This window comes from Eschscholzia californica, unplaced genomic scaffold (assembly GCF_041429995.1).
Source record: "Eschscholzia californica isolate CP2 unplaced genomic scaffold, dmEscCali1.0.p SCAF_4, whole genome shotgun sequence".
NCBI lineage: Eukaryota > Viridiplantae > Streptophyta > Magnoliopsida > Ranunculales > Papaveraceae > Eschscholzia > Eschscholzia californica.
This window is the reverse complement of record NW_028238461.1, coordinates 3,170,854-3,288,885: the sequence shown is the minus strand read 5'-3', so window position 1 is coordinate 3,288,885 and position 118,032 is coordinate 3,170,854. Positions and strand designations below refer to the sequence as shown.

At 37.1% G+C, this 118,032-nt stretch overlaps 17 protein-coding genes, 1 long non-coding RNA gene and 1 other non-coding gene across 31 annotated transcripts; 9 read left to right on the top strand and 10 right to left on the bottom strand.

Moving 5' to 3' along the window:
- The first annotated feature begins 973 nt into the window (after positions 1-973).
- Positions 974-5,072, top strand: LOC147541617 (triacylglycerol lipase SDP1-like). The gene is made up of 3 exons (XM_086634200.1): positions 974-3,487; positions 3,704-3,847; positions 4,136-5,072. The coding sequence occupies exons 1-3, from the start codon at positions 2,066-2,068 to the stop codon at positions 5,048-5,050; spliced, it is 2,481 nt and encodes an 826-aa protein (XP_086490326.1). The 5' UTR covers positions 974-2,065; the 3' UTR covers positions 5,051-5,072.
- Positions 5,073-6,686: 1,614 nt separating this feature from the next.
- Positions 6,687-12,321, bottom strand: GLDH (L-galactono-1,4-lactone dehydrogenase). Its single transcript, XM_086634201.1, has 7 exons — positions 11,811-12,321; positions 10,840-11,706; positions 9,891-10,141; positions 9,566-9,751; positions 8,372-8,792; positions 7,811-7,951; positions 6,687-7,134 (listed from the first exon to the last, which is right to left on the bottom strand). The coding sequence occupies exons 2-7, from the start codon at positions 11,515-11,517 to the stop codon at positions 6,988-6,990; spliced, it is 1,824 nt and encodes a 607-aa protein (XP_086490327.1). The 5' UTR covers positions 11,518-11,706; positions 11,811-12,321; the 3' UTR covers positions 6,687-6,987.
- A 4,302-nt stretch (positions 12,322-16,623) lies between these two features.
- LOC147541615 (putative magnesium transporter NIPA4) lies at positions 16,624-21,819 on the top strand. 2 transcript variants are annotated; one of them, XM_086634538.1, is made up of 9 exons: positions 16,624-17,088; positions 17,168-17,224; positions 18,370-18,460; positions 18,560-18,720; positions 18,805-18,932; positions 19,108-19,245; positions 20,524-20,616; positions 21,004-21,124; positions 21,217-21,819. In XM_086634538.1, exons 1-9 carry the CDS (start codon positions 16,959-16,961, stop codon positions 21,336-21,338), a joined length of 1,041 nt encoding a protein of 346 aa, XP_086490664.1. In that variant the 5' UTR covers positions 16,624-16,958; the 3' UTR covers positions 21,339-21,819. The 2 variants fall into 2 exon arrangements, with proteins under 2 accessions (XP_086490664.1, XP_086490665.1); XM_086634539.1 differs by having other exon boundaries at positions 16,717-17,088; positions 17,168-17,228; positions 17,265-18,460.
- Positions 21,820-32,945: 11,126 nt separating this feature from the next.
- On the top strand, positions 32,946-35,521 carry LOC147541614 (mitochondrial fission 1 protein A-like). Its single transcript, XM_086636135.1, has 5 exons — positions 32,946-33,376; positions 33,863-33,998; positions 34,102-34,223; positions 35,044-35,107; positions 35,191-35,521. The coding sequence occupies exons 1-5, from the start codon at positions 33,284-33,286 to the stop codon at positions 35,280-35,282; spliced, it is 507 nt and encodes a 168-aa protein (XP_086492261.1). The 5' UTR covers positions 32,946-33,283; the 3' UTR covers positions 35,283-35,521.
- Positions 35,522-37,121: 1,600 nt separating this feature from the next.
- LOC147541613 (vesicle transport protein GOT1-like) lies at positions 37,122-40,755 on the top strand. The gene is made up of 8 exons (XM_086636957.1): positions 37,122-37,253; positions 37,362-37,428; positions 38,135-38,193; positions 39,270-39,361; positions 39,483-39,563; positions 39,649-39,746; positions 39,835-39,916; positions 40,559-40,755. Exons 3-8 carry the CDS (start codon positions 38,163-38,165, stop codon positions 40,595-40,597), a joined length of 423 nt encoding a protein of 140 aa, XP_086493083.1. The 5' UTR covers positions 37,122-37,253; positions 37,362-37,428; positions 38,135-38,162; the 3' UTR covers positions 40,598-40,755.
- Positions 40,756-43,924: 3,169 nt separating this feature from the next.
- SKIP5 (SKP1/ASK-interacting protein 5) lies at positions 43,925-46,379 on the top strand. Of its 2 annotated transcripts, none has more exons than XM_086634198.1 (5): positions 43,925-44,157; positions 45,031-45,175; positions 45,259-45,337; positions 45,519-45,577; positions 45,805-46,379. In XM_086634198.1, exons 1-5 carry the CDS (start codon positions 44,022-44,024, stop codon positions 46,169-46,171), a joined length of 786 nt encoding a protein of 261 aa, XP_086490324.1. In that variant the 5' UTR covers positions 43,925-44,021; the 3' UTR covers positions 46,172-46,379. The 2 variants fall into 2 exon arrangements, with proteins under 2 accessions (XP_086490324.1, XP_086490325.1); XM_086634199.1 differs by having other exon boundaries at positions 43,951-44,157; positions 45,062-45,175.
- Positions 46,380-46,810: 431 nt separating this feature from the next.
- On the bottom strand, positions 46,811-55,638 carry LOC147541611 (uncharacterized). 2 transcript variants are annotated; one of them, XM_086634196.1, is made up of 11 exons: positions 55,367-55,560; positions 54,566-54,636; positions 54,292-54,446; positions 53,538-53,825; positions 51,040-51,169; positions 50,326-50,433; positions 50,117-50,219; positions 49,910-50,035; positions 49,217-49,410; positions 48,264-48,387; positions 46,811-47,165 (listed from the first exon to the last, which is right to left on the bottom strand). In XM_086634196.1, exons 2-10 carry the CDS (start codon positions 54,616-54,618, stop codon positions 48,294-48,296), a joined length of 1,251 nt encoding a protein of 416 aa, XP_086490322.1. In that variant the 5' UTR covers positions 54,619-54,636; positions 55,367-55,560; the 3' UTR covers positions 46,811-47,165; positions 48,264-48,293. The 2 variants fall into 2 exon arrangements, with proteins under 2 accessions (XP_086490322.1, XP_086490323.1); XM_086634197.1 differs by having other exon boundaries at positions 46,811-48,387; positions 55,367-55,638.
- A 3,009-nt stretch (positions 55,639-58,647) lies between these two features.
- LOC147541610 (E3 ubiquitin-protein ligase DIS1-like) lies at positions 58,648-62,346 on the top strand. 3 transcript variants are annotated; one of them, XM_086633925.1, is made up of 4 exons: positions 58,648-59,150; positions 59,929-60,153; positions 60,773-61,159; positions 61,656-62,346. In XM_086633925.1, the coding sequence occupies exons 2-4, from the start codon at positions 59,944-59,946 to the stop codon at positions 61,974-61,976; spliced, it is 918 nt and encodes a 305-aa protein (XP_086490051.1). In that variant the 5' UTR covers positions 58,648-59,150; positions 59,929-59,943; the 3' UTR covers positions 61,977-62,346. The 3 variants fall into 3 exon arrangements, with proteins under 3 accessions (XP_086490051.1, XP_086490052.1, XP_086490050.1); XM_086633926.1 differs by having other exon boundaries at positions 58,715-59,070; XM_086633924.1 differs by lacking the exon at positions 58,648-59,150 and having other exon boundaries at positions 59,867-60,153.
- Positions 62,347-63,327: 981 nt separating this feature from the next.
- Positions 63,328-66,061, bottom strand: LOC147541609 (uridine 5'-monophosphate synthase-like). The gene is made up of 6 exons (XM_086633923.1): positions 65,033-66,061; positions 64,803-64,886; positions 64,335-64,417; positions 64,163-64,250; positions 63,818-64,072; positions 63,328-63,589 (listed from the first exon to the last, which is right to left on the bottom strand). Exons 1-6 carry the CDS (start codon positions 65,837-65,839, stop codon positions 63,455-63,457), a joined length of 1,452 nt encoding a protein of 483 aa, XP_086490049.1. The 5' UTR covers positions 65,840-66,061; the 3' UTR covers positions 63,328-63,454.
- A 5,053-nt stretch (positions 66,062-71,114) lies between these two features.
- Positions 71,115-73,085, bottom strand: LOC147541608 (uncharacterized). The gene is made up of 2 exons (XM_086636922.1): positions 72,951-73,085; positions 71,115-72,768 (listed from the first exon to the last, which is right to left on the bottom strand). The coding sequence occupies exons 1-2, from the start codon at positions 73,077-73,079 to the stop codon at positions 72,283-72,285; spliced, it is 615 nt and encodes a 204-aa protein (XP_086493048.1). The 5' UTR covers positions 73,080-73,085; the 3' UTR covers positions 71,115-72,282.
- Positions 73,086-78,339: 5,254 nt separating this feature from the next.
- Positions 78,340-80,191, bottom strand: LOC147541607 (uncharacterized). Of its 2 annotated transcripts, none has more exons than XR_015224323.1 (2): positions 79,739-80,191; positions 78,340-78,813 (listed from the first exon to the last, which is right to left on the bottom strand). It is a non-coding gene; the product is annotated as an uncharacterized LOC147541607 (long non-coding RNA). The 2 variants fall into 2 exon arrangements; XR_015224324.1 differs by having other exon boundaries at positions 78,340-78,809; positions 79,739-80,178.
- A 1,242-nt stretch (positions 80,192-81,433) lies between these two features.
- On the bottom strand, positions 81,434-83,763 carry LOC147541606 (F-box/FBD/LRR-repeat protein At5g44980-like). 2 transcript variants are annotated; one of them, XM_086636919.1, is made up of 4 exons: positions 83,637-83,763; positions 82,366-83,338; positions 82,086-82,250; positions 81,434-81,989 (listed from the first exon to the last, which is right to left on the bottom strand). In XM_086636919.1, exons 2-4 carry the CDS (start codon positions 83,263-83,265, stop codon positions 81,648-81,650), a joined length of 1,407 nt encoding a protein of 468 aa, XP_086493045.1. In that variant the 5' UTR covers positions 83,266-83,338; positions 83,637-83,763; the 3' UTR covers positions 81,434-81,647. The 2 variants fall into 2 exon arrangements, with proteins under 2 accessions (XP_086493045.1, XP_086493044.1); XM_086636918.1 differs by lacking the exon at positions 83,637-83,763 and having other exon boundaries at positions 82,366-83,452.
- A 543-nt stretch (positions 83,764-84,306) lies between these two features.
- Positions 84,307-86,935, bottom strand: LOC147541605 (F-box protein At3g62230-like). Of its 2 annotated transcripts, XM_086636921.1 has the most exons (4): positions 86,791-86,888; positions 85,662-85,819; positions 84,992-85,150; positions 84,307-84,918 (listed from the first exon to the last, which is right to left on the bottom strand). In XM_086636921.1, exons 2-4 carry the CDS (start codon positions 85,752-85,754, stop codon positions 84,571-84,573), a joined length of 600 nt encoding a protein of 199 aa, XP_086493047.1. In that variant the 5' UTR covers positions 85,755-85,819; positions 86,791-86,888; the 3' UTR covers positions 84,307-84,570. The 2 variants fall into 2 exon arrangements, with proteins under 2 accessions (XP_086493047.1, XP_086493046.1); XM_086636920.1 differs by having other exon boundaries at positions 85,662-86,935.
- Positions 86,936-87,813: 878 nt separating this feature from the next.
- On the top strand, positions 87,814-89,057 carry LOC147541604 (uncharacterized). Its single transcript, XM_086636188.1, has 2 exons — positions 87,814-88,655; positions 88,736-89,057. The coding sequence occupies exons 1-2, from the start codon at positions 87,894-87,896 to the stop codon at positions 88,784-88,786; spliced, it is 813 nt and encodes a 270-aa protein (XP_086492314.1). The 5' UTR covers positions 87,814-87,893; the 3' UTR covers positions 88,787-89,057.
- A 905-nt stretch (positions 89,058-89,962) lies between these two features.
- On the top strand, positions 89,963-90,035 carry TRNAK-CUU (transfer RNA lysine (anticodon CUU)). The gene has a single exon. It is a non-coding gene; the product is annotated as a tRNA-Lys (tRNA).
- Positions 90,036-90,686: 651 nt separating this feature from the next.
- CHX15 (cation/hydrogen exchanger 15) lies at positions 90,687-94,771 on the bottom strand. The gene is made up of 3 exons (XM_086636914.1): positions 93,624-94,771; positions 92,388-93,401; positions 90,687-92,281 (listed from the first exon to the last, which is right to left on the bottom strand). The coding sequence occupies exons 1-3, from the start codon at positions 93,852-93,854 to the stop codon at positions 90,944-90,946; spliced, it is 2,583 nt and encodes an 860-aa protein (XP_086493040.1). The 5' UTR covers positions 93,855-94,771; the 3' UTR covers positions 90,687-90,943.
- Positions 94,706-97,438, bottom strand: LOC147541601 (uncharacterized). 2 transcript variants are annotated; one of them, XM_086636915.1, is made up of 4 exons: positions 97,213-97,374; positions 96,471-96,508; positions 96,083-96,182; positions 94,706-94,771 (listed from the first exon to the last, which is right to left on the bottom strand). In XM_086636915.1, the coding sequence occupies exons 1-4, from the start codon at positions 97,283-97,285 to the stop codon at positions 94,749-94,751; spliced, it is 234 nt and encodes a 77-aa protein (XP_086493041.1). In that variant the 5' UTR covers positions 97,286-97,374; the 3' UTR covers positions 94,706-94,748. The 2 variants fall into 2 exon arrangements, with proteins under 2 accessions (XP_086493041.1, XP_086493042.1); XM_086636916.1 differs by lacking the exon at positions 94,706-94,771 and having other exon boundaries at positions 95,856-96,182; positions 97,213-97,438.
- Positions 97,439-98,465: 1,027 nt separating this feature from the next.
- LOC147541600 (PH, RCC1 and FYVE domains-containing protein 1-like) lies at positions 98,466-108,966 on the bottom strand. 4 transcript variants are annotated; one of them, XM_086636911.1, is made up of 10 exons: positions 108,486-108,857; positions 108,037-108,381; positions 106,973-107,059; positions 105,430-105,519; positions 104,498-104,578; positions 104,171-104,362; positions 101,961-104,087; positions 101,458-101,604; positions 99,833-100,212; positions 98,466-99,078 (listed from the first exon to the last, which is right to left on the bottom strand). In XM_086636911.1, the coding sequence occupies exons 2-10, from the start codon at positions 108,103-108,105 to the stop codon at positions 98,955-98,957; spliced, it is 3,297 nt and encodes a 1,098-aa protein (XP_086493037.1). In that variant the 5' UTR covers positions 108,106-108,381; positions 108,486-108,857; the 3' UTR covers positions 98,466-98,954. The 4 variants fall into 4 exon arrangements, with proteins under 4 accessions (XP_086493037.1, XP_086493038.1, XP_086493036.1 ...); XM_086636912.1 differs by having other exon boundaries at positions 108,037-108,207; positions 108,486-108,809; XM_086636910.1 differs by having other exon boundaries at positions 108,037-108,966.
- Positions 108,967-110,828: 1,862 nt separating this feature from the next.
- LOC147541599 (putative glycosyltransferase STELLO2) lies at positions 110,829-115,885 on the top strand. Its single transcript, XM_086633742.1, has 4 exons — positions 110,829-112,773; positions 113,790-113,916; positions 114,092-114,784; positions 115,778-115,885. The coding sequence occupies exons 1-3, from the start codon at positions 111,044-111,046 to the stop codon at positions 114,569-114,571; spliced, it is 2,337 nt and encodes a 778-aa protein (XP_086489868.1). The 5' UTR covers positions 110,829-111,043; the 3' UTR covers positions 114,572-114,784; positions 115,778-115,885.
- Positions 115,886-118,032: the final 2,147 nt, after the last annotated feature.

The following is a 118,032-nucleotide window of genomic DNA, read 5'->3' as shown; positions in this document are numbered from 1 at the left end:
AGAAAAGATCTCGACACCTCAGGTAAGCAACTCGACGAACTAGATGTAGTGATGCTCAGGCAGAAGAAGCGAAAAAGAGAGTGATGAAAGAAGCTGGTAAGGGATTCAAAACCAGCTGCAAAGAACCCTCGAAAAAAAAACCGATGAAGAAAGCCACTAACTCAGCTGCTGTTTCTGCATCAGTCAGTTCAACCATGGAGCTAAAAGATCGTTTGGCTGCATACAATCTTGATTCTTCTCCATAACAATCAGCAAAGGCTATATATGGAAACTGAATAGAACAATATACAACAACCACTCAGAGAAGCAACTAAGCAAACGAGCTGCTGCTGCAAAAAAAAGACCGTTACGGAGATTTCTGACAATGATGAAATGGAAAACATTAACGAAGACAATGAGGAGATAGTGGATGGTTCTTCTTCGAGTGAGGCGGTAATAGGAAAGCACAACTAAGTATGTTTTAACTGATTCAGAGAGTGATGCAGCTGACGATTCAGATTTTTATTTAGTATAGAAATAGGAATGTTAATAAAAATTAGATTCCGGAAAATTAATAAATCGATTTTTTAACTCAAAATAATATTAACGGGAGACTTATTTGATGCCCAAAAACTGTGGCCTTTCCGGAACCTATAAGTTTGTGTGATTGGGAGAGATATGGAGTTGTCCTCTATATAAGCAGATTTGTCATTGTTGTAACAAAACGGTCATTTAAACAAAAAAAACAAAAACAAAAAGGTCAAAAGTGGTGGGGCCCAAAAGTGAAAGGTAAGCGCTTACTTTTGTGGATAAATTTAGTAGAACTTTCCCAATGGGATCTAATCTAACACGTCTTCTTTCTTATCTAGGAGTATTATTTATTGAGAACTGCTAAAGGTACCCGAAAGAAATTGTTATTCACGTACAATGCCGGTTAGCACTCATTACAGACTGAGTGCCTACAAGAGAGGCACTCAGTCCGTCAAGTCTTATTGTTTTTCCTTCTTCTCTTTCTTCTATTTCTTTTTCGTCTCTTCTCGTTCTTCGAACCATCATCATCTTATCATGAAACCAACTTTGTTTCCAAATTCATCATCATCAATCAACAATGAGAAGTTAAAGAAATAATGATCCTTATATTATAAATAGAGAAAGAAGGAAAAACTATCATGGGAAGAAATTTGGTCCAAACCAACCATGATCTATGACAAGGAGGCAGAGAAAGAAAGAAATTGATCTAAATCACCATTAAAAATACTTTTGGAAACCCTAATCTCGGATTGATCTTGGGCTCAGAGCCTCAGACCAGTCCGAAAAGTTTCAAACTCGGACCAGTCCGAGAGGTTTCGGACTCAGACCAGTCAGAGAAGTTTCGGACTAGACAATCCAAGACCTTAAGCAAAGTTTCGACCTGAAACTTGAATCAAGGGCTCAGACTGGACCAGTCTGAGACCTCTCAGACTGGTCCGAAGTAATGGCTCAGACTGGACCAGTCTGCAACCTCTCGGACTGGTCCGATCCGAAGCCTCCTTGAGTTTCGAATGAGTCAGATCTGTACCCGGGTGCCAATAGATGTTTGGGGGGGGGGGGATGAAAAGAGATCCACCTTCCCGGTGCTAATAGCAATTTTTGGGGTGCTTTTTCTCACTTGTACGGCTCTATGTGGACTCTGTAAAGTGCTGATTCAGATCCACGTCACTGACTGTATCAATTTTTGAGATTCCTATTTTATCCATTCCTTTGCTCTTCTCTCACTCATCATATCTTCTTCCTCCCCCCCTGTAGTCTGTTTCTCAAGCTTCTAATTTATATACTGTATAAAATTTTCTGGACTTTTTTTTTTTATTACTAGAACAATCTGTGCTGATCTTTAAAGGGTTTTCCTTATACATAATTAGGGTTTACAGTACCATTCATTTAATCTATTCTCCATTATCTATTCAGGGTTTCTAAAAAAACAATCTTTTTGATACCCAAGAGGATTAAATTTAAAGGAGAGATCTCTATTTTGATCTGAAAGAGGAAGGAGAAATATCTCAAAAGGTATTACTATTATTATTATTTGTACATACACACATACTGAGTTATGGATATTATTAGTAATGAAGCAAACGTTGACTTATTTTCAATTGGTCCTTCAACAATACTTGGAAGAACAATTGCATTTAGGGTTTTATTCTGCACTTCAATTTCTCAATTAAGATTGAAAATCTTCACTTTTTTGTGTAATTGGTTTGGTAAATTTAGAAATTATGTTGTCCCTGTAATTTCATGGTTTCATCCTAAAAACCCTCAAGGGATTTTAGTTATGGTAACCCTAGTTGCTTTCTTGTTAAAGAGGCACACAAATTTGAAACATAAAGCTAATTTAGCTTATAGGAGGAAATACTTGAAAAATATGATGAGAATGGCATTAACATATGAAGAATGGGCACACGGCGCGAAAATGTTAGATAAAGAAACTCCTAGGATGAATGAATCTGATCTTTATGATGAAGAATTGATGAGAAATAAGCTTCATGAACTTAGACATCGACGACAAGAAGGATCTTTAAGAGATATTATCTTTTGTATGAGAGCTGATTTGATTCGAAATTTGGGTAATATGTGTAATCCGGAGCTTCATAAGGGAAGACTTCAGATACCCAAGTTGATAAAAGAGTATATTGACGAAGTTTCGACTCAATTAAGAATGGTTTGTAATTCGGATTCGGAGGAACTTCTTTTGGAAGAAAAACTTGCTTTTATGCATGAAACTAGGCATGCTTTTGGTAGAACTGCATTACTTTTAAGTGGTGGTGCTTCTTTAGGAGCTTTTCATGTCGGAGTTGTGAAAACTTTAGTTGAACATAAGCTTTTACCTCGAATTATAGCAGGTTCTAGTGTTGGATCGATTATGTGTTCTATTGTTGCTACCAGATCTTGGACTGAACTACAAATCTTTTTTGAGGATTCATGGAGTTCTTTACAGTTCTTTGACAAAACGGGCGGGATATTTACTGTGGCTAAAAGGGTCATGACACAAGGCGCTGTTCATGATATTAGAAAGTTGCAGGTTTTATTAAGGAAATTAACAAGTAATTTAACATTTCAAGAAGCTTATGATATGACAGGAAGAATTCTCGGTATTACGGTTTGTTCTCCGAGGAAGCATGAACCACCCAGATGTCTTAACTACTTAACATCGCCTCATGTTGTTATATGGAGTGCAGTGACGGCTTCTTGTGCATTTCCTGGTTTATTTGAAGCTCAAGAATTGATGGCAAAAGATAGAAGTGGTGAAATTGTTCCTTATCATCCTCCCTTTCATTTGGGCCCTGGCGAGGCTTCTGGACCTTCGGTTCGGAGGTGGAGAGATGGTAGTTTGGAGAGTGATTTACCGATGATGCAGCTCAAGGAATTGTTCAATGTTAATCATTTTATAGTTAGTCAAGCTAATCCGCATATCGCACCCTTTTTAAGGTTGAAGGAGCTCGTGAGAACTTATGGAGGAAACTTTGCTGCAAAGGTAACTTTTTAGTTCACACACACGCACAACTCATTTCTATGTCTAAAATCTGAATCTTTTTTACGCTTCGACCAGTCCGTGCTTCCATTTTTGTACATCCACATCGCTCGTAGAACATAATCATAGTTTTCTTGACATACTTTTTTCTCTCCTATCGTTCTCAAGTCAATCGAAGTGAACATCATAGATGATGATTTGGTCTTTTTGTTTATGTAGCTTGCTCATTTAGCTGAGATGGAGGTTAAGCATAGATGTCACCAGGTACTGGAACTTGGTTTCCGCATGGGTGGACTAGCCAAATTGTTTGCTCAAGATTGGGAGGGAGACGTCACTGTTGTTATGCCCGCCACCCTTGCTCAGGTATTTTTATATGGACAGACTCTAAGCTTCAGTAACAAATCTATATCCTGTCAACTGCACTGCAATCTAAGTTGTGCGCAAGGAATGAAATTTTGGTTTCGGTGGAAATTTCGGTAGTCATGGAAATGGTTCGACCGAAATATTGTGAAATTTATTTCCTTGAGAACCCATCTAATATTCATCTTGATAAAAGTTGCTCTTTTACCATTTGACCTTCAAATGGTTTCATAATCTTCGGTTTTGTGAACTAAGCAACTATTTGTTTCTTGTTTGCATTTTCTGTTTCAGTATTCAAAGATTATACAAAACCCTTCTATCGTGGAGCTTCAAAAGGCTGCCAACCAAGGCAGGAGGTGTACCTGGGAGAAGCTTTCAGCCATTAAAGCTAACTGTGGTATCGAGCTTGCTTTGGATGAATGTGTTGTACTTCTCAATCATATGCGAAGGCTCAAAAGAAGCGCCGAAAGAGCCGCCGCGTCACAAGGAGTACCCACCACTGTCAGATTCAATGCTTCAAATAGGATACCCTCATGGAACCGTATAGCACGTGAAAACTCAACAGGATCTTTAGACGAAGAATCTGAAGTCATATCTTCGTTCTACCAATCTGGTTCTGGAACCTCAGGTGGTCAGAATTTCCATTTTCATCGTAACATACATGATGGAAGTGACAGTGATTCAGAGAGCATCGACCTCAGTTCATGGACGAAATCAGGTGGCCCGTTAATGAGGACACCTTCTGCAAATAAATTTGTTGAATTTGTTCAGAATTTGGATTTTGATTCTGAATTAAACAAGCCTTGGGCCAGGCAGGAAGATGAGGTAAAAGGATCGATGGTTCCTCCTAATATTGTAGTTCAGGTGGCCGATAAGGATTCTTATAATCATAGCCCTAGAACAACCACAACTGACCGGAGCTTCGAAAATATGGAGTTTGATCAGCGAGCAACTGGTACAAGAGCTATTTCGACTGCTTCGAGTATCACAGTATCTGAAGGAGATTTGCTTCAACCTGAAAGAATACACAATGGAATCATATTTAATGTTGTGAAGAAAGAGGATTTAAATCTACATTATACAAGTTCTAATTCTGAAGTTCACCACTGTCCATCTCCGAGTTCAGTTGCAGAGTGTGTGCAAATCGATTCTTTCCATAAAGAAATGGCTTCAAGCTCAGCATCTGAAAGTGAAGATGAAAGCTGAGATCTCTCGAACAGAGCCAAAATGAAACAGATAACGACAGTAGTCTGGTAAGGTCATTCTCATGAACGAACTGCTAAAATAGACTGTATATTATGAATCCGAGTCTTGGGATCTATGGAGGATCTCCTTGTTGTTGGTTGATTGTATAGCAAGAATCAGATGGGATTTGTTCAAACTTGGTTAAATTTAAGTTGCTGTTATTGGAAAAAATCCAGGGAAAGTGACAATCTTGTGTAGTTTGTTGCAGTTTAGGTCATTACAGAAGCGTGTTGATTTTGCTGTATAATAAGCGTTTTGTAAATCTGTTACAGACCATGAGAGACCAACATTGGTTACTGATTCTTGTGTAAGATTTCATCGGTATTTGAAATAAGCTAAAAATTAAACGAACATATTCCAGCCAAATGGGTACGCATGTGTATGAATCTTGTCAGGTCTATCTATACATGTAGCACCTCCGAAATAAACTTGATCTTCCACCGGAATTGTATGTCCGAAATAAAGAGGTACAGTTTCCCTTCCATTTGCCACTCAAGTGGGGGCATCTGTCGTGCTAGGCCCCTTCTTCCCTTCCCTAACGAAAGAGTCCTCCGCCTGCCTTAGAGCATCTCCAATGCAACACTCAAACTCTAAATCTTAGAGTGCCACATAGGATTTTCTAGAGTTTTTCTTTAAAATCCATCTCCAATGCAAAACTCAACATGAACTCTAAAGTGATGTGTCAAGATTTACTTTAGAGATCCTTAAGAGGACACTCTAATTTAGAGTGTCCTCTTGAGGATCTCTAAGTGCCACATAAGCAAATCAATTAGTCTTAAACCAAAATATAGGTTTTATAGAGTTTCTCTTGAGTGTTGCATTGGAGAAGGTTTTGTAATAGAGTGTCTCTAAATGGCCAAATATGAAAGAGACCATTTAGAGATCTATTTTTCACACTTGACACATAAGATTTTTAGAGTTTTTCTTGAGTCTTGCATTGGAGATGCTCTGAAGGAATATGGAAGTGCAAGTCTGCCCCCCTTTTTTCTGTAGGTGATTCACTATCGAAGGGAATATTTTAAAGGCGAAGGGAAGATTTTGAAGTCTGGATCAAGAAAAGGGGGTACCACGAGCCCGCCGGCCCACGCATATAACCAGCTCGCGTGGTTCACCGTTTCCGCAGACTAAACTCTTAGAGTGATTCAGCTGATACTAAGGGGCAATGATGGCTTGATATTGGGGCAAGATGAAGTTTACTCTTGCAACCTTCCTGCGATTCTTTACTCCATTAACTTTGCAAAGTTGGAAAATTGTTCCCAAAGGAGATTTACTCTTTACTCCATTAACTTTGCAAAGTTGGAAAATTGTTCCCAAAGGAGATTTTCGGGTAGTTTAGGACGATAGAACCCCAACTCTTCACTCCATTAACTTTGCAAAGTTGGAAAATTGTTTCCCAAAGGAGATTTACGGGTTAGTTTAGGACGATAGAACCCCAACTCGGTTTCTCAAACAGTTGTGTTGGTCTGAGATTGCAGAGGCCCAAAGCAAATGGCAAGAATGTGGTTCAGCTCCATGATTATTAGAGAAGAGAGACAGCCGGAAGTGGGCCAGTAGAGGAGGCGGCACTGCTAGAATTTCCTATATTACATACCAAATCGGCAAATCCAATATTCCCATTTATTATTTAAGAAGAAAAACACACTAATAAAGGTCTGAAAATAATTATTTCATGATTGTGTTTCAATTCAGATGCCCTTATTCTGCACAAGTTTTTCAGAATCCACACTTGATCCTTGAACTCCCACAAGATCTCAATCTGGCTTTTAATTTCATAACTTAAAGAACAAGCTCTTTCTCTTTCCTCAATCTTCTTAACAAAGTCTAGGACACAAGTGATTTCACTTTACAAATAAAGAAAAATTTCACCATTCGCCAAGGAAATATTGCCGACGGGTTTCTCATAGTGGAAACAACTTCTCCAGCATGCCATTAGAAAGGATTTTGTTTGGATCCAACTCTCTGCGTGCTTTGTTGTAAGCATCGACAGGAAATCGCTTCTTTAATCTTTCTTGAAGTGCGGGGATTTCGTCCTTGTCCTTTGGAACCTGCAACGGAGAAAAACACACCTTAAGAATTTGATTGATATTGCTAAAAGAAAGTAAGGAAAAGGAAGATAACACCAAAATGAAAGCAGAACCACATTATGCTACAATAATTATCATCATTGGGTAGTATGGAAATGGTTGGGATCCTTGGACGCCACATTGCAATAGAACCTTGGCTGAAAGTCGCAAGTCTGCTGTCATGTCGCCATTTCTTGTGATGGGAAGTAATTTATAAGCAGATTTAAAACCATCAAATGACCAAAATCAAGGTGAGGATTTTGGTCTCGACCTGGTATGAAGATCCGACCTTATGAAATATTGGAAGTCAATAACCAACTTGATGAGTTAGCTAAGAATCTAAGATTGGTGGCACAAACCATTAGTCCAGTTAAATAGTCCCCTAAAGAGTTAAAAATTAATTCATCAGATTAAATGTGATCATAGCATAGGATTACGGAAGTTCATTTGTTTTTGGTGTTAGAAATTAGTTCCCAACTCATGGTTTTCTTAAGAGCATGACTGTAGCTCTTTCTAATTTCCCTAACAATGGAAACATAAACTTTCACTAACTTGGAGTTGGAAGAAAAAATCCATGAAAATATGTAGATTATTCTACGCATTTTATGATTTTTAATGTTTTTCACAGGAAGCAGAATGTATGAACGATTATTCATACCTCAATCTTGGCCCAATGTTCATACGCATTATATTTATCCCACAACTCTTTCTGTGTCAACTGCTTGTAGTTGACAAACTCTTCGGTGATCTCTTTCCTCTGGCGCGGATCTGATGTTGGAAGGTACATGATAATTCCTACCTGATAAACATAAGATATAATAGCTTAAATTTACAGTGAAAGATATCATTCAGAATGATATTTGTTTTGTACATCTTCTGGTACTTTACATAATCCTGCTAGGACCATAACATACAATTGCACCAGGCGTGTCCTTGTTACCCTTTCTAGTCACCTAATTCGATACCTCATATGATGTCGGTTACTGATACCACCGTATGTCCATTTTAATAGTTACATAGTTATCAACATATATACATAAATGGAAGGTATAACATCATTTGAGCTTAGCTTCCAAACCCACATACTAGGATAAATAGAGCAAGTTGTGTCACCTTCTATCTCAAGTATGTATCTGAACTATGAAAACAAAATGAGGAGACAAAATTCAACAGAAAGCAAGCACTGGATCAATAATGAACAGAAGTGGAGATCAAGTACCCATGCAAATATTTCATCTTCAGAAGCACTTGAAGCCGGACTCATGAGGCTCCTGCTGCGAGCACTCCACCGTTGCTCTATTGGAGCTGGTGCCGGTATCCCTTTCTTCTGTATGAGACGGTAGACCTCTTCCATGAATTCTAGGTCTTTCATGCTCGGTTTCGCTAAACTTCCAGCAGGGAAGCAGGTCTCGGATACCCACTGTTGACCACCACAATCAAAACCCAGAATATCATCACTCCATCCCACTGTATATCCTTCTGACTTTTTCCAGAACTCAGCCTCCGCTTGGTTAACCCTTATGACGTGATCAGTGTCAAGTGGATCAAGCGCAAGAAGCTTATCTCTCAGCTCTGTAAATGAGAGCTCATCAATGGCTGGCTCATCATCTTCGGTAGCTTTAGCTGTAGTATCCTGATCCCTGAAAAGTATTATATCAACTCAATAGCCAGTATTTAATTTGCCAACATAAATAACAGCTCAAAAAACCCCAATAACATATGATAACTCGAAACTTGCAACCAAGGTCGGGGGAGGCAAAAGAGGGTGCGGTGTAGTGGGGCGAGGCGAGGTGGGTCACCCACATTACAAAGAAATATTAGTTTTATATGTTTCCTCTTTTGAGAAATATAAAGGGCAATACCATCCCAAATTGTAGAATATGACTATTCGAAATAGATTTATTTAAAACAACAAATATATGATTAATTAGTATGTTATAGAATATATGAAGTTGAATGATACCAATATATTTCAAAAAAAAAGGTGAATGATACCAAAGAATACTTTTCCCAAAAGAAAATCCAGAGCTTAATAAGGTCACCCGAAAGAGATGCTAAATAAGAATGGTGAGTTGACAAAATATAAAGTAGAGCCGCTGAAGACGACATAGCTTGCACCGACAACTCCAATAGACCTAGCTCAACAGCAATGACAAGAACGGCAAACCCCAAGTTTGGCCATCTTGATATAAATCATAGATTAACATGAAAGGAAAAAAATGATTTCCACAGACAACAAGAATGAAAGGAAGAAACTAAATCACTGATTTGCAACTCAAGTCAACTATTATCAATTTTTTGTCTTCTTGAGTTTCCCGAGTCAAATAAGTTGGTTTCTAGGCCAGCATTAAGGTGTAGTTCAAGAAGAGTTACAGTGTTACTATAATAGATGACCTTATGACAGTAGTTCTACCTGTACTTTTTGCTTAATTCCAGATATAGGTCGCGCACATGCTGAATTGCCTCGTCCTTCGTATATTTGGGTTTGAACTTAGGTGGACCTTTCCACTTTGAAACAGGATTGCAAGTCACAACCACAACAGTATCTGTATATGGAATCCATAAGTACTTCACATGCTTATTTTCTGAAAGCCATTTCCTGGACAAGAAAAGAGACTATTGAGAAACAAAAAATAATATAATCTTGGGCATGATGCTCCTTGAAATCAGTAGATCCCCATTTACGGCAAAATACTATAGCTCGTACAAAGATGAGTTCAGTATAGAAAATATGTTACTTGTGGTTTTTCTTTATTTCTTTCATGTTTGAAACATATGTATGTTCCACAAGTTCCTGCCTCTCGACACATTGAAGTGTGACCTCAGCAACAACACCAAGGCCCCCAAGACCACAGCGAGCCAGATAGAACAATTCAGGATCCTTCTCTTTTGAAATCTCTATTGTTCCTTTGGCAGGGGTAACCAGTTTCATGCTTATCACCTGCTCGTCAATGGGAGGCAAACTTGCACCAGTGCCATGAGCACCCACCTAATGGAAAATGAAACAACAAAAGGTAAGGCTGAAACGGTCAAACTAAACCTTTTTGAAGTGAACCAAGTTGCTAGAAGATTTACTAAATAGCGGTATAGCACTGACTTTTACAACTCAAAACTACATCTAACGTGTGGCAATGGATAAATGACAACTAGCTTTTAAGGACTTCAATAATTATAGCCGATTAGTGGTATAATTATAGCACATCTTGTTTTTGATAGAAATTGTAACTACCATGTCCAATCATCACAGCTAAGGTAGTGATAACGAGCTATTAAGAGGTAGTTTATGATGGTTTGCGCATCAAAAGAATGCCTGATCCAAGATTAGCTATTAGGAGTTACAAGATTGTAGTAGGTTAGCTGTATAACAGAAAGCCGATATCGTGTTGGTCCTACTGAAACATAGCTTGTTTGTCTTGGGGGTGTCTCTGCGCAACAAATCACAGTTGAGTAGTTGACTTGATCCACGCCCGGAAAATTCATTTAGTCAATCATATAAATTTAACAAAAAGGATTTGTAAAACTAGCTACTTCATGGTATGAGCAATTGGTATATACAAATTCCCCACATTCTGATCCCAACTAAGTCCAAGCAATAAACTTTTCACTATTTTTAGGTACTACCTGAAAATCTAAATCAAAATCAAATGAGGATAAGATAAATTTTTAGATTAAATGAGTATAAAGAACCTGAACGATCCCACCAATTTGCTGCTCTCTAATGGATGCAAAATTCTGCAAAGTAAGTCCATAGTCCTTAATCCCATCAACAAGTTGCTGAACCCTAATTCCAGCTTGAACCCGAACAGTTTTTTTCTCTTTATCAACCTCAAGAACATTATCCATGAGTGCCAAATTAACCATTCCAGCTCTCTGCAAACCAATTCCATTAGGTGATAACCCAGACCCAATAGGTCTAATCTTCTGTTTTTTCTCATTAGCATCTTTCACAATCTTTTCCAACTCTTCCAAATTCTCTGGTTGTAAGAAAACCCTAGTTTGAACTTCATGAGTACCACTCCAATTAGAAACAGTATGAAGATCTTCAGGTAATGGGGCGTATTTAAATGGGTAAGCTTTTTTATGTTTTGCATCTTCAGGAAATGGGAAAGAATAGTAAGTAGCAATTCCACAACCAATTAGAAGAGCAGAATAACCTAAATATTTCCTGATTTCAGCATCTTTAGCAGAAGATGATGATGATGGAGAAGATGAGAATGCACGAATGAAATTAGGGTTTGAAGGAGGAAAGGGAGTTAGGGTATTGAGGGATTGAAGAGATGGTGGAAAAGATGAAGAAGTAACATTCTGGGTAGGGAATTGAAGTAAACTTGAAGCTGATCGTTTCAGTTTGAGCGCTCGGAACATTTTCTGATTCTCTCTCTAACTTTTTAACTTTTGGGTCTCAAAATTGTTATTGTTAAAATTATATTCAAACAAATTAACCACACTTCACTCAGTGTCACCTCTCTCTCTCTCTCTATTTTCTCTCACTATCATTCAGAGTTAAAAAGTTGTAATTTTTCAGCTTATTTGACATTCCTGTTCATCTATATCCTGAGAAAAAAAACCTAAAAATCAGACTCTTTTCAATCTAAACATCCCACTTTTATGTTGAATTCGGAAAGAAAAATGCTAAATAGAAATGGCATGCAAATTACCACTAGGACTATATCTCCTACACAAAAATTGAGGCATGTAGCACCCCTACACTTCCTAAACTAATGGATCGTATAGTTGACTAGAAAATAGGCTATGCTCGGACGTCATTCCGGTTGAAACTCGGTCGAGGTACGTGGTTGAACAGATTTCGAGAGTGTTGTACGTTTTGTTTTTGAATTCTGATCGATCACCTATTTTGGGTGGGAATCGACATAACTCGCTACAGTAGTTAAGGAGGTTCCAAACTCATGTCTTATGAGTTGATCACAACGGTCCTTCAACATGTCGACATCATAACTCATAAGGGCGATGATGCGTTCCTCCTTTGAATAAGAAATGCTTTAGTGAAGCTAAATTTTGGAATGAATTTCAATTAAAAATTAAAATTGAGAAGAACAGGAAAGAAAGAGAAATGAGGCTTATTTTGTTTACATCTAAATCGTTTGATGTCTAAACCCCGAAATGACTCTCATTTTTGTAATTTTGTGAAATATCTCCTTGGATTTTCGTGAATTTACAAGGAAAAAAAAGGTGAAATTAATCTAACTAGATCCATCGATGTCGAGCACATCAAGAGTAGTTAGTACTATTAAATAGAGGGACAATAATGCCTAACCACTCATTATAGAAAGTATTATTTTGTGATTAAGACACATATTAGAGTCTGGTGTTGATTTAGAGCATAACTTATTAATATTTTGCGAAAAAGACATGGATGAACTTTGACAAATAATGAAATACCTAACTATTATCTAACAAACTAACATTGCTGCAAAAAATACATTCTCGTTTCAGCTCCTCTCTCGAAAAAGCTAAAAACTTAACTGACAATTATTACTTTTTAACTCAAGCCTTAACTGTAATGAGTTTCCGATTTTTTTTTTTTTAGTATAATAAAAAGTTTTTTCTTCAAGTTGATCAAAAATAAAATCTATCAATATTTTAGATATAAGAAAATATGTAACACCCCTATTTTCTATATATATCAAATTAGGTGTAAATAGCAAAACTCTAGGTCAATTTGGGGTTGGGGCCTAATATGAAGAGTAAGTTAGTGTGGGCTTGAACATCATAAAAATAGAAGTGGGTTAGAAGGAAAACTAGGGTTGCTTGAGTTAATTATATAAAAAGGGGTCTAGAGCTCTTTTTGTGGATCTAGAACAAAACTTAGAGAGAGAAAGAGAAATGGTATTCTTTGGAGAAGATTTTGATGAATAAGTTGAAGAAATCTATGTATTGTTTATGTTATGGTTAGTATACCTTCTTAATCTCCAACAAGCCACTCTTAGTAAATGAAGAATGGATAAAGAAGAAAAGAGGTAGAGATGGAGTTCTCTAGAGAGAGAAAGAGGCATGATGGTGGTCTTGTTGTCATCTAAGGCAAAAGAGGTAGATTTCTTATCTCCTAATTCTTTTGTAGGCTTTTTCAATTGATTCCATGATAGATTTAGTATTGTTAATCACATAAAGTTCTATAAAGAATGATTGAATGATTTAGATATTAGTTCTATCTTGAATTCCATAAAATATCTATATAGGACAATGTTTTGGTCTAACTTCAAAATTAGATCTGGATTTATTGGTAACGAATCTAGGTGTTTATCTTATATGGGTGGAAAGGTCTGTTTGTCTACTTTCTAGTGGTTCAAACGATGAGTTAATTGGAGTTCCGAGCGAGGAGTTATAATAGTTTTCGTACGAGGTGTCACAGCAGTCCCTATTGTATTTCGGGTCTAGATTAAAATTAGATTTGGCATTGATTGGTAATGAATCTCGGTGTGTATCTTATATGGTTGGAAAGGTCTGTTTGTCTACTTTCTAGTGGTTCAAACGGTTAGTTAATTGGAGTTCCGAGAGAGGAGTTATAATAGTTTTCGTACGAAGTGTCACAGCAGTCCCTACTGTATCTCGGTCTAGATTAAAATTAGATCTGGTATTGATTGGTAATGAATCTCGGTGTGTATATTATATGGTTGGAAAGGTCTATTTGTCTATTTTCTAGTGGTTCAAACGGTGAGTTAATTGAAGTTCCGAGTGAGGAGTTATAATAGTTTTTGTACTAGGTGTCGATACAATCTCCAATGAGTGAATTGATTGAGATAATTCACATGGTTTCTATTCTGTAAGCAATGTACTTCCTAGGTATATGATACCTTATATTGGTGAGTCTATATTCGTTAACTATTATTGTTATTTATTTGTTTGAGGTGATGATCCACGTGAGGATCTATTGTGAGCATCATCCATTTTGACTTGCCATGTGTTGTTGGCTTGAATAGTTTGGTAAACTTGTTTGTAATTCTTTATTAGAGCCAATGTTTGTGGTGTGATGCTATTATGTGTTTGATGCGATGGATGTGATGGAGGGTTGAATGAGTTTATGTGGTTGGTTCGACCCTCTCTACCGAAGGTGATGTAGGTATGGAGCGTATGGGGTCGGCGCTAACACAATGGATGACCTTGTGGGCCACACTCTCATTCGACTTATGTTTGTTGTATGATGCTATTATGTGTGTGATGTGATGGAGGGTTGTATGAGTTTATGTGGTTGGTTCGACCCTCTCTACCGAAGGTGATGTAGGTATGGAGCGTATGGGGTCGGCGCTAACACAATGGATGACCTTGTGGGCCACACTCTCATTCGACTTATGTTTGTTGTATGATGCTATTATGTGTGTGATGTGATGGAGGGTTGTATGAGTTTATGTGGTTGGTTCGACCCTCTCTACCGAAGGTGATGTAGGTATGGAGCGTATGGGGTCGGCGCTAACACAATGGATGACCTTGTGGGCCACACTCTCATTCGACTTATGTTTGTTGTATGATGCTATTATGTGTGTGATGTGATGGAGGGTTGTATGAGTTTATGTGGTTGGTTCGACCCTCTCTACCGAAGGTGATGTAGGTATGGAGCATATGGGGTCGGCGCTAACACAATGGATGACCTTGTGGGCCACACTCTCATTCGACTTATGTTTGTTGTATGATGCTATTATGTGTGTGATGTGATGGAGGGTTGTATGAGTTTATGTGGTTGGTTCGACCCTCTCTACCGAAGGTGATGTAGGTATGGAGCGTATGGGGTCGGCGCTAACACAATGGATGACCTTGTGGGCCACACTCTCATTCGACTTATGTTTGTTGTATGATGTTATTATGTGTGTGATGATGGAGTTGATGGACGGTTGTATGAGTTTATGTGGTTGGTTCGGCCCTCTCTACCGGATGTGATCGAGGTATGGAGCGTATGGGGTCGGCGCTAACACAATGGATGACCTTGTGGGTCACACTCTTATACAACGTGGATACCAACTTGTCATATCATTCGACGAGAGTTGGATGACTGTGTCTTTTGGCATAATGTTTTGTCGACTTAATCGTCAAGTTAAGGTTCTATAAAGGTCTATCTTAGTGAATAGTGTGATCTTTTTATACTTATTGAAAAGATAAAGATTATTATCACGAGAGTTAATATTGGATTAGAAAACGAGGACGTTGAAAGCCTAATAATCAAGAACATAAATTACTAATTTCTACGTGCGTGTGGTAAATCTCGTTGTATTATGTTAGTTGTCACGTTAAATTTCAGATAACGCCAATAATGTATATGAATGAAATACTTCCTTGATTGGGGATTGAGCTTGCCTACCCGAGACTTAGGTTTGAGGAAATCTACTGCAGTTGGGTTTTAACCCAGCTATTTCATTTTTCAGGTATTGATTGTGCACTCATGGTAGGCGTCGCTCGTGGATCCAGTTTGAAGGTCTCAAATCTTCGATTTCAAGGCGGCTTGAGATTTGGGATTTGGGGCGCTACAAAATATTAACTTACAATTGAAAACCTTTGAGTAATAAGGAATTAAGGATTGGATATAATATTTTGCTTTCTCTTCCTCTCTACAAAATTAGATTCATCTACTTAATTGAAATGGATCTTTCTCTTTCTAAAAGCTTTCACGGATTGAGTCTAACTTACAAGTTTCTTGCTCTTTCTAAAAACCGACCCATTTTTAAAAAATATTTTCTCTCTCTAAAAAACATATTCATCTACTTATCCGGTGGGGTTTTCTGCCGATATTGAATAAAAAATCACAGTAGTTCCTTGTTTGTTCTTCAAGTTTATGTGTACCCATGGTTATTATGTTATTTTCCCCATTATGAATGATCATTTTTTATTAGGAAAATAGGTTTTCAAGCAACTTCAATGATTCATCATCTCTAGTTTTCTGGGTTCTAAAGTTTTCCATAAGATTGTTGAAGGTTCATATCTTTGTACAAAATTAAAATATGTTACTTGCCGTTGACAAATATTAAAAGACAAAATAACATTTTGCATTATGCAAATTCCAATTTACATTGTAAAAAATATTAGTTATACTTGCATGTTACCATTTGCTTTGTAATTGTGAGCGGAGTATCATTCATTCCAATATTCCTTGTAAAAAATAGTATGTATACTACATGTTAATCATTTACTTCGTGAATGTACACGCCAAACTCTCGCCTTGTCGAAATACAAACAAAAAGTGAGCAAAGTAGTATTTTCTCTATAAACGAAAAATGCATTCAACAAAATCTATTATCTCTATTTGGCGTATACCAAATGACAAATAATTTGCCTTGCAAAAAGAACAATATATGTATTGTATTTTACCACGTACTTCGAAATATAAAATGTTGGCCTTAATTGATTGATTTAAAAAGTGAGCATCCTGAAGAATAACATCTAAAATTGGGATATAAAGGTAAAATCACATTGGGGATTTGCAATGGATTTTCAATGATATTTGGACCCTACCTCAATTCAAGTTTTATTTTGGAACAGGATCATAGATCCAAAAAAATATTTTCACATGCTCAATTGCCAGCACAATATTCCTATGTTCTCCTATTAGATCCATATCTTATGGACTCGTATCTTAAAGAAGGGTTTCATCATATCATAGTGTAAGACCCACGTTTTGAAGATATACACAAATATTTTACTTTTATTAGGTCGAACAGAAAGAAAAGCCATCAAGAAAGTGAAAGAGAGAGAGAGAGAAAAAATATGAACTCGTTTTGAAGATTTTCAGAGATTCTTGGAATTTCAATGAGGAGACAAAGAAGAGGAATAATTAAAAGAAGAAGAATAAAAGTGGGAATTCAATGGGTTCTTCAGAAGACAATCTGAAAGGTTTCATTTTGGCTCTTCTATCAAGTGTGTTTATTGGAGCAAGTTTCATAATTAAGAAGAAAGGTCTCAGAAGGGCTGCTGCTGCTACTGGAGTCAGAGCTGGTTTGGATTTCATTTTCAGATTTGGGTTTTTCATTTTTAGAGTTGGGATTTTCTTGAATTTCATTTTTTTTTTTGTCAGGAATTGGGGGTCATTCTTATTTGTTGGAGCCTCTTTGGTGGGTTGGCATGATTACTAGTAAGTAATTTTTTCTTGTGTTTTTTATTCTATAAGATAGTAATTCTTTGATTTTTTTTTTGGTGTGAATTGAATTGGGATTTGGGAGAGTTTATATGTGACACCAAAATTATGCAGTTTGGACAAGTATCTATCTATATGAGAATTGTTTGATTTGATAATGAAATTTAGATGATTAAATACTGGAATTTAGGTTTAGGTTTTAGAGATTCTAAAACATATATTGCTTCTGCTTGAATTTGGAAACTTCGATTCCTGTTTATGAGTTTGATACTAATGAAAGAATATTTTGTTTTAGGTGGAAAAGAAATCAACTTTATATGAACGGTTCTCTTGATAGTTTGGTTGATATAGGCATCCATCTGGTCAAAACCCCTTCAATAAAGAAAGGACTTACTTGTATTAGGACCTAACATTGTTGTTTTAGTCAATTAGTGGTTGTGAAGTTACGAATATGCTAACTAAATGGTGATCAATGTTACCTAGTACGTGGATCACCCCTGTATGTGGTACCTGACGCGGTACACTACTTTGTATCAGATACGCTAGGGGTATACTTTTGGGTACGCTATTAACAATTTTCGTAGGTTTTGGACTATTTTCCAAGGCATTCAATATATACTCTTTATGATGCATTTATAACAGATGCCTACTCCCATACATCCTATCTCCCTAAAACTTAATCTAACAAGTTAACTACAAAATTCTTGTAGTTAACTACCCAACTGGTCGAGTTTTTTTTTATAGTTTTATACAAAATTTTTGGATTTAAATAAGACTAAAAATTTCAGTTCGCTAGGTTTGAGGTATTGGATCGCGAACCTACCCAAAAAGGGTATGGGGAATCGGGTATGTGGTACGCAAGGGGAAGGAGAGTATTTGCTAACTATTATGGTGATGATTATTTACAAAACAAGAAATATGTCCACTTCTAGGAGGGAGAGAACTGAATTAAGTGAAACCGCCTCAGAGAATGTGTATTGTCATAGTCATACATTCATGTTTCTTTATATGTTCAACACAATGCGAAAATGGTGAACTGGTTTTTGTTCAGAGGTTAAAGTTTGCTATTGAAACCAAATCTTCACTCTCCTTGGACTTTAATCATCATGGTAATACATATGTTGTTCTCTTATCTTATTTAGTGATTGTTGGAGAAGTCGCCAACTTTGTTGCCTATGCATTTGCCCCAGCAGTTCTTGTTACCCCTCTTGGCGCATTAAGTATCATTGTTAGGTACTTACTCTTCAATGTTGCATTTCACATCCGAATTTTCTCAAAAATCTGGTTTATACCTTGAGATTAATGACAAGTTGTTTGCATCTTATGATATAGTGCTGTACTGGCACACTTCATTTTGAAGGAGCGATTACACCAATTAGCAATTTTGGGTTGTGTTATGTGCATATGTGGATCTGTTATAATAGTCACCCACGCTCCAGAGGAGCATCCAATAACTTCGGTTTTTGAAATTTGGGATATGGCAACCCAAACAGGTTACAAATCACTCAATTTTCTTTGTTTTTTTGTGTTCAGTTGTGTCCATATTCACTGAACAATGAACCACTTTCTATTTTCAGATTTTTTACTTTACGTGACATCGGTTATCGTTTTGGTTTTCATTCTGGTCTTCCATTTTGCACCGCAATATGGGCATACGAATGTGCTTGTTTTTACGGGCATATGTTCTTTGATGGGCTCCCTCTCGGTAACTTACTCAAACCTTTGGAAGTTTTCTCGTTTTCTATGACATGTTACCCAAGTTTCTAGGTCTTGACAGGCTTGCTTCGAAGCATTTGACATTTTTAATGCTGCTCCAGTTTTGTTATATCAGAAACGTTAAATTTCAAAAATAGTACACTAATGATGTTATCTCCCTGCAGGTCATGAGTGTTAAGGCCCTCGGAACTTCCCTAAAGCTGACTTTTGAGGGTAACAATCAGCTTATCTACCCAGAAACTTGGTTCTTTACGGCTGTTGTGATCACTTGTGTTGTCACTCAAATGAATTATCTCAACAAGGTTAGTGGTGACATGTTGCTAGCATAACTACTCATTTTGGTACAAGATGTTTCAGTTAACATATAGCAGCCTCATGCATTATAAGTTTGGATGGAGACTATAAGTTGTATCTGAGAAAGGAAATTATATGATTGTGAATTTTAACTGGTTGACATGTTTGATGTCCACTTCTTGCATAATCTTTTATGCTATGTAACATGGGTACCTTCTTAGTATATTTTTGTTGTATCTAACTGTGGTCACTGACACAATTGTGTGGGATACTTGCAGCTTCTTCAGTGAGCATGATTTTTTTAGTATTTCTTGATGTATCAAATTGTCAAGCACTAGTGGCCTTGTGTTAGATACTCAGAGTTCCTTCAGTGAAAATACCCCTTTTTATTGATGTATGCAACTGCCACACACTGCTTACTCGCCCCCGGTTCTCTCATTTAGTTCAGTGGGTATAATTTGAAATATTGAATTTACATCGTGCGCGTGTGAAAAATCGTAGTGGGGCCATTAAATATCATGTTAGGTTAATGTCTTCTATTTATAGTGTGCAAATGGTTTGTCAAAAGCAAAAAAGTAAATTAATTAACAGCTGACAAGGTCATAGGACACACACATGCCACACACATATACATGTAACATTGGGTGCGTTTTTGCTCTTTTACTACTCACCATGTCTGATTCCTCGTACCAGTGTCCGATACCCGCGACTATGTCCATATTATGACTATTATGTGATAACTGTTTTAGTAAATGATGTACTTAATTCTCATTTTCTTTGCTATCTTTGTGGTCAAAATATCTTCAGCATCAAATTCTTCTGTCTTTTGATACTTCATTATTTGATAACATTCCAAGCTCTAATACTATAAGATGAAGTATGTTACAATTTTCATGCTCTATAATCGCGAGCACGTGAAATTGGTTAAATAATGATAGGGTTATGCTCCATTTTCTGCTCTATAATCACTAATATAAGTCTAAGTTTCTATGGAATCCAACTGTTGCCCTTTCCTCTTTTTGTGTTTGCGTAGCAACAAACCTAGATGATGGTGTTCCATATATTCGCATAACTCGTCTTTCCTCACCAAATTTCACAAGCCTTCTAAGCCCTTACATGTATATACTTCTCTAGTTCTTAATCTCTTACTCTTTCTTGAAAGGGTTACTCAATCTACGAATTTGGATAAAAATCTGACTTGATTTAAAATAATCCAGAAGCTCATTTTTGCTAAATATATCATACTAACTCTTAAATTTAAAGTAGTTTGTTTTTGAATGATTCAGGCTCTTGATACCTTCAATACTGCACTTGTATCACCTATCTATTATGTCATGTTCACAACGCTGACAATCCTCGCAAGTGTCATCATGTTCAAGGTAATTTTTAATTCGCTCCACTCCGAGCTTTGTTTAGTTGAATGCAGTAGTCCAGATATACTTTACTTGTAGTTTGATTTCGTTCAATCGAGTTCTTTGAAGAAACAAAATATGAAGCTTCTGTTACAAACTTACCTAAATACAACAACCCAAATAGTAAATTAAGACAGTGTTTCAACTGCCTTGAACTTGTATATAAGATTATAACTGCCTTGGACACAAGAAACTTCTTTATTTCTTCAAAACTTTATGATCTCCAGTGGAACTACCAGTCTTTGGGAAAGATAAATGGAAACCGACGATGTCTATGCGTGTGTGTGTATGCGTGTGTGTATGTGTATGTTTGTATGAAGAATTTCTTTAGTAATTTCTTGCTAATTATTTCAGGATTGGGATGGACAAAGTGCAGGTAACATCGCATCTGTGATATGTGGCTTTATTGTTGTCCTATCTGGAACCATTTTATTGCACATCACTAAAGACTTTGAGAAAAGCCCCTCCTTTCGAGGTGAGTGATAGATTTTCTTTACTTCCCTGTTTAGTCTTCTTTCTCTCCTTGTATTATTTAATCAATTTCCATCCTTTTCTGCACTTACGCAGGTAATTATGCACCAGCATCTCCAACTTTATCGTCCCAGCTCCACACTGGTATTGGGGAATTCTTGTTACATGATGAGGAAAATGGGGCATCTCCTGAAGTCGGCCAAAGGCAAGAACTGTAGTAAGTCGAGTTCTTTCAAGAACACTTAACCCACTTTATAAAACAAACTATGGGGTTAATACAAAACACATAAGAAGTTCCGAATTTCCAAAGAACTCTATGAATGTGTTTCCAATTATGATTACTCGGACCCCATGAATTCCGGTGAGGAAGTATTAGGGATTGAGGAAGCAGAATGGTGTTCCACAAAAATTTCGTACTTTGGGATGCGCGCGACAAGGATGTCAAGTTCTTCTTGCTGTTGATAATTTTGTTGGATAGATTTGGTTTGATTTGTTTGTGGGAGTACAAAATTGAATCACTTGGTGCATTCGGTGGTTTGTTTCGAAGATTTGATTTTACGAGTGATTGTATGTAAGAAAAGTAAGTGGGTTATATTCATTTGTGTTCGATCCATTGAAACAATATATACAATCAAGATAGATTTCAAATGTAAAATTTGCTGAATTGTAGTAAAATGGAGAGTATAGATTTGCCCAAAACTGCATCACTAGAAAAAAAAAAAATATCTCCTCCCCTATACTGTCAACTGATATTATTACGAAGTTAGTGGGAAATCTAACTCAATACTAAGTGGGTAATCTAACTCCATACTAATTGGCAATGACAAAGAGAGGATAAATCTAAGGCCCAAAAAAGGAGCCCAAATACCAAATCCAACCCAATAGGGAATATTATCTAAAAAAAAACCCAAAAAGTGATTTTACCTCTCTATCCCTACAAAAGAAATGGTTACCTCTCCTCTCCCTCACTCATTTCCCGCCCAAAAAAAGCTTGATTAGACACAACCCTCTCATCACTCATGTCAGCCTTACTCTCTTCTCTCTCGGACTCCGCGCGTTCTCTCTCCTCATTCAAACCGGTGAGACACAAAACTCTCCATCTCTCTCTCTCTCTTCATTCAACCGATTGCTCACTATCTCTCCTCTCTATCTCTCCTCTCTATCTCGATCAAAACCAGAAAACCGGTCCATCTCTATCTCTCTCTATCTCTTTTTCAAGCGAAAAAGCACCGCCATTAACGCCTCTTGCATTCCAAACGTTACAGCCGAATCTCTCTTGGCCCAAACCTATTTAAGCAACCGGATCTACTCTTTTTTCTCTCTATTTCGCTCTGTTTCAACGAATCTCAAGCTTCTCTCTCGATTTCTCTCTCTTTCAAAAACAGGTACATCTCTGTTCTTCCTCTAACTCTTGATCCTCTCTCTGTTGTTGGTAAATTAGTAGGATTGTTGGCACATTTTTGGGGTTTCTGGTTTCACATCTGTGGGTTTTGGTACACTTTTATGGGTGTTTGAAAATTTGGGGGAGTTTTCAAACAATTAGGGTTTATGATTTCAAAGTTTTGTAGTCTGATCTATAGTCTGTGATAAATCATTTTGGGTTGTTTTTCGAAAAAGTTTTAGGGTTAAGCTGCTCTAAAGTTTGTGATAAAACATTTTGGTTGTTGTTTTGTGATTTCGGAACCATTTGGTGTTTATGGTTCTACATCAAGCTTCTATGTTAGTTTTGTTTTAACATTTAGGGTTGTGATCCGAAAGTTAAGTTTCTGTGGAGACATTTAGTACTTTGTCTTTGTTTTTTGGGGGTCTGTCTTTGTTTATGAAGTGCATGATTTGGTTTATCATTGTGGGTTGTGTTGAAGAAATGTTGGATTATGTTCAGACATTTTGATAGTTGTTAGTGATTTCGAAAGCATGCATCTACACATAAAGGTCATTTGGGTGTTTATGATACTACATCAAGTTTCTAGGTTAGGGTTGTTTTAACATTTATGATCATGTGGAGAAATTTTGTCATTTGATCAATATTTATGGGTTGTTGATTAACAGAATGTGTTTTTTTTAACATTCATGGTTGTGAAAAATAAAATTAGTATATGTTTATACATTTTGGTTGTGTAGATACATTCTGCAGTTGTTTGTCTTTGTGTTTGTTTGAAACATATGAACTTTTGCAGACAATCCCAAGATGGTTAAAACTAACGCAAAGAAAGGAGATGGTGCTGATAAGAAACAACAAACTCCTGTGAGGGCTAGCCCCAGGAAGAGACCTGCTGAAGAGCCATCAAATGCTGGGCCAAGCAAAAAAGGCAAGAAAGTTGCCAGCCCCCAACAAGCAAAGGTGTGTTATTGTATAAACATTTTTTACAATGTTCTGACAATAATGTTTGTGTTCTCGCATTTCTTATAATTGTTATGCATATTTGTTAGTGTGTTAACATTCTGTAAAATGTTGCTTCAGTTATTGATCTGTCATTATTGTGTAGAGGCCTATGCTTATTGTGTAGACACATTAAACAATGATCTGCCATTACTTATTGTGATGAAGCATTAAGTTTACTGTTGAACATTTTGTTGAATGCCCTGACATTTCTGTTTTTGTTTCTGTGAAGCACCGTGGGTTTACTTCAAAGGCGAGAGTGGCCAAGGTGGAGCCTCAACCAAAACCAACAGAGGCTAAAGAGCAGAAGAAGAAAGCTGCTTTCAATTACAAATGTAACTTCAAAGCAGTTTTCAAGGTGGCGCGGGAATTGCAGTTATATATTACTGAAGAGCAAAGGAAGATGTTGCTTTCTTCACCATTCGGGGCCTTATTTAAGGCAGTGACCAGTTTTAGTTTCCGAACAGAGAATGTGATGGAGAAGCCTAACAAAGCCATCTATGATCTTCTGTACTGCTACGACAAACAGAGCCAAGCCTTCAACATCGGAGGGAAGTTGATTCAGTTCACTCCCGGAGATGTTGCTTTGCTGTTGGGAGTCCCCATGGAAGGACATATATATGATGCATTCCCAACCAATGTCAACCTAGATGCCACAAAGGACCAGTTTCTGAGCAAGTACTTCAGAGACTGTATTGTTGAGGGAAAGGCTGCATCTTTTGGGGGTCCCAGCATCGAAAAGGCTTTGCATGTGGCTGCAAGAACAAAGGCTCCGGCTATTGAGTTCTTGAAACTATGGATTATGTACATGGCAGCCACATTCCTGTTTGCTTCAGCTGCCGGCTCCTCGGTTGTCGGGAGTTTTTATCACAATCTCCAAACGGAGAGAATGATGAAAAGAGTTTCATGGGCGAGAGCTATTCACTCCTACATGATGGAGAGAATAAACAAGCACTCGGAAGACCCGGCAAAAGCTTCAGGATGCCTGACTCTTCTCCCCGTAAGTATTCATAACCATGCACTTAAATGTTTCATAATTTCTTATAGTGATAAAAGTCAAATTAGTTTGCTCTGACATTCTTTTAAATGTTTCATCATTCTTTTGGGGCTTCTGTAATGCTGAAACATTTTGGAGAATGTTTGGGCATGTTATAAAATGTGTTTCCATTTCTTATGGTGATAAAGAAAAACAGTACTGACCTAAGAGTGTTTAATTTCTTTGCAGTACTGGTATTGCATGCACACCAGGATCCATGAGGACCTGGTTGGAGAAGTAGGGGTCAGTCCTAGAATAGCTCGATGGATGATTGAGCCATTCTTCCTTAAAGGACTGGAAGAAGAGCTGGAAAGCATTACAGAAGAGCAGGTAATTTGTTTTAACATTTCTTATAATGTCTCGGTGATTTAAATTAATGTTCTAACATAACTGATGTCTGAGTGACATTTTAGGAAATGTTGGAACATTTGCAAGAATGTTGGAACATTTAATTAAGTGCATGTGTTTTTTTAAGAGGTGTTGAGATAATAACCTTATGTATCCCTTCTTGTAGGTGAAGGTGGAGTTGGTGGCGGAGTCTGTGGAAGAGGAAGAGTTGTTAAAGTTCACGGAGAGGGTGGTGGAGGAGATGAATGAGGAGGAAGTAGAAAAGTTGAAGGAGGAAGTGGAGAGGTTGAGAGAAGAAATTTTGTTGGTTAAGAGAGAGTGTGAGAAGGTTAAGAGAGAGAGAGAAGTATTAAAAGAGGAGTTGGAGAGGATGAAGAGAGAGATAGGAGAGAAAAATGATGTATTGGAATTTGATTTTGGTGTAGGAGGGGAGGTGGATGTTAGAGACGAGGTTGGTAGAGATTTGGTGACTGTTGGAGAGGAGGTGGAGGGTGGGGAGGTTAGACAAGAGGTGGAGAGTGGAGATGGTGGAGAGAAGATAGTGGAGCAGGAAGTAGCCCCAAAAAATGCGGAACAAGTAAACGTAGAAGCCCGCAACGAAAAAGAAAGTGATGCCGAAGCCCAAACTGAAGGAGCAGAAATAGACAATAAGGGTAAGAAGGCAATTTCTGATGAGTTGGAAAAGGGTCAAACTTCAGGGGAGGGGCACAACCAGGAGCAGAAAGAGAGCCAAGTTGCTGGGTCAAGTGAGTAAATGCTCACGCAATTCTTTACTTCTGTTGACATTCCTGTTTTTGCTTGATAAGAAGTTGGAAATGTTGAAGCAAATACCAGAATGCTTCAACATTTGAGATACTGTTATAAAAGTAATGAATATTGTCTTTTTTTAGATTTAAGTTGGTTTTATTTCTAGTTTATTTCTTTTAAGCAACGTATTAACTTGTGTGCAATCAATCTATCTTCTCTGAAATTCTTACTTACTTGTCAGATGATTGGTATGAACATAAATTGTTCGGCCATCGTTACAAGTTTTTTGATAAACGGTAAGTAAAAGAGTTCTATCGTACTCCCACGATGTCTTTTACCACGACAATTGAAGACTGTCTTTTACCACGAACGACAGTAGAGTGGTCGGCTAAGTAATAAATAAGAAACAAACAAGTAAGTGTTCTTCTCCGCATAAATACGTAAAATGTTGGAACATCCGTGATAACGTTTATATATATTGATCAAGAATTGGAGAATGCTTTTTGTTAAGATTTGGTTTTCTATCGAATGTTGACTAGTTAAACGTGTGGTGGTGGGGGACAGGTGAAAAGTCTTTTGGAAGTGTTTTGAATGTAGGTGAAAAAGAGACAGAAGAACTAGACTTCCAGCTGACTTGGCCTTCAGCTTTCTTTTCAGAGGTTTGTGAAGTGGCCAAGGAATATGAAAACTACGAGATCGTGGAGAATGAAAGTTCTTCGGAAGACGATTTTGTAAATAAGCCACAGGTTGAAATGGCTGAGGTTGTTCAAACGAAAGAGAAAAACAAACAAAACTCTCTGGTAAAGAGGGTAAAAACTCAGCCAAGAACCCGAACTTTGACCGAGAAAGGCAAGCAACTCGAGAAAAAGAAAACAATCAATGTAGAGGAGATTATAGAGTTGGGAGCCGGAAAGTCAGAAGAGGAGAAAGTTAAGAAGCTAGGAAACTGGAGAAGAAGCCCAGTCTGGAAGAATGTCAAGGAAGATGAAAAGGGTCTGATGGAAGAATTCCTCAGAAAAAGTGACAAAAGGTACGAGTAGGTTACTGTAATGTTCATGCACTGACAATAATGTTTGAACATTCTTGTTTGTGTTGTATCATTAATTTTAGCTTACTGTAATGTTCTAGCATTGGATGATATGTCCCATCATTACATAAGATGACACTGTTTTTTCCACATTTTCCAGTACTAAAGTGTGGTTTAGTGACGGGATAAACGACATATGTGGAAAGCAGCTCGACATGTTGATGATGAATCTAGAATGTGATTTTCGCAGATAATCAACTGGGCCAGTTCCTTCGTCACTAATCACAAGGAATTGAAAGAAAAGTGTGTGCTTTGCCTCCCATCAGAGATCTACGTAAGTTAAGTGATTAGAATGTTTTCCTATCGTCATCTTTTATATGAGTGAACATTTTGATAACTTTGTGTTTGTTCGACAGACAATGATAAAGTCGGAGGTCAACCAAGCTTCAATCGAACATATGCTCAATCGCACGTTGAGTAATAATGCTGGGAAACCGGAGATCTTGTTTGTGTGTGCACCAATCTGCCAACCAACAATGGGGGACGCAGCAAGGGGGGGGGGGCACTGGACACTATTGATATACAATGTATTTCTCCATAGGTGGACCCATTATGACTCAATGTCATTTGACAAGAAGAAGGCCAAGGACTGTTACGAAAATGCCAGGGAGTACGCGGCATATGTCGAGGATGTAATGGAAGAAGTTGGGTTCACAATGTTTGGAACCCAACAAAAATATGCAGATGTCGTTGGGGAGCCAGAATTCCCTACTCAGGGAGAAAAGTAAGTGTTCTCACTCTTTATTTGTTCCAACATTATGATGCATGTTTTAATTAGTTTGAAATTGTTCCAACATTCCTGGAAATGTTGGAACAAAAACTTATATGTTTTTAGAAATTTGATAAAAACACACGTAGTTATTAATAATTTAGTCTCATTTAATATTATGTTTCAGAATTGTCTGTGACTGTAGACACATTATTGGTTATGCTTTAACATTTCGTTTGTGTCTTGAACAGCCCGGATTGCGGTCTGTTTGTCATTTTGAAAATTGAAGAGCTCGTGGCAGACTGCACGACAACAGGACCCAAACAGCGTACAGAAAACCCAGATTGGGTATCCCTGGCACAAAGGAAGAGGGCCAAGCTAACCCACAACATTTTGAAAGAGAATACGATATCTTGGAGGATGGCCCGAGCTTGAAGTAGTTTCCCCTGTGTATGTTTTTTTTGTAAAGGATCTTTTTTAATCAAAAATGAAGTAGTTGTTCACGTAACGGGTTATGTTCATATCACTAAACCCGAAACGACTTCATTCTTGATTAGATTACAAACAAATATGGTTTGTAAATTATTTTGGGATGTTAACAACATACAATGATTTTGGATGGGATGTTTATGTTAAAACAATATGAAGTAAATTTGAATATATTATTATTTTTCTTCAACAACATGTGTGACATGCATTGTCCCCTTAGAGTTTGTTTCAGGGAAGAACATACACAGATATGTTAGAACATTCCTTTCAATGCTGGGACAAATTGATAACTGTTTGAGAAATATGTAATAATGTTCCTTCATTAATACGAATGTATTCAAAAAAATCTATAATGTTGACACATTGTAAATAATAGTAAGACATGTAAGGATTCATTCACTGAACATTTTGTAGAATGTTATAACATTTTCACAAGAGAACAAAATATGTACTAAATACCAAAAGATTTTTCTAAAACATTCAACACAATGTACAGACAGTCTGTAACATGTTGAGACATATCGTTGATGTTGAAGCATTTAGAAAAATGAGAACTACAGTTGGGCCCGACATGTTGCACTGTTGTGATAAGAGGGTTGGTTGCACCTGCGACATATTCTTTTCCTCCTGGTAACATCTCCGGAACTCTGCAACCGTGTTGTACGTGGTCTCCCTGGTGCCCTTCTAACTAGTGGAGGAAGAGTCTTGGTTAATGGATCAAAAGTATAGGGTTCGTCATAATTTGGAACGGGGTAAACACAATGTTTGTATGTGTTCCTGTAAGCCTCAACCGTCCAGACTGGATCGTAAAAACATGTACTATCACCCCGAGTCTTGTTGATGCATAACATTGCATGTTGACACGGAAGCGAATCTACTTGCCAACGCCGGCAAGAGCATGTGAGAGTACCAAGATTTACGGAATGGCGTGGAGTCGAATATACTTCATAAATAAGTGGGGCTGCCTCGACGTATCTCCAAGTCTCCGCAACTTTGTATTTCGCTTGTTGCTCCAAGTTAATGGATGGGCAAAGAAATGTATTCCATCCAATAGCGGCGTCTCTATGCTTTCTCATCTTGTTCATAATCTTCTGTCTTATGGCATCCAACAATGCTGTAATAGGGAGAACGCGGGCTTTCTTTACCATGTTGTTGAAGCTCTCAGACAGTTGGGAAGTGATGGCGCCATACCTGTAAGACAACATTATAACGTCTGTAACAACATTTTACGGAATGCTTATATTAAATCATGTTGTGTTCCAACCGTACACTAAATGTGTAAACATTAATTGGAATGACAAAACACTAGGAAGAATGTCCTCTCATAACAGAAGCTATGATTAAATGTGAAAAAATTACTGGGTAAACTTAAAGTGTGCCGGTAACAAGGTTCGTGGTGTTTCAACATTTCAACTGAAAATGAGTAAACAAAATACCTATCTCCGGGGAAAAAGGAATCTGCCCATGATTCCGGATTAAGGGATTGGAAAAACCTCTCCACATTGGTTCCACCCATCTCAACCATTTGTTCAATGGTTGCGTGATACTCGCTCTCGGGTAATGCACGTGCCGCCGTAAACATAAGACTCTGAAAATAACGTGACTGGCGCGCCCCGTTACGTATTCTCAAGTTTAGATTACATCGTAAGTGCCAAGCACAGAATGAGTGGTGAGCGGTGGGAAAAACATTCTTCACGCCTTTTAGAATTCCAGCATGTCTATCCGAAATAAAGGTGTAACGTTTGATCGGATCCACCACTAATTTCAAATTTTGCAGAAACCAATCCCAATTATGATCATTCTCAATGTCCACAACTGCGTAAGCAATGGGGAAAAGACCTAACAAAAAAATAATAATACAAAATTAGTGCTGTTGATTCATAAACCAATAGTGCATTAGCAAATGATCAAATGTCTAAACATACGTGGTAATGTTTAGTGACACCAATAAATGACGCATCATCTCACTGGATGCAGCGACATTGTAGATCGTGTTCTTAAAATTTAGTCAAGTGTTGGCAGGAACATTAGAATGTTAACCTACAATGTGAAAATGAAAACATACCAACGTTTCCGTCCTTGGTAACCGCAGCTAAAATGCAGCCATTAAAACGTGTTTTGGCGAATGTTCCATCAATATAGATCACGGGACGACAGTGTTGAAACCCAAGGATAGATGCGTGAAGCGCAATAAAAACTCGACAAATCTATTGGTAGTGGGTTCGATTTGCAAATCAATTATGCTATTGGGATTAGTAGTCGCCAAAGAATCTACGTACCACTTCAACTTTGCATAGGAATCACCCTCCTGCCCAAATACTTTGTCCATGGCTACCTTCTTACCACCGTAAGAAAAGTAATAGCTCAACTCAACACCGTAATCGTCTTGAAACTTTTCTTTAACTTCAGCAGTACTCCAATTTGGGTGTTTTCTGATGTCGTCATCCATTAGGCTGCCAACAAGTTTACTAGAGAGTTTGGGATCCGCAGGTTTGAGAACAACATCGAGACAATCGTGTATCGGTTCGTATTCTTTCAAAAGAAACACGGATTTACATCCCAATGGTGCAACCCCGTGGACTCTCCAATTACATCCGGGTTTGGAACAAACGGCAGTCACACGACATGGTTCATTCTTGATATATTTGTAGTTGTTCTTGGTTGCAATGGTATAACGACCAAGAGCGTGTCGAAAAGCTTTGACACCACCAGGGAATATTTGCCCAATCTCCGTAAATACGTCGCCCCATGAGTCACATACTAACTTCTTGTCATTATTTTGAGATGTAGAAAGTGACCTTTCAGTTTTCATACTGCAAAATTGAATAAAATGTTATGAAAGTATCATTGATTGTCTTAACAGGTTAACAAAATGTATAAACATTTAGTGTAATGTCGCGGCACCAGAGAATATGTCTGGACATGCGTAGGAATGTTTAGTTATCAGTTAGAATGTCGTATAATTTAATGAAATGTGTGAAATTATTTGAAAATGATGGATAACATTCTACTGAATGCTTCGAATATGTGGTATAATAAGGTGGTCCAAGAAGCAATGTCTGATCATTCTATCAAATGTTGGTCAAACTGCTAATTCAATAGCTATGAAACAAATGTGTTAACACATGATAAATTACCTGTAACATGTAACCAAATGTTTCGACATTTTTTTAAATGTTAATACAAACGTTAAAGTTATACCAGAAACAAAAAAGATGTACGGACAGCGAAAGAACTGTACGGACACTTCAGAAACTAAGCTTTACACGAGAAGGATGAACAAAAGCATACAATCTCATAAAAAAGAGTTTCATCATCAAAAGTTACCTGGATTTATAGGAGAAGAAGATGGTGATTCGAACAAGTTGATGGCTGAACGAAGATGAATAGATATGATGAATGAAGAAGAGGGTTTGTATCTCGGTTTGTGTCTGTAGGTGATGACTGAACGAAGATGATGAAAATATTAGAGAGAGAAAGGTGAAAACGAAGATGATGATTGAAGAGATGATGACTGTAGAGAGAAGAAGGTGGAAAATAGGGTTTGGGGTTCGGTTTAGGTAGAGAGATAAGAAGGTGGAAACAGATTTTGGAGAGAGAAAGTAAATCAAATTTTTTAGAGAGAAAGATATGATTTGTTAGAGTTGTTGGATATATATATAGGAGGGCAAAAGAGGGTTTAGAAGAAAATAGGAAATCTTAGAGATAAGAGTTTGGCCCGGATTGCACATTGGGATGTGTATTTGGGTTTGATATGAGTTATTATTGGATTATTGGGTTTTGGGTGAGATATTAAACCTTGTTGGGTTTTTTTTTGTATTTGGGCCCAAAATTTGGGCCTTTCATCAAAAAATTCAATGACAAAGGAGGTTCTCGATTTTACATCTTTAGTTAAATTTGGTTTTTTTCGCTGCATAGCTCAATTTGGTTGGTATGCAAATTTTCTCTTATGGGGTCATTTTCTTCCAATATTTACAGATAGGAAATTCATTTACTTCAGCATAACAATAATGCTTGAATTTGCATACATTGTACTATTTTAGTGTTGAGACTTGAGCATAACAATAATGCTTGAATTTGCATACATTGTACTATTTTAGTGTTGAAATTGAAGCATATTGACGCGTGATTGTGACGCCCCAATTCTAGTTGTCACTTACTAAGGGCATCTCCAATGCAACAATCAAACTCTAAAATTTAGAGTGTCACATAAAATTTTTAGGAGTTTCTCTTTTAAAATTATCTCTAATGCAAAACTCAATATGAATCTCTAAAATGAGGACCACTCTAAATTTAGAGCGTCCTCTTGAGTTTCTCTAAGTGCCACGTAAACTAATCGATTAATTTTATTGTTAAAATATAAGTTTTAGAGTTTTTCTTAAGTGTTGCATTAGAGAAAACTTTTTAATAGAGTTTCTCTAAATGGTCAAGTAGGAAAGATAACTTTTAAAGATCTAATTTTCCAACTTGACAAATTAGGATTGTAAGAGTTTCAGTAGAGTGTTCCATTGGAGATGCTCCAAGTGCTTAAAAATCAAACACCCACTAAATTCCCACTAAATTAAGGTCGTGTTTTTTTTTATGTCCGAACAGATTTTACTAAATTAAAAAACAAACATCTGAAATCTGAATTGGATTTAAAAACACAAACACAACCTAGGAGTCGGGTTGATCTAGCTGAAATAAGTTGTATTCAAACAAGTTAGATTCTTATAATGAAAAGAAACCTATAGTACATCAATTTCAAATCATATAATATGAAAGGTGGAGGTAATTCTACCCAGGATTTTTATGTCATCTGCGATCTGCAATTAGGGCACATGACTTCTCATCGAGAGATTATACAAAGAAATAAACATTCCTTTGTTTTAAGTTGAGCCGACATGTCACCAAAACCAACCACGAATCAAGTTGTTGGGTTCTCTAGCCATATCAATGACTACCTCTCATGTGAGAATATATCCATATTTCAAAAATCATAATTTATACATCTAATAAAAGAAACAACAATTTTTGTTATCATTTAAACATACAAAACGTCGTATTGTTGCGAAACACAATTTCCTCCTCTTTTTAAATTATAAATTTTAGAATTTGTTCACATCCAAGAAATGCCAACTTGAATTTCTTAACAGTACCAAAGAATTTAATGATATGTTAAATGATCATCCGATCGAGTTCTGATAGGGTGATGTGATCGGACAAGATTTAGTATGGGAAAGCACGTAGCATCACGGGTGACATATTAGAGGGTGAGCAAGCAATTTCATAATTACTTAGCTCTCAAGCGTCTTCCTGCCGTCAACAAAAAAATAATCCTTCAAATAGCGTCTCTTTCTTTTTCTTCGTCAACAGAAAGTTTGAACAATGGAAGCTAAGATCGGTCAGTTTTTCGAATCAGTCGGTTCATTTTTCACCGGTGGAGATCAGATCCCCTGGTGCGACCGCGATATCATCCTCGTAAGTTCTATACTTCCGTCTGAATTTCTTGTTCTTTTTCTTTTTCAATCTTCTTCTCTTTGTTTTGTTCAATTTCACTCTGTATTAGCTTTAGATTAAGAGAATGATTTCGATCGGTTGTCAAATCAGTTTGTGAAATAATAATAAAAATAATATAATTAGTCGAATTGTTTTAGGGTTTAGTAATATGTTGTTCTAAACCTCTGCATACCTTGAATTGCGATGATTGTAAACTAGATTGATTGATTTCTTCTATTAGGCACGTCTAGATACGTAATTTTGTGATCGATTTGATGATTTTTGCTTGAGAGAAGTCTTAATGACAAATACCAAATCTACTTCAACATTGTGATGGCTAATTGATGCCCTATAATCTGAAACCTAATTTTATCATTTACTTGTTAAGTTATCCCTCGACAAAGATTGCTAGAAGAAGGTTTTGTTTAAAGTGGTTTACTTGATATAATCTTTGTTATGAATTGACAGGGTTGTGAGAGAGAAATTGCAGAAGCTGGAGATGCCTCAGATGAGGTTAAGAATGAAAGCATCATGAGGTTATCATGGGCTCTTGTTCACTCAAGACAACCAGAAGATGTGCAACGTGGAATCGCAATGCTTGAAGGTGAAAAAAATTTTAAAAAATTTAAAAGGGGCAATTTATTTGTATTTGCTTCTTATTTGTGACGGATAAACATAAAGAACATTCATATTTGAACTGTTTGCAGCTTCTTTGGCCAGTACGACCAGTCCACTTCAAAAGAGAGAGAAGCTTTATCTTCTTGCAGTTGGGTATTACAGGAGCGGTGACTATTCAAGGAGCAGGCAACTTTTGGATCGATGTTTGGAGGTTTGGTCTCTCCTTCCTGGTTTTGGGTAGATTAGAGTTGCTTGTTTGTCCCATGTATTAATACAAGCATATAGTAAAACAAACGACAGGAAAACTATACTTTACTTTAGAAGTAGTTTATTGCATAACAATGGTGATGAGTTTGTTGATGGCAGTATGGCACGGCTAGGTAACTAGTATAATCTCTACTTACCTAGTATCTGAATCTTGTGACAACAAGTTGTGGCTGCAGATGATTGATGTTTAATTCACAATACCAGTAATTACCATTTATAATTAAATGGATTTAGATTTTGTTGTTCATGCTACAAGTTATTAGATCATTTTGGTGTCAGTAAAAACCTACAAGTGCAAATTCAGTGTTGGTCTCAAGGGCCAAGCATGTTGATTGAGTTATCCCATTCATGAAGGCAGTTCTTCTTTTGTTACCCTCCCCAGTCAACACGACCCTCAATTTCGTGTAGCAAGACAGTTTTTAGGGGGACAAGATTGTTCTTTTTATCAAGCAGCTGATATTTTCTTTTTTTTGTGTACTTCAATTTTTCTTATGGTATGTCAGAATAATATTTCCACATTGTTGTAATTTCGATTGGCTTCTATAGAGCTTTCAATTGGTCCATTCTATAAGTTCAGCAAGTATAGGAGGACCTTCTCATGTTTCACAAACAAAAGAACGAAAGATCCCTACGATAATATGATTAAAAAGGGGCTACTTCTGTTGCTTGAAAAGGTTTAATCTTCATTTATTCCGAATGTTTTCATTCATCATGATCATATTTACTAGTGTTGTGATATATTACTCTATGGATTTGATGTGCAGATAGCACCAGATTGGAGACAAGCCTTGACCCTGAAGAAGACAGTTGAAGATCGAATAGCTAAAGGTGAGTCTGTGCTTCTTACTATTTCTCAGTTGTATGTTTGTTGTTACAGGGAACTTCTCTCTAAATATAGTCATGAAATGCAGATGGTGCAATCGGGATAGGAATTGCTGCAACTGCTGTTGGATTATTGGCTGGTGGAATTGCAGCTATCGCTGCTGGTGCTCGTAAGAAATGACCCGCCCAAACATTTTGTACTAAATATTCACTATCGGTTTATTCGTTTTTGGCTGGGTATGAATGTTTTCAGTAACCCTGGGAAAAAGGCTATACAAACATGGGCTATACTTTTTTTTTGATGAAATGGGCTATACTTGGTTGCTCCATTTCTGTTTATGTTTATTAAATTGTTATGTACTTGTCATGTATACTCATGTTTTCAAATCTTGGATGGAAATAATACTCAAGTTCATATTCCATTATTGATAAGACCCAATCGAAGACTACAAGATCGTTTGACATTCGCTCTTAGGCCTCCCCCCCCCCCCCCCCCCGCCCCAAAAGGCAGCTTGATCGAATCCTCATTTGAGCTCGATGCATTTTTTTGTACCCTTCTTACCCTGAAAAAGCAAGGTCACCTTGCGTCCTTGAACCGATAACCATTTTTCAGCTAACCTAGCCTCCTCCGTCCCTCAGGACCAACAAGGGGTAGTACAGGAACATTCACTTGTTGTGCATCGACTACGCCTTACGGCCTGATCTTAGGCCCTGACTCACCCTCCGTGGACGAACTTTGCGGAGGAACCCTTGGGTTTTTGGGGCATTAAATTCTCACCAATGTTTGCGTTGCGCTTCGTCCACACCTGCTCGAGTGGGTGCTTGGGTGACACAGAAGAAAACTTCAACTCGTCCGAATAGCTACACAAGCTAATCCATCTTACTAATAAATCCGACGATAACTTATAAAACAACCCGATAAACGGCCAATACCATGGACAAGCAGGCACCCGTGTAAATCAAGAAAATTCAAATCCCGCACTCCCTCGCCCTCATGAACATTTTATGGACATAACTCAGCCTGCAAAGTTTTGTAAACAATCCCTCATGGGTGGGTAGACAGAGTGTGGTGCTCCTCTTAAGAGGTGAAACATCTTTCCTTAGTGAGTTTTTTTTTAAACCGTGAGGCTCAGAAGTGCTAAAGCGGATCTGCACAATCCTATAACACATTATTAACACAATTCGATCTACTGTGATGTGGTATTTAGATATCATGTTCTAAACAATCCTATACTGATGGTGAGACTGAGTGTGATGCTCCTCTTAAGAGGTTAAGCACCCTTCGCTAGTGTGGTCTTTTAATATCATTGGTCCGTACCATCCTACAATACGAAGAGTATATTGGAAAAAATGGATAATGACCCCTGTTTCGACCTGTTCGCAGGTCGAATATTTACACCCTAATTGATCTAACCCCGCCGATTTTAGTACTAGAAATCAGTTGGGATGATTGATTTTTGGTACAAAATTCCGATCATCCATATTGTTATTGTGTAATTCATTCATTTTCTCTATTTTTTCTTGCATAACTTATGTGTTGTTCTTCTTTCTTGATTCACGACCCCTCTTTCCTACTATTACTCTCGCGACTTTGGAGGTTGTCAAAACCAAGATAGGTGGCATGCTTAATCTGAGAGCAAAATACAATCAAATGAGTTTTGGGTTAAAAATAACGATGCCCCCTCAGTTCATCTTGATTGTCAGAGTCTTTATTCCGCAGATGACTTTCCTAGATGTTCCAAAGCCGCGACCTTTTTATTGACGAAGCGTCTATAGGGGCTCCTCCTTTTTACCCAGGTCTGCTTTCTCTCTTCGCGCCTTGCGTACTAAGCAAGTCAGGTGGTACTCCTACTCACACAATCCGTGTTGGACTTGAACAACACAGACTGCTTAGTCTGAAAACCCACGAGAAATGCCAAAAGTGAGAGCGGGCCTGAGTAGAAAAAGGAAGGGCACCTTTAGAGGCACAACTTCATGGTTCGTAGGTAGAAAGGTAGGTATGATACACCCACTTCCAATTGAGGTTATGAAATTTCCAATTGGAAATTTCACTCTCAAATCTCTTTCAGGTTTCTCTCTCTCTCTCTCCTATTTTTCGTAGAGGGCAAATAAACGCTCAAGAACAAGAAGCACTTAAATCAACTCTTGGAAGGTAAACTTTTCTAATCTTAATCTTTCAGTTTTCTTCCCTTAATTTTAGGGTTTTGATTTGAACTATCATTTTATTCTCTTCTAACTTCTTCTCATCTTTTGCCGCCAGAGGATCTCTAGATCAACTGCTCTCTATTCCATTCATTTTGATTTCCACTCTTTACTTGACTCAAAAGGTATGCAATCGATCTCTTCTTCTCTGGTTTCGTTTTTGTTAATTTTCATTTATTTTCTTCTTCAGATTAGAATATATAGATCTATGTCTATGTCATTGAAACCTCACATAAGCTTTAACAATTTATCTGTGGATGATGATGATGATGATTCTAGGGTTTTTGTGCAGCTATTAGTGTTAGGATTTTAAATGATCTTGATTAGATTTTTCATTCGAATTGTGATTAGTTGCCCAACCAACTGGTTTCTTATTAGAACGAATGAACTTGCTCTTACTTATTATGAAACCTCTAATGACATGATCATACTGTAGTTGCTGATGAATGAAACACTTTTTTTTTTTTTGTTGTAGTTCTCATAGCCTACATTGAGTCCACTAATTTTTTATTAGGAGGCCTTCACTGAGTCTACTAATTTGTTAGTCGATTCGAGTCCTTCTATAGCTTATAGGTGTTTTAGAGGATCGTGGATTAATTCATTCTTGTGGTCCTTGTGGATGTAATTTTTATTTTTAAAGATTACTGATGAATCTGTTAAACCATTTTAGTTTGACTTTTGCCTCGAAAATTTAATTGAACACCACACAAATCAAACTGTGCAACACTAAATCAAGTGAATTTGATCAACTAATTATGTTCACAATATCGATGTCTTGCACTTTCCCTTTATCTGTTGCAATTCTGATCATCATTTTATTTTCGCATGCAGTGGGAGTATTCACGTTTACCTTGGCAGAATGGTTTCATTTGAGATGAATGACAGAAAAAGTATGCGCCATTCATTATATTTCTGATCACAAACTTTTTTGTCAACCGTCTCATGGTCTATTTTGTTTCTATGTTTTCACTGGTGGTCAACTCAGTTATATGTATCCCTAGATTTTGTTTTTGAAAGTTTTCTTTTGTAAACTACACTACTTTTCTGATAGCTCTCATGAATTTAGGGTTTTATATTGAGGCTCATACTTTACCTTTTATACCTTTAGTGAAGCAGTATCAATAATTATTTCATTATTTTACTTCAGAAAAGTAATTATTTTATTATAGTCTTCCTTGAAGTCAAGTATCGTGTACCCTATACTAAATGCACTAAGAACACTGATGGTCAAGTTTTCGAACTGTAGAATAATTTATTTGCACATTCTCAAATGACTACTATCAATCTCAGCATAATTTTCAAGTATAAGTTTCTACTATCTATTAAGCATCCAATATGATGCCAAAATGTGCTTATTCTTGAAAACAAATAAAAGGATTCTGCAGTTCCGATTTCCTCTAATACGAAGTTATTCACTCAGAGCTCAAACCCATATACGTAATATAATGTTGCAACTTGTGGAATAATAGGATGAAATGAGATTTTAGGACGTTGATGATTGTTGCTTACTCTGAAAAATATTTTGCTTAACGGTGTGCTCAGAAATCCGAAATATCCTCCTTTACAGAAGAGACAGCTATATTGCTTAATTTGTGTGGACTTTTCACTTATAGTATGTAATTTAATTTTCTTGCAAATTCCAAGAAGTGTTAAAAGTGAAAGCTAAAGAAAATAAGAAGGGTATCTGGTTATCCTCGCTATGATAGAGAAGCAGATTAGCTTTTGAATTGTCTTGGCGAATTTCGTACCCAAATACGCTGCTTATAAGTTCTCCATTTTAATAGATTTTTTACACTTTTGACTTTTAATGTGCTAAGATGTTACCGAATATTGCCTGCTTTTTTTTCAGATATTTTTGTACATAGATCTTTTCTTTTGCATTTTCATTTACTTTTGTTCTTTCTTTCTCGATATAGTTTAGTCCTAGCTTTCTCATCTTCTCACTCGCAATTTTGAATTGACACAGAGATTGGGCTAGGATTGACGGGGTTTGGTGTCTTTTTCTCTTTTCTGGGAGTTGTCTTTTTATTTGACAAGGGACTTCTTGCCATGGGAAATGTAAGTAATTGAGATCAGTCAATCATTTCTTCACACCCTAATTTTTGTTGATTTATTTCCTGTTCTGGTTCTCATAGATGACAATCCTGCTTAAGATGACTTTCCTCTCTATGATAAGCAGATCCTTTTCTTATCAGGGGTAATGTTGACAATAGGACTGAAATCCACCATGCAATTCTTCATGAAACGTCAGAACTACAAGGTTCAGTTGTCCTATGTACCTTAACTTTGAATGTGTTGGTATTTCTTGGTAAATTCTTATACAATGGTGTTTCACTTATCGACAGGGTACTCTATCTTTTGGTGTTGGCTTCTTCTTCGTACTTATTGGATGGCCTCTCTTGGGCATGATCTTGGAGGCATATGGTTTCATTGTACTCTTTAGGTTTGTAGTTCGTTTTCTGATCCTTCCTCGCCAGTCCTTTCATTTATCATTTGAATATTCTTGGCTGCTGATGAGGTTTCTTTCGCAGTGGTTTTTGGCCTACACTGTCAGTATTTTTGCAGAGGATACCTTTCTTTGGTTGGGTCTTCCGACAACCTTTTGTTACATCGGTAAGGATACAGTGATACTCGATACCTTTTCTTAGCAAGAGGCAGATGTTGCAACGTAACTTTTTATTTTAAGTTAAACTTAGAGGGATCATGGCATATTTTGCTTATGGAAACCACACCACATGGTGCAGTTCAAATACTTCGAATTCTATCTCTTACTGCTTTGTCTTCACTTTAAAGTGGTTACCTTTGTCGTCAAACCAAATCTCTTTCCATAACCTCATTGCGCAACACTTATGCAGTCCTCTGTCTGGTACTCTGGCATATCCTCACTGCATCTTAGGCTTCTCAAAACACTTCAGACATGTTGCAGAAGTTTTAGGGCATTTATGTCTTTGTTTCTCAGCTAGATTTTTGGTGGAGTTTGTCTACAGATTCATGGGTGTAACTTGAAACCAGAGTTATACTAAGACTAATAATAACTACCTGCTATTATTGCTATTTATCTGCAAAAAAGCATGTTTTCGTATAATAAAGAGGAAACGTAAGTTTTGCATAGCTTATAATGACCTAGGATAGCAGATTTGTTCACTGAGCGAGGTCTTAGGTTGTATTTCTAAATAATCTGAAATGTAATACAATTATGCATGATTCTAGTCGGTTAGATATAGAATTGATGTTGCTTGTATTGGTTACGTGCAGTTCATGGATAGGTACAGGGGTAGAAGAGTGCCTGTATAAGGGATGCTTCTGAAACAACAAAGCCAGATACAACCTGTTCTTTAGACAGGGCACATGTAAGATACTTGTCTGACTCGTTTTAATGTCAGTGATTTGATTCACATTGTTACTGGATGAGAACATTCAATCAATGATATGATGACCTTTTATCTGTATAATTCTTTATTCTCTCCTTGTTTTTGCTGCTGCAATATTTGTCGAAGTTGAGTGTACTCATATTTCGGTCCAACGGTATCTTTCTGATTTTTAACTTCGAAGTAGACACTTTAACTACCCCTTTAGTCAAGTTCAACCTTGAATGTATATTGTCTTTCTTCTTCTTCTCTGTTTTATCTCTCTTTAACACCATTATTTGATGTTCCAGTTTGAGAATTTCTACCAGAAAATGTCCTTGTATGAAAAAGAGTCTAGACATTCTACACTTTGAACTTTCCTCTTCAACGACAAGAACTCTGTTTTATATTGGTTGAGGTAAGTTCATCTCAACTTAAAGTAGCAATAAAGATGAAATAAGGCAAAACTCTTAGCCATGAACTTCCGATTCTTTTGGTCGATGAAGAAGAAAAGTCGAAGTCTAGAATGTGTAAACTGTTTTACATAAAGGCATTTATATATGAAGGGTATGTAGCCGAAATCGAAATTTAATCAAGTCTGTTTGACCCAATTTCCAGTTCCTCCCCAAGAAGGAAAAAAAAATGAAATAAGAGAAAAAAATTATCTTTTGTTAATTTGAAATGAAATTAAAAATTACATTAGAAAAAAAGCAAGTAGTTGGATTACTATAGATGAAGCACATGTGGACTAGGTTAGAACCCACTTAATCTATCATCATTTCAAATAATCCTACATTAGAAAAGAAAATTTAACAAGGAAACTAGTAAAATAAGTAACTAATCGTCTTCAACAACAATATCGTCATCTACTTGTAAATCTTCAAATTCTTTTTGTAGGTCCTCCATGTAAGTTGTTTGTCTAGTATCAAAATCATCCCAATCTTTCACGCATATAAGTGCTTCGAAAGTGTTGGGATTTAAACAATTTCTTCGATTTTTTAAAATGTGTGAAAATGCTCTAAAAGACGAATGGGACGCAATGGTAGATGCAGGGGGAGAAAGTAGATCATAAGCCATCATTTGCATAATTGGGTAATAACATCCATTAGTTCGCCACCATTGTAGAACATCAAAGTGATCGTCATGTAAAGTGTTGTCATTGTCCAAAGGAGATTGTAAATAAAGATCAAGTTCATAAAATCCTAAATTATTTTGAGAATCCCTTCTACTTTTTATTAGTGACTTCCATTGACAATTCGAGCCACTTGATGAAGCAACATTTGGATCACTTCTATTTTCAGCATCATATATTTGTTCATAATGTTGATATAAATCTCTTAACAATTGAAGAACATATTGTTCAATATTATATGAGATCGAAATTTGTAGATTATCGTAAGTACTAAGTAATATTAGAGAGGTGTGTACTACTTTTAATCTAGGATCCATGCATGAAGCTAAAATGAATAAAGTTGGAATTTCGTGCCAATATTTTTTAAATTCGATCTCCATTTTACTTATTATTTTATCATAAATTTGTAAACCACGAAAATCAATAAAAGCTTGAGTCATATCATATAATTGTCTTAATACTAATTGTGTAGTAGGATAATAAGTGTCGGATAATAAGGTACTAGATCTATAAAATACTTTTAGAAAATCTAAAAACAAATTACCATTTTTAAAAGCATACTTATCCAACCCAAATTGATTTTCCAATCCAATGAAGTCAAGAATTACTTCTTCATAACCATTATATGATTTTAACATTAGATATGTTGCAATCCAACAAGGAGGTTCATCCGCCATAAATGTTATGGGTCTTAAATTTCTATCTCTACACATTTTCTCATAAGTTTGCCATTTAGCTTTCGAAGAACAAATATGACTAAGAACATCCGAAATTTTTTCAATAAAATTAAGATTCTCATCTTTTGCAATTGTTTTAATACCATCTTGAATGACTAAACTAATAATATCACATACACATCTAACATGCATTATTTTCTTACCGTAAAATTCATTAACATAACGAGTTTGAAATAAATTTATTGCACTTGTATTAGCAGTAACATTGTCAAAAGTAATACTAATACATTTATCCATAACACCATACTCTTTAAATATGCTACATATACTCTGATATATTTGGCTACCATCACGAGGATAACTACACAAACGAAGACCAATAATACGTTTGCATAAAATCCGAGTACTAGAATTAATATAATGTGCGGTTACAACTAGGTATTCCAATTTGTTACAACCACTCCACATATCCGAAGTAAAAGCAATCCCTCCTTTTACATTTTTTAGTTCATTGATCACAAAACTTTTTTGGTTATTAAAAAGATCCATCACATTTTTTATAGCAGTGTGCTTACTAGTTTTGCAATATAGGGGTTGAACGGACGTTTTAAGCCAACGTTCTAGTTTTTCATCTTCGGCAAATTGCAAAGTTTGTCCACTCGACGCTATATATAAAGCTAATTCTTCCCTCATTTTATGACTATTATATATAAATAGTGGGTTGACACTAGGTCCAACTACGGTAGTTTGTGAAGAAGCACCTCCATGCAAAGCACTACAAACCTCTAAATGTCGTTTTAAAGTAGATGACCCATATGCATGTGAATCTTCACTAACATTAACATGTTCATCATTATCCATAATTAAAAAAAGAAATGAGAGAGTATTAGGAGAAGTGAACTTGTTTATAATAAGAATACCTTGATAATAAGGGAATAAGTCAAATGAAGATGAAGCCTTGATTGATATAATTGTAGTTGTAGTTGTAGATGTAGTCTTGATGTTTAATACTTGATCACTTGAATAAATGTATACTTGAACAAATAATTTAAAAAAAACCAATACTTGATTACTTGACTAATTGGATGCTTAATTGCTTGGGTAAGTGTAGAACTAAGAGATGACTGAAGAGGTAGAAGATGAAGATTAGAGAAGTAGAAGATAAAGAATTTTTGTGGAAATGAAAGAAATTAATTTAGTATTTATAGTTAAAAAGTGGGGGTAAAATTATATTTTTTACCCTCCCAACAACTATAAAAACGGCTAGTTGGAGGGTAAAAAGTGTAAATATCCCCCAACTAGCCGTTGGGGTGCCTTTACGAAAATTAAAATCTGACAGTTAAGACGGGCCGGGCCGTAGCCCGGCCTGGCTCGTATCCGTACGGCCGGGCCGAAAGCCCGGCATGGCCCGTTATCCATAGGCCTGGGCCTCTTTTACGGGCCGGTCCCGGTCCATCCCGGACATAAACACCATGAAAGACTGGGTGTACTGTTGTACAACCTCCGACGACAAATAAAAAGGTCGAGTGTTGGTGGCGGTGAAGAGTTAAACGGTGGTGGAAATGGAAGGGAAGCGGCGGAGCTGGAAGCGCTGCGGTGGCAGAGACAGTTCAGGGAAGATTGGTACTATTTCTCCAATCAACGCTCTTGATGATGGATGTCTCATGCATATTTTCAGCTTCTTATCACCTATTCCAGGTATATTTTATCCTTTCTTTCAAAACCCTAATTCTCTCCATCTTTCTTCAAATTCTTCTTCTAAAGTTTGTAATTGAACTTGTTCTGTTTCATTATTGCTTCATACCCCCAAATTTTAATTTCAATTTCGTGTCTTTTTATTTTCCCCCTTTTTCAATTTGGTGAATTTGAGATGTCGTTATGTAATTAGATGATGGTTCAGCATGTTAGGTTTTCAGCTGCTGATCTATATTTGGTGATTTCAATCAATAAAAAGAGGGGCAAAGACCTCATTTTTAGTGGAAAAGATTACATCTTTCTCAAATAATAAAATAGAATTTTTCTGTGGTCATCTTGATCCTAGATGATTTATTTCCCAAATTATGAAGGGGAAATAGCTTTTCCATATGGTAGCTTAATTCAATTACAGACCAATTCCAATAATTCAAAGCTCTAAAGTCTGAAGTTTGTTTTTTGGGGGAATCCATTATTTTGAGGTCAGTGAACTCTTAAGTTCGAAAGGAATTACATCCACCGCAATCAAAGCTTACCCCTATTGAATAGGTTTAGTGATAGAAGATTTCAGAGGTTTTTCTTTTGAAGAAGATGTTACTGCAGAACTATATCTTTGACCTCCTTTTAGTCATAACAAGTGGAAAAGAAGGGCATGTTGTACTAACCTTGTAATTTCGGCATTTTAACTTCAGCCGTTAACTTTTAGAGGTAGGTTGTTTTATATTTTTCTCTTTTATGATCTAAACTTTAGATGTAGATTGAGAGCTAGTGTTTGTGATTGTTTATTTGCTTCCGAAATGCTGATATATGATTCTGAAGTTGGTAACTTGAAATTTAGTAGCACGCAATCTCTATCACAAATTTGGGCTGCGTTTTCAGATCGGTATAACGCCGCCCTCGTTTCCCACAGATGGTGTTATCTTGCATGCCATCCTCGTCTATGGTTACGTGTGGATCGGTCTGCCAAAGGTTTATTGGAGCTTGGAGTTTATTCCAGTGTTGAAACTGCTGTCTCTGCTGCAAGGTTGGTGACATCGCATTATTTGTACTAAGAAATAACTAAGACATACAAAACTGAAGGCGTACTTCTTTATTTTAACGGTATAGGCCTGGAGACACCATTCTGATTGGTGCTGGCGGGAGTCACCATGTTCGTGATATTCAGATTAGAAAACCACTTTGCCTGGTATCTTCAAACTTCTTTCTCGGTTACTTACCAGCATACAATCTAAACTTGTAGAACTTCAACCATGTCTGCAAAGTGACTTATGCTGAACTTGTAATTTCTTGTGGGGATAAATCTTATTGGTGCATCATACTCATTTATAAGGCAAGCATCTCCGGTTTATCGAATTGTCTTTTTTCAGCTTGGTGGAGGTGAGCATCCAGATGAAACAGTGTTGGTCTGCGATCGTGGGTCCGACAGGTTCGCAACCTTTCCTGAGTATCATTACTTATATTCCATTGTTTCCCCTCCAAAATAATTCTTATCATTTTCTCTAAAACAAATACAATTGCCGTAAGTCTACTCAACTTGCTATCTCCGCCTGTAGGGTGGCAGTATAGTCTCCCTGCACCATTATAGTTACTCTCCCTTAAAATTTTTTAAAAATTGATGATCTTCTCATCTTACAACATACCATGGTTGAGCAGTGCATTCGAGTTCCTATCAACCTGTAAGCTGGCAAACTTGACTGTGAAAGCAGAGTTAGGATGCTGCTTGCTTCACAGGAGTGGAAGATTAACTATAGAACGGTGCATACTCCAATGTGACGAGAATCCTTTAGACTACCTCTCGTACGCAATTGTTAGCACGGCAAGAGAGCAAGCAAGTGTCGCTGTCCCAGATGTATTCTCATCTCTGATAGCGAAGGACCAGTACAGTGACAGTGTCTCAGTATCCCGGACACGGATCGAAGGAGGTGCTAAAGCCGTTTTTACAAGCGGAACCCTAGCTTTACAGGGAGTACGAGTAATTTACGCTCGTACTGCTCTGCTTTTCTGGTTTGATGTAAAATAGGTATCCATCTTCTTCAAATACCCCATCTTTAGATATGTTGTATCATGAATTATGTCTGGAGTATCTATTTAATGTTAAATTTGGTCATCTTATTGATTATCATATAGTGTCAAACTTGAAGCATGAAATTGTTGTAGTAAAACAGGTTGATCCAAACCAACAATGTAATATGAAAATGGGGAAGTAATATTTCCAATTTGTTCTCGCATATAGTTGTATTTTGTTCAGAAGAGGTTTTCATCGGCCATGGAGATAGTACGAAAAGGAAAAGGATATACGTGTTGCAAATATACTAAAGGGATATTAATAGTGTGAATTTGGGTTTTATTAGTCAAATGCACAATAGTCATTTCAAATTAGTTGGGAAAATGGGTTTTTAACTTTATCAACTTAAATGTAATAGAGAATGTCTTTAAGGCGTGAACATAAATACAGCAGACTTGTAAAGCTATTTTTCCTACAAATAAGATCGTGGTTCCAACTTGGAAAAACTTTTGGAACTGCAACCTAGTGCCAAAAAAAGGTTTACAGAGTGATCAAAATAATCACATTACGTGCCCTAGAGAGGAGTATGACACCAATCTGTAAAAAAATTTGAACGTAAAGATCATTTTCAGATCTACAGAATAATAGATACTCTGGACAAGCATCAACATGTTATACAACTTCGCCCTGTAATATATCAATGCAATAATGTTATACCAGACAACCTCTAATCCAATAAAATGTTACACATCGAATCAACTATTTTCATTAACTTCACTTGCTGCGAATCTTTCATTTTCAGTAAAACATTAGATGGGCAAATAGTCGAAGTTCAGCATTTAACCTAACATCTGTAACAGATTCCAAGTCCTTTTTCTTTCTTCTAAAACAGGCATGCTTCCCAATCTTTTGACGGGCACAAGCTTTCGCACTATATGGCATAACTAGACAGCAGCCATTTCCACAAAAAATCCTGCAAAACCTAAACGATACGATAGAAAATCTCTACCTGAAAATCAGTGAAAGTAGCAGTGAGTCAAGTTGAAATCAATAAGATACAGAATGTTTGAAATAGGTAGTTTATCTGGAAATATGCAAATTCGATAAAGAAAAAAAGAAATGGTCTGTGTTAGAGTTTCAGTCCGAACTTTTGCACCATAAATTCAAATCATTGGGACAAGTAATGGCAAAATGTGAAGCAAAAGAAAGAGTTGTATTAATAAGTAAGAAAACCTAAATTTCCAAGTACAAATACATCTTCCAAAAATGAAAAATCAATAGTTTCTATGGCATGAATACTTACTACTAATGAGGATACCCCAAAACAAAAAATACTTAAACTCCCTCAGTTCTTAGCATAAGGATGATTCAAGATGCAAGGAACACATTCAAAACAAACACAAAAACCCTCATTATATGGAGTATGATAAGGATATTTATCAAAAACAGGTACTCATTATTGACAAGTCAAATTTGGCTTGGCCCATGGTACTACAGAATTTCCGTTTTGTTGAAACATGTACTATGGAATGAGAAGATAACGTAGCTGGTAAAACAACTCCGACAGACAAACTAGGAAATATGATTGACCAAAAGATTAAAGCAACAGACAGAAATTTGTCGCTCTCTAAAGCTAAAGGCCATCATTTTAACGATTCTATTTACATTTTGGGATAAGGTCTTTATATAGACAGAAGTTTCTAACGTCTGTAATCTATGAAAATATTGATTACCATATAGATATCATAGCCTAATAATTGTTACAGAGCATTCATGGTATTTCTAATGTAAATCGCCGATTTTTAATGCTTAAATCGAAAAGCATTTTTTTTAAATATTACCAAACAACAAAACGTAGCTTTTAAGCACTAAACAAAAAGTGCATAAAGAAAGGCGACTCCAAAAAATCATCGCTTACCCAAATGAGGCCTTAATATATAAAGCAGTTGAATGGTAGCTATTGATACGCAAGCAACGAGAGATGTTGCCAAGACCTTTGAAGTTACGTTATATGATAATACTCAATACAAAAGGGAAAAAAAACTGAAATGGGTGTGGAATGAGAAACAATATAGAACTTTAACAGAACCAACAGAAAATAACTTACTTTAAAAATCACCAATTGAGGAAGTTAAATTCAACTTCCTGGAGTTGTCCTTTGCAACACGAGGTCATCAGCAGAGTAATAATCAGCAATAAGTCGGTACATATACGACGGGTTATGACCTCCCCTATAAAATAAAGAGAATGTTCAATATATTGGCCTAGGAAATAGGAATTTCAATAAAAGAGACACTAGAGATACGTCTGGTATCTTAGTAAGCCTAAAAACTGGGGTTAATTCCCATTAACAGCAGAGCGCCAGATATAATTTATATGACAAATATGCATTCTTAAACAAATAAAAAGGGATTCTCTTTGGGAAATTCATAACTGAAATAAGTTCATAATGGTAGAAGTAAAGTTATTTTAGGTGTTTAGTTGTCTATGTATCGTTTTTAGTGAGGTGCCATACATGACGAAGAGACCATCGGGATTGTCACATGGTTTCTCAGGGAAGTTGACATATGAGCATGACAGCATGTAATTTTCAGCAAGAGATACTTTAGTGATGAGAAATTAGAGGGTAATTAGTGGTATAAGGAATGCTATCTGCGACAGCGAAATGAAGTAATTATTAGTAACTTTACAATGATATAACATATGATGCATAAATTCTGACAGAACATTTAACCCAGACAAGAAGATTTTTTATTTCCAAACCAGGAATTAGGGCTTTAACGAAACCTAAAGATTAAATTGCTGCTCTTTGCCCAGAGGTTTTACTTTTATGTCCTGTTTTTATGGTGAAAGTTCTTTTGCTTATTTGGAAATTGCTCCATCACAAGCACCCTTCTTCTCATTGTATTTAATACCAGACTAATTATTTTTTGGTCATCATGCATACAAATATAAGTTGCAAGCTCACTTTAAGTTTGTTTTTTTGGGAAATATTTCAGAAATTTTTGGACGAATATAATTGGCATTTAGTACCTCGCTAAGAACAGAGAATCAACTTACGTGTCAGTGATAAAAAGACTAACAAGCTTGGGCGGCACATAGTCAAATGCAGGATTGACAACATGAAGCAGAGGAGCTCCACTGCCACTCCCAAAATCCATGCCATCTGAGAACTCCTCGAAATCCAGTAATTCAGACGGCGATCTCAGATCATTCAGTAAAACTTCTGGATTGTGAGGATATAAAGGGCACAACTGTCACAGCAAACACCAAAGAAAATATTAGTACGTGTGGGAAGTTTATAAATGATTATAAGAGCTACCCAGAAGATAAGCATTGTTCATTCTCAATTTATGGAGAAACTTAACATTAAACTTTCTGAAAGAAAACCAGCATCCGATAACGAATCAGCCAGTTGGCCAAAATAATCCAACTTTATGAACATATTGGTGTGTCGTTACACATTTGTCTTACCCTGTCTCACATCTATATTGAGAAACTTGCTTTGCATGCAAATATAGCCATCAAGGCATCAATATATTCTCTTACATGAAAAAAGAGGTATCAGGAGCTTTAACTAAAACTTCAACTTGTGATTTTCTTTTTCAAATAAGTTGAAGCTTTAGCTGAGCTTTAACTTATGCTGTGCATTTTTTCTAAAATTGTACTTAAGAGAAAATTGGTTGTTTTAACCATCAAGAGCCCTAGCCAGGGATGGAGACGGTATCAGGAGGCATTATTATGATTATCTACCTTGTGGCTGCCGGCGACTACGACAAATGGGACAGCGTGCCTTTGGGCAGCAAGTGCCAGCATGTTCAAGCCCACGGGGGCTATAACACCACCGTTCGCCATTATAGCATGAGCTCCAACTATTACCTTTAGATCAGAAATTCAAGTTAGAACAAACATTACCGAAGAACCAATAGATAAGAGACAAACCATTAGATTATTATGTACCATGTTCACTCGAGAAATCATTGCAAAAACTGCAGAATCAGTGATAACTGTGGTTTGTAAGCCTCTCGCCACCAACTCTTTTGCGAGCACATGACCCTGATACCTATTGAAAACCGAACAACAAGAAGACCATAGTTGTTATTAAAAGATAAAAGTGCATACGAATAAAATATATCACCTACAATATAAAGCAAGCCAGTCTAATCAACCTTGGAGCACCTTCTGCAACAAACACACGGAATGAACGCTTTTTCTCCTTTGCAGCACAAAGGAACTCCATCACAGTTCTTGAACGGCCCAAAGTTAATATTACCTCACTGGTGGAAGGAATAAGATAGTTTAGATAATTCAACACATAAGAACATGGAACAAATATCTGTTAACAAGTTCTGATCATTTGAGGAAACAAGTTACCAAGAAAAATAAGAAGCAAAATACATTTATATGTATTTTTGAAACCATTGAAAAACTAAAGAGGATAAAAAGAAACTGAAGAGAGGGAGAGAGATGCAGATGGAACTTAGTATACAATTACCAAATACCAAGTAGACAGAACAGACAATTAAAAAAGCAAACTCTTTGATCGGGTATGTTACAAATAAACCAGGGAATTATACTCCAGATGAAAAACAATTCTCCCCAAGATTGAGTCCATAATACTGAAGTGAAAAGTAAAACAGTTGGATCTTTCTGACTCCTCACTATCCAATTTATCTTTATAATTTAAGCCTCAAGGCCTGTCACACTTCTTTTATAAATCCAAAAAAACAGCCATATCTATAGTCACCTTTTGCTGACAGCTAACCACTGTCGTGTGAGAAAACTTGGATTTTTCCATATAAAAGGACCACACACTATCTTTTTGAAATTCATACATGCTTGTTAAGAAACAAAAAGACAAAAAACAAAAGCACAAAACTTACTTCTGATGAATATGCTCCACTGCTTGTTCAGCAATCTGTTCATGGCAAGTGTCAATGTCTTCAAGAAGTTCATTGATAGCCTCAATAACATCGTGCTTCAGCTTCCGACTCCTTGAATTCTTATCAGCCGCTGTGAAACATAACATCCAACCAAGTTGTAATGTTAATTAGTGATCAGCACTCAACAAATAAGTGCGCACCATATCAAATGTTTACAATTAGATGGTGTCAAGTTTTTTTTTCTCCCTAATCACCACACTTCACCACATTTAGTTTTGGCTTCGTCTTTAAAGACATCACTGATGCTCACTAAAAAAAAATGTTTATGGTTGGACACCCAGAATTACCAAAGCTCATGGACCCACCAGTTCAACTAGGACATTAGTAAAAAATAAATGAAATTTTATCATTTATTGACACGAGTAATAGAAAATAAGATGGAAATAACAGTGTTGAACGATATCTCACTGATGTAGGACAGAAATGGGGAAGTGGAATAGAAGAAGAAAATAACTTGATTATATTATAGATATAAGAAATAAAGCACTAGTATCACACCAGTACAAACTAGGAATCACTCCTAGAGCCCTTAGGCATCACACCTTTGGGGTATTTGCATCACACAAACACATAGAGCTTAACTAGCTGCTGGAATACTCTCTGTCTGTCACAAACAGCAGAATACAACCCTTATATATAGCCTAAAACTGACCCTTAATATCTTATACTTCTAGACTTTTAAACTTCTAAACTCCTAGGACATAAAAGACATTAAAGAGACACTAGATGACATTAAAGACATTAAAGAGACACTAAAAGACATTAAAGACACTTAACCATCCTAATACTAAGAAACTAGTAGAATCTCCAAAAAGACATGTGGATTAGGCCCGCATTATTCAAGGTTCTAAGTGGGCCATTCATGCAAGACACGCCAAATCAGAATTTGGGTCTGGCAATCCTTCTTTTGACGTCTCCCATATGCCTTAAACAGTTGCTGCCATTCATCTCTATCAATTCTCCCGGGCTTGAGAAAACTCGACCCCGACGAGTTAAATGCATAAAATTTCTCATCAAGTTCCTGGTCAAGTACTTTGGACTCATCATCTCTATCAATTCTCCCGGGTTTGAGAAAGCTCGACTCTGGCGAGTTAAATGCATAAAGGTCTTCGTCAAGTACTTTGAACTCATCATATCTAATGCTTCTATAGTCAGTAAGTGGGTGCCCCTTCCAATTAATCCAATATCCTTGATGGGAATCCACCTCGATAGAAACACTTTGATGATCAACAATGTCTTTAGTTTCTTCGTTTTCCACTGTTAGAGATGTGGTAACGAGTCCAATAACAGATACATGGGAACTATTTTCTTCCTCCTCTAGGTCATTATACTCATAGATTCCATAATCAAATAAAGTTTCATTTTCTAGAGCTTTCTCTTCATTATTTCCGGCTTGCTCATCTCCTTTTGCAGTTTCAGGATGTTTAGCAAGATGGTGTGTTCGAGTTTCCATCTTAGCTAGTCTGGTTTGCACGTCTTTGAGTCGTTCTGAAATTTCAAAAATGATATCGTCTCGTTCATTCTCAGTTAATCTTCTCCTAAGTCCGGATCTAGTTGCCATCATGTAACCTCGCTCTGATACCAAACTGATGTAGGACAGAAATGGGGAAGTGGAATAGAAGAAGAAAATAACTTGATTATATTATAGATATAAGAAATAAAGCACTAGTATCACACCAGTACAAACTAGGAATCACTCCTAGAGCCCTTAGGCATCACACCTTTGGGGTATTTGCATCACACAAACACATAGAGCTTAACTAGCTGCTGGAATACTCTCTGTCTGTCACAAACAGCAGAATACAACCCTTATATATAGCCTAAAACTGACCCTTAATATCTTATACTTCTAGACTTTTAAACTTCTAAACTCCTAGGACATAAAAGACATTAAAGAGACACTAGATGACATTAAAGACATTAAAGAGACACTAAAAGACATTAAAGACACTTAACCATCCTAATACTAAGAAACTAGTAGAATCTCCAAAAAGACATGTGGATTAGGCCCGCATTATTCAAGGTTCTAAGTGGGCCATTCATGCAAGACACGCCAAATCAGAATTTGGGTCTGGCAATCCTTCTTTTGACGTCTCCCATATGCCTTAAACAGTTGCTGCCATTCATCTCTATCAATTCTCCCGGGCTTGAGAAAACTCGACCCCGACGAGTTAAATGCATAAAATTTCTCATCAAGTTCCTGGTCAAGTACTTTGGACTCATCATCTCTATCACTCACAGATGTATGAACGAGAAAAAACACGTCGCAGTTTCTAAGATCCTCTATAAACCTATATTAGAAAATCATTGGCATTTGGCGGCGAAGAAAACTCAATAAAAACAACATAAGATTTATAGTTAAGAGATTTGTCAGAATATCAGCACCATAATAGGTATGATTCCTTTACAAAGAGTCCAGCCAGAGTAGGTATGCTCACATTTACTTTTTCCTTCAGAATCACCTCCAGAAGACGAAGTACGAGGAGCAGCTGTTGAATCAGGTATATTCTCAAGAAGGGTGTGCAAAGAAGGTGCTCGCAATGTGCTTCTTGCAGCTGCAGCAACTGCTGCAGCAGAGAGTACCGTGCGATCGTCTCGCTCAGAGAAATCGTCATCATCGCTACCAGCAGATAAATTCAAACCCCCCATAGCAGTTGTTGCAAGAGAAAGGTCCTCTTCTCTGATGATATGCAAGACACGCCTCACAATGTTACCAACAGCAAGCTCTGAAACCCCATCCATGCAGCGGTGTCAGAAAATATAAATTAAATAGGGCCACCGGACCAGCTATTTAAACTTCTTACACACAAATAATTGGTTGTACAAGAAACTGGACACATTCATGTAACAACAGTATGGTCATCTATTGACTATGTATGTTATGCCACTAGTCAACTATATCGTGAAATATAACCCACACTGATATAGTTATTAGCTAACTCCTAACTGTACGGAATAACAAATCATCCTAACTTAGTAGTGGAAGCACATGTGCAATGTGTAGGAAATCTCCTAGTTCTCTTACCATTAAACATTTTATAACAAGGTGAGAAATGAAACTTAGAGAAACAAGTAAAGGACTAATTTTAAATTTAGCATGTTTAGTTGGCTTCTATAAATAACTGTATGCAAGATTTCTATCATTGCACTTTCCACTTGCGAGTGATAAGCAACAATAGACAAAATGCATACCAACAGGATTTGCAGAGACTAGTTGTTCTCCAACAGCTTTCACAGCCTCAATAAGATTTCCCGCTTGGTTTGTGTATGGAACTCTCTGCTGAGATATCACTGTACGGAGCAGCTCAGCCGTTTGTCTAGCAGTTGCATGGGAACCTTCAACCTTACTGCCACCAAGCAAATTCATATTGCACAATGAATCATCAATAACCACAAACCTTAGCAAATAGTGTTCAAATTGCAGAAGACTTAAATTTGCAGTAGTTAGACCGGGAAAGAAAATCACCGTTTTTTAAGCTTCGAAACAAACTCATTTACAAGGGTTCTGGTATCTGGCATAGTTGCTATCAATTTCCACTGAGATTGAACAAACATAGTTTAGGTTAACCACACAAAAAAAATATGCAATTTATGTTCTAGAATTATGTAAATAGGAAACAACATGCTTACATGCCCCGTGTTTCCGTCATTTAGACAAGATGATCAATTTAATTTTCCACAATAATTGATGAAAGACGATTCAAAAACTTATAATATAGAGAAACGTACTTGCTGCTTGATAGTTAACATATTTCCAATTCACTTTTTTAAGAGTTGTCTTATCTAAGAACATTATCAAATCGAAATAAACCTTTGAATATTCAACACTATCATGACCCAATTGTATCTTGGGTTGAATGTGCTCAAATTTACAAGCTCTCAATCCTATTAGAAGATGTCTAACAATTAGCATTTCGGTTGTGTAAAATGTGTCAGAGAGAGAAAGTTAGGGTTTTAGCAAAATTATAAGTTTAACCTACATTGCAATAGACGCCACAACCTAATCCTCTCAACGACAAAGTTAGGGTTTTAGTAAAATTCATTTAGGTTCTTACTAGAAATTTATCTATTCCTTACATATAATCACTTAGGAGTAGGGTTTAAACAATACAAAACTCATAATACAAGTGTCGAACTCAAGAGTAGGAAACAACAATCTAGCATTCAAAGAATCAACATACATACTAGAATTGCTCAGGAATTGAATATTAACAGTTGAATTATACAAAAAAATTATTGAAACCATGAGAGGAACTGAGTTAGATACCTGAGAGCGCCCAAGTTCTGAATAGCTAAGCGAATAAAAGATATCTTTTAGAAAGAAAGAAAGAAAACCCTAAATCGAACCGCGAGAGAGAGAGAGGAAAGACACAGAAATAGAGGGTGACTTGCTTGTTGCAGTCGAGAAGTTTGGGTAGCGATCTGTGAATTTTCTGCTGTTCTTTTGTCTTCAAGAGCGATTTTTTTTTTTTTTTTTTTTTTTGAAGAAGAAGTCTTCAAGAGCGATTAAGCAACGCTTTGCTCGATAATTTTGCAATTAGGAAATCCCGTTTCACCCCCTGCTTTATGACAAGTATCCAGGTTGCCCCTCTGTCATAAGTCTAGATGTAAGACCAAATTTCAAAACCGTCTCTCTCTCTCTCTTTAAAACCGTCTTTCACAGATCTGAGTTTTTCGTCCGACGAAAGGTCCTTTTTCCGCTGGAACCATTTTATCTTTACTTAGTAGTTTGTTATCCCACCATAAATAGTTTATAGGGCCCCAGATTGGTGTGGTAGTCGTTGTGTTCTTGATGATGAGGTGGTGGTCGTGGTGTACTGTGGTGGTTGGGAGTCTGTTTTTGTGGTATGACACGGTGGTGGTTTTGTGGTTTGGCTCATGGTGGTTTCCGGTACTGACGATGGTTTTCATCGTAATGGCGGCGATTCTTCAGTGACGGCAACGCTTTCTCGTTAATGGCGGTGGTGGTTCTCTCGGCTGGGGGCACCTTTGATTTTAGTACAATAATTTTGTCGACCTTTAGGGTCTTTTCATTCTCGGTCTTGAGGATCTTTTTCTTTGTTCGGGCTTCAGGGTTTTTTTCTTTTTAGTTGTGTCTTCTCATTCCTTTCCCTTCATGCGATACTTTACGTTTGAAAGTTCTGCGTAGAACTTTACTTATGTAACTCTCATGTAGTTTTCAGAGGAATTAACAATCGAATACCATGCAATGATGTGGATAAATTCACTTATGAATGTAATTCTGGTTTTAATAAAAAAAAAACTAAGTTTCAAATTTGCGTTGATTCAAAATCGAGACTTCAGGGGCAAAACTAAGTGCATATACTCTGCAATGCGGAGGTTCAAGGTTCGATCATGGAAGTGCAAATCAAGGAATATTGAACTTGGGTAAAAATATAAGTAGTTTTTGTGGGCTTTAGGCCATTTAATTAGTCGGCTTTAGGCCAGTAGTATTTCGACAGTTATTGTACTTATGATATTGTATCGATGTATCAATGTCTTTTGTAATGACCATTGTAGTCAATATTAAAAAAAAAAGTAAAAAATATGTTTTTTAATATTTTTTAATTATTATTAAATTGCAAAACATGAGCAAAATAACTACAAGCAGATAATGCTTTTTATGTTACAATATTATATTCATCATTATTATAAGAAAACAGACAAGCATAGAAGGATAATGTTTTCGCTTATTTCATATTCCTGCTTCAAGTGAATAGAGTTCATTCGACATCCTTAGCAATTACTTTTCACTCGTGTGTATTTTCTTGAAGGTCTTGTTATTCTTATTTTTTTCAAATACACCATGTGACGGCTTTTGTTATCAAATTTCCGATGTTTTCTCCGTTCTTGGTGTTTTTTTCATTGTTCCCCATTGCCCTATGGCTTGATAAATGGATTTTGGAATGCGTCCGTTGATGATGTTTAAATTTGGGATTAAATTATCATTTAAGACAAGAGACTGTTCTGTTGAGTCTCAAATTGTTCTTCACGAATTGGGAGGCGAAACCTGCATAGAACTCAAAGCCTCTCCACCACTCAAGTTAGTAAAGGCTTTCTTGCAATTAAATTAATAAATATTGAAAGTTCCAAGGTTAGGAATTGGACTTTTTTTTGGTCATTTAAGCTAGAGGCTTAGCTTGTGTGTAGTTGTGGTCGTGCCTTGTTCAAGGCGAGCTTGTCACGCTTGTTAATGGTTGACTCGTCAGATTTTTGGTATTTTCTTGACTTATTCACCTCAATCAACTAATGGCCACTTTATATCATCGCTAGTTAATCTTACCAGAGTTTATAAAGTAATTCTATAAGTCAAATGCAATTTTACCGTGACAAAAGAAGATGGTATAACAAAAAAATACTTATCAAACATGCAATAATATGTTAGGGAACGTTCGTATACCTGTTTGGAGGCCAAATCATGTCCAAAATTGATTGCGATAATCCGATGATAAGAAGGTAGGTGCTTAGAGACTCTTGTTTTGAGGAGATTTAAGGTTATGATTTTGGCCAGATATAAATCCTTTTATAACTAGAACATAAAAAAATTCCTTTTAACCAAACTTGGTAAAAACAAGGAATTATATGTCGACATATTTTGGTCGAGAAGACCAAAATATTTCGTTTTTCAAGATATGGAAACGAAATCCCACTTAGAAATGTTTTGTGTAAGATTTCGACCGAAATTTTCAAGATTTCGTCGAAACCCTAGATCTCTTTTGATTTTTTCTTCATTTTCAGATATTCTTTTTCTAGATTTATTCTCATCTTGTCTTGGTTTATCTTCCATTTCACTATATTCTTCATTACCATGAATTCCTAAGAAGATTTGATACTAGAACAAATCTGAAACTAAAAAAATCTAGAGAGAGAAAGAGATGCTATAGAGAAGAAGGTGAAGAAGAAAAAAATGTATTAGGGTTTCTAGGGGAGAAGGAGGTGCGGCCGAAGAAGATGAATAAAAGGGATTAGGGTTTGAAAAGTATAATTCCAGAAGCATCGCTAGAAAGTGTTGCTGGCACCCCTTCCTCACTGTCCCAAGGCCTATGGGGGTGCCATTTACACTTTGGAGGGGCGTTTTATTACCTATAAAAATTCATTATTATTTAACCTCTAAAAATTTCTGAAGTGAATATAGCCCCTCAAACTAACCGAGTAGTTAAAAAACAATTTAATTTACCCCCTAAACTGACTCTTTTATTGCAGATTACCCCCTAAACTAACTGTTTTTGTATTATTAGGGATGAATAATTCATATTGGCCCTCTAACTTATCTATTTTATCGTATATTAAGTCCCTAAAATACTACAAAAGAAAAATAAAAATATTAAATTTCGACAGATTTGTAAGATTTCCACACAGACCGAAACGTTTCCACTTTTGGACCGACCGAAATTTCCACCAATCAAAATTTCGTTTCTCGAGTAAAAGAGAATGAACTAAAATCAAAGAATTCATGGGAAGGTCCATTAGTAAAAATGGGGCCTGTAAAACTACTCATGGGGAATATTGGAGTGGTATAATAATGTCTAAATGATGGAGTATCCAATAACACCCAACTAGATATGATGATGCCTCAACTTTCAGTTTTAAATGTTGTCACACTATTTCCGGGTCCATCACTCTCTCCCTCTTTCCACTCTACTTTCTCTCTCTCTACTTGCTCAAAATCAAATTTGTCTTTTGGCGCTTCCTCTCTCACTCTTATTTCTATGGTTTAAAAGCACCAATCAAATCGTACTCTTTTGAATTGATTTACACACAGTGTTTGAATATTCCAAGAAGAGATTATATAGAGAGAGAGAGACTTCAAAGTCTCACATATCTACCCTTCTCTCCTTTTCTTTTCTGGTTATCCCAGGCAGGAGTAATTGATTTCAGAGGCTCCTCCTCCTCTTTTATATCAACAACAACAACCAACTTTAATTCAAAATTCTCTCACTTCTTTTACTTCCCTTTCTGTTGTTAAATAAGGTTAGGGTTTTTCAATTCCCTTTCTGGGGTTTTCCTATATTCTTCTCTTTTTTCATTTAAGCGGCATTCCTTCTCCTAAGGTATTATTACTGTTGAAAAGGAACTTCTTTTCGGTTTTGATTTTCGATTTCATTGAATATATTCGGTCAAGTTTTGATTTTTCTGTAGATGTTGGGGTTAAAAATGAAATCTTTATAGACTATTTTATCTTTAGTTTCAACTTTGAAGTCTGGATCTATTTTCTGTTAGATTTGTATGGGTTTGATATTTTAGGGTTTTATTCATTTCAGTATATGTTCCTTCCCCCATTCCCAATTTTTGTTGCTCGGAAATTCATGTTAATCTAAGTAATGGGTTATATTAAGAACATGGGTTTGATCAAATTATCTTGATGATCTATAAAGTTATGGCCAACATTTATTATTTGATAAATCTATTAAGTGAACCTTAAATGTGGTTTTCAAATTAAAAAACAAATCAGTAAGATTTCTACAATCTGTTCCAGAGATCTGGTTATATGTCCTGTGTCAAGACTTAATGAGTGAGTTCGGTATTATCGAAAAGCTATATCAGAACTGCCTTCTGTGAGGGAAATGAGAAATGAGAAGATCCTTATAGTTCTTTTGAAAGCGAGATGTTACGTTTATGTGCATTCTATGTTATATGACTATATCTCGTATTACACGAGGGTCTGGATTAGACCATGTCAATGTGATAGTTATGGCTAAACGCGCATCTAGAATATATCCTCAGATGAATGCGTCTTTCAAATGTGTGAAGGAATCATTAGAAAGTAGATACTTGCTGATCATCACTTTTTGAATTCTGTTTTTATATTTTGTATCAATGTTGGAACAGTTAACTGGTGGATTAATGGCAACTGGAAATGCTTGTTTTGATGACATTCGGACAAATCCTGAAATTATTTATGCTCCCCAAAATGAAGAAATGCTTGAAGTGACTGAAAATGTTAACGAGCCTTTTCAACATGGTTTGAAACCTAATGTGGTCGTTGCTAGCAGTGTTCGCGACCTATTGGAGTGCCCAGTATGTCTAAATGCCATGTACCCTCCTATTCATCAGGTACGATTGTATCCCGATCCCAATAATGAACGTAAGAAATACAACTAGTGTTTATGCTTTTCTTGATTATTGATGAAAAAAGTCTCATGTGTTATAGATATTCCATTTTGTTGACACCTACTTGAGCAAAGTCGAACACGGGGAAACATAGTACATACCCATCCTTCTTGATTACTGTCCAGATGCATGGGGACTCATGTCTGACCCCTTTATGCCCTTACGAATGGATGAACTTGTAAAGACTGACTGTCATAGTGTATTATCCCCAAAAATTTACTTTGAACAATTATATCTTACATCCCTTCTTTCTTCAACCGATGCTGCTGCTTTGTAATTCCTTCCTCGCGCATAGCTGGTTGACTCGTTGCTACAAGGATAGTGATTTGTTTTTTGTACATGAACGGGAATTAGAGGGTAATACGATTTTTAAGTTGAGTAAGTAGTAGTAGGTTGCTAGAAACACACAAAATTGCCTCAACTCAGCAAGTTCTACAGCACTATCAATATTGCAGATTTGGTTATTTTAGAGATTCGTGACTTAAACGTTTGAGATTCACTTTTGTGTTGTTTACTCGTCGCAATTTTCTTCATGTTCCTCAGTCCTTTTTAATGCTTGCAGTGTTCAAATGGTCATACATTATGTTCTGGATGCAAACCAAGAGTGCATAACCGGTGCCCCACATGTAGGCACGAACTTGGCAATATAAGATGTCTTGCATTGGAGAAGGTGGCAGCTTCTCTTGATCTCCCATGTAAATACCAAAGTTTTGGTTGCATGGGAATATATCCTTACTACAGCAAGCTTAAACATGAATCGCAATGCACATTCAGACCTTACAATTGTCCGTATGCGGGTTCTGAGTGCACTGTTATTGGCAATATTCCATTTCTTGTGGCCCATCTGAAAGATGATCATAAGGTTGACATGCACAATGGGAGCACCTTCAATCATCGCTATGTGAAATCTAATCCGCACGAGGTCGAGAATGCTACATGGATGCTCACAGTATGTATTTCTTAGTCACTCACTTACTACTAATGTAATTTGGGTCTCATTTAGTTCAGAATTAGAAACAAGTTTTCACAGAGCGATATTGTTCATGATCCAAGAACTTGTTTCACGTACTAAACACTGGATTTAGGTTATGTCTGAATTAGTTTTTGACTACATTTTTTGGTGCACAAATGAAATGGGTCCTGAGACTGGGAACAGATACAAATCATACAATATCATTGAAACAACTTATACCCACTTCAGATTTCGGGTTGTTGGATGATTATATCAGAAAACAACCTAAGACATATTTCTTTTTAATACGAAACAAACACCGCCTTACTATCTCAGTTCCTTTATCTTCCCCACTGGTATATTAATATACACACACACTATGAAGCAAGCACCACCTTACTTTCTCAGTTCTTTTATCTTTCCCTAAATTATTATTCAGGTGAATTGGTTTTGGATACGTGACATAAGTTAGAAATCGTTTTGGTATATGTAGGTTTTCAGTTGCTTTGGTCAGTACTTCTGCCTACATTTTGAAGCCTTCCAACTAGGGATTGCTCCTGTTTATATAGCATTTTTGCGATTTATGGGTGACGAAAACGAAGCCAAGAACTACAACTACAGTCTTGAAGTAGGTGGGAATGGAAGGAAAATGGTCTGGCAAGGTGTTCCAAGGAGCGTAAGGGACAGCCATAGGAAAGTTCGAGACAGTTTCGACGGACTTATAATCCAAAGGAACATGGCTCTCTTCTTTTCAGGTGGGGACAGAAAAGAGTTGAAGCTTAGAGTTACTGGGAGGATTTGGAAAGAACAGTAAGGATGTTCTTTCATATAATCTCTCTTTCTTTTGGCAATTAGTGTATTCCTTTCGTGTATTCTGTTTTTTGGATTGAAGAAGGCAAACCCTCTTTGCTTGTCAGAATGCATCGAATACCTGCGGAAATACTTCATACTATATACATATATAGAAGTGATACACATTGTCATTTCAGTGACCTTATTAGTAGAAATGATTGTATCTTTTGAGTAAACAGTAAACTGTCTATGCAACCACTATGAACGGATAAGATATATGCTTCACGTCCGTTCTTGCGCACTCAAATAATCTGTCCTTGTACTTGTTTTGAAAACCAACTATCCAGATAGAACTGTGCTGACTTCAGAGTGTCGGTTGTGTTTATTCTCTACACTTTGTTACCTCTCTGACTTGTTAAATCTTCTAATAAATATTTTTCTTGAGTGCACAAGTAAATTTCAGATCAAAATGATTCAGTTTGAGACTCAGACCCCTAAAAAACCTTCGTTTCTGAGGAGCATACGAATCTTGAAATTCTGCAAAAGTCAACTATTAGCCATGTCTGTTGCCAAGCTTGGTTTATATTCTTCCCTGCACTAAAAAAGCAACTCACCTTGCCATGATGTATGCTATTAGATGACTGCTAACCTTTTGTTTACTAGTTTTTAAACGGAAAATGCTAGGGAATAAGAAAAGCTTGGCAGATTATAGGCAGAAATGCTATATGGATTGTCGTGATTACTAATTATTCTTACGGCCGAGTCTGTAAAAGGTCCTTGAATAGGTGATAGAGAAAGAAGAGGGAGGAGAAATAGGAAAGCTTTGCCACGATCACAAGACTGAATTATGATTTTAGATTCTACTTGGATCGATCTCTCATCACTGGACTGGATTTTGGAGAAAGGAAGAGTAAGATATACTGAAATTGAGAGACAAAAAGGTAGAAAGAGAAAGGGAACGATCATTTGAATAGGTGAGTGAGAGAGCACACGATCAATGACTGAAGTGGCGGTGGCAAGAGTTTGTGGTGGTTGCCGGAGTTTTTTTGTTTTGGATGAATAAACTTTTGCCCCCAAAAAAATTTGTCAAAATTCACAATCTTCCTAAAAAATTATAATCAAGTTTCATATTAGAAAAATAAATATCAAATTCCTGAAAGTGTATGAAGATTCATAAATCTCTGTGCGGAGTTTCACATTTAAGATTTCGTAAATTTGTTTATCATCAACCTGAAGATGTCGGACACATTCTAAAAGAAAGAAGAAAAAAAAGACTAATTTGATACTCCCATCGTAGATAATAGATCAGAAACAAAATTTAATCAATAATATGGGAAATGAAACAGCAAAATAAGATGGGCACATCATTCCTCTGACAACCAAATCTTTTATTAATAAAACAAAACAAAGCCCAAACCATCTTCAAGTACAACAGATGTGGAAAATTTAAGATCAAACCTTCCTTTGCAAACAATGGAAGTCAAAAATGAGGGGGGGTATTTAGAAGCTTTCGCACCTTGCCTTATAGGCATCCCATCCTTGAAGACGATACTCTCGAGCTACCTCAGCTGGGTTTGCTGCCTTTATAATCCCACGACCAACTATTATCATGTCACTACCCCTTTCATAAATTACCTATAAGAAGTAATAAACTCATGTCAAGTTTTCTGATATGGTTAATATTTACCTTAAGCTATTTGTAAGGTTCACAAAATCATTCCATCTACACACCATGTCAATTTTCCCATTAAGATAAATATAAAAATTTCCCACTAAGTTAAATCGTTGCAAGGGAAATAACAAGATTAAGGGAAGACCCAATGAAAGTAGGAAAAAAGATTTGATGATGGAAGAGAAACTCACAGAATGAGGAGTATTGTATTGTTGACCGAGTGCGTCCCCTCCAGTAACCATTTGAACTCCAGGAGTTGCATGAATTAATGCTGGATTACCAGGGCCACCTTTCCAGGAAGCTGGGTTAACTGAGATGAAGCCAATTACAAAATCTGGATGATCTTCGGCAATTTTTGCAGCTGCAGCTGTGTAATCCCCTGTGGCAAGGTTACCAGCTGAGCTCATTTCAGCAAGCAGTAAGAGTCCCCTACCACGAGGCAAGCCCTAGAATAATGAAATCGCAAAAAAAATATCATGGTTATGGAAGTGATACTGATGATCAGTATGATTCTGAAAAAACTTACAAATTCTTACCTTCAATTTAAGGCCATCCACGATTCCTGGGCCTGAGATTATGTGTGCATTAACAATATCTGCCCAGTCCAGTATGCGAAAGATACCTCTGAAAACAATAGCAATGCGTCAAACTAGGTGAGAGAGGTTGCCGGGTTATAGAGAAACAAAGAGAAGAAGAAATAGACCTTACCCTTCATACTGCATAGTTACAGTATTTCCAATGTCAGCAAACTTGCGATCTTCAAATATCAAGAAATTATGTTTCTCTGCTATCTTCAATGCAAACAATAAACTTAGTTCACTATTTAGCTGATGGAAATAAATCTGATTCTAACATAAGACCGATGAAGAAAAAAAACGTCAGTCAACAGTATTGTACAAACAGGAAGAAGTAGATAAGAAACCGTCTAGACACAAGAAGTCTCTCCGAGTGCCTTTGAAACATGCTTAGTCTAAGAGACTGCCTCTTACACCAGTAAATGCAGTTTCTTTAACTAATATTACCCAACTATTGTGTTATAAAAGATTCCCGGCATTCATCAAAATGACATCCTAAGCATAAGAAGTTAGCATGTACTAGAGCAACCTATTCCCGGCTATACTCACTACAAAATGAATCGTAAAATAATTTGCTAAATGCACAAACTTGAAAACATACCGAGCGAAGCCGAGAGCCGAAATCTGGTGTAAAATCAGGCAATATATCAACATGGGTTTTCAATAAACAAATTTCTGGTCCAACCTGCAACAACAAAAACAACAGTTGATTTTTTGTGGGGATTCAATTTGTATACTTAAATTCTATCTTTTCGGTTGGATAAAGAGAGTGTGATTATAAACCCTAAAAATGATCAAATATACCCAGAAAGAAAGAAAGAAAGTAGAGACCTTTTCAGCAATGGCAAGTAATTCAGCAGCAGTAGAAACATCAGCAGCCAAACAAAGATTACTCTCTTTAGCAGCCATGACTTCAAAAAGCTTCTTCCCAGTTGGATTCTTTGCCATCTTCGCTCTCTCAACATAAGAAGAAGAAGAAGAAGAAGAAACCCTAATTTTTTGTTTAGGTGCCACAGATGATGTTACTGGAACAGAAACCTTCTTATTCTCATTCAAAAACTTTTTCACTTCCATCTCAATCTCCTCTGAAACCTTACCATGTTTCCTCAAAATCTCAACCATTTCAGTAAGTTTAATCATAGAATGCAAACGAATCCCATTATCAGCAAGATTCTCTCTTCCTCCTTGTTCACGATCAATCAAAACAACAGCATCAGTGACCTTCAACCCAACCGCTTTAAGTGGGGCAGCGGTTTCTAACACAGAAGTACCACTAGTAACAAGATCTTCAATGATCAAACAAGGTTGATTAACCCTAAAAGAACCTTCAATGGCTTTTGATGTACCATAATCTTTAATCTCTTTACGGCGCATAACCATGGGAATGTTTTTAGAGAGAGAAACACAAGTAGCTATTGGAAGAGCAGTGTAAGGAACACCGCAGACGAGTTCGAAAGTGGTGGTGGTGGTGGAAGAGATGGAAGAAATGAGAAGGTCTGAGATTTGAGAGAGGAGAGATGGGTAAGAGACGATAAGACGAAGGTCTATGTAGATTGGGGAAAAGATACCTGATTTGAGTTTGAAATTTCCAAACTTTACTGCTTCAATGTCGTGGAGTTGAAGAACAAGGGACTCCATTTTGACAGTCGATGATAAATTAAAAGCTTTCTCTGTTTGTGTTTCAGTGAAGAGTGAAGAAGAAGAAGAGGGAAATGGGTGAGGGAGAAATGAGTTTGGTGGGGAATGCTTTTTTGTATACGGAGGAATATATTTTTCTTTTTTCCTCGGGGAGGGTCTCGAGGAGAAGAGAGAGAGAGAATCCTAAACGATTTGCTGCCAACCGCACTCACATTTTTAATAGAATTTTTTGATGAAAGGCCCAAATTTTGGGCCCAAATACAAAAAAAAACTCAATAAGGTTTAATATCTCACCCAAAACCCAATAATCAAATAATAACTCATATCAAACCCAAATACACATCCCAATGTGCAATCCGGGCCCAACTCTTATCTCTAAGATTTCCTATTTTCTTCTAAACCCTCTTTTGCCCTCCTATATATATCCCTCAACTCTAACAACTCATATCTTTCTCTCTCAAAAATCTGATTTACTTTCTCTCTCCAAAATCTGTTTCACTTTATCTCTCTACATAAACCCAAATACAAACCCTATTTTTCCACCTTCATCTATCTACAGTCTTCATCTCTTCGATCATCATCTTCGTTTTCACGTTTCTCTCTCTAATATTGTCATCATCTTCATTCAGTCATCACCTACAGACACAAACCGAGATACAAACCCTCTTATTCCTTCAGTCATCATCTTCTTTCAGCCATCAACTTGTTCGTTTCTAGACTCATCAACTTGTTCGAATCACCATCTTCTTGTCCTATAAATCCAGGTAACTGTTGATGTTGAATCTCTTTTTTATGAGATTTTATGCTCTTGTTCTTCCTTCTCGTCTACTGTTTAGTTTCTGGAATGTCCGTACAGTTCTATCGCTGTCCGTACAATCTTTTGGTTTCTGGTACAACTTTAAAGTTTGTTTTAACATTTTCTAAAATGTCTGAACACTTTGTACATGTTACAAGTACTTTATCATGTGTTAACACATTTGTTTCATAGCTATTGAATTAGCAGTTAGACCAACATTTGATAGAATGATTAGACATTGCTTCAACATTTGATAGAATGATTAGACATTGCTTCTTGGACCACCTGATTATACCACATATTCGAATCATTCAGTATAATGTTATCCATCATTTTCACATAAACTCACACATTTCATATAATTCTACGACATTCTTTTTGATAAATAAACATTCATACGCATGTCAAAACATTTTCCCCGATGTTTAGTCATTACATTAGATGTTCACACATTTGTTAACATTTTAATACAATTGATGATACTTTCATAACATTTTATTCAATTTTGCAGTATGGAAACTGAAAGGTCACTTTCTACATCTCAAAATAATGAGAAGAAGTTAGTATGTGACTCATGGGGCGACGTATTTACGGAGATTGGGCAAATATTCCCCGGTGGTGTCATAGCTTTTCGACACGCTCTTGGTCGATATACCATTGCAACCAAGAACAACTACAAATATATCAAGGATGAACCAGGTCGTGTGACTGCCGTTTGTTCCAAACCCGGATGTAATTGGAGAGTGCACGGGGTTGCACCATTGGGATGTAAATCCGTGTTTCTGTTGAAAGAGTACGAACTGAATCACGATTGTCTCGATGTTGTTCTCAAACCTGCGGATCCCAAGTTGTCTAGTAAACTTGTTGGCAGCCTAATGGATGAAGACATCAGAAAACACCCAAATTGGAGTACTGCTGAAGTTAAAGAAAAGTTTCAAGACGATTACGGTGTTGAGTTGACCTATTATTTTTCTTACGGTGGTAAGAAGGTAGCCATGGACAAAGTATTTGGGCAGGAGGGTGATTCCTATGCAAAGTTGAAGTGGTACGTAGATGCTTTGGAGACTACTAATCCCAATAGCATAATTGATTTGCAAATCGAACCCACTACCAACAGATTTGTCCGAGTTTTTATTGCCCTTCACGCATCTATCCTTGGGTTTCAACACTGTCGCCCTGTGATCTATATTGATGGAACATTCGCCAAAACTCGTTTTAATGGCTGCATTTTGGCTGCGGTTACCAAGGACGGAAACAACGGTATGTTTTCATTTTCACATCACATGTTAACATTCTAATGTTCCTGCTAACACGTGACAAAATGTTAGAACATGATCAATAGTGACGCGTCATAGAAAAAGATGCGGCGCAATTTATTGAAGTCATACCTCATTCCCAAATATGGTTTTACATTTCCGGAAATGCTTATGCACTTTTGATTCATGCATCAACAGAACTAATTTTGTATTTCATTTTTTTTTGTTAGGTCTTTTCCCCATTGCTTACGCAGTTGTGGACATTGAGAATGATCATAATTGGGATTGGTTTCTGCAAAATTTGAAATTAGCAGTGGATCCGATGAAACGTTACACCTTTATTTCGGATAGACATGCTGGAATTCTAAAAGGCGTGAAGAACGTTTTTCCCACCGCTCATCACTCATTCTGTGCTTGGCACTTACGATGTAATCTGAACTTGAGGATACGTAACGGGGCGCGCCAGTCACGTTATTTTCAGAGTCTTATGTTTACGGCGGCACGGGCATTACCCGAGAGCGAGTATCACGCAACCATTGAACAAATGGTTGAGATGGGTGGAACCAATGTCGAGAGGTTTTTCCAATCCCTTAATCCGGAATCATGGGCAGATTCCTTTTTCCCATGGGATAGGTATTTTGTTTTCTCTTTTTCAGTTATTTTTTAACATTATTCATATCTTTCTGTTATGAATGGACATTTTTTCATGTGTTTCGACAGGCATATACATGTTTATACATTTCGCGAAATGTTTTAACACGACACGATTTTTTACAAGCATCCCATTTAATGTTTTTCCACAGGTATGGCGCCATCACTTCCCAACTGTCTGAGAGCTTCAACAACATGGTCAAGAAAGCCCGTGTGCTCCCTATTACAGCATTGTTGGATGCCATAAGACAGAAGATTATGAACAAGATGAGAAAGCATAGAGACGCTGCTATTGGATGGAATACATTTCTTTGCCCATCCATTAACTTGGAGCAACAAGCGAAATACAAAGTTGCGGAGACTTGGAGATACGTCGAGGCAGCCCCACTTGTTTATGAAGTATATTCGACTCCACGCCATTCCGTAAATCTTGGTACTCTCACATGCTCTTGTCGGCGTTGGCAAGTAGATTCGCTTCCGTGCCAACATGCAATGTTATGCATCAACAAGACTCGTGGTGATAGTACATGTTTTTACGATCCGGTCTGGACCGTGGAGGCTTACAGGAACACATACCAACATTGTGTTTACCCCGTTCTAAATTTTGACGAACCATATACTTTTGATCCATTAACCAAGACTCTTCCTCCACTAGTTAAAAGGGCACCAGGCAGACCACGTACAACAAGGTTGCAGAGTTCCGGAGATGTTACCAGGAGGAAAAGAATCTGTCGCAGGTGCAACCAACCCGCTTATCACAACAGTGCGACATGTCGAGCCCAACTGTAGTTCTCATTTTCCTAAATGATCGAACATTCACCAAAATGTATCAACATGTACCAGAATGTTGTTACATTGTGCTCAATGTTTTACTAAAATCTTTTGGTCTTTAGTACATATATTTTTGTCTAGTGAATATGTGATAACATTCTACAAAATGTTCAGTGAATGAATTCCTACATGTCTAGCTATTATTTACAATGTGTCAACATTATGAAGTTTTTTGAATACATTCTAAAAAATGAAGGTTCATGGGCCCATATTTCCAGAGACATTTGTCAATATGTCCAACCATTAAGAGGAATGTTCTAACATGTAAGTGTATGTTCTTTCCTGGAACAAACTTTAAGGGGACAATGCATGTCACACATGATGTTGAAGAAAAATAATAATATATTCAAATTTACTTCCTTTAGTTTTAACATAAATATCCCATCCAAAATCATTGTATGTCGTTAACCTCCCAAAATAATTTACAAACCATCATTGTTTGTAATCTAATCAATAATGAAGTCGTTTCGGGTTTAGTGAACATAACCCGTTACCTCAACAACTACTTCATTTTTGATTAAAAGATCTTTTACCAAAAAAACATATTCACGGCAACCACACTTTCAACATCTGGCCATCCTCCAAGATATTGTGTTCTCCTTCAATATATTGTGGGTGATCATAGCCCTCTTCCTTTGTGCCCGGGAGACCCAATCTGGGTTTTTTGTACGCTGTTTGGGTCCAGTAATCATGCAGTCATCCACTAGCTCTTCAATTTTCAAAATAACAAATAGACCGCAATCCGGACTGTTCAAGACACAAATGGAATGTTAAAGCATAACCAAAAATGTTGCTACATTCCCACACAAAACAAAAACATTATGTTAAATGACGTGTCTTTTTATCAATTGTATGAAAACATAAAAGGGTTTTGTTCAACATTTCGCGGAATGTTTGAACAGTTTCAAACTAATTAAAGCATGCATCTTAATGTTGGGAACAAATAAAGATTGAAAACACTTACTTTTCTCCCTGAGTTGGGAATTCTGGCTCCCCAAGAACATCAGCATATTTTTGTTGGGTTCCATACATTGTGAATCCCACCTCTTCCATTACATCCTCAATATATGCCGCGTACTCCCTGGCATTTTCGTAACACTCCTTGGCCATCTTCTTATCAAATGACATTGAATCATAATGGGTCCACCGATGGAGAAATACATTATATACCAATAGTGTCCAGTGCCCCCCCTTGCGGCGTCTCCCGTTGTTGGTTGGCAGATAGGTGCACACACAAATAATATCTCCGGTTTCCCAACATTATTACTCAACGTACGATTGAGCATTCTTTCGATTGAAGGTTGGTTGACCTCGGACTTGATCATCGTCTGTAGAACATACACAAAGTTATCAAAATGTTCACTCATATAAAAGATGATGATAGGAAAACATTCTAATCACTAAACTCACATAGATTTCTGATGGTAGGCATAGGACACTCTTTTCTTTCAAATCCTCGTGATTAGTGACGAAGGAACTCGCCCAGTTAATAATTTGTGAGTCGCACTCCAGATTCATCATCAACATATCTAGCTGCTTCCCACAAATGTCGTTGATCCCATCACTGAACCAGACTTTCGTGCTGCAACATTTGAAAAAAACCAGTGTCACATGTGCTAATGTTATGACATTTTTGATAATGCCTGGACATTACAGTAAGCGGATATAAATGCGGAAACACAAACATTAATGTGCGAACATATCTGTAAATGCATGAACATTACAGTAACTTTCTCGTACCTTTTGTTACTTTTCCTGATGAATTCTTCCAACAGGCCCTTTTCTTGTTCCTTCAACTTCTTCCACACCGGGCTTCTTTTCCAGTTACCTAGCTTCTCACCTTCCTCCTCTGCTGCTGACCTTCCGCCTCCCAACTCTACAATTTCTTCTACATTAATTGTCTTTTTCTTCTCGAGTTGTTTTGCTTTCTCGGTCATGGTTCGGGTTCTTGGCTGTGTTTTAACCCTCTTCACCAAAGAGTTTGGTTTGTTTTTATCTTTCTTTTCCACAACTTCAGCCGTTTCAACCTTTGGCTTATCTACAAAATCGTCTTCAGAAGAACTTTCGTTCTCCACGATCTCATAGTTCTCATATACTTTTGCCACTTCACAAACCTCTGAAAAGAAAGCTGAAGGCCAAGTCAGCTGGAAGTCAACTTCTTCCGTCTCATTTTCACCTACATTCAAAAAACTTGGAAAATGCTTTTCACCTGTTCCCACCACCACACGTTTAACTAGTCAACATTCGATAGAAAACCAAATCTTAACATAAATGATTATCCAATTCTTGATCAATATATATAAACGTTATCACGTATGTTCAAACATTTTACGTATTTATGTGGGAGAAGAACACTTACTTGTTTGTTTCTTATTTATTACTTAGCCGACCAGTCTATTGTCGTTCGTGGTAAAAGAAAGTCTTCAATTGTCGTGGTAAAAGACATCGTGGGAGTACGATAGAACTCGTTTACTTACCGTTTATCAAAAAACTTGTAACGATGGCGGAACAATTTATGTTCATACCAATCATCTGACAAGTAAGTAAGAATTTCAGAGAAGATAGATTGATTGCACACAAGTTAATACGTTGCTTAAAAAAAAAAAAACTAGAAATAAAACCAACTTTAATCTAAACAAAGACAATATTCATTACTTTTATAACAGTATCTCAAATGTTGAAGCATTCTGGTATTTGCTCCAACATTTCCAAATTCTTATAAAGCAAAGACAGGAATGTCAACAGAAGTAAAGATTTGCGTGAGCATTTACTCACTTGACCCAGCAACTTGGCTCACTTTCTGCTCCTGGTTTTGCCCCTCCACGGAAGATTGACCCCTTACCAACTCATCAGAAATTGCCTTCTTTCCCTTATTGTCTATTTCTGCTCCTTCAGTTTGGGCTTCGGCATCACTTTCTTTTTCGATGCTGGGTTCTACGTTTACTTGTTCCGGATTTTTTGGGGCTACTTCCTGCTCCACTATCTCCACTCTCCACCTCTTGTCTAACCTCCTCTCCAACATTCACCTCATCTCTACCAACAGTCACCTCATCTCCAACAGTCACCTCATCTCTACCAACCTCTTCTCGAACAGTCACCTCCTCTCCAACAGTCACCTCATCTCTACCAACCTCTTCTCGAACATCCACCTCCCCTCCGACACCAAAATCAAATTCCAAAACATCATTCTTCTCTCCTCTCTCTCTCTTCATCCTCTCAAATTCCTCTCTTAATACTTCTCTCTCTCTCTTTACCATCTCATTCTCTTCTCTCAACCTCTCCACTTCCTCCTTCAACTTTTCTACTTCTTCGTCATTCATCTCCACCACCACCCTCTCAGTGAACTTTAACAACTCTTCCTCTTCAACAGACTCTGGCACCAACTCCACCTTCACCTACAAGGAGGGATACATATGGTTATTATTCAACACCTCTCAAAAAAGTCATACATTTAATTAAATGTGAACAAATTCATACAAATGTTCCAACATTTGCCACAATGTCAATCAGACATCAGTTATGTTAGAACATTTATTAAAATCACAGAGACATTTTAAGAAATGTTACAACAAATTACCTGCTCCTCTGTAATGCTTTCCAGCTCTTCTTCCAGTCCTTTAAGGAAGAATGGCTCGATCATCCATCGAGCTATTCTAGGACTGACCCCTACTTCTCCAACCAGGTCCTCATGGATCCTGGTGTGCATGCAGTACCAGTACTGCAAATAAATTAAACACAAATAGGTCAGAAGTGTTTTTCTGTATCATCACAAGGAATGGAAACACATTTTTTACATTGCCCAAACATTCTACAAAATGTATCAGCATTACAGAAGCCCCAAAAGATTGATGACACATTTTGGAGAATGTCAAAGCAAACTAACTTGATTTATTTGCACTATAAGAAATTATGAAACATTTAAGTGCATTGTAATGAATACTTACAGGGAGAAGAGTCAGGCATCCTGAAGCTTTTGCCGGGTCTTCCGAGTGCTTGTTTATTCTCTCCATCATGTAGGAGTGAATAGCTCTCGCCCATGAAACTCTTTTCATCATTCTCTCCGTTTGGAGATTGTGATAAAAACTCCCGACAACCGAGGAGCCGGCAGCTGAAGCAAACAGGAATGTGGCTGCCATGTACATAATCCATAGTTTCAAGAACTCAATGGCCGGAGCCTTTGTTCTTGCAGCCACATGCAAAGCCTTTTCGATGCTGGGACCCCCAAAAGATGCAGCCTTTCCCTCAACAATACAGTCTTTGAAATACTTGCTCAAAAACTGGTCCTTAGCCACATCTATGGTGACATTGGTTGGGAATGCATCATATATTTGTCCTTCCATTGGGACTCCCAACAACAAAGCAACATCTCCGGGAGTGAACTGAATCAACTTCCCTCCGATGTTGAAGGCTTGGCTCTGTTTGTCATAGCAGTACAGAAGATCATAGATGGCTTTGTTCGGCTTCTCCATCACATTCTCTGTTCGGAAACTAAAACTGGTCACTGCCTTAAATAAGGCCCCGAATGGTGAAGAAAGCAACATCTTCCTTTGCTCTTCAGTAATATATAACTACAATTCCCGCGCCACCTTGAAAACTGCTTTAAAATTACATTTGTAATTAAAAGCAGTTTTCTTCTTCTGCTCCATAGGCTCTTTTGGTTGAGGCTCCACCATGGGCTCTCTCTTCTTGGAAGTATATCCTCGGTGCTTCACACAAAAAGTAACAGATATGTCAGCACATTCTACAAAATATACAACACTACACTGAATGCTACATCACTATAAATAATGTCAGATCATTTTGGAACGTGTCCACACAATAGAGCCTATGCCAATGCTGGTCTACACAAGAATGAAGGATCACTAATTGAAACAACATTTCAAAGAATGTCAGCACACTAACAAATATGCCAAAACATTATATGAAATGTCAAACCACAAACATTAAATACAGGACATGGTCAAAGATGTGTATACAATAAGATACCTTGGCTTGTTTTGGACTTGCAATTTTTTTGCCTTTTTTGCTAGGCCCAGCAGAGGATGGCTCTTCAGCAGCCCTCTTCCTAGGGCTAGCCCTCAGTGGTGTCTGTTGTTTTTGAACAGGAGCATCTCCTTTCTTTGTGTTTGGTTTCACCATCTTTTGTAATCTGCAAAAGCTGTTATGTTTTGTATTAGACACCCACACGTATCAAACAAACACAGAATGTATATACACAATCAAAATGTCTAAACATATACTAATTTCTTTTACATAACCATGAATGTTAAAACAAACACCCATAAATGTCACCATAGAAACCTAAATGTTAAAACAACCCTAACCTAGAAACTTGAGGAAGATTCATGAACACCCAAATGATCTTTCTGTGAAAATGCATGCTTCCGAAATCACAAACAACTATCAAAATGTCTAAACATACTCTAACATTTCTTCAAAACAACCCAGAATGATAAAACAAATCATTCACTTCAACAACAAAGACATTTAGGTAAAAATCAAAGACAAAGTACTAAATGTCTCCACAGAAACCTAACTTTCGAATCACAACCCTAAATGGTAAAACAAAACTAACCTACAAGCTTGATGAAGAACCATAAACTCTCAAATGCTTCCGAAATCACAAAACAAAAACAAAAATATTTTATCACAAACTGTAGAGCAACTTAACCCTAAATCTTTTTTGAAAAACAACCCTAAATGTTTTTTCAAAAACTCAAGATCAGACTACTGAACTTGAAATAACAAACCCTAATTGTTTGAAAACACCCCCAAATTTTCCCACAACCCTAAAAATGTACCAACAAACAAAGATCTGAAACAAAAAACCCCAAAAATGTTCCTACAATCCAATCGATTTACCAACAACAGAGAGACGAGAGAGAACAGGGACGTACCTGTGTTTGAAAGAGAGAGAAATCGAGAGAGAAGCACCGGTTTTGTTCTAAGTGAGCGAAATAGAGAGAAAGATGAGTAGATCCGGTTGCTTAAATAAGTTTGGTTGGTAACGTTTGGAATGAAACAGGCGTTAATGGCTAGGGCTTGTTTCGCTTGAAAAAGAGAAAGAGAGAATAGGGAGATGGACCGGTTTAGTTTGGAGAGGATACAGAGGAGAGATAGAGAGGAGATGGTTGAATGAAGAGAGAGAGAGATGGAAATGGTTGTGTCTGATCGGGTTTGAATGAGGAGAGAGGAGAGATGGAGACGGTGAGAAATCGTTTGAATGAAGAGAGAGAGATGGAGTGGGTTTGTGTGGATGGGAATGAAAGAGAGGCTGGTCACTCTCGGGTGAAGTGAAGAGAGAGGGTTGTGTCTGACGGCTATCAAGTCAGACGTCAGGGAGGGGAAGATGGGAGGCTTTTGGGCGGGAAATGTGTAAGGGATAAGAGAGGGAACAATTTCTTTTGGAGGGATAGAGAGGTAATCTAACATTTTGGGTTTTTTTGAAATATAATTCCCTATTGGGTTGGATTTCCTATTTGGGCTCCTTTTTTGGGCCTTAAATTTATCCTCTCTTTTTAATAGTGTTATCAAAGATTCATTTGATCAAACTTTGTTCCTTAAATTTTCACCACTATGACTTTTGACCATCACCATTCCCACCATCGACCCTCTCTTCTTCTCTCTCTCTCTCCTGCTCATTCTTTTCTGCTACTCTCTTTATTTTCCTTTCATGCCATTCTCTGTCTCACTCTCTACTACTCGTCCCCCTCTCATTGAATCTAGTCTCTCGACTTCTCTCCCTCTCTCACTATTTCTCTCTTTGTCACACATTTCTGGCAAACGGAACAATTTCATTCACGGGAACATTGTGATAGAGGAAAACAGTAAAAGAGTGGGGGCGAGAGAGAGAGAGAGAGAGAGAAATAGAGAGAACAGTAGAGAGCAAGATAAAGATAGAGAGCAAGTCCGAGAGAGGGATTGAGCAACAATGAGAGAGAAAATCAACGTCGAAATAGAAAGAAAATCAACGTCGAAAAGATAGAGAGAAAATCAGAGGAGAGAAAGATAAATAGAAGGAACGAGAGAGGAAGAGAGAAAGGGATGAAGATTAGGGAGCAAACATCAAAATGTCAATTTTTGGACTCAAAATGAAAATGCTCCTGGGGTCAAATCAACTTGACCTAAATCTTTACGCTACTGCCCTGAAGATATTTCTTTATGCCCCAAAGTCTTCTCCATTTCATTTTTTATTTCCTTACTCACAATTTCTCTAGGCCAGCGCTTTGGGGAAAGCAAAATAGTTTCCGGGGTGTGAAAACTTGGTCAAAAATTGGTCAATTTTGTTTGACAATTTTATTTAGGGGGAAAGCAAAATAGCTTCTCCACCTCAGCTCTCTCACTCTCCACCTCACTTCTCTCTGCCACCTCATCGTCTTCATCGGTGAAGGTCGCCGGCCGGCCAATTTCCGCCCGGCGACCTTCAGATCTAGAGAGAGAGAGAAGGAAATTTTTTTTTTTTTTTTTATGGTTGAAGGTCGCCGGCCGGCCAATTTCCGGCCGGCGACCTTCACCGGTGAAGACGATGAGGTGGCGAATACATGAGGTGTTAGAAAATATTCCCCATAAAATTAGTTTCCCCGGAAAATGTTCAAAATTCTACATATTCCCTTTAAAATTTCACACCCCGGAAACTATTTAGCTTTCCCCAAAGCGCTGGCCTTTCTCTATCATCTTCAATCTCTTCTTCCCGTTTCTTCTTCTTCTCCATTTCATTTTTTATTTCCTTATTCACCATTTCTCCATCAACTTCTATCTCTTCTTTCCCATTTTACATGTTCTTATCTCTTCTCCAACAAGGATGACTTGCTGAAGTGTCAGAATCTTTGACTGGTAATGTTCAGCATGTTCTTGCCAAGTTCAATGAAAATTACGTTCCTGCAAACCTCCAGAGCTATAAGAAAATGCTGTTAATGGAGCGAAAGTATGAAGATTGGAACACTTAACATTTAAACATGGCCCCAGCATTACAATCTAGGGGAGATTAGTTCTAGCACTGAGACGAGTTCTTTGTAAACAAAAAGATCTACAGGGTGGAGTTTTCAATCAGATAATCGACACCTAACATTATCTGATATTCCATAATGTTATCGGATTCCAATTTGGATCGAAGAATCATTAACAGATGATCGTCTATTTGAGCCTAGCAGACATCTGCGTGCTAAAATTAACGAGCAGACGGTGTGGCAGGGGGAAATGACCATTCAAGCCTCCTGAAATCACATATACCTCAAATGAAATCGCCCATGTGTCTCGTTACATTAGTTTTGCCACATTATGAAATGTTTTTCGGTGATACATTTCAATGTTTTAATCATTTTCCGTTTAAGACTTATATAACAAACGACCAAAAATATTGGAGGTGTTATCAAAGACAATTCATTACTTGTTCTTTGTTTGATGTATATCTCGAACTTTTAGTCGTGTTTTTCTTCATCTCGAACTTGTTTTTGGTATGGCATAATACATTATGGCCAAGCATAATACATCACGGCGGATTGTAGGTGTTAATACCATAATACATTAGGCCTGCATTTTGGACCAAACACACATCGGAAATTTGTTTTTAGAACTTATGTTCTAAACCTATTACTAGTCCCTATTTTAGACAAAGTGTCGATTTTCCTTCCTACACGTTCTTCTAAATCGACTTTTGACCTATAAACTCATACGGATAAAGTCATATTTGATCCGATAATCTAACGTTCACCCCCGTAGTTGAGTTTCACTTGAAATAACTAAAAGTCGAAGGACCCCTGTTCTGGCTTATGATCAAAATAAAGAACTTTCAGATATATGAAGAGAAGAACATCTTAAGAGTAACAGTCATGTGAATCAATTTAAAGCTAGAAGCACTTTTACTCTTTTTCGTTTCAATAAACAAAACAGAAATTGGGAAACGAGTACACGTTTTAAGACATAAAACAAGTAAGAAGCATATAGATGAAAATGGAAGAGAATCAAAATAATCCAAGAATTTAGTTTGCATTCACTTAGCTTATAGTTGTCGGAAATTTCATATACACCAAGCTAAGTAGTGATTTCAGTTTTCAGAAACACTCAAACCGATTCTCTAACTAATTGAATTACGAACAAGTATTTCTCTCCTGAAATAATATCAATATTATAAGGTGTTCATTTCTATTAAAAATACAAATCTCATGTATTTGGAACGTCAACTTCCTAACAGTGTAAATCAGTTAGCCGAAGATTCACCGATTTAGACATAATGCTATACCTCCGTACGAAAACAGAATCTAAAACTCTGTTTTTTTTTTTGTTTATCAATTTTGGTTCGGAATTGGAGTAGCTCAGCATATTATATAACGAGAAGTTTTACTAAACCTTGTAACTTAGTTTATGCAGGATAGAGAAGACAGCCAGCACCAACACTTGAAATGAGTTGTCCATCAATCAGTTTCGATCTCTTCAAAGCCTAGCTAGACATTCAGGGTAAAAAGACTGATTAATATACACTAGAAAGAAATTTGTATTTCTACAAAGCGTAGACACATCTTTCGATAAGAGAATCAGACTAACATATTTACTAAAATTGATTATAAAGAACATAATAACGGCTACGAAAAAAAAGGGTATACTGATATCAAATCCATATACCGTATATCGGTATATGTGAATAATACTTAAAACTAAGTGTCTGAAATTCAGACGAGATGCTAGAATACGATGCAAGTTAAAGCCTACTCCATATCTACACGAAATTAATGATCTTCATTTCCGTGTCAACTCTATTTTTCTCTCTTAATGGACTTTTTTACTATCGATAGTTGGTTGATTCCTATGTAAGTCAGTATGTCTACTCCTGTAGCCTCTTCTATCATTTTTGTTATGTAAATGTCAGTTATCAAGCTACCCACTATCAAGACCTATTAGGTCCACTTCTCATGATAAGTTCTTGAGTAGTCCACCACCCTTTGGTATAACGGTTGGACACCCCTCTTAAGCCCATGAGGTGGTGGGATTGAATCTCGGTGGAAGCAGTTTGCTATCAAGATTTGTCCCATGTAATTTAGGCAATATATAAAGTAAATATTATAATAAAATTCTCCGGCTTTAGGCCTCTTTCATATTGTCACATCTTCATGATGTATAAATGCCTTGTAATGACTAAGGTAGATCGTAGTCGATTTCTCAAAAAAAAATAATAAAAAAAAGATAAGTTCTAACTAGTATGGATTTGAATTCCTAAGATACCTAGCAAGTTTTTGACATAATCTTTTCGATTAGGTTAATCTTTGTTTTATCATTTGGTACTTTTAGTTTAATAGAGACCAATTTCCACCAAGAACAAACCCTAAACTGAAAAATGAATCAGCACAAGAGAAGAAAGAATAGAAAACAAACCTTATGAATGAATCATGAAGATGAGTGAGAAAGTTTATCTGTGAAGGGTTATGATTATTAGCCAACATGAAAAGGACCCATATCACCAGCCCTAATAGAATGAGCAATTTCATTTGCTACTATGAGACATGAACTAATCCATCCACATAAACCCATCCATACTATTTTTGCTATCAAAATTGTTCTTCCCCAATTCAATATTGGCATATCTTCTTTTGTGTAATCTGTAATTCAATTAATCATCAAAACCCACCCTATAAACTCTCTTTAGACTCAAATTCAACAAGTTGAAAGGGATTTCTGATTGGGTTATGGAAGAAATTTGTTTCTAATACGAAATTGTGAAAAGGTTGGTGTCGGTTCTCAAATTTCATTTGGAGCTGGAGGAAGCTTTAGTCAACCTCGTCCGTATTTAGAGGATAAAAGTTAAGACTGCCACCTAAAATTGTTTGCAACTTTTTTTTTTTTTTTTGTTTTTTGAAACTTAAAGAAACACTAACTAATGGGACACTTTAGTCGCTCAATAATGGAGTTAGAGCAAGTCCAACCTCACTTTATCATACGTCTTAAAAATCAATTTTTCATTCAAAATTTTCAGCCTCACTTCAACCCCAAAAATTCAGACTCCAACTTCAGCATCTCTTGATGTCGAAAACATGTGTAAGTCCCAACATGATCGTTGGAGACGTCTCCAACGGTCTGTTGGGACGTTCAGCCGACCCTTAACTAAGGGCCGGCTGTGGTTGGACCTGGGGCCCCAACCGTCTCAGGTTGGACTTGCTCTTAGAAACAAAAAAGAATTGGTCCATCTTTTTTACCGCCGCCATCAGTTAACTTTAAAATGTAATTATTTTATTGGGATTCTCTAATTACACTTTCTCTAAAAATTAATTCGTATATCTTTTTCTTCCATGAAAAACCCATTTATTAAATTTGAAAAGGATATAGTAGAAAATGGATAAAGAAGAGAGAGAGAAATCATGATTCATATTTGTTGATGGTGAATTTCCCTCCACTGACTTTACAAGAAGTTCTAAAGAATTTGGGCGATTTCCGGTAGGCGGAGAGGTGTGAAGACTAATGGGTCTGCAGTATGATGATTTACAGTTTTCACTGCAGCTAAAGTGTCTAGGCACAATGGTTCACAACGGGTCGTGTCGTGTTGACACCAAAGTGACGTATTATGGATTCGTTTGCCACGTCTACGAAACGGTTTGTGACATGACCAAACGATAAAAGTCTGACTATGCCTCATCTCATAGCAACAGCACAGATGTGCTTGTGTCGTACGGTGGCGTAGACTGCGTAGTGGACATGACATCTCACTTAGATATTTGCAAGTTGTTGCAGTTTGTGGGCTTATAAAAAATTCAAATCTCATTGCCATCTTGAATGAGAGTTTATGATGTGAGATTTATTCAAGTATTCACCTGAAGTAAAATTAAAGAATTGGCAAAGTTCTTTTATCCCTAGCTGAAATAATGTTTTCATACTAGGGCCTCAACATGTCAGGGTCGCGGCGAGCAGTATCTGAGCGATTCTAAAATGGTTAATTCGAAGTCAAACTGAATTGATGTGGTTCGATTTATTCGTCCAGAAAAGTGTTTGATTTCGGTCAATCCTTTGGCTTTGATCAGTTCGGCCCATTTTTTCTCACCCCTTCCAGTGTGTATGTTTAACTCTAAATCAGACTAATTGAACTGGAAAACAAATTTGAAGAAGAAGAGTTTGCATACAAAAATAGAAGATAAACATTAAAGCTTATTAATTACACATTAAAACCAAAAGTTTGTAGAAGTCTTCATCTGTTACTTATTGTATTAGGAGAAGCTCTTGGGCAAGTCAAAATCAGTACTCTTACCCACTTCAAATCAGCATTAAAAATTTACGATCCGAATCCCTCTAAGTCTTATTCAAGAATTACTTGGGCAATTGAGGATCCGCGAGCGAAGGCTAATAGATTCTCGACAGTCTTCTGTTGTTGTCTCTGCAATAATTTCAGGTGGTTTTCATCTCCAAGTTGTTTCACCATTTCATATCTTGACCTCATATCTTCTTTATAGATGACCATTTTCTCCAAACTTAATGAACTCTTTAGCATAAGATTCACAAGCACCATTTCATATGCTCCGCCATAAAACCCCTTTATCTCGACTTTCTTAAGATGACTTACATAATTGGGAGGAAGCGAATCTTGTGTCCAAAATGTCTCATCGTCATCGTTCAATATTATAAAATCCTCAAACTCCTCCTGCAAAACCCCATCAAATTTTCTCAATGGATAAATCATTGGATGTGGCAAAAAAAAAATGAAAATCCGAAGTTTGCATGTTTAATTGATACTCACATCAATTTGATCAAAATGTATCGAGAGAGTCTCTAAGTAAGGAGCACTCCTTAATAAGCCTGCTAGATTGAGAGAGTGGCTGTCTTCTGGATATGGTTTTATCGTTAAATGCCTCAAATTGTTGAATGTAGTAGGCATTACTAGAACACCGTTTGCACTTAGAAGCTTCATAGTCGACACAAAATAAAATAATTATATGTATAAAATCGTAAAAATGGACTTCATTTCAGTAAGATGTACACGCCTTCATAATTAATTTGAATCAGTTTTCGTAACATACCTCAATACACCAGCTACATAGTGTTAAAATCTTGACATGACTGAGATCTTTAAGAATGTCGCTGAGCTGCGTGTCTTGGAATGGGTGATCATGGAGGTCAAGTTCAACTTCAATCAGATTGTCTCCAGTGATGATAGAGAAATGTTCAGGGAAAAATCCTGCAAACTTAAATCGTGAAAGAGTTGGAATGTTGACTTCAATCGAACTATCATCTTCGCCATCGGAGCACCAATCCAACTCGAAGGACTTGAGTTTTGAGTTTGGGTGATGGAGATAAAGATAAGGGGATGTACGACACTGAATTAGTTTTAAATCTTCAAGGGAAGGAGAATTCGAGATGAAATGGTAAACAGAGTCCTCGGGTAGTTTTACTTTCGTCATAATTGCAGTCTTAAGTGACGCGAAAACATCGTACATAGAGGACATAAACTTGCAATTGTTTAACTTTAGATGAGTGAGTGATTCATTTAGGAAAGAAGATTGAGGTATAGTGTAGATGGATCTCCGGAAAAACCCTTCGATTTTATTCGAAAAGTCTAAATCAAGTGTTGAACAATTGCTAAGCATAGCAAATTTAATAAACAAACGGATTTGATAACAATCGACTTCAAACACAGACAGGTCAAAACTAAGTCGAAGTTTGTGAAATTTTTTGATCTCATTATGAACACAAACATATTCAACAAGCTTAAGAAATATACTTTTTCGATCCTCCAAGCATAGCTTATTATATCTTTTGGAAAAAGACATAAAATCTAGGTCTAGAAGAGGAAGTTCAATCCATAATGATTTCAATCTCTTCGACAAGAAACTCATAAAAACTGCCTCCTCAGTAGGAACTAAATTAAGAATTTGTACTAAAATTTCGTTGGGTAATCGACTTATATGATCTGTATCCATCTCTTTTTTCTTGTCTTGTAGGATCTTGATGGTGGAACTAATCCATCTTAAGGTTTTATTCCTTCTATGCCTCCTGTTAAACATAAAACATGCAAACAATGGGTACATTTTGACCTAAACCTAGTGAAGAACAGTATGGATAACCTAACAGAAATGAGACTAGGGTATAAGTATCATCTACTATGACAAGGAACCATTAGACCATAGTAAACATTTAAGGGTTTAAGGTTCATGCAGAAAATGATTTCCTTTGGAATGGATAAAAGAATGAATTCTAGAAATTAAAATCCCATTTGTATCTTACCCACTTCAAGAATCATATCAAAATCCCTAACTTTGAGAAGAAAAACAACAATGGGGGTTCTACTTACAGGTTCAAGCTTGGTTTCAACAGGAGATGAAAGTAGAGAAATATGAAAAGGAAAGATGGTCATAAATTGGTGTGCCTGCCCATATTTATTCACAAGCTTACTTGGCAAATCCTTTTGATTTGAAACCAAAGATTTGATTTTCTCTTGAGGAGGAGATTTAGATTTCTCTTGAGTAATACTCTAATAGATTCTACGTTGACTGTCGTTTTACGTTTTACTGCAACGTGTCTAATATCGACACTAATAGTAACACGATGCTAAGAGATTGAGTTTAGAGTTAATAGACATGATCGAAAAGATTGAGTTCAGAGTTAATAGACATGATCGAAAAGATTGAGTTCAGAGTTTGGTATCACTATTTGTTGTTATCTTTCAAAATTTCGACGCCATTAGCACATGCCATTTAGAGGTCATAAAATCTCATTATTGATTCTTTAATCAATTCTAGAAAGAAATCGGTTTCACGTTGACGGGTCTAGTTTACCTCCGTTAACTATGTAGGCGAGAGTCCACTCTGGGAACTCCAACCGGGGAGAGCTCCTATTATGACCGTTGGGGTCGAAGAAAGATGAATCCTCGAGTTGATTTGGCAAAACATGAGGTCGAAGAAACTTTTGATTTTTTTTTACGAGTACAAACTACAAAGACTTTCATGGGTTCCCGAGGATTGTCACTCCCATCCATAATGATCTATCTCAATTCATCTTTTATAATTCGTGATGAATGACATTGTCGTCTAAGGTTTTAATCAAATAAACTGATCATTATATGGTTCAGAGTTCTGAACATATAATCTTAAACACAAATTCTGAAAAGTGGAAAGCAAAATTCTGCAGTAGAAGAGTTAGTATAATCGAAATAAAATTCTCACCATCCTATATCATCGAACGCCAAGTTTAGAACTTAATTTACGACCCAACAATCTCTTAAAGTCTTAATCGAATATGACTTGGACAACTGAGGATCCACGAGCAAAGGCGACTACATTCTCGATAATCTTTTCCTGTTGCCTCTGCAAAATTTTCAAATGGTTTTCATCGCCACGTTGTTTCACGATTTCATATCTTGATTTCATTTTTTCCTTACGGATTATCATTTTCTCCAAACTTAATGAGTTCTTTAGCATAATTTTCACGAGCTCCATTTCGTTTGCTCCGCCATAAAAACCCTTTATCTCGACCTTTTTAAGATGACTTACAAAATCAGAACGAAGCAAATGTGGTTTCCAGAATGTCGATGACAATATTTTATCATCCTTCAACTCCTGCAAAACCCCACCAAACTATCCCAAGAAAAGCATTAGATGTGCCAAAAAAAATGAAAATTTAAAGTTTGCAGGTTTAATTGATACTCACATGACGAAAATGAACTGAAAGAGTCTCTAGAAAAGGAGCACTCCGTAAAAGGCCCTCTAGACAAAGAATTGTGCTATTTTCTGACCACGATTCTACCATTAAATGCCTCAAGTTGTTGAATGTAGTAGGCATTATTGTCATAGAAATTTCGCTTAGGATCTTCAAAATCGAAGCAAACAACCATTTACGAATAATATTAAAAAAAATTGATATTATTTCAGTAAGGACTTACGTGTGATTTATCAATTAGCTTTCACCCTACAACAACCAATCGAGAAAAGACTTCTAAAATCATATTACAATGCATTTTGTATCATTTATACCACTTCCATAGGCTTATGAATTTTGTATCCTTCGAGATAGGCTTACAAATACTTAAACGCACATATTTATTTGTTCTGTAAGATACGAAATCTGACTCAAGATCTGAAGTTATTTGAGTCAAATTTCAAATTGTTTATCTTTTATCCGAGTCATGTGAATGACTGTCTCGTGCTGATTTTGAGCACGTTTTAGTCAAATGTAAATAAGTCGGCGTCAAAAGCCTACATACTCAAACTGAGACGAGTCAGATTTAGACAATATAGAATGTACCGCCTAAGACACCAACAATACCTAAAAAATAAAGTAGAATATTAGGATTCAAATGTGTCAAACAAGAGTAACATACCTTAAGACACCAGCTACATAGTGATAAAATCTTGACACAATTGAGACCCTTAAGAATGTCGAGGAGCTGCATCCGTTGCAAGTCAAAACCCATAAGGTCAAGTGCAACTTCAATAAGATTCTCTCCGTTGACGATGGAAATATGTTCAGGAAAAATGCCTGCAAACTTAAATTGTGAAAGAGTTGGAATGTTTACTTCAATCCACCTACCATCATCACTACCCATGTCGCACCAATACAACACCAAGGACTTTAGTTTCGATCTTGGGTGATGGAGTTGAAGATGCGAGGAAATTCGACACTTTATTAGTTGTAATTCTTCAAGACACGGAGAATTCAAGATCAAATTGTAAACTGAGTCGTCGAGTAGTTTTACTTCCGTCATAATTGCCGTCTTAAGTGAGACAAAATTCTCATATACAGAGGATGTAAACTTGCAATTGGTTAACTTTAGATCGTTGAGTGATTCATTTCGGAACGAATATGGAAGTAAAGTGGAGATGGATATCGAGAAAGTCCCTTCTAAATCAAGTGATGAACAATTACTTTTCATAGCAAATCTAATGAAGTTACGGATTCGACGACGATAGACTTTGGAAGCCATGGCAAAACCAAGTCGAAGTTTGGGAAATTGTTTGATCTTACTACGAAAAAACACATATTCAACAAACTCAAGAAATAGATTTGTTTGATCATCCAAGGATAGCTTATTAAATCTCTTAGAGAATGATATAAAATCTAGGTCTAGAAGAGGAAGCTCAATCCATAAGGGTTTCCATCTCTTCGACAAGAAACTCGTCAAAACTGCCTCCTCTATAGGAACTAAAGTAAGAATTTGTAATAAAATGTCGTCGGGTAATCCACTTATATGATCAATATCTATCTCTCTTTTCTCTTCTTGTAGGTCATTCACGGCGAAACTAATCGATTTTAAGGTTCCACTCCTTTTATGCTTACTCTTAAACTTAAAACATGCAAGAAATGAGTACATTTTCAACCTATAAAACTAGTGAAACAGAGTATATATAGTTAACCTAACAGAAATGATTCAGGATGATTATGAGATTAGGGCATAAGTATCAATTACTATGACAAGGAACCCATAACCCAGAAATGATTCACAGACTTACCTCGCAAACCCTAAGGTTTGAAATCAGGATTAAGTTTTATGTTGAGAAGGGTATGAAGATCTTCCTTGAGAAATAGGTTTTGTTTCAATTATGACATTAACATACACTAACTGCCCCTTAAAGCACTTTTATAGTTGACCACTTCATCAAAACAAAAATAACTGACCACTTGATAGTCGAGAAACAATCTACCTCTACGTGTGTAAGATTGACCTGATCAAATTACTATTCGCACCCGCCAGAGGAGATTGACCTTAGTCAATCACATTTGACCCCAAGCAACCTGTTGGCACGCTGGTATATTATAAAGGATAAGGACCGAGCAGTACGAGAGCCAAAACAAGGGGTTTGGACTCGGACCAATATGAAAGGTTTGGGAGTCGGAGCAGTCTGAAAGGTCTGGGACTGATCCAGTCTGAACCCTTGCTTTGGGCCTTGGACTATTCATTATGAGGCTATTCAGATTTTCTTTCCTTTTGTTAAACTACCCCCAAATTTTAACTACAAATAACATGATTTTACTCTCTCTCGAGAAAACTAGATTTTTTTTCTGTCTGACTCTTCGTTGTAGATCGATGATGATGAGTTTGGAATCAAGGTTTTTCTGTGATGGTGTAATGATGATGATAAGAAAGAGAAGACACGAAGAACATAAAAAAAATTAGGGCAAAGGGGGTTGGGCAACCTAGGTGCCTGACCGAGGCTGTACCCGACCCGAATTGACACTCGTCGAGTAGCAATCCCGCCAAGTGCCTTTAGGTGGAACCTTATCCCACTCATCCTTGATGGGTGTACTAAACTGGGGAACCTAATTTTGAAGTAAACGTGGCGACCATCTAATGGTGGTACATCAAGATGGTTCTTACTTTTTTGATTGATGAAGAATCAAGAAAGTTAGTTAGTAGTTAAAGATATCAACTTCCAGTATAACTACCAAAAGCTAGGTTTAACCGTTATTTTCTCTCTGTTTCCTTTTCCTATCTTTCTCCTTTATAATCTAAGCTCTTTTTCAATCTTTCACTTGTCTGATTGCCCCATTAATCAGCCAATAACCCATTCCTCTAATTCCATAGTGAGAGAGAGAGAGAGAAAGAAGAGAAAATATGGAGATTGATCCCTCCTCCACCACCACCACCACCAATGAGCCCCCTCTCAGGAGCTCCACCACCACCACCTCTGTTCCTCCTTCTACAATCATTCCTAGAACAATTTCCACTCCAACTCCAACTTCTACAACCCCCATTGGAATTATGGAGATTGATTCCTCCACCATTACCACCACCACTGTGCCCGTGATCGAACAAGAAACCACCACCACCACCACTGTGCCCGTGATCGAACAAGAAACCACCACCACCACCACCACCACACCCACCTCTGTTTCTCGTTTGATTTCCACCTCATTTCAAATTTTCACAACTTCCAGTACCACTGCAATTTCTGATACAGCCATGGTTGATTCTACAATAGACCGGGAAGAAGATTCGTCTACCATGATTTGTGAACAAACCCAACAACTTTCAAGAACAATCAAAAATTTGAATCTTGGGTTATCTTCTGATACCACCTCACCAGGAAAAGAAAAATGTTACTACTTGGGTGCATCATCATCATCATCATCATGTTATTTAACTACATCTTTATCATCTCCAGTAAAACAATTTTCTCCTTGGGAGATTAGATACCCACCATCTTTATCTCCATCTCCATCTCGATCTCCATCTTCATCTTCATCTTCATCACCATCTCTCCCTCTATCTGAATCTCCATCTTCATCTTCATCACCATCTCTACCTCCATCTCAATCTGCATCTTCATCTCTTTACCCCATTACTGAAGTTCAAATTGAAGATGATTCTAATAAGGTAAGAAACTAAAGATTGCTTCTTTTATGTTAATTGTGTTAAAAAAACAGATGATTTATTGATATGATTTTGAAAAACAGAGAAAACTTGAGGAGAAAGCTGAAGAAGAAAATAAGAGAAGGAAAAGTTGATCAGAGAAGAAGAATTTGATTTCAGTAAAGATGGATAATTATATTGACTCTTGATGTGGTCTGAATTTTTGGTCAGAAAGTTTACAAATTTCCACTCGGGTCGTCCGATTCTTTCATGGTGGTTGTCTGATCTTCTTCTTCTTAGTATTTTCTTACTTTTTCAGTTCATGGAGTTTTTGGTTTTCATTCAATTTATCACATGAAATTTTGTATAACAAAGAATTTGAAAGAGGGAAATAAAGAACTATACAGATGTGTTCTCCTTTTTTTTATTTCTGCATTCTTTTACTTACACTTACATTACACCTTTGTTTCTCGATAATTAAGATTATCACATAATCTAGTTTAAATAGTGCTTTCAATTTTCCATCCTGTCTACTCACAAATTTTATGCAAACCTTTAATCGCCAACATACCCACAAAACGTATAAGAGTTTGTCATTTCATCGTTGTTCAAAATCTTAAGTTCGAAATTTTAAAAATTACGTTCGGGAGTATATTCATAATCCACAAAATACTCGAGAGATTGCAGATCAATAGTTGTGTGGAGGTCTTAAGTTAAACAATTGGGAGCCCTGCTTCACCTTAAAAATATCTTCGGGCGATTTTGTTAATTGGAAGAAGTTGGAATGTTGAATCTCAAAGTAAATGTAAAGGTGAAATTGAGACCCAAATTGGGAGATTTTGTTTTACGAGGCATTCGTTTTTTTTTCTTTTGGACGAGCTGCTGGTAACAATGAAGATGTGGGGCTTGGAGTGGGAATAGGTCGAATGGACTATATACTTTTTTCACTAACATTGCCCAACTGGAGCACCTAAGCTCTTAGATTATTTGGATAAAAGGGCAGGCAGGCAGGCAGGCAGGCTCTGGCTCGGACACTTGACAAAATTAGAGTGCCAATTGTTAGTCTAATCTCATCAAAGTTTCCCGGCTCATTGGTTTAGCACATTAGGGCTCGTCGGATAGTTACAACAATACTCGTCAGACAGGCGAGGCATTTTGCTCTGTCTTCAGACTCCAATTGTTTGTGAGATATACTTAGGTGAAATCCTCTCTCGTTTGTCATTGACAAAAGTATGCTCGAGGGTGCAAGCATCCTTCTAACATACAAGGGTTGAGCAGAACACTACTTTTATCTAGGTTCCAAGGAATTAAAGTTATTTTCATATCACCAAGCCCGTCTAGCTCAGTTGGTAGAGCGCAAGGCTCTTAACCTTATGGTCGTGGGTTCGAGCCCCACGGTGGGCGTCTATATTTTTTGTGTCTATCAGTAGAGACTATGCAAGACTTCTTGCTAAGGATATTTCCGTACCTTATGGACGACGTTCAACGGTTATAATTTTTTTTTAAATATATGACTTTTGTTTCAAACTATTCCATCACAGATAAACGGGCAATGGTCGAACTTTTTTGAACATTTAGTTACGCTAGTCTGTAGCAGAAAGGTTTAATTAGTAGTTACTTAATTAGTACCCCTTTCAACAAAAATAAATAAAATAATTAGTACCCAGGGCCGGTCCTGATTTTTTTGGTGGCTATGACTCTATGAGCGAACCCCGTAAATGGAGCTCTCAGTATCACGAATTCAAATTTCCTCTTACATTCTCCTGAACCTAAGTAAGTTCGGCTCTAAGCTCATCCTATAGAAATATGGTTAAGAACTAAACATCTTTCCCATCATTCATACTTCATTTGAAATGCATTTATAATATCATTCCCCTCTGTTTAATTTTGACTGTGTGGCATCACAATAGTTTGCCAGCCAGATATTGCCATCACAAAAGGTTTTAGTTACAAACTTTTTGCTACATGTTTGAGATGGAATAGTGAGAGAGATGGTGGTGGTGTGCTGCCGGCAGAGAAAATATCCTTTGTCGATTATCGGTGATCTTATAATGATTTATTAAACAGATCAATTTCAACTTGTCAAACAGTTACTCCTATACAATTAACAAATGCTCCACATACTATACTTACAGATGTAAAAGAAGACATATTGATCATAACATCTTTGAATCCTTCTCTCTCTCTCTCTCACTCCCCCTTCCGTCTTTCCCTCTTTGTTACACAATTTAGATACTTTCTCTCTTTCGATATTGTTGAGTCGAAGAAGGAAAGATTGTACACATTTGGGTCTTTAATTCTTCAACAATCGTCTAGCGAAATTGGTTACCTTGTTGCCATGGTTGCAAACCATTGCCATTTGTATCTCTACTAGGCTGGAACTGCTGCTCATTATGAATATTGAAACTGCTATATTGATCAGTTTGTTGCTGTGTTGGGCTATCAGGTGTCCCAGCTACATCTCCTTGAAGTCCCATTCCCACATATTGTTGCACCACCAAAACAGAAACTGTCACTGCAAAATCCGACGATGCTAGTAAGTCGCCGATCGCTCCTAACTCCGGGCATTCACTCCAGTCAGTAAGCCCAGCTGTTAGAGGAGAGATTGCTCCTTGTCCTCTTCCAACAATATAAAGATCATGAATACTATCCATTGATCTAATTGCAGCAACTGTTTCTTCTCCATTATTTGTGATCTTCTCTGTATATATAACTGATTCATTATTTGATGTTTTCATTCTAAAATCACAAATAAAGTCGTCGTCAAGTTGTCTCTCTCTGTCATTATCAGTAACAACTGATAAAACACGGGGGTTTTTCGTTTCATGATCTTCATGTTGTACTGACCATCTATGTGCATCTTCTCCCGGTAAAAATCGAACAACTGTTAAGCTAACGTTCGGGTTGTCTGCCATTCTTGAAGCATAAGCTAATGCTTCTCGATCGTCAGGCCCACCGAAGAAAAGAACAACAATATGGTGGGTAATGTGGGTAGAAGTAACTCTTGTTGAAGCACCTAATCCTCGATCAACAAGAATTCCAACTGAACAAGGTGCATTTGCTAGTACATTTTGATTCACAGTTCGAAATGCAGGATTTGTTGATTCCATTCCTCCATCAATTGTTTGTTGTTTATGGAAAGGAAGAATAATGAATGATACCCGCTTATCCTCAGCTAGATTACATATGTCTTCGTGCATCGTCGAGTAAGGAGAAATGGCTGTGAGTGGTTGAACAGAGACAGATCCTGCGTGTTGTTCGTAATTTTCAAATGCATTCACAATGTGATCACATTGGGCTTGTGTTCTGTTTAAGGCAGGGCGGCCCGACTTTCTAGTGTTATGAACAATAAGCATGGCTGAAGCCCGGCCCGTAAGTTCAACGAGGTGAAGGGCATAAACGTAAATGGGTGATTTCTTAGTCGGGTATGAGGTCTCGAGGATGTTGATAATGGTTGGAACGTTACGAGGGGTATGGACACAGGCTAATAAGCGTAGTTCACCGTCTTGTTTGGATCTTTGAATTGTTCTTCGTTTGTAAGGGATGAAACGTCTTGCGGGTTTATAAACTGCGGTCACTGTCGGAGTGATAATGGCGGTCGTAATTACAGCAACAATCACCATGATTGCAAACGATTGATCATTCAATACCTACAAAACACATGTATATAACGTACTATAAATTCTATCGTTCGAATACAATTTTGCTAAACAAACCCTAAGTGGTTTGTAAGAGAGATGAGTTATGAAATTGTACCTTTTGGTCTCTCCCCACATTGAGAACTATCATTTCAATAAGACCTTTAGTATTCATAAGCAAACCCAGAGCAATTCCTTCTCTAAATGGCATCTGATAGAAAAGAGAAATCAAGAATGTCCCCAAAATCTTAGCAAGACTACACAAAGTTATGACAAAAAACAATAATCCCCACTGTCCTGGATGCCTCATACTGTTTATATTAGTCCTCAATCCACTTATAGCAAAGAACAAAGGCAACAACAAACCAGACACAAAATCTTCCAATTTCTCTATCAAAGTACTTCCCAATGGCCCGTTCGGAATCACTAACCCGAAAACAAATGCACCAAATATCGAATGAGTTCCAATTGTATCTGTTATAAATCCACATATCATAACTCCTGTTAATATCAAACATATATAGAAATCATTGAAAGTTTCTCCTTCCGGCGTTCTTCTTATAACCCAAGCAATTGCCGGACGTATCACGAAGATGCAGAATAGAACGAATACGACACTCGAGAGTATGACCCATAATGAAGCTAATGGTGCTTCGACTTTTTGACTTCCATTATCGTTTTCGGCTAATGCTATAGCCAAAGCCAGCAAAATCCATGCACAAATATCATTAACAATAGCTGAAGACATAGCTATTCTTCCAAGTTCAGTGTTTAGGAGTTTTAGTTCTGCAAGAATCCTAGCCAAGACAGGGAAAGCTGTGACGGAGAGAGCAACACCTAAGAATAGGAAGAACGATCCTTTACTAACATTTTCACTTGGAGCTGGTAGAAAGAAGGAAGCCGAAGCTCCTATAGCAAATGGTAAAGCCATACCGGCTAAAGCAATAATTAACGCCTTTTTACCCGTACGTCTTATAACCGTTAAATCCATTTCAACACCAACTAAAAACAGAAAGTAAAGAAGACCCACATTTGCCATTGTTTCTAGTACCATTACACTTCTAAGAGGAAAAACTCTTCTTGCGAAAGTCTCGTATCTTCCAAGCATCGATGGACCTAAAACCACACCACCCTGTATAACAAACAATCTTGAGTTTTAGGGAATATGACTTTGTTTCGAATAAAATTCCGTATATAAATAATAGATAACTATTTCTAGGGCATTAATTTTTTATAAATCAATTGTTTCAGCATTGTTGAGCGATACGTCTCAAGAGGTTAGGGGTTCAAACCATCCTTAACAACAAAATCCCAAAAAGAAAGAAAAAAGGTAAATTTGATAAAAGAAGCTTACAATGATTTCAGAGATGACACGAGGCTGTCGAAAAGGCTTGAGAATGAAAACAAGGAAACGGGTAGTAACGACGATGAGAGTAAGCTGCAAGATAAAGAGAGGGAGAGAGTAATCCAAAGGATCATCACCTTGCCAAACTCCATTTGTTGTTATCATACTTGGTGAATAACACACCACTTGATCATCTTGTGCTGTCCCATTTGCTGCTATCAATGATGCCTTCCCATCCATTTTCTACCACCACCACCACCACCACCACAACTATCACCGGAGAAACTATCTATAATTTATATACAGACCCAGTGCCCCATAAGAAAGTCTCTCTTCTTCTTCTTTTGTTTTTTTTTCCAACTTTGAATGAATGATTATCTTAGAAACAAAATGGTAAGGTCCAAAAGGATTCTTTTGAAGTTTGAATCAAATAAAATTATGTTTTTTTTTACTTCTTGATGGTTTCCTGACCAGTCAAATTTTTTTGGGGAATTTCTCTTAACAATCTCCTAATGTTTAGGAATTCTTAACCCCAAATAGAATTTTAAGGTCTTTGCCAGCAATCACCCATTTTTCAGTTACAGAATTTAGGGGCAAGCCTTACATCAATCAAAAATATACAAACAACTAAATTACAACAAATATACAACCAGATCAACACTTCGGTTGCCCAAGTTGTTCAAAGTGGTAGACATAAATTCCAAAAACCTGAAGATCCTAGGTTCGATTTCACGGGAGGGGGAATCCACCATTGTTATTGAACTTGGGTTATTAAAAGGTATAAATAATGTAATAAGTATGTCGGATTTTAGGCCTCTTTCATGTTGTTGGGTTTTAGGCCTCTTTCATTATAAGTTTATCTTAGGCGGTTATCGTGCTCATCACATCTTCATGATGTATCTTGTGCTGTCCCATTTGCTGCTATCAATGATGCCTTATTTTGATCTATTGCTTTTGTAGTTTTAGAGTTGTCGAAAGAAAAAAGAAAAGTACCTCCTGAGTCAATCTTGATTAAGGGGTAGATGAAGATGAAAATTAAGGGGCAAATGACAACTTAATAACTTTTGGGCCCAAGAATAAATATACCTCCTGAGTCAATCTTGATGGACTACGTCTTTATGTTGCAGAGACTTTTCATTGTGCCCCAATTCGACGGCCTAAATTATAGTTAAAAGTTCGACAAACCTAATGGGTGATTAATCCACTCATGTCACTTAATGAGCCTAGGTCCATCTTTTAGAGGACTTCAAATAGTGTATGAGGGCAAATCCTACTTCGTTTGGAATTTAGCCCTCTTCCAAGTTCCAAATTTGTTTGGGGTTTGGGAGCGTTCCAGCACTCTCCCTTTCGTTAGAACAACTTACAATACGAGGGAGAGAAGGGAGAACAGAGAGAGAGAGAGAGAGAGAGAGGATGTGATGTGCATGACAGAAAAGAGAGAGTACAAAGAAGAGAAATAAAGGGAAAAAAAGAGAAGATAGGAGAACAATAGAAGAGAGATAAAAAGAAGGATGTGGTGGTGGAAGGAGAAGAGAGGAAAATAAACTGATGGTGTGTTTGGTTGCAGGATTCCTAAGTAGGATTCCTATCAAAAGTGGGATTTGGTAGGAATCATGAATCTTTGGTCTGTTTGGCTACCAAGAATCCTAGGACTCTTGAATCCTAGGACTCTTGAATCCTAAGGATTCCTAATTCCAAAAATTGTATTGGACCAAAATCCCACCTTACCCCCTAGGATTTGCTAGGATTTTGGATTAATGAACCTAAATTTCAAACTTAAAATCAACAAAAAAAAAATATTTCCTTCTACAAAATCATTATTTATTTTCAAAATCATTATTTTTTTCAAAAATCATATTTTTTCTAAAGAATTTTAAAAATACTCAAATAATAATAAATCATAGGATTTTTAGTTGCCAAACAAGCCAAAAAATATTACTAGGATTCATGAATCCGTGGAATCATGAATCCCAAGGACTCATGAATCTCCGCCTTCCAAACACACCATGATTTTTTTTTTCCCCGATGAAAGGTTCGGGCGATTGCCTGCAATCGTTTTCCCATGAAGAAAAAGAGAAATGAGAAATACTTGAAGAAATAAGGGTGAAAAAGTAAAAAACCATCTGATTGTTCACTCTCAACATTTCTTCGGGTGTGTACCACACAATATGGAGTGATCACTAATTTATTGCACTTTCAGTCTTCAACAAAAACACAAATTTGATTCAAAAGAAAATCGAGTAAGAGGAAGAAATAAATTTCATTTTGATATAATACTGAAATATGAAGTGAAAACTTTGTATAATTGAATAGCTTTCAGAGGAGAAGCATAAAATATAGAAACAAATATTGCGAAATCGATAGGCATAAGTAAGAAAAAAAAAAGCCTAATTCTTTCTGCACTGGGATGTTCTGATAAACTTCTATGATGACATGAAAAGGAAATGGGGTTCTCTAATAAGACTTGCCACAGTGTATTAAGCCGCCAGCTCCCAAGAAAAGGCCGAACATAGCTGCACCTCCTAGAGTACTTTGCCCGATGTACCTAATCTTTAGTAATCCTGGTACCTGGAATGATATAAAGTTTCACGTTCAAATGGACGGAAAGTAGAAATCTCTGTCGTTATCTCAGCTAACAGTTAATCCTTAGGTTATAGATAGTTGAGAAAGTTTCCAGTGACAAAATAAATAACATGTGAAGCAGTAGATTTGACGAGCAGAAGGTATATTCATGTCAAGAACTATACGTGAAAAGTGGCAGAAAAGAGAAAGTGCCTCGATCAAATTCAGAGATGCTAAATCTCTCAAGTATAGCCTAACTTTGTTTCACATAAAGAAGGGTTCGTAACTTCTCACCTTGAACCTGATAGCTTCATAAGTCCCATGCACGGCTCCTGGAGAGGAAAAAAAAAAAAAAGTAATTATCTTAATTATTCAGATTCTCAAAGGGTCACACGACACACTATAACATAAGATAGCGCCTCATATTTTTAGTTACAAAAATCTATGAAATTATAGACAAAGAAATTGGACTAAAGCGTCGTCTAACTAACGGTAACTGAAAAGTAAGACTTTGAATTTTTGAGACAAGAGATGAGGTTAGCCATTGGGGATAGTTGGTCGACCAGTAACTCAAGAATAGCCAAACCCTATAAAACAAAAAAAAAAAGTAGCACACGGAATTATGCTAATCAAGATTAGTGCTTTTGTAGTGTGAATACAAGTACGTAATTGGTGATTTAAAAAAAAAAAAATTTAAGTGTTAGGGGAGAAGCAATACATAATAGAGTATTGATATCTTGGCTGAGTATTGGATTAGGTAAAAATAAAAACAGTTCCTAATTCTACTATAACAAACAAGTGAACTTGAAGCAATACATAATGAAAAGATAGAATTTATCTTGTTCTAACAAACTTTGTATGTATGTATGTAGATAAATCCCACATAAGAAACATTAAGTAAACCTCTAAAGAAACATAAGAGTGATTGATTGATGAGTACAAATATTCCAACCTTTACACAGGTTAGGGATTTTAAGGTTTGGGGTTTTAACATGTTCTTTTTTTTTTTCTCAATGAACTGATTGATACAACTTACCGACGGCACCACCTAAAGCACCTCCGACGGCAGCTCCTACTGCAACTAGAGTAAGGCAGCTCTCTCTCGCCATCTCTCTCTCTCTCTAAACTCTCTCTAGCGGTGAACCTTCTCTCTCTCGCACGGCACTTATAATGGCAGGTAAGCCGCCTGCCCGCAGATGATTCGTCCCCGGGCTAACGCGCAATGGGTCTATAACTCAGCTCCTCAGTCCTGGCGCCCCACCAAATTAATTTTAAGTTTTTAAGCTAAGTAGGTAAATGCATGTACTCCGCAGGAATGTCCAGGTTCGATCACATGAAAGTGAATTTGAATATAAATAAAGTAGTTTATGTGGGCTTTAGGCCATTTAGTTTCATCGGGCTTTAGACCAATAATATTTCAGCAGTTATCGTGCTCATCACATCGTATCGATATATTAATGTCTTTGTAATGACCATTGTAGTCGATACTCAAAAGAAAAAAATATATTGAAAATAAATTAGTGAAAAAAAAAACTAGTATTTCTACATTATCAATCAGGTAAAATTTGTAACAAAAAAAGTTTAGGTGAAAAAATTCTAAAAAATATTTCGAAATTGTGATTCGACGCAATTGTCCTTCAAACATAACAAATCCCTCTTATATCCTTTCATATAAAAGGACATTTAAGGAGACTCAATCCTAACGGAGCGACGTGGTTGGGCAAGATGTAGAGCGATCACAGTATTCCTCTAACAGAGTTGGAAAGTGGAAACTATAACATATCTCTTCCTCTAGTATTCCTCCTCTTATACTTTGTTTGTGTCGAAGGACATTACTTCACGGCAAATGTTGTGTTGCTGTTGCTCGAGATTGTGAAGGTAAGGTAGCAAGCTTCGCGACACATGTGGTTCACGATCAATAGGTGAAAGCAGCTGAGGCCAAAGCCTTCTTACTTGTCATTGTTGGAGCATTACATTGAAATTTCAAATCCATTATAATTCAAGGAGATGCAAAAGTCATATATGAAGTTGTTACTGGTGCAGTGGTGAGCCAAATGACTCTCCATGGCAATCATTCAAGGTATTCATTACAAGTCAAACTTTTTGCATTCTACATTGTTTTCTCATTATTTTCGAGCATAAAACTCACCTCCTCATCTTTTTGCTTCTTATGCTTTCTTTTGTAAGCTATTAGGATATTGGGATATGTGTCCTAAATTTGACTACAGGTAAAAATACCTAATGAAGTAAATATTCTTGTCAACAAAAAAAAAGATGGCTCACATCAAATAATCAAATAACTGCAAAACCTTTTGCTCTACTCATGTATATCGTGTATTTCCAAAAAAATCAAGTCTGAAATTCAAGCAACACGAGCAATACACGAGAGATGAGGGTACTTCACCTGTCAGAGATGACCAACCTAGTCACCTAGAGAGAGCCCCGGGCGACAGCATTTGCTTGTGAATTTACAAGGAAGCTGAAAGGATTGAAAGCCAGCAACCCTACTAAGAATATACATTCCACACCCTTAAACCCACACCATAATTTCTACACACAATTCATCATTTCGTAATCAAAAGAGAAAACAAAAGATAGAAAAATTTGCAACAATGAAACCTCTAATTTCTTCCTTGTAATATAATGGCCAATGCTTATTTGCTTTCTTCAAACCTTTAATAAGATGAGATACTAAAACTGTTCGATCAATTAAGCATGGACTTTCCATGATCTGTGGTAATTGAAATTTTCGGATTTAACTTTGTTTATGTGATCAATCTAAGCTTCACTCCCTACACCAACGCTAGACTTGTCTACCATGCAAACATTATACTGCTCGTATACCCTTGCCCGATTCTCTGCCCACCATACTTCTGCTTGTCTCTCACTAAACCGCCTCCGACTGCATTCAAATACTTTTATTGTTAAGAGAGCATTCTAAAATAATTTCATTCAACAAACCAAAGTGTATCTGTACATTTCTATTTGACACTCCAGCATATGGTCGAAGCTAAAAAAAAAAAGAAAGGATTGTGTGACCTATTGTCTTGTTTCAGGTAGGCCATGGGCTGTGTCTCGACGGCACCAGATTAGGAACTTGAAAACTAATTTCATGTTTGCCTATTTGTAGTAGGGGCATGCAGAACCACGGTATCCCTCCTATAGAACCACAGTACCTGACAAGTGACCACTAACCAGGAACTGGAACCTTAACACCAACAGGAAAAATAGTAACGAGGCAGATATATGTGAGAGGTGTTATCCAATCAGGAAATTGGGCTGAAGATACATCAATATCATGCAAGTTTGGGTCCCTTGTGCAAACCCATACAAACATGTGGACATCTCACATAATATATGTGAATTTCTGCAACCTTACTCTGCAAACCTTACCTAGGGAGCTGAAGCCAACGAAAATGGACCGATCTTTTTTAACAAAAGAAATTGGTCTAGGGGGTTTTGGCCAATTTTACCAATGACAATTCAAGTTTCATCTATTTGAGGCTGGAACCAAGAAGAACCAGAATTGACTTATTCAGTAATTCCTGGTTCCGCACATCAATAACTGAACAACCACTGACTCTCCTAGCTTCAGGCCCTACAACCATCACGGGCTAAAGGAACATGACAGTAGAGAATGTGGATAGGTGACATACCTGAACCGGACTCTCTTGAGATCTTTGACATCCCCTATTAAAGATGTCAGCGTGATGTACACACCAGGCTCATCTTGCTCAACCCACTCAGCTTCGTGGTTAACTTCTCCATCACTCGTTCTGCTTCCATTTCTCGCAGCTTCAGGAGGACCAAGTCTGTTATGATTCGAATTGCGGTTACTAGTTGTTGGACCATTAGGAACAACTAGGTTGCTTGATCCATTTGAATCCAATTCATGAGGAGTCACTGGACTGCTGAGTCTGTCAATTGTTGAAGCAGAAAAATCATTCGACGCGGGGGTAGAACAAATTGAACCAATGGTAGGTGATTTAGGTTTTCGCATTGCTCCTACAGGTAACCTCTCAGCCATGTCCTTCAACTATAAAAATAACATATAAAAGAGAATATATCAGTATCGATTATATTGAACTTCAAATATAAACTTGAGAGTTCATGAACCAAATGCTCTAGGGATATTTCCTGATATAAAAGCATTGTCTCTAAAAGGAGGTATTGTTCATCTTGATACACTATTTCTAAATTCTACATACCTACTAAGATTAGCAAAACAAAATAAAATGTATTCCCTGCAAAATCTCATCTAACGTCCATTTTGAAGTAGAATTTAACATCTCAGAGTGATTGATACATGAAATAGACTAGCTACAGAGTTTTGACGCTTTGCAGTCAGTATCTAGTGAACAAAAAAAGGATTACCGCCGTAAAAATCTCCTCGGGAGAATCATTTCTGGTAGTCATAGAACAATTCTCAAAGAAGCTCATGAAAGCATCATGCGTTCAAGGTAGTAATTAGTAAGCAGACCCCTGTATTGCGGAGCTTCTTCACTTAAAACACATTTTTCCGAACTAAGGCCTCAGATCCTCCAAACTCAAACACAGGTCTTAAAAACACCGTGAAGTAAGATGCCATATGTGAAATATATTGATACTAAATTTAAAATGGTGCATAACCATAAAAAAACAATATGAAACAATGGAAGTATCAATGATCATCTCTAAAGATTCGACGAACCCTGAGATGTATGGATTGGATGTACTAATATTGAGTACTCGACAGTTCAAGTAGGCAGCAAGCCTAGAAGAGAAACAATCAAATTGATACATAAGTCTAAACATAAAGCAAGCCTAGAAGAGAAAAAAAGTTAAGTTGCAACCTCCACAATTAGGATTAGTTGAAAAACACAATTTTCTTCTAACATGCCATGAACATACCTTATTATACATTAGAAAATAGAAAACAATGGAAGGAAAAGGGATTAGGGTCAAGGATAAATTCACTAATACTTCAAGCAGAATGAAGAGGTTTGAAGGATTTTGCCCTCTTATGGTGTTATTCTAGTTGGCATGTATGGAGATACCAGCTTCTGTCATGGGATTAGACGTGTTTCGAACAATTATTATCATCAGAGTCCCTTAGACGAGAAGCACTCTGAATTTGTGTAAATATAACCTAGGCGAACTTCATGAGCACGCTCTAATTAATGCTCAGAAGGGTAAAATTGAAGTATTAAATAAATTTTTCAAGCACAATAATTAAGAACAATTCCCCCAAGCAGACAGAAACTTGATTAAAGAAAACATATTGAAATTAGTTTCATCTTACTTGGGCAGTAAGTGACTTAATTACTTCTTTTGCTGCTTTGCATTTCGCAGTTTCTTCCCCAGCAATTGCTATTGCCTCCTTCAGCTGTTTTGTTGTTCTCTCAAGTTCAACTTCTTGAAGTTGTGCTTTACGTGTTAGTGATTCCACCTACAAAGTATGGCCGGAAAGATGTCAAGCATATAAAAGAAACCTAGATAAGTTTGTCTGAGCTAATATTCTGTTGGAAAAACCTTTATTTCTGAGGAAGTGGAAGAAGAACGAAACCAAACTTATTTTTTACAAAGAAGATGGCTTTTCAACATTAATATTTGGATAGGGTTTCCTAATATTTGATACATTCACACACCACATAAAGCTACTTATAGGCATGTGAAGACAGAACTTTCAAATAAGAAACTCTCGACTATTTCCTTTTACCATTTCATCAGATATGGTTTTGTGTATTCATTATGCAAACTAAAGAAACCACACGAGCAAGTAATGAAAGATAAAACATTACATACCTGCGCTCTCAGTTGAAGAATTTCTTGGCTGAGGCTATCGTTTGTTCTCTTAGGATCATCCACAACTATTTTTGGTGTAGTCAGCCCACCAAGAGTTGGTGTTGGAGTTGTTGAACGAGGTGGGCTGGGCCTTCTTGATATGGGAGATGTTGCTCGAGACATGATTCTCGAGCCCGGGACAGATGCAGAGAAAAACTTCTTAGATGAGCCAAAAACAGGATTGAAAGATCTAGATATGTTAAGTGCTCCCCACTGAGAGCTTCCAGTTGAAATAGGTGAAACACGGCCGCTATTAAATTCTAGTTTCTTGTTTCTCTTGGAAGATCTGCTTTCTGTAAAGGATTCCATTGTAGAAAATCTAGCAAGTTGAACATGTGATCGACTGTCCACCTTTTCGTCCTTCTCCACCAGCTCTGTTAAATTGTTCATGCTTCCTCTTCTATTAATAGATAAGTGAGATGAAGAATCAGTCTCAATGGCCTTCCTAAGTTTACCAAAGCAATGATCACAGACGCGATATGGTTTATTAGGATTTGGTGCCATGGAAGCCTTCAGCGACTTTTTGCTACTGCATGAATGGCAGAAAACAAGTCCACAGTTATAGCAATTATGACGCTTCCTTTTGAAATTGAATGGCAGGCGACAGCCAGAACACATAGATTGATCAATACCGGACACCCATTTGTGAAGACAGATTGCCGCAGTGAAATTAGAACCACAAGCGATACTCTTGACTTGTTTGTCTTTCAAAGCTTCAACCAGTGCAGGTAAATTCTTATCACTTGTATCCCCATGACCTAATCGACCATTTGCTCCCTTCCCCCAAGTATAAACTTCTGTTCTTGAAGTTAAGACAGCAACATGGTAAGCACCAGCAGCTATCTCCTCCACTAAATTTTTCAAGAGCTTTCCTTCAACACGGGTGGGGAGCTTCCCATCAGATTGAGGATTCCCAAGCTGACCATAAACTGGATTACCCATTGTATAAACATGTCCAGACGTTGTAAGAGCTACAGTCATGCTGTGTCCGCAGGCTACTCGACAGAAGTTGGGTTCAACCAGTGCAGCAACAAGTGTAGGCACAAGTTTCGGTTCCTTGTCTCCATGGCCGAGTCGACCTTTATCACCGTCTCCCCAAGTAAATAGCTTCCCTGAAGAGCAGTTGCTAGAACTTGAATTCCCTACCATAACCTCTACAACTGCAGCTGTGTGCCAAACACCACAAGCAGCTCGAACAGTACGGAGTCCCTTAAGAGATTCCACTTCCCTGGGTATTGATACACTCTTTCGATCTCCATGGCCTAGAACGCCAAAAGTGCCATCCCCGAAAGTAAACAATTGCCCAGCAGACGTTACAACAGCTGTATGCCAAGGTCCGCAGGAAATGGACGAAACATGTATACCCTCCAACGGCCCATTCAACCTTTTCGGGACCCAATGACTTACTTCATTCCCATGTCCAAGGAGCCCAAAGTTGTAAGTACCATCACCCCATGTGTACAGATCTCCAGATAGTGTTACAGCACAGGTATGGAACTCTCCACAAGCTACAAAATCAATGTTTGTACTGCCAAGAGCATCAATAAGTTTTGGGTGTGACACATCAGAATCTACACCATGGCCAAGCCTACCTCCTGATTCCTCCCCCCAAGAAAAAATCTCCCCTTGCTTGGTTACTAAAGCAGCATGCCGTCCCCCACAAGCTATATTCTGCACATCAAGTACTACTGCAGATTCCAAAGCTTTAGGCAGAAGAGAATCCATCTTAACATCAGAACTTCCAACTTTATGACTACCACCACCTAGAACACCATCCCCTGTGCATTCCCCCCAAATGAAGACATCCCCCAAGGCGTCACCCTCATCATGACCAGAACCCTGACTTGATGAGCTGACAGCGCTGGAAAGACTAACTCTGAACGCATCCATGGCGTTGCCTTTCATGTGACCATTCATGCTCTCTGAGCCCCCCGATGACAAAGAGTGTATGGAGGTACTAGCAGAATCTGAAGGAAAGAAACCCTTGGGGGGCACAGCATACAATACCACATCAGAGAATGTCTTATCAATGCCATTCTTAGGCGGGCTTCCATAAGGACTGGGAAGACGAAGGGGATCCCCAACATCCTGGAAAGACAAAAAATAAAGTCTCGTACTTGAGGTGCTGACATGCATAATAAACAAAAAGAAAAAGGAATGATGGCCCACACCTTTTGTAAGATATCACTACCAAAAGGAGAACTCAAAGGAGAACTTCTTCGGGTATATGTTCTAGGACTATTTGCTTCAGAGGAGAATCCATCACTTCTTGATTCTGTCCTCCATTTACGGTTATGCCCGCGTGAGATCAATGCTTTTAGACCAACAAACCAAACTTCAGCTTCATCCTTATCTTTGCAGATCTGGTCCAAAGAAAAAGAGATAGCTAGATCGTGAAAATGTTTGAAGCTATCAAACTGGTGACATGCTTCAAACGCACGGGGGCATGCCGCATACACATAAACAAACATCCAAATATTAAAGTAGGGATAACATACCAAATCAAGTGATCTGTCATTGTATATAAGAGAAAATGACTGATATTCCTTCTCGGGCCGAGGATACCTCTGAAAAATTGCCTGCAGAAATCAAACGAGCATATTTGAAATCTTAGCAAAAGAGAACGATGACAACAAATACAGGGATAGGGTATCAACGGGTATCTGATAATGTCATATAGGAGCTGGAAGCACTAGTGCATAACTAATATTGACTTGGCATATTTAGGTAACCAAGCTTTTGATCAAGCAGACCTCATCCCCAGTGTTTAGGGGACTTCACTACTGTCCAAATCGTGTTTGGAAGGCTGTTGTTTTAAATGATGTCATGCCATGACTATTGCCCAGAAGAATTGTCAGGGATTGGAGCTTCACTAGCCATTTGGTCAAATGCAACATTAAGCCGAACTTAGTCAAACTTTCCTTGAGAAAATCCACAAAAAAATGGTTGATGTTTCTTAAATGATTTGATTACTTGTAGACTTATTTTCAAATTTCATACAACTCACCACTTTTTAGACTGCAGTAATTACCTTTAGAGAAACATTAACAATAAGGTGTAATCTACAGTTCTACACTATATGTCATTCAATCCTTGACTCCTTTCAGGTGGGTCGTACCGAACTGTGTGCAAAATTGCCTATATCATACATATTGCATTAAGCGATTTAGCCGATAATCTTAAGAATGAAAATAACCACATAGAGGGTAATAGTCCTCTGAGATGGGAATAAATATGTCCAAACTAGAAGTTTCTTTCTGTCGCCACCTTCAGGCCATATAGCCTCATTTCATCTATATAAGATATATCTATGAAGGAAAACAAACTTATGTTAAAAGTGAACTGAAGAAATGTGAGGGCGTCCTGAGGCTGAAGCATTTGAACACTACAACCATCGAAAATGAGGGAGATCTTAAATGAAGATGCTTACAGTGCGCTGCCCAGGTACAATTCTGGATACATGGCTTAGTCTAAGTTGTTTCTCCTCTTTCCCAGAAAACCATAATAAAACAGATTCATCCTGAAAGAAAATGATAAATGAAGGACAACTCATGAAACTAGTACAAAAACATTGCTTGAGCACTTAACCTGGATAAAAATCAAACCAAGGTTATGACAATATGAGAAAGTAGCAAATAGCTTTAAAAAGTCGAGATACGGGCACCAAACATAACTGGATAGCATTTCTCACAAGTTTCTACAAAATTATGTCTAGGAAAGCTTTACATTATACATAAACAAGGACATGAAAAGTGAAAACTGCTAATCTCAAGCACTCGCAACAAATAACACTTAGATTACTCTTTTTTGAAAACTTTGGATGAATTCAACGAAAGAAATATATATGATTGGGTCTCCTGACTCGCAAGAAATTTGATATGGTGTAGAAGTGGTTAAGCAAGCTGATGGAATTGATTATGAATAGCATGACATGTAACATACTAAATATTCTACTTTGTCGCTAAATTCGGTGATGTGAACCACTTAAGAGTACAGAAGTATAAAGAGGAATTTCAACATGAGAAAAGAGTTACAAAGATGAAAGTTTCATATTGTAAAGTAGAAGATCCCTTGTGGGCTTAAGAAATATGAGGTATTACAAATGCGGAATGCATTTGTTCCAAAATAGGGTTCTCAACTTCTGTGTGTATTTAGTATGGAAGTGTCACCAGAACTCGGTTATGGTAGGTGGTACGTGTTGCCATAGGAGTTCACAACATAACTTATCACATGTGCCAGATATTGTGATTACTACATGCTGTAAATTTCTAATTGCTATAAGGAGTTCACAGCATCCTAGTTTACTATATTCAGTTTCTCTTCATGTTTTCTTTTCAATGTCTGGTCCACATTCACAACTCAAATCCAGCCTCTACCTTCTTGTTCAGTCCTGGCCCTAATCAATGGTAACTATATGAGGTTGGACTTTTTTGTTGATCTGAGTTGTACTCCTAGCTGATTGTAGGGGAATAATTGCCATCCTTTTATATTCAATCGTTAAGGTGGAACTGAGAACTCTACAGGGATGACATTTCATACAATCGGACATTATTACCATGCAAAGGCTGAAAGAGCCATAAGCAATGTATTTGCACCTATGCCTAATGGGGCATAAAACCTTGTATGTATAGTTCCATTATTGAAGTAGTCAATCTGAATGCCTCATGGTGAAGGCAGATTGTAGGTAAGAGGTTTATGCCACCAGGCTACTTTACTTGATGAAAACAAATTCTTGTCAACTTATACAAGGCACTTAAAGCATCTAAACCAACATAACCACCATAAACGGTTTTTTTTCTGAAAGGGACATAACCAAATAAATAACAAACTGCAGAATATGCTACTACAAAATTTAGAAAAGGTCAAAATATTGACATAACCCTTCCACAGAATAATAGAATATCAAACTTAGGAAAGTATAGTACAAAAGGAGAATGCATGTCACAACTCACAATATGAGATAACAAACTTACATTTGCCAACCTGAAGGGACAAAACTTGGGCTTCCCTCTACGTCCATACTTGAGCAAATATGCTCCTTTCTTAAGAGCTGTAATGGCCTATGGTTCAAAAAGCCAAGAACCAAAATTAAAATGATTTCAGCTAATTGTATTCGTCCAAGTAGAAGAACAATGGGATGAAATAAAATTGAGTTTCACTTCAAATGAAACACGAACAGCCAAGAGAAAATTAGAAGTGCGGAAAGACTCATAATACCTTTTTTCGTTTTTGTGCAAAACCCATGTTGGACAACTAAGAGGCCAAGAGGGTATGTTTGTCATTTCTCGTCAACAATGAAAGCGCCTAATTTTATGTCCATTAAGTACCATCAATGGAATGAAGGTCAAAATTCACAAAGTCCTCTAGAAGTCCCCCTAAGTTTCGTGACATGATCACAAAGAGGATCCACCAGATATCTTACTTGCGGTACATCAGTACAAAATATTTAGAAAGTAGAAAAGATGCCAAAATGTAACTTACGGATTCCCTAAATCTAGTTTTCAGGGATAAAGCATAAGCTGACAAAGGTGATAGCCAGAAAAAGTTATAGCAGCCGTTGCAGAGTCATCTCCTTTTAATGATAAATTTCATAACAACAAACAAAAATATTAGACTGATAACTTTTAATCAGCTCCAGCAAAAAGAGCGAATAAGGATGAAAACTGAACAAATATTGAACTGCCTTAACAAACGAATGATGAAATAAGAAGGATATACTAGAGTTTTACGAGGTATTCAGATACTACCACGCTTTCTTGCAGAAAGTTAGGTATAAGTTGTGAAATAGAAGCCCCAGGGCAAAAAAGACTAGCATAAAACTTAAGTGCTTGTTAGTACTACAACTAATGTAATTACACCATGACATTTTCTGTGGTTACTAAGCTTACTTCGATTAATAATTGAACCACTTTTATCAGTTTGATTCTCTTTCTCTGTATAATTCTCCTAAGAGAGGAAAATAAAACAGTGCAATCTGAAGCATTTCAATCGATCTAAATTTTTCTCTATTAAAGCAAATTATATGAAAATTGATTACCTGCTCAATGTCCCTTTCAACAGGACCCGCCCTAGTAAGATCAGTAGTCATCCTCTCCGTTCGAGACATCAAGAAATGACTTTCTTTAACAATATCTGACTATCCAAACGAATTAAAACCTTAACAGTACTCAAAATATACTTCTTCCACTGATACGCCCATCCAAGAACACTAAAATCCATCCAAATTTCAAAAGTGCACCAAAATTACACCAAACGAACTGCAAATTGTTGTTTAAGATCAAAGCAATCATCACTAATGCATCGAACAACTCAGTTCGTTAGGTCAATCCATACACCTTCTCTCACTAAACTGGTGAGTCAAAACTTTTCAAACCCTCATAATCTGAAGTTTCATCATCTACTCCAAGTCAAGTCGTGATGAAGAGAAAATGAAAAAAACTGAAGTCTTCGAAGACTAGAAAAGAATGATAATAAGATAAAAAGTACCTTTAGGTTTTCGAAGTGAATCACTCAAAATATGAGCAAAGTCTACTGTCTCGATGATTTTCGGCTCGTTTAGCTCGAGATTTCCAGTTCTAGAGAGAGAAAATCGGAACCAAAAACAGCGTAAATGTACGTGAATCGAGGAAACTAAAGATCAGATACAATCAGTTTCAGAAGAACTTCTAGAGAGAGAGAGAAAGTGAGTTCTGGAGAGAGAGAGATCTTTCACTGGTCGATCCAATAGAGAGAGAAGGAAAAAAAGAGTCCAAATTATAATCTCGCCGAACCCCAAATGAGAAAAAAAAGGGATAATGATAATCTGAAATTAGAAAGGAGAAAAGTAAAGATGAACAAATATAAAGGGACATAATCTTTAGTTTATTTACGAAACCACCACTCCTTTTTATTCTAGCGAAAATAACAAGAGAGGAGATTCCGACACACACTTGACACTACACGTGTACCTTTTTGGAAATCTTTTCACTCTCTAGCAACTCATGAGCAAATTAGTTAAGTGTCGTTTGGTAAAATTGATCCAAACTTTAAGGGTCTGTTTGTTACGTGTGAAAAGTCCCATGAGAAAATCGATTTTTCTGGTGTTTGATTCAACTCAAAAATATGAATTCGATTTCTTATGGTAAAAAAGGTTGGAAAAAAATTTGAAACTTTTTCTCACCCTTTACATGGGAAAACGATTTTCACACGCACTCTCTATCCTCCCTGCATATCTCACCCTCTTATCTCTCTCGAATACTGGATCTCTCTCTCTCTTCCTCTCTAAATTCCCTCTTCATTAATAGAAACAAAAAAACAATTAATTATATATGAGGAATAAATTCTCTAAGGAAACAAGGAACCATGTTTTTTTGTATATTCTTCGGGGCATATCTTAGTCCAAAAATTAACTCGATTAGACATTGCCCCCTAATCTTCTTCTTCTATTATGAAAGACACATAACTCGAATTCGCGACCTCCTTGTAATTCAACATGCTTTCTACCGTTTAGCCAACATCATCTATTGGTTATGATAGGAATACGATTGTACTTATAATGTTGAAGTTTTTTTAATTATTACATATTATATGCTACATTATAAATGTTTAGGGGTCAATAGACCCCCTAGGTCCAACATAGATCTGCCACTGATCGGATTTTTGAATGCTCACGAGCAAGACTTTGACACGACCGACAGAGAGGTGGATCTGAAAGAATTCCATCACATGTGCCATGCACATGGGAGGTCAACAGGAGTCTTATATGCACCTTCAGCTCTGTCACGACTTATACACCAATCAACAGGTGGATCCGAGTCAGTTGTGCAACTTGAACCCGAACAAGGGAAATCTGCAGAAGTATGTTCGACAGCTTAAACCCTACTCCGTTCGAGAGAAATATCAGCTACATGGATGATATAATACTGAATATTTGCTTCCCTTATCTTAAGATACAATCATATCCGTTGTCATTAGAAAGATCATATTAATATAGTATTGCTTATTTTGACGTTATTTCATTAGCTTGTAATTTCTTCTGTAACAAATTTTATTAGTGATTGCGTTATCATCTTCATCATCAACATCATAACAGATCTAAATTTCATCCCTCATAACATCTAGCTAAAATGGTGGAAGTAAAGAGATAAACTAAAGAGTATGAAGAAATAAAAATATGGTGAAGCTGTGACTGTGATGTTTCATATCTAGAGTAGAAAAAAAAATGGAGAGAGAGAAAAACTACCACGACATCAAGGAGACGAAGATGAAAAAAACAATATTAACCAAAATAGCACACCAAAATTCTGACCAAAGAAATATCTAATAGTCCCTCTTTTTACCAATTCTTTAAGGGAGCACCCGTAAACCCAAAGCAATCTTCGTTTACCCCAAACATCTGTTGGCGCTCGGGTATGTAGGTTTTGGATCAACTCGTCCAAAACCCAAAGCAAAGCTTCCGACTCGGACCTGTTTGAAATCTTAAGGCAGGTCTCGGACTGACCAGCCTAAGACCAATCTGAGAGGATTGTTAATGGTTGTTTGGATCAAGGGTTTGGAACCAAGGTTCTTTCTCTTTCTAACTCCTCGTCTTAGATCAAAGTTGGATTGAAATCAAAGTTCTTTCCATGGTGATTTTATTCTCTTTCTCTCTCTAAAACAAGGTTATTTCTCCCTTTACTCCTCATTGTAAATTGATGACGATGGGTTTAGAAACAAGGTTGTTCGATAATAAGGAGAAGAAAAAAACACCCAGTCCGTACTGGGTGCCTCCCCAGTGGGCACCCTGTCTGTAGCAATTCCGTCGTGTGCCTTTAGCCGCTAAAATCAAGCCCAAGCAAAGAGTTGAGGCCCAAGCAAGCAATCCATCACCTAACTAACAATTTTCTGTCGGCAGCTAAACAGCTCTTTCCAGTCAGGCTAACTGTGTACTAGTGCAGTGACAGAAAAGAAGACGGAGAAAGAGATCTAATTAAGTAAGAAGAAGAAGAAGAAGAAGAAGAAGAAGAAGAAGAGTGGGTAAGTGGATTTCACCATTTTGAGGTGATTCTTGAATTCAATTCCATGCAATGTTGGTCCAAGATCGTTTATCACCAAAATCATCCAAACCCCAGCATAGAACAAATTCAAATCCACCACCACAACCCTCCTTACCATCACATTTTCTCTCTCAAGTTCGTTTCTCTAAACCTAAAAATCTTGATTTCTCAACTTGGGTATCTGAAAATCTCTACAAAATCATCCCTATTATCCTCCTCATAGCTACCATCGCTGCCTTCTTCTTCCTTCGTAACAGTGGCGATAGAGCCGCTCTTCTCTGCTTTCAATCATCCAACTCCAAACAACTCAAAAAGATCTCATTCCCCCAAATCGATTGGAATTCAATCCCACCCATAACTGATAAATTATCTCCTTATGCTTCTTTTCAATCTGAGAAATGGATCATTGTCTCTGTTTCAACTCATCCAACCGATTCCCTTAGGAATCTTGTTAAGACTAAGGGTTGGCAAGTTCTTGCACTTGGTACTTCAGAAACACCTTCGGATTGGAGTCTAAAAGGTGCAATTTTTCTCTCACTAGAACAACAAGCTAATTTAGAGTTTAGAATTGTAGATCTTCTTCCTTATCATTCTTATGTTAGGAAAAATGTTGGGTATCTTTTTGCGATTCAACATGGTGCCAAAATTATCTTTGATGCTGATGATCGTGGGGATGTCATTGATGGAGATTTGGGTAAACATTTTGATTTGGAATTGATTGGGAAAGGTGCAAGACAACAAACTATCTTGCAATACAGCCATGAAAATCCTAATCGAACTGTTGTTAATCCATACATTCATTTTGGGCAACGTTCGGTATGGCCAAGGGGTCTACCATTAGAGAATGTAGGAGAATTGGGGCATGAAGAATTCTACACTGAAATATATGGTGGTAAGCAATTCATTCAACAAGGTATTTCCAATGGCCTCCCTGATGTTGATTCCGTTTTCTATTTAACTCGAAAAGCTAGTCTTGAATCATTAGACATTAAATTCGATAAAAATGCTCCAAAAGTAGCATTGCCACAAGGTATGATGGTGCCCATGAATTCATTCAATACAATTTTTCATTCTTCTGCATTTTGGTCATTGATGCTTCCGGTTTCTGTTAGTACTATGGCTTCTGATATACTTAGGGGTTATTGGGGACAGAGGCTTTTGTGGGAAATTGGGGGTTTCGTTGTAGTTTATCCTTCTACGGTTCATCGATATGATAGGATTGAGGGCTACCCATTTTCAGAAGAGAAAGATCTTCATGTAAATGTGGGTCGGCTGATTAAGTTTTTGGTGCAATGGAGATCTGAAAAACATGGACTGTTTGAAAAGATATTAGAGTTAAGTTATGCAATGGCAGAGGAAAAGTTTTGGAGTGAGCTAGATGTGAAGTTCACAGCAGCTTGGCTTCAGGATTTGATCGCTGTTGGGTACCTGCAACCTAGGCTTATGTCATTAGAATTGGATAGACCACGAGCTACGATTGGTCATGGAGATCGAAAGGAATTTATCCCTCAAAAGTTACCATCCATCCATCTTGGGGTCGAGGAAGTAGGAACAGTAAATTATGAGATAGGGAACTTGATTAGATTGAGAAAGAACTTCGGAAATGTTGTCCTAATATTGTTCTGTAGTAGGCCTGTTGAGCGCGTTGCTCTGGAGTGGAGATTGCTTTATGGTAGGATATTCAAGACTGTGGTTATACTCTCTGACCATAGCAATTTAGATCTTGCCGTTGAACGTGCCAAGTTGGAGCAAGTGTACAAGTAAGCTCCAAACCTTCAGATTAAATTCTTCATTTACTTACATTTCTTGAATGTCAAAGTTTAATGTCGTAATGTACCTTGTTAATTTACTGACCCAATATAAGAGTTTTATCAGCATAAATTGTGTAATCATGCATATTTCTTGCTTGAATGATTTTTATCTTTCAATCTTTGTTGACAAGTGTTTCTTCTCTTGAGTTAGAGTTAAGTGTTAGTTTATTTAGATTTTAGACTTCCAAACTTCAATTTTTGTGTAGGACTTTGCATATTTGAGTTTTTTTAGTTTTAAATAAAAATTTAGGATGCAATATCCCTGATAATGGTTAGATCTTGTCTAACTCGAACAACTTTTGGCGCGCCAAAATATTGAAGCTCTTAGATTTATGTAGTGGGCAGAACCAAGCAGTAGAGCTGTCTGGTGTCAAATTAGGGTTTCTGCAATCTAATTCTTTTTTATCTCTTTTTCTGCGTCATGTCATTTTTAGATTAAGCTCTATAATTTGAAACTATAGACAATGACACCCTCATAAGTTATGGACTTGATGAATGTATTCCTAAAAGAAGTCATACTGCAGATCTTTTTTGTGATGCGATAATATGAATCCTTTTTTCATCTAAACTCCATATTATCGGCTAGCAGTAGTACAGAATGCATGTGCTGCCTAGAAGTTAGCTGTGGATTGAATTGCATAAAAGTATCCTGATTCCATGGTGATCAATTTACGGGTTCGGCGAGCCAGTTGGGCCCAGATTGATTGTGCCAGTAATTAATCATCACGGCTTTATCCTATTGTTGATGGCCAGGCTCATGCCTATGCCCCATATTGGATCTCCCTCTTAAAAGTATACAATAATTATTAAATGCTGTAATCCCAGAAGTCCTTGCCATCCCCACTTGTGGGGTTGCATGGTAATACTTGGAATCGGAAATTACAGTACTTATAAGCAGCTTTTCTTATGAAGACATATATGGCTTGGTCTCTTACTAATAAAACACATTTTCTCTTGCCACACAGGTATTTACCGAAGATATTCAACCGATTTGCAACTGCAGAAGGGTTTTTGTTCCTCCAAGATGATACTGTTCTTAACTACTGGAATTTGCTTCAAGCAGACAAGACTAAGCTATGGACTACTGACAAGGTAGTACATATTTCGTCGCAGTTACCAGTTATTTGATGTTCTTTGTTTCCTCAATTTTCCATTATTACTGTTAAATTTTTAGGATGTTCAACTAAATTTAAATGTTATAGAACCAATTGTTTCTTGTGAGAATTATCTCTCTTGTTTTCTGACAATATCGTTGTGTTTTATCCAGGTCCCCAATTCGTGGTCAACTGTTTCAACCAGCGGTGACAACTCGGCTTGGTTTTCAAAACAAGCCGACATGGTGAAGAGAGTAGTGGATACAATGCCTGTTCATTTTCAGGTCAGTTACAAAGAAAACACTGCCGATTTACGGGGCCTAACAATCTGCAATTCTGAGATTTTCTACATCCCTCGGCGATTTGTAGAGGATTTTGTGGAGTTAGTGGATCTTGTGGGCGATGCGAAAATCCATCACAAAGTTGCCATACCCATGTTCTTTAAGGCCATGGATTCACCAAACAATTTCGATTCGGTTCTTGGTAAAATGATTTATAAGACAGAAATGGCATCTAGTAATAATAATATCTCAAGCATCTATTCGCCTCACGTGCCGGCAGTGCATCCATGTAATGTGTCAGATGAGCCTGATTTCATAAGACTCATTAGAACCATGGCTGTGGGGGATCCTCTTCTAATGGAACTTGTTTGAGTACTCATCAAGTTTTCGCCAGTTGATGAAAAAGAACTTATACCACATTGTTGACACTAAACTCAGCTTTCCCTTGATATAGTTATTTTTTTTTAGAGAAAGAAAGGGTTTTATTTTTCTTTTTCTTTTTGTGCAGATTAATGTTGTATGAATCATTTACAGTGTTGATAATTTGTGTAACTGGGTTAAGCATAGATATGGGAAGAAAAAAGAGTTGCATATAAATTTTTTGCTATATAGGAAAATGGGTAGTGGTTGCTTCTAAAGGCACCGGGCCAAAAGGCTCTTAGCATCCGAAAAATTTATTGATTCGGGTCAATGACTATTGACTCGAGTTCTCTATAAGCACCGATTTTTAATGTGGGTGACGGTCACCTTCGTTTGCTTCTTCCATCTTCTTTCAAAACAAAAGGAATCCTGATTAATTTTTCTTTTAAAATAAAACCCTAAAAAAGTCTCCGGCAACAATTAAGAACCAATTAACAACATCTCAATTTCATTTTCTATCACCAGAACATCTCACATCGCCCCTCCCACTGGTTGTTAGGTGAAAGACTATATCTTGATTCTTGAGGAAAAATATATATATATATATATACAGAGAGAGATTGTTGGGTTGATTTCTCTATCTTCTTCTTCTTGGAATCAATCCTTCAACTACCAATGCTTAGGTTTTAATTTAAACAATCAAGAACCAATTAACAACATCACAATTTCATTTTCTATCAACAGAACATCTCGCATCACCCCTCCCACAGGTTGTTAGGTGAAAGACTGTATCTTGATTCTTGAAGATATATATATATAGAGAGAGAGAGAGAGAGAAATTGGTAATATTACAAAATGGGTTTTAGAGGTAATTAAATTACTGAGTTATATCTAGAGAGAGAGGTAATTGAGTTTTCTATGTGGATTACGTGAAGAGAAACGGATTAGCCAATCCGTGAGTATGTGAAGAGCAACGGATTGGCTAATCCGTGACTTACTAGAAACGGACGGACTGGTCTAGTCCGTCTAGTATGTCTTAGGGCATCATTGTTCTTTCCGAAATTCTGGTTGGATTTTGTGAGAGATGGATGAAGGGGTTAAGGTTAACTCCACTTGACCGGTGCCTACATAGTTAGACGGTGCTAACAGAGAAAAGAGCGGTTGGGCCTGGTGCTAACAGAGATGGATGCTAACAGCCCTTTGGCCTGGTGCCTTTAGAAGCACCCATGGGTAGTTCATTCACTATTGTCTCTTGGTAGTTAAGGTTGTTACTTTCCCACAAGTTATCTTCATAACTAACTCATTTACAAGCAGACTCAAGCACTCGTCTCTAACTGTTTCTTTTCTTTTATTTTCCCCTTGTGAATTATTTTGTGCAGTTTTAGGTAGACATATTATCACATATTTAACTTATGGTTATTCAACCAAAAAAAAACTTATGGTGTGTTTGAATCCATTTTAAGATCTTACCAAAAATCTTTCATACTAAGAGCATCTCCAATGCAAAACTTAAAAAAAACTCTATTTGGCTTATGTATTGAGTCTCAATTGAGATTCTCTTTCCTATGTGGCTAACTTGAGTGTCTCTAATTCAAGTTCTTCTCCAATGCAACTCTCTAAAAAAACTCTAATAGATACACATGTCACATACATTTAATAGGAAAAAGTGGTTGAGAATGAACGACTTTCTATTGGTCCAAAAATTAAGTTTGATGACTAGGACACTTAAGACTCTCAAAAGAGATCTCAAAAATAGAGTTTCTAGTTGAGACATCTTAAAACTTAATGCTTCCACATCATCTTAAGATGACAATTGAGTTTTGCATTGGAGAGGTTTTTTCTCAAAAAAACTCTAAAGTCATAGGTGGCACTTAAGATTTTAAGATTGAGTCTTGCATTGGAGATGCTCTAAGATTCTTCAATCTGACTTAAATTTGTATTGAATTAAAATTTCACCATACCCCTTACGATTTGTTAGGATTTTAGATTATTGCAAATTTAGACTTAAATTTCAAATTTAAAATTAACTAAAAGAATTTTATTTCTAGATTGAAACGAAGTGATTATATCGGAAAATGTCACTATAAAAACACGATTTCTTTTTAATTTAAAAATGCATGTGTTTTTTTTTCTGAAATGAATTTTTCTAGAAAATAAATTTCTGAAGGAAAAAAAAGCCAGCGTTTTGGAGAAATCAAAATGGTTCCCGGGGTGGAAAATTTTAAAGGGAAGATGTGAAATTTTGGAAATCTTTCGGGTAAACAAAACATTTCTTCTTCATCATCTTCAACTCCGGTCACCAACTCCGGCCACCACCTCCGGTCACAACGACCATTTTCTCTTTTTGTTTCTTCCTCCTCTCTCCCTCTCTCTTATAGTTTTCTCTCTCAATCTCACTCCCTTCTTCTCTCTCTATTCCTCTTTCTCTCTCTCGTACAGTCTCACACTCTCTCACAATTCCGACGAAGGAAAGCTTTTCCTTCCCCGAAACAAGACCTTGAGGAGGGTTTCGCCTAACCTTCCTCGAGGGTTTTGTGGTCGGTCGACCACGAATTCAGAGAGAGATAGGGGGGGGGGGGGGGAAGAGAGAGAGAGAGAGAGTTTAGGGAGAATGAGAGTGAGACGGAGTATTAGGGTTTGGTGATCGGAGAAACCGAGATACAATGAGAGAGAGAACGAGATATAATGAGAAAGAGGCAGTGAGAGCGATAAAGAGAGAGAGAGAGAGAGAGAGGGGGGGGGGGGGGAAAGAGAAAGATGCAAATGATGATGGTGGTGGCCGGATTTTGGTGATGATGGTGGTGGTCGGATTTCGGCGACCCTTCTAGAATGCAGAATAAATGGTCAACAAATTTGTTTTCTCCCTGACAATTAGAAAATATATTGGTCAATTAAAGCTAACCAGTTTCTGACAAAGTCTTCGCACTCTGAAAACTACTTCGATTTCTCCAAAGCGCTCGAAAAAAACACCTTTCTTTAAAAGAATAGTTTTTAAAGAAGAGCAAATGAAATCCGTGGATCCATGATTTGTTCGGCTAAACACACCTTTAAGTGTTTTACCGCAATTTTTAGGTTGTTAGTAAACAATTTAAACAAGATTTTTGTTTGTTTCTTATTTAATATTTGTCTAACAGTGAAACAGAACAAAAGCAATGTATCTTATAATACATCCTAAATTAAGTAACTCATGAGATATTAATATTTAAGCTTAACCAAACATTGAGTTTAATTAACAACTTTACTTAATCAGTGGAGCAGCTAATCTTGCTTACTGGTTTTGACTTACCTTTACTAGTATTTCTTAATACTTGTTTAGATTAGTTGAAGAAATGAATTAAACCCCAAATTCATAAAACAAACAAAACAAAGGAGAAGTGAAAAAGTAAAGTGATCGATCAGACCTCCCAACTGCTACTAAATATTCAATCTCAAGCAACTAAACTAAATCCACCACCTAACTATACCTGTCGGCA

Coding starts and splice junctions, on each gene's coding strand:
- LOC147541617 (XM_086634200.1), top strand. CDS start 2,066: ATGGATATTATTAGTAATGAAGCAAACGTTGACTTATTTTCAATTGGT. Junction 3,488..3,703: donor GAGGAAACTTTGCTGCAAAG/GTAACTTTTTAG, acceptor TTGTTTATGTAG/CTTGCTCATTTAGCTGAGAT. Junction 3,848..4,135: donor TGCCCGCCACCCTTGCTCAG/GTATTTTTATAT, acceptor TTTCTGTTTCAG/TATTCAAAGATTATACAAAA.
- GLDH (XM_086634201.1), bottom strand. CDS start 11,517: ATGTTCCGAGCGCTCAAACTGAAACGATCAGCTTCAAGTTTACTTCAA. Junction 7,952..8,371: donor AAGATGAAATATTTGCATGG/GTACTTGATCTC, acceptor TATGTTTATCAG/GTAGGAATTATCATGTACCT. Junction 7,135..7,810: donor AACATTGGGCCAAGATTGAG/GTATGAATAATC, acceptor TCTCCGTTGCAG/GTTCCAAAGGACAAGGACGA.
- LOC147541615 (XM_086634538.1), top strand. CDS start 16,959: ATGGGTTCTTCAGAAGACAATCTGAAAGGTTTCATTTTGGCTCTTCTA. Junction 20,617..21,003: donor CAAGTGTCATCATGTTCAAG/GTAATTTTTAAT, acceptor TAATTATTTCAG/GATTGGGATGGACAAAGTGC. Junction 21,125..21,216: donor GAAAAGCCCCTCCTTTCGAG/GTGAGTGATAGA, acceptor GCACTTACGCAG/GTAATTATGCACCAGCATCT.
- LOC147541614 (XM_086636135.1), top strand. CDS start 33,284: ATGGAAGCTAAGATCGGTCAGTTTTTCGAATCAGTCGGTTCATTTTTC. Junction 33,999..34,101: donor TGGAATCGCAATGCTTGAAG/GTGAAAAAAATT, acceptor AACTGTTTGCAG/CTTCTTTGGCCAGTACGACC. Junction 35,108..35,190: donor TGAAGATCGAATAGCTAAAG/GTGAGTCTGTGC, acceptor CATGAAATGCAG/ATGGTGCAATCGGGATAGGA.
- LOC147541613 (XM_086636957.1), top strand. CDS start 38,163: ATGGTTTCATTTGAGATGAATGACAGAAAAA. Junction 38,194..39,269: donor TGAGATGAATGACAGAAAAA/GTATGCGCCATT, acceptor GAATTGACACAG/AGATTGGGCTAGGATTGACG. Junction 39,362..39,482: donor GACTTCTTGCCATGGGAAAT/GTAAGTAATTGA, acceptor TATGATAAGCAG/ATCCTTTTCTTATCAGGGGT.
- SKIP5 (XM_086634198.1), top strand. CDS start 44,022: ATGGAAGGGAAGCGGCGGAGCTGGAAGCGCTGCGGTGGCAGAGACAGT. Junction 44,158..45,030: donor CTTCTTATCACCTATTCCAG/GTATATTTTATC, acceptor CTGCGTTTTCAG/ATCGGTATAACGCCGCCCTC. Junction 45,176..45,258: donor ACTGCTGTCTCTGCTGCAAG/GTTGGTGACATC, acceptor TTAACGGTATAG/GCCTGGAGACACCATTCTGA.
- LOC147541611 (XM_086634197.1), bottom strand. CDS start 54,618: ATGCCAGATACCAGAACCCTTGTAAATGAGTTTGTTTCGAAGCTTAAA. Junction 50,434..51,039: donor GTGGAGCATATTCATCAGAA/GTAAGTTTTGTG, acceptor TCCTTCCACCAG/TGAGGTAATATTAACTTTGG. Junction 48,388..49,216: donor AGTCTTTTTATCACTGACAC/GTAAGTTGATTC, acceptor TTTATTTTATAG/GGGAGGTCATAACCCGTCGT.
- LOC147541610 (XM_086633924.1), top strand. CDS start 59,917: ATGTTGGAACAGTTAACTGGTGGATTAATGGCAACTGGAAATGCTTGT. Junction 60,154..60,772: donor TGTACCCTCCTATTCATCAG/GTACGATTGTAT, acceptor TAATGCTTGCAG/TGTTCAAATGGTCATACATT. Junction 61,160..61,655: donor ATGCTACATGGATGCTCACA/GTATGTATTTCT, acceptor TGGTATATGTAG/GTTTTCAGTTGCTTTGGTCA.
- LOC147541609 (XM_086633923.1), bottom strand. CDS start 65,839: ATGGAGTCCCTTGTTCTTCAACTCCACGACATTGAAGCAGTAAAGTTT. Junction 64,418..64,802: donor TCGGCTCTCGGCTTCGCTCG/GTATGTTTTCAA, acceptor TTTGCATTGAAG/ATAGCAGAGAAACATAATTT. Junction 63,590..63,817: donor AATACAATACTCCTCATTCT/GTGAGTTTCTCT, acceptor TACTTCTTATAG/GTAATTTATGAAAGGGGTAG.
- LOC147541608 (XM_086636922.1), bottom strand. CDS start 73,079: ATGCACACCAGGATCCATGAGGACCTGGTTGGAGAAGTAGGGGTCAGT. Junction 72,769..72,950: donor AAAGCATTACAGAGGAGCAG/GTAATTTGTTGT, acceptor CCCTCCTTGTAG/GTGAAGGTGGAGTTGGTGCC.
- LOC147541606 (XM_086636918.1), bottom strand. CDS start 83,373: ATGTACCCATTGTTTGCATGTTTTATGTTTAACAGGAGGCATAGAAGG. Junction 82,251..82,365: donor TATGTAGCTGGTGTATTGAG/GTATGTTACGAA, acceptor TCGACTATGAAG/CTTCTAAGTGCAAACGGTGT. Junction 81,990..82,085: donor TACATTTTGATCAAATTGAT/GTGAGTATCAAT, acceptor GGGGTTTTGCAG/GAGGAGTTTGAGGATTTTAT.
- LOC147541605 (XM_086636920.1), bottom strand. CDS start 86,651: ATGTACTCATTTCTTGCATGTTTTAAGTTTAAGAGTAAGCATAAAAGG. Junction 85,151..85,661: donor TATGTAGCTGGTGTCTTAAG/GTATGTTACTCT, acceptor TCGATTTTGAAG/ATCCTAAGCGAAATTTCTAT. Junction 84,919..84,991: donor TTTCAGTTCATTTTCGTCAT/GTGAGTATCAAT, acceptor TTCTTGGGATAG/TTTGGTGGGGTTTTGCAGGA.
- LOC147541604 (XM_086636188.1), top strand. CDS start 87,894: ATGGAGATTGATCCCTCCTCCACCACCACCACCACCAATGAGCCCCCT. Junction 88,656..88,735: donor TTGAAGATGATTCTAATAAG/GTAAGAAACTAA, acceptor TTTGAAAAACAG/AGAAAACTTGAGGAGAAAGC.
- CHX15 (XM_086636914.1), bottom strand. CDS start 93,854: ATGGATGGGAAGGCATCATTGATAGCAGCAAATGGGACAGCACAAGAT. Junction 93,402..93,623: donor GTGTCATCTCTGAAATCATT/GTAAGCTTCTTT, acceptor TTTGTTATACAG/GGTGGTGTGGTTTTAGGTCC. Junction 92,282..92,387: donor ATGTGGGGAGAGACCAAAAG/GTACAATTTCAT, acceptor TGTGTTTTGTAG/GTATTGAATGATCAATCGTT.
- LOC147541601 (XM_086636915.1), bottom strand. CDS start 97,285: ATGGCGAGAGAGAGCTGCCTTACTCTAGTTGCAGTAGGAGCTGCCGTC. Junction 96,183..96,470: donor ATGAAGCTATCAGGTTCAAG/GTGAGAAGTTAC, acceptor ATATCATTCCAG/GTACCAGGATTACTAAAGAT. Junction 94,772..96,082: donor TGGCGGCTTAATACACTGTG/GCAAGTCTTATT, acceptor ACTATAATTTAG/GCCGTCGAATTGGGGCACAA.
- LOC147541600 (XM_086636910.1), bottom strand. CDS start 108,105: ATGTCTCGAACGGAGAGGATGACTACTGATCTTACTAGGGCGGGTCCT. Junction 105,520..106,972: donor GTCCCTTCAGGTTGGCAAAT/GTAAGTTTGTTA, acceptor ATTTTCTTTCAG/GATGAATCTGTTTTATTATG. Junction 104,088..104,170: donor GTAGTGATATCTTACAAAAG/GTGTGGGCCATC, acceptor TTGTCTTTCCAG/GATGTTGGGGATCCCCTTCG.
- LOC147541599 (XM_086633742.1), top strand. CDS start 111,044: ATGTTGGTCCAAGATCGTTTATCACCAAAATCATCCAAACCCCAGCAT. Junction 112,774..113,789: donor AAGTTGGAGCAAGTGTACAA/GTAAGCTCCAAA, acceptor CTTGCCACACAG/GTATTTACCGAAGATATTCA. Junction 113,917..114,091: donor AGCTATGGACTACTGACAAG/GTAGTACATATT, acceptor TGTTTTATCCAG/GTCCCCAATTCGTGGTCAAC.